Source organism: Boleophthalmus pectinirostris, unplaced genomic scaffold (assembly GCF_026225935.1).
Source record: "Boleophthalmus pectinirostris isolate CB_2022bp ecotype Guang Dong unplaced genomic scaffold, ASM2622593v1 HiC_scaffold_1, whole genome shotgun sequence".
In the NCBI taxonomy this organism is placed as follows: Eukaryota; Metazoa; Chordata; class Actinopteri; order Gobiiformes; family Gobiidae; genus Boleophthalmus; species Boleophthalmus pectinirostris.
Genome location: NW_026570970.1, coordinates 4,137,176 through 4,281,019, shown reverse-complemented (window position 1 = coordinate 4,281,019; position 143,844 = coordinate 4,137,176). Strand labels below are relative to the sequence as shown.

The 143,844-nt window shown below is 43.0% G+C and overlaps 1 protein-coding gene across 1 annotated transcript; it reads left to right on the top strand.

Annotated features, from left to right (window-relative positions):
- Nucleotides 1-69,136: 69,136 nt before the first annotated feature.
- Nucleotides 69,137-123,814, top strand: LOC129408075 (myc box-dependent-interacting protein 1-like). Its single transcript, XM_055150796.1, has 20 exons — nucleotides 69,137-69,223; nucleotides 75,312-75,392; nucleotides 84,125-84,179; nucleotides 85,407-85,501; nucleotides 86,875-86,970; nucleotides 88,112-88,222; nucleotides 89,651-89,743; nucleotides 92,609-92,694; nucleotides 93,861-93,936; nucleotides 95,649-95,704; nucleotides 96,775-96,819; nucleotides 100,599-100,668; nucleotides 103,167-103,309; nucleotides 105,373-105,439; nucleotides 108,846-108,866; nucleotides 114,947-115,414; nucleotides 120,595-120,609; nucleotides 120,719-120,805; nucleotides 120,887-120,988; nucleotides 123,713-123,814. The coding sequence occupies exons 1-20, from the start codon at nucleotides 69,137-69,139 to the stop codon at nucleotides 123,812-123,814; spliced, it is 1,956 nt and encodes a 651-aa protein (XP_055006771.1).
- Nucleotides 123,815-143,844: the final 20,030 nt, after the last annotated feature.

The window sequence follows — 143,844 nt, the reverse complement described above, 5'->3', positions numbered from 1 at the left end:
TGCAGTTAAGTTTATTTGGCTTCAGATTCTCGTTTGCCAGTTTTTTTGTTTTTTTTTTAGTCCTTGTTTAGTCCTGGTTCAGTCCTGGTTTAGTCCTGGTTCAGTCCTTGTTTAGTCCTGCTTCAGTCCTTGTTTAGTCCTGGTTCAGTCCTGGTTCAGTCCTGGTTTAGTCCTGGTTTAGTCCTGGTTTAGTGCTCGTTCACTCTTAGTTTACTCCTGGTTTAGATTCGGTTCAGTCCTGGTTCAGTTCTACTTCAGTCCTAATTTAGTCCTGGTTAAGTTCTTGTTTAGTCTTGGTTCAGTCTTGGTTCAGTCTTGGTTCAGTCCTTGTTTTGTCTTGGTTTAGTCTTGGTTCAGTCCTGGTTCAGTCCTGGTTCAGTCCTGGTTTTGTCTTGGTTTAGTCCTTGTTTAGTCCTGGTTCAGTCCTTGTTTAGTCCTGGTTTCTTGTTTAGTCTGGTTTAGTCTGGTTTAGTCCTGGTTTAGTGCTCGTTCACTCTTAGTTTACTCCTGGTTTAGATTCGGTTCAGTCCTGGTTCAGTTCTACTTCAGTCCTAATTTAGTCCTGGTTAAGTTCTTGTTTAGTCTTGGTTCAGTCTTGGTTCAGTCTTGGTTCAGTCCTTGTTTTGTCTTGGTTTAGTCTTGGTTAGTCCTGGTTTAGTCCTGGTTCAGTCCTGGTTCAGTCCTTGTTTTGTCTTGGTTTAGTCTTGGTTCAGTCCTGGTTTAGTCCTGGTTCAGTCCTTGTTTTGTCTTGATTTAGTCTTGGTTCAGTCCTGTCCAGTCAGTTTTTGTTTGTTTTTTTTTGCAGATGACACACTTTGGCCTTGCATCCTGATTAGGGACCAGCGCAATTTGTAAAGCCATAATTCAAAAAATAGTCTTTGTACGGACTTGCTCTTAATTTTTTACTTTTTTTTTTATTTAACCAATCGCTGCTGTTTGGTCGTGACGTATGTAATGCTCCAAATCCCGTAGGAAGAAGGACAATAATGTTTTTCCCCTTGATAAAATTCACCAAACATTCTCAATCCGTGTGTCAGTCGTTCATTTGTTTTTCAATATGAAACCAAAAATAATAAAATGAAAAAAAAAAAAAAAAATTTTCAACAACTATAAACCAAAATGAAAAAAAAAAAAAAAAAAAAAAAAACTAAACAAAAACAGATAACGATTTGTTTTTTTCTATTTTCAGTTTTGTGTTTAAATAAATAATGGAAAAATGGATAATGACCGTTTCCCGTTTCATCCAATTTTGACCCTTACGGACTGAACCAGGACTAAAACAGGACTAAATCAGGACTGAACCAAGACTGAACCAAGACTGAACCAAGACAGATCCCAGAACTAAACCAGGACTAAACAAGGACTAAATCAGGCTGAACCAGAACTGAACCAGGACCAATCCCAGGTCAAAACTAGGACTAAACCAGGATTGAACTGGGACTAAAACAGGGCTAAACCAAGACTAAATTGGTCTCAGTCCTAATCACCCGACAGTCTATGCGGGCGCACCTCCGGGCCCATCCTGGTTTAGTCCTCTTTTAGTCCTGGTTTAGTCCAGCATCGCAGTTTAAGTCACGGAAAATGGAAAACGGTTGTTATCCGTTTTTTGACAAAATCGAAAACTGAAAAAAACTAACCTTATTTGTTTTTTAATTTTAGTTTTGGAGACAAATAATGAAGAAAATAGTTGTTTTTTCATTTTCTTATTTTTGGTTTTATATTGAAAAACGAATGAACGATTGACACATGGATTATTCTCTTTGTTCCGGCTTTAAATCCTCGATCTTAGGAATCGTTGCCAACACAGAATTTACGTCAAACAGTCTAGTTTATTCTGATTCCTGACCTAGACGCTGGAGAGAAATGAAATTGAAGAGTCCGATGCCCCTGCACGTCAACTTCAGCCGTTAACGTCCTTTTCCCTCAATTCTGAAAAAAGTAACGCTACAGAATTCTGCTTTAAACGAAACTCAGCTCTAATTTTTACCGTTAGTTTGTCATTTCGGCGAACGACTTCTATCCACACGTGATGCAGTTTTAACAAGAAACAAACACAATATTTACATGACACATTTTTTGCCGTAATCTCCTCGCCGAAGCCTCCGAAACGAACTTGCACTGTAAACAATCTTTTACTAAAGGGTTTCCTCCACGACGCGGGAATCCTGTAGAAGAAATTCCCGTAGGATTTTTTTCCCACCGCCGCGTTGTAGAAAGTCAAAATCTTGCGTTATCAAAAAGTCTGTGTTTCGTTTTGAATCCGTCCTCTCGTTTACTTTTGTTTTTGTTTTTTTTTGTTTTTTTTAACCGCCGTAGCTTTGAGTCGCTTCAAAATTCCGTAAAGTTCCGGAGCGAAGGTTGGCGCGGTACGGTCGGGTTCGGCGTTCCCGGTCGGGGCCCCCCCTTCAGATGCGGGCGGGGGGGCCGGTGGGGGCCGTGAGGGGGACCTGGGAGCCGCAGTCGTAGTCGAGCTGAGCCATTCGCGAGCGGCTGATCCGGGTGTGGGAGTAGGAGCGCCGGTCCGACTGTCTGTCCCGGAAACTGCGGATGTAGCTCTGCGGAGAGAGGGAAAAAAAAGAGAGAGACGCCGGCGCTCAGACACGCAGGTAATGCAAGAAAAAACAGGAAGATTGGGTTAGTGCTAAAGCTGCACTCTGGAACTTTCTGATTTTCTAGGTGTTTCTGAGCTTTAAAAACAAATGTAACTGAATAAATGTAAAACAGAGCTGTTTAATGTCACACTGTGGAATATTCCGGGTAGAGCTCTGGTGTATCTATGGAAACAAGCAGGTCAGGACTAAATCGGGACTAAACCAGGACTGAACCAGGTCTAAATAAGGACTTAATCAGGACTAAACCAGGACTGAACCAGGACTGAACCAGGACTAAACCAGGACTGAACCAGGACTGAACCAAGACTAAACCAGGACTAAACAAGGACTAAAAAAGGACTAAACTAGGACTGAAACAGGACTGAACCAGGTCTAAATAAGGACTTAATCAGGACTGAACCAGGTCTAAATAAGGACTTAATCAGGACTGAACCAGGACTAAACCAGGACTGAACCAAGACTAAACCAGGACTGAACCAGGACTGAACCAAGACTAAACCAGGACTGAACCAGGACTGAACCAAGACTAAACCAGGACTAAACAAGGACTAAAAAAGGACTAAACTAGGACTGAAACAGGACTGAACCAGGTCTAAATAAGGACTTAATCAGGACTGAACCAGGTCTAAATAAGGACTTAATCAGGACTGAACCAGGACTAAACCAGGACTGAACCAAGACTAAACCAGGACTGAACCAGGACTAAAGCAGAGACCGAACCAGGACTAAACCAAGGCTAAACCAGGTCTAAACCAGGACTGAACCAGGACTAAAGCAGAGACTGAACCAGGACTAAACCAGGACTGAAACAGGACTGAACCAGGACTGAAACAGGACTAAAGCAGAGACTGAACCAGGACTAAACCAGGACTGAACCAGGACTGAACCAGGACTAAACCAGGACTAAACCAGGACTAAACCAGGACTGAAACAGGACTAAACCAGGACTAAACCAGGACTGAAACAGGACTGAACCAGGACTGAAACAGGACTGAACCAGGACTAAACAAGGACTGAACCAGGACTCCTTGTTTAGTCCTGGTTCAGTCCTGGTTTAGTCCTGGTTTAGTGCTCGTTCACTCTTAGTTTACTCCTGGTTTAGATTCGGTTCAGTCCTGGTTCAGTTCTACTTCAGTCCTAATTTAGTCCTGGTTCAGTCCTTGTTTAGTCCTGTCCTGGTTTAGTCCTGGTTCAGTCCTGGACTTATTATTAAATAAAGAAAAACATATTTTGAGTCACTTGAACTAAAAAAAATTTAGTCTCACGAGATTTTGAGTTATTTGACGTAAGATGATCTGGTAAAGTCCACTGACCGGGGAGAGCACGTCGCCGTCGAAGCGCCTCTTGGGGTGGGGCTTGCGGTGGTACCCGGGTTCGGTCTGAGGGGGCGGGGCTTTGTGCGGCGGGGGGGCGTGGCTCTGCGGTGGGTGGGAGGAGCCGGGGTGGTGGTACTGCGGCTGCTGGCCCGCGGGTTTGTGTTTGAGCTCCCCCTGGTGGCCGTGGCCGCGCTTCTTCTTCTTTTTCTTCTTCTCGTTCTCCTGCCGCAGACGCTCCTCTCGCTGACGGAGCTTCATGAGCTGGACCCTCCTCTGCTGCCGACTCAGCACCACTGCACAAAAACACAAAAAACAACAACAAAACTAAAAATTAAAATAAACTCAGAAGAAATTAAGTGTGAACATGTCAAGATGGATTTCACATAAACAGACTCGATTATTTGTGTTTTGTCTGTCCGTCCTGGTTCAGTCCTGGTTTAGTCCTGGTTCAGTCCTGGTTTAGTCCTGATTTAGTCTTAAGTCCTGATTTAGTCCTGGTTCAGTCTTAAGTCCTGGTTTAGTCTTAAGTCTGGTTTAGTCCTGGTTTAGTCCTGGTTCAGTCCTGGTTTAGTCCTGGTTCAGTCCTGGTTTAGTCCTGATTTAGTCTTAAGTCCTGATTTAGTCCTGGTTCAGTCTTAAGTCCTGGTTTAGACCTGGTTCAGTCTTCAGTCTTGGTTTAGACCTGGTTTAGTCTTAAGTCCTGGTTTCAGTCCTGGTTTAGGCCTTGTTTTAGTCCTGGTTCAGTTTTAAGTTCTGGTTTAGTCCTGGTTTAGTCCTGGTTCAGTCCTGGTTTAGTCCTGGTTTCAGTCCTGGTTTAAGTCCTGGTTCAGTCCTGGTTCAGTCCTGGTTTAGTCCTGGTTTAGTCCTGGTTCAGTCCTGGTTTAGTCCCCTGGTTTAGTCCTGGTTTAGTCCTGGTTCAGTCCTGGTTTCAGTCCTGGTTTAAGTCCTGGTTTAGTCCTGGTTTCAGTCCTGGTTTAGTCCTTAAGTCCTGGTTTAGTCCTGGTTCAGTCCTGGTCAGTCCTTGGTTTAGTCCTGGTTTAGTCCTGGTAAGTCCTGGTTCAGTCCTGGTTTAGTCCTGGTTTAGTCTTAAGTCCTGGTTTAGTCCTGGTTCAGTCCTGGTTCAGTCCTGGTTTAGTCCTGGTTCAGTCCTGGTTTAGTCCTGGTTCAGTCCTGGTTCAGTCCTGGTTCAGTCCTCGTCGGTTTGTGTGGTTTTTCAGATCTTTTCTTGCTCGTGTTCTGTACTTGTGAACATATTGTGAGTGGGCGAGTAAATTCACAACCTCCTACCGACCGCAAAAAAAAAAAAAAAATCTGTGACGACGTAAAGGCCGAGTGTCCCGGAATATCCCAAAATAAACTTCCGCCTGGACCCGGACCGGAGACGGAACAAAGAACCGGACTGAAGGAGTGTCAAGTGTCCAGTCAAATGAAGCTCATCGAGGTTGCCAGGTACAGGAACAAATCTGAAGCCCGTATTTGGAATTCCGAACGCGGGTGTCATAGCAACAAATGAGCCAATCCGAGAAGTCGCTGTTAAATTTAACGCTGTCAATCAAACCTGTTGCCAACGGTAACGGGAGCGACGTCGCGGAAAGAAACGCCGGATTTTTCTGTTTTAATTTAATGTTTATTTCTTGATTTATGGAGAAAATAGAGAAATGTAAATCACAGGATCATAACGAGCGGGTCTTGGTCCAGTCCTGGTCCAGTCCTGATTCTGTTCTGGTTTAGTCCTGGTTTAGTCTTGGTCCAGTCCTGGTTCAGTCTTGGTTCCATCCTGGACATATCTGTCCTTTTTCAGTCCTGGTTTAGTTTTGGTTTTAGTCCTGGTTCAGTTCTACTTCAGTCCTGGTTTAATCCTGGTTTCAATCCTGGTGCAGTCCTGGGTCAGTCCTTGTTTAGTCTTGGTTTCAGTCCTTATTTAGTCCTGATTTATTCCTGGTTTAGTCCTGGTTCAGTTTGTTTTAGTCCTGGTTTCAGTCCTGGTTCAGTCCTGCTTCGTTTTGTTTTAGTTCTGGTTCAGTTTGTTTTAGTCCTGGTTTAGTCCTTGTTTAGTCTTTGTTTAATCCTGGTTTAGTCCTTGTTTAGTCCTGGTTTAGACCTGGTTTAGTCCTGGTTTAATCTTGATTTAGTCCTTGTTCAGTCCTGGTTTGTTTTGTTTTGGTCCTGGTTTAGTCCTGGTTTAGTCCTTGTTTAGTCCTGGTTCGTTTTGTTTTAGTCCTGGTTTAGTTCTTGTTTCATCCTGGTTTAATCTTGATTTAGTCCAGATTCAGTCCTGGTTCAGTTCTACTTCAGTCCTAATTTAGTCCCGGTTCAAGTCTAATTCAGTCCTGGTTCTGTCCTGTTTTAGTCCTGTTTTATTCCTGGTTCAGTCTTTGTTCAGTCCTGGTTTAGTCCTGGTTTAGTCCTGGTTCAGTCCTGGTTTAGTCCTGGTTCAGTCCTGTTTTATTCCTGGTTCAGTCTTTGTTCAGTCCTGGTTTAGTTTTGGTTTAGTCCTGGTTCAGTCCTGGTTTAGTTTGGGTTTAGTCTTTGTTCAGTCCTGGACATATTATTAAATGAACAAAACCATATTTTGAGTCACTTGAACCATCTGTAACCGAGCTAGCTTAATTTGTAGTCCATTCTGCTCATTTGTAGTCCATTCTGAGAGGAGGAGGAGGAGAGTTAGTGCTTCTTTTGTTCTCGCTTTAGTAAAATCGGACGGAGAGGAGGCACCAGATGGTCGGGGACGGCTCTAATGAAAACCCCCGCCCCTGGACCCCCGCCCCCGGACCCCCCCCCGCCCCTGGACCCCCTCCCCCTGGGACTGCCCGGGCCCCAGCTCCTCGGCGGGGGCCCCTGAGCGCTTCTTTAGAGAGTAATTATCAGTGAAAAGACGAAGAGCGGCTGCAGAATTTAAACTAAGACCTTATGTAACTCTGCAAATATGTCACTTTAGTCCTGGTTTAGTCCTGATTCAGTCCTAGTTCAGTCCCTGGTTTAGTCCTGGTTTAGTTCCGATTTAGTCCCTGGTTTAGATCTGGTTCATTCCTGGTTTAGTCCTGATTTAGTCTGGTTTAGACCTGTTTCAGTCCCTGGTTTAGTCCTGGCTCAGTCCTGATTTAGTCCTGGTTTAGTCCTTGATTAGGCTTAGTTTCAGTCTTGGTTTAGTCCTTGTTTAGTTCTGATTTAGTCCTGGTTCAGTCTTGGTTTAGTCCTGGTTCAGTCCTGGTTCAGTCTTGGTTTAGTCCCGGTTCAGTCCTGGTTTAGTCCTGATTTAGTCCTGGTTCAGTCCTGGTTTACTCCTGATTTAATCCTGGTTCAGTCCTGGTTCAGTCCTGGTTTACTCCTGATTTAATCCTGGTTCAGTCCTGGTCTAGTCTTGGCTTAGTCTTGGTTTAGTCCTGGTTCAGTCCTGGTTTAGTCCTGGTTCAGTCCTCATTCAGCCCTTGTTTAGTCCTTGTTTAGTCCTTGTTTAGTCCTGGTTCAGTCCTGGTTCAGTCCTGGTTTAGTCCTGGTTTAGTCCTGGTTTAGTCCTGGTTTAGTCCTCTTTATTATTTATCTGTCTACATCTCTAAAACGTCTAAATTCTCCGTTCGACGTCATCAAAAAGTCATTTAAATACGCAGTTTTTACGAGTTAAACGAGCGTTTTAAATGAACGATGAGTCCGTTTGTGACGAGAAAAACGAAAAAACGCGAACCAGAAAATCGGGGCCCTTTAAGTCCCGCCGTGTCCACAAAGAGACGTCAGCATCTGAATCCTAATGCTTCTATATTGTGCGCTGTGATTCCGCCGGGGCCGTTTTTAATGATGTGTCTCTTGAACACTCCCTTTTCTTCTGCTCAAAAGCTTTAGAGAGACGCATTGTCCCGGCCGCGGCTTTTTGTTTGGGTTCGAATGAAAGTACAGCAGAACACTTGCTGGCCAGAACATTAATCTACAGAACAATACGGATCTATAGACGACGTCTGTGTGTGTGTGTGTGTGTGTGTGTGTGTGCGGAAAGATAAAAACTGATTACTGCGGTGGAAAAAAAAAGAATGAATTCGTATAAAACGTCTTATCTCAGCTGTAAAAGAAAAGCAAACGTCCCGATTGTCCCCGGTTTAGTCCTGGTTCAGTCCTGGTTTAGTCCTGGTTTAGTCCTGGTTTACTGTTTAGACCTGGTTTAGTCCTGGTTTAGTCCTGGATTAGTCCTGGTTCAGTGCTGGTTCAAGTCCTGGTTTAGTCCCGGTTTAGTCCTGGATTAGTCCTAGTTTGGTCCTGGATTAGTCCTGGTTCAGTCCTGGTTTAGTCCTGGTTCAGTCCTGGTTCAGTCCTGGTTTAGTCCTGGATTAGTCCTAGTTTGGTCCTGGTTCAATCCTGGTTCAAGTCCTGGTTTAGTCCTGGTTTAGTCCTAGTTTGGTCCTGGATTAGTCCTGGTTCAGTCCTGGTTTAGTCCTGGTTCAGTCCTGGTTCAGTCCTGGTTCAGTCCTGGTTTAGTCCTGGATTAGTCCTAGTTTGGTCCTGGATTAGTCCTAGTTTGGTCCTGGATTAGTCCTGGTTCAGTCCTGGTTTAGTCCTGGTTTAGACCTGGTTTAGACCTGGTTTAGTCCTGGTTTAGTCTTGGTTTAGTCCTGGTTCAATCCTGGTTTAGACCTGGTTCAGTCCTGGTTTAGTCCTGGTTTAGTCTTGGTTTAGTCCTGGTTTAGTCCAGGTTTAGACCTGGTTCAGTCCTGGTTCAATCCTGGTTCAATCCTGGTTTAGACCTGGTTCAATCCTGGTTCAAGTCCTGGTTTAGTCCTGTTTAGTCCTGGATTAGTCCTAGTTTGGTCCTGGATTAGTCCTGGTTCAGTCCTGGTTTAGTCCTGGTTCAGTCCTGGTTCAGTCCTGGTTTAGTCCTGGATTAGTCCTAGTTTGGTCCTGGATTAGTCTTAGTTTGGTCCTGGATTAGTCCTGGTTCAGTCCTGGTTTAGTCCTGGTTTAGACCTGGTTCAGTCCTGGTTCAGTCCTGGTTTAGTCCCAGTTGTGCCTCAAATACATAGGACAATATAAAAAAAAAAAAAAAAAGGTATTTCTCAGACTATAAGGAGCACTTAAAATCCTTAAATTTTCTCAAAAATCGACAGTGCGTCTTCTGGATTAATTCTGATTGTGTTTACTGACCTCTAATCGGTTTTATGTGCGACACGGCGCTCAAAAATCTGTCAAAGGCTACGTTCAGACTGCAGGACTTAACGCTCAATTCGGATTTTTTTGTGAAATCCGATGTTTTTGCGAGTTCGTTCACATTTCCAGTTAAATGTGACTTGTATGTGTCTCCAGTGTGAACATTAAACGGCCCAAAAGTGTCCCACATGTGACACTGGAGACACGACGACGTCAACCGCAGCGAGCGTCTCTGTGTTTACAGAAGTTGTCCAAACATGGACGCAGCATCGAGCACCTGGAGATTTTAAAGTTCCTCTCGTACCGGAGCCAGAACATGAACAACTTACTTGTTTTAAGGAGGAGATTGAGAAGGAGAAGGACGAGGTTTTTGGTCGTGGTGTTTTGTGGTGAGTGGAGATGTGCTTCACTTCAGTCACACGGAGTTCATTAACAATTTTCGTACGACGAGAAGAACGTTTGTGTACAATTGTCGCTTGTTGATAACGTGTAGGTGGATGAATGCACTTTGGCCGTTCAGACTGAAGTCACATGTCAAAAGATCAGATATGTATCGGTTTCAGGAGCACATATCCAAGTGTCCTGGGTCACGTTTTTGAAAAAATCGGATCTGTGTGGTTCAGACTGACATTAAAAGATCAGATACAGGAACATAGAGACAAAAAATCTGACTTGGGTCACTTCAGGTGCAGACTGAACGCAGCCTAAGTAACTCGTTCACTCAGACTGATTCTAGAATTAAAATTAAAAATCGATTTCATGATGTCGATATTAGCATAGACACACAGATTTGTTCAGTTTGAATGTGAGACATCATTAGGATTCCATAATATTAGTTATGCCAAACATTTACACACACATTTTACCAAAAGACCTACTCACGCAGGATAAGTACAACCTGGGATTGCCTGGTAATTTACAAATTACCGCCCAAACTCTGTGTGACTTGCAGCGCATTATCACGGGATCAGCAAAGTCCATAAATTACTCTATTTTACTGACATTGACACAGAGATGGAGAAGAAAGAAAAAAAAAGAACACGGAAAGAAAAGAAAGAGATAGAAAAGGCGCAATTACAACAACAAACCCTGAGATGCAGAAGGGTCCAGTCAAGTGTTAACGGAGGGAAACAGGGTCAGATTTTTGACATTCAAATGTCTCTTATTCAGAAACTAGAGGAACTATTGAAATAAGTAAAGTATCAGAATGTAGGAAAGAGTTACACTCCAACAGGGTCAAGTTAAACCTGTGAGATTCTTTCAAGTTGTTGACAAAAAAATTTAAAAACTCATGTCGGTAACGGAGGGAATGAAATATGCAGCACTTTTTGGTCAATAAATCCAAACAGTGATAACTCTTGGTTCTCACTTACATATCCTTAACAAACTGGTTTGAATATTTGCTTCATATAGTTTTCTACCATATGGTACAAGATTAGGTTGAAAAACCTCTGACTTTTTGACTAATGACATTTTTTATTAAGAAAGTTCATGGTAACGGAGGGAAAAAGTAACGGAGGGAAAATTGTACAAACAAGTAGAAGGTGCAGGATTTTACATCATTTGTCACTTTTTTCTTCTGAATACTTTAATATTACTTCAAAATGAAAGGAAACTATTTCTATAAAATATGTCAGTCCTTCCAAGAACATTTTTTATCATTTTAAATACTTTTTTTTTTTTTAATCCTGTCCCTTCATCAACAGTTCAAAGATGGAATAACACAAGATATGATGAAATACATCCATTTATTTACATGATTTTCAGGTCTTTGAAATTTGGGAAATAATTTTTGTTCCATGTTTCATACATGGTCTGTTTAAAACGTATGGAACTTTAGAACCAAAAATGGAACAGAAAAAGGTCAACAGTTTCATAAACTAGAGTACATATGTATCTGTTCAATACATTTTTATATCAGATGAATTAACTTGAATTTTTGGCCTTGATGTTTATTTCTGCTTGACCGGGACCAGATTCACATGGGACTAGTATCATCACCGGACGTCTGTATTTGGTGAAATATAGTCGCCATTTGAGGCAGAATTTTTATTTTACAAATTACAGACGTGGAGCATTGAGATTAAGATCTCAGGAATCCTCCACAATTATTACAAATCACCAAAGGTCCACAAGTCAAAATAATCCCGTGTGAATAGGACTTTAGAAAACCATTAACCGGAAGTTCCACAAACTTTCCAGCTGTTGCAAAAAAGGTTGATGACGGTGGCTGGACTGGTTTTGCATGTAAACGGTAGCCGGAGTTTAACCCACAACCTCCTTACTGAGCGAAAAAAGACGGGCGAACCACTCTGCCACAGTAACCAGTGTTGGGAAGGTGACTTTTAAAATGTAATCCCCTACAGATTACAGATTACATACACCAAAATGTAGTTTGTAATAAAGTGAGTAATGTAATCTGAATACTTTGGATTACTTGATTTGCTGTAGAGAAACAAAGACGAGGAAATATTCACATAAGAAGTTTTGTCTGATAAAAGAAAATAAAAAAGTCCAGATTTTACTGAACCAAATTAAAAATATTATTGATAAAAGAAGAAGAAACACGTCCACACAGCAGGATTTAGTCCTGGTTTTAGACCTGGTTTTAGTCCTGGTTTAGACCTGGTTTAGACGTGGTTTATTCTTGGTTTAGTCTTGGTTTAGACCTGGTTTTAGACCTGGTTTAGTCCTGGTTTAGATCTGTTTTAGACCTGGTTTTAAACCAGGTTTAGTGTCCGGCAATGAGTGGAATTACCAAAAAAAAAAAGGGGATTTAGCCCAAAATGTGAAAACAGGAAAATCCCTCTGTTTAATCCATTTATTTCATCAAAGTAACTGTAATCCAATTACCACTCACTGAAACAGTAACTGTAACTGAATACAGTTACTCATCATTTGTATCTGATTACTTAACTCTGGTACTTGTAATCTATTACTCCCCAACACTAACAGTAACACAGGGAGAAGATGCAAACTCCACTCACAGATCAGGATCCTTACTGAGTTCGTGAAGATTGCTCTTAATTCTCTGAAGCTGGAGGAGGCGTCTGGGGAGTGGGAAGTCCACTTGGACAGAGATGTTTGAAATGCGCGTTATAAATCCGTGGGGGCGTTATACAAAATTGACTTTTAGTTCTAATGTTGTTTCCTCATCAAAAACACGTCTTGAGGTTTTCGAGTCGTCCATGCGTGTCTGGGTCATCTAGCGATCTCTCCCGGGGCCTATTCACACACTCTGAGACAGACTAACCGCTCGGCCACAGTGACACAGTGACACAGGGAGGACATGCGCACGCTCATGTTTTTAATTAAGTTTTGCCACGTCTTCAGAAAGCGTTTCCTTAAATCTGAATCCAAGAATATGAAATTAATTATGAGCGGGATGAGGACACATCTGCTCCATATGATTCTCTTTTATTCACTGTTGAGATCCTCACATCAGAGTCTCCAGACCCAAAGAAAGAGCAGATTCTACTGAAAAGGTTTAGTCCCATTTAGGGTATTTTTAATCTCATATCAACATCATCACAACTTAAAGTTTTTATGTTACATAAACTGGCTCTTGTGAGCTTCAAACCATATTAGTTAGGATCTTGTTACTTCATCAAAAACAGACCTGGAGTTGTGTTTTGTTTCACTCACACATGTCTGGGTAACTCTTTATTAATAGTTAGTAGGCTCAAATGCTTTGTTTCACCTTGTGATGTCATGTAGTGGTAGTTTTCATGCTCCTTTTATCTTTAGTTGAGTAGAGATTTGCAATTCCAGGACTGAAATTACCCAAATGATTCTTTAACTTCTAAGGTTCTTTTTAAAGACAATACAGTCTGTCCCTGGTGTTGGTGGTGACGTGTCGTATATCAGCTGTTGTTACTTCCTGTGGGCGTGGTCAGACCTGATGGACCTGCAGGTCGCTCAGACTGACCACGCCTCCCGTCGCCCGGTGTCTCTGGAGGAGGGTGTCCCAGGTGTGTGAAAGGAGGAACGCTCCGTCATCACGGTTAATCCTGTCTGTTTGTTCCATTCCATTTTCTTCCGCTGATCCGGGGCGGGGGGAATCCCGAGACGTTCCCAGGCCAGTCCAGAGACATAGTCCCTCCAGTGTGTCCTGGGTCTTCCCCGGGGCCTCCTCCCGGTGGGACATGCCTGGAACACCTCCCGAGGGAGGCGTCCAGGAGCCATCCGGAACAGATGCCCGAGCCACTTCAACTGGCTCCTCTCAACGTGGAGGAGCAGCAGCTCTACTCCAAGCTCCTCCCGTGTGACTGAGCTCCTCACTCTATCTCTAAGGGAGCGCCCAGCTCTGTCTGTTTGTCCGTGCCTCATTTCCTGATTTCAATGGCCTCCTTGATCCAGCGTTTGCAACGCCATCTACGAAATCCAATAGAAATCATGCAATAAATCACACACAGGGGAAACAGGCCGGACATTTCACATTCGAAAAAAGGAACACCAAAAGGAACGCGAAAAGGAAACATCAGGGAGACTCACCAGAACACAGAAAGATAAAGCAGAACAGGAAAACCTCAAATCTGCCACATCAGACACTGTAAAAGGAACAACCACATTCTGGATCAGGACGGGGCTCAGGTCATTGGATCAGAAAACAACAAGTTCAAACACTGGATCAAGGAGGACGGTGAAATCAGGAAACGAGGCCACGGACACACGGAAAGCATGAACCGTGATGACGGAGCGTTCCTCCTTNTCCTGGTTTAGTCCTGGTTTATTAGTCCTGGTGGTTAGTCCTGGTTAGTCCTGGTTTCAGTCCTGGTTCAGTCCTGGTTCTGGTTTAGTCCTGGTTTAGTCCTGGATTAGTCCTAGTCCTGGTTTTTGGTCCTGGATTAGTTTTAGTTTGGTCCTGGATTAGTCCTGGTTCAGTTCCTGGTTTAGTCCTGGTTTAGTCCTGGTTTACCTGGTTCAGTCCTGGTGTCAGTCCTGGTTTAGTTTAGTCCCAGTTGTGCCTCAAATACATAGGACAATATAAAAAAAAAAAAAAAAAAGGTATTTCTCAGACTATAAGGAGCACTTAAAATCCTTAAATTTTCTCAAAAATCGACAGTGCGTCTTCTGGATTAATTCTGATTGTGTTTACTGACCTCTAATCGGTTTTATGTGCGACACGGCGCTCAAAAATCTGTCAAAGGCTACGTTCAGACTGCAGGACTTAACGCTCAATTCGGATTTTTTTGTGAAATCCTGATGTTTTTGCGAGTTCGTTCACATTTCCAATTAAATATGACTTGTATGTGTCTCCAGTGTGAACATTAAACGGCCCAAAAGTGTCCCACATGTGACACTGGAGACACGACGACGTCAACCGCAGCGAGCGTCTCTGTGTTTACAGAAGTTGTCCAAACATGGACGCAGCATCGAGCACCTGGAGATTTTAAAGTTCCTCTCGTACCGGAGCCAGAACATGAACAACTTACTTGTTTTAAGGAGGAGATTGAGAAGGAGAAGGACGAGGTTTTTGGTCGTGGTGTTTTGTGGTGAGTGGTGATGTGCTTCACTTCAGTCACATGGAGTTCATTAACAGTTTTCACCTACTTCAGTGCAGAATAGTGACGTTTGTGTCTTGTTGATAACGTGTAGGTGGATGAATGCACTTTGACCGTTCAGACTGAAGTCACATGTCAAAAGATCAGATATGTATCAGTTTCAGGAGCACATATCCAAGTGGCCTGGGTCACATTTGAAAAAAATCAGATCTGTGCCGTTCAGACTGTCATTAAAAGATCAGATACAAGAACATAGGAGCAAAAAAATTGGATTTGGGTCACTTCAGGCTGCAGTCTGAACGCAGCCAAAATGTTTTAGAAAACGACTTTGGTAAACTACAAAGTCGCATCGTAGTCAGGAGCCTCGCGGACTAAAGGTCGAAGTCTAGTTCTGCGTTGACTCAACGCACACAGCTCCTCGCCTTGTCGCAGAAAGAACACTCATTCCACTGAGTCGTGTCCTTTAGTCCGACAGAAGCTGAACCACATCAGCGACACAAGGAAACAGCTGTTTAGTCCTGGTTCGGTCCCTGGTTCAGTCCTGGTTCAGTCCTGGTTTAGTCCTGGTTTAGTCCTGGTTCGGTCCCTGGTTCAGTCCTGGTTTAGTCCTGGTTCAGTCCTGGTTTTAGTCCTGGTTCAGTCCTGGTTCAGTCCTTGGTTCAGTCCTGGTTAGCCTGGTTTAGTCCTTTTAGTCCTTGTTTATCCTGGTTTAGTCCTGGTTTAGTCCTGGTTCAGTCCTTGGTTCAGTCCTGGTTTAATCCTGGTTTAGTCCTGGTTTCAGTCCTGGTTAGTCCTTGGTTTAGTCCTTGTTTAGTCCTGGTTTAGTCTTTCCTGGTTTAGTCTGTTTGGTCTGGTTTAGTCCTGGTTTAGTCCTGGTTTAGTCCTGGTTTAGACTGGTTCAGTCCTTGTTTAGTCCTTGTTTAGTCCTGGTTTAGTCCTGGTTTAGTCCTTGTTTAGTCCTGGTTTAGTCCTGGTTTATTCCTGGTTTAGTCCTGCTTCAGTCCTGGTTCAGTCCTGGTTTAGTCCTGGTTTAGTCCTGGTTTAGTCCTCTTTATTATTTATCTGTCTACATCTCTAAAACGTCTAAATTCTCCGTTCGACGCTGCGACGTCATCAAAAAGTCATTTAAATACGCAGTTTTTACGAGTTAAACGAGCGTTTTAAATGAACGATGAACTCCGGAGTTCGTTTGTGACGAGAAAAACAAAAAAAACGCGAACCAGAAAATCGGGGCCCTTTAAGTCCCGCCGTGTCCACAAAGAGACGTCAGCATCTGTGACGTTTGTGCTGTTGATAAACGTGTAGGTGGATGAATGCACTTTGGCCGTTCACACTGAAGTCACATGTCAAAAGATCAGATATGAATCGGTTTCAGGAGCACATATCCAAGTGGCCTGGGTCACATTTGAAAAAAATCAGATCTGTGTCGTTCAGACTGTCATTAAAAGATCAGATACAAGAACATAGGAGCAAAAAAATTGGATTTGGGTCACTTCAGGCTGCAGTCTGAACGCAGCCAAAATGTTTTTAGAAAACGACTTTGTAAACTACAAAGTCGCATCGTAGTCAGGAGCCTCGCGGACTAAGGTCGAAGTCTAGTTCTGCGTTGACTCAATGCACACAGCTCCTCGCCTTGTCGCAGAAAGAACACTCATTCCACTGAGTCGTGTCCTTTAGTCCGACAGAAGCTGAACCACATCAGCGACACAAGGAAACAGCTGTTTTTTTTTTCAGAGCTTGTAGTTTATGCAAATGAGTCATGTGGTTTCAAGTTTTGTTTCTGTAAAACGTAAACAAATGTGCGCAAAGCTGCATTAAACACATTATCACGGTCCTCACCTTCTGTGTGGGAGAAGCCTTCGCCCGTCACCTTCCACTGGATGAGCACCCCGAGGAGCGCCAGCACAGGCCACACCCCCAGGATCACCCACGTGAACCAGCACTGAGGCTTCTTCGGAGACACCTGCAGGACGCACACAAACGCACACAAACACACACACAAATGCACACAAACACACAAACGCACACAAACACACACACAAATGCACACAAACACACACAAACATGGTAAGAACATACAAAAAAAACAAACTCCCTCGATCTAAACCCTGCGTGTGTGTGTGTTTGTGTTATGTGTATGTGTGGTGTTGTTGTGTTGTTGTGGTGTGTGTGTTCTGTGTTTTTGTGTGTGTGTGTGTTTTGTGTATGTGTGTGTGTGTGTGTTTTATATGTGTGTGTGTTGTGTTTGTGTGTTGTCGTTGTGTATATGTTGTGTGTTGTGTGTTTGTATGTGTGTGTGTGTGTGCCGTGTGTTGTGTGTGTATGTGTGTGTATTGTGTTGTGTTGTGTTGTCATTTGTGTTTGTGTTGTGTTGTGTGTGTTGTTTGTGTTGTGTGTGTGTGTGTTGTTGTGAGTGTTTGTGTTGGGTGTGTGTGTTGGTGTTGTGTGTGTGTTGTGTGTGTGATGTGTGTGTGTGTGTGTGTTCTGTGTGTGTGTGTGTTGTGTTGTTGTTGTCTTGTCTTGCGTTGCGTTGTTGTCGCGTTCGTACCCGGAGGCGTTCGTAGATGTAGTGTGTCTTGTGTTGTTGTGTTGTTTGTGTTGTGTGTGTGTTGTTGTGTGTGTGTGTTGTTGTGTTGTCTTGTGTTGTGTTGCGTTGTGTGTGTGTGTCTTGTGTTGTTGTGTTGTGTGTGTGTTGTTGTGTCGCGTTCGTACCCGGAGGCGTTCGTAGATGTGTGTAGTGTGTCTTGTGTTGTGTGTGTTGTGTTGTGTGTGTGTGTTGTGTGTGTGTTGTTGTTTGTCTTGTGTTGTTGCGTTGCGTTGTTTGTGTTGTGTGTGTGTGTTGTGTTTGTGTGTGTGTCTTGTGTTGTTGTGTTTTGTGTGTGTGTTGTTGTGTCGCGTTCGTACCCGGAGGCGTTCGTAGATGTAGTGTGTCTTGTGTTGCTGTGTGTGTGTGTGTTGTTGTGTTGTCTTGTGTGTGTTGTGTGTGTGTGTCTTGTGTTGTTGTGTGTGTGTTGTGTTGTGTGTGTGTTGTTGTGTCGCGTTCGTACCCGGAGGCGTTCGTAGATGTAGTGTGTCTTGTGTTGTGTGTGTGTTGTTGTTGTGTGTGTGTTGTGTGTTGTTGTGTGTTTGTGTTGTGTTTTGTTGTGTTGTGTGTGTGTGTGTGTTGTTGTGTTGTGTGTGTGTTGTTGTGTCGCGTTCGTACCCGGAGGCGTTCATAGATGTAGTGTGTCTTGTGTGTGTGTGTGTGTTGTTGTGTGTGTGTGTTGTTGTGTTGTCTTGTGTGTGTTGCGTTGTTTGTGTTGTGTGTTGTTGTTGTGTGTGTGTGTGTGTGTGTGTGTCGTTGTACCCGGAGGCGTTCATAGATGTGTGTGTTGTGTTGTTGTGTGTCTGTTGTGTTGTTGTGTTTGTTGTGTTGTTGTGTTGTGTGTCTTGTGTTGTTGTGTTGTGTGTTGTGTGTGTGTTTTTGTTGTTGTGTTGTGTTTGTGTGTGTGTGTGTGTGTCTTGTGTTGTTGTGTTGTGTTGTGTTTTGTGTTGTGTGTGTGTGTGTGTGTTGTGTGTGTTGTGTGTGTTGTGTTGTGTTGTGTGTGTGTGTCTGTGTGTGTTGTTGTGTGTTGTGTGTTGTTGTTGTGTTGCGTTGTGTGTGTGTGTCTTGTGTTGTGTGTGTTGTGTGTGTGTGTTGTGTTGCGTTGTGTGTGTGTGTCTTTGTGTTGTTGTGTTTTGTGTGTGTGTTGTTGTGTTGTCTTGTGTTGCGTTGTGTGTGTGTGTCTTGTGTTGTTTGTGTTTTGTGTGTTGTGTTGTTGTGTCGCGTTCGTACCGGAGGCGTTCGTAGATGTAGTGTGTCTTGTGTTGTTGTGTTGTTTGTGTGTTGCGTGTGTGTTGTTGTGTGTGTGTGTTGTTGTGTTGTCTTGTGTTGTTTGTTGTTGTGTGTGTGTGTGTTTTGTGTGTGTGTGTGTTGTTGTGTTCGCGTTCGTACCCGGAGGCGTTCGTAGATGTAGTTTGTCTGTTTGTTGTGTTGTTTGTGTTTGTGTGTGCGTTGTTGTGTTGTGTGTCTTGTGTTGTTGTGTTGTGTTGCGTTGTGTGTGTGTTGTTGTGTTGTGTGTGTGTTGTTGTGTCGCGTTCGTACCCGGAGGCGTTCGTAGATGTAGTGCACCAGGGCGAACAGCTCGATGAAATAGTCCACGGTGACGGTGATGATGGCCGACCCGAACGTGGCCGTGGACAGAGTGACGAAGCAGCGCTGCCACTGCAGGGTCAGGACCGCGAACAGGGTGCCCGCGCCCAGGAGCACCCCGATGGGCACCCACACGGTCCGCGGGTGGTAGAACTCCTCCATCACCTGAGACGGACGCACAAAACTCAAATAAAAACACAGCACAGACTCCAGGAACAGTAAACAAGAGGGGGCCTAAAATGGATCCTTGTGGTACACCAACTACAGACTATGTAAAACAATGAACATAAAGAGCACCCAAATACTGGAGCACCCAAAAGTGTATCATTTGGTCATTCGTTTTTCAAAATAACAACTATTTTCTACATTATTTGTCTCCAAAATCAAAATGAAAAAGAAACAAAAAAAAAAAAAAAAACAGATAATGATTTGTTTTTTCAGTTTTTGATTTTGTGTTTAAATGAAAATTGGGGAAAAAAAAACAACAACAAACAGATAATGACCGTTTCCCGTTTACATGACTTTGTGATACTGGACTGAACCAGGACTAAACCAGGACTAAACAGTTTTCAGTCCCGGTCTGGTCCCGGTCTCAGTCCTGGTCTGGTCCTGATCTCAGTCCCGGTCTCAGTCCCTGTCCCAGTCTGGTTCCAGTCTGATCCCGGTCTCAGTCCTGGTCTGGTCCTGGTCTCAGTCCCGGTCTCAGTCCCGATGTCAGTCCTGGTCTCACTCCTGGTCCCGGTCTGGTCCGGTTTCAGTCCTGATCACCCAACAGTCTCTGCAGATGTGACTCCAGGCCTGGTTCAGTCCCTGGTTCAGTCCAGTCCTGGGTCCTGTTCAGCCTGGTTCCTGGTCCTTAGTCCAGTCCTGGTTTAGTCCTGGTTCAGTCCTGGTTTAGTTAGTCTGATTCAGTCCTGGTTAGTCCTGGTTCAGTCCTGGTTTGGTTCAGTCCTGGTTCAGTCCTGGTTAGTCAGTCCTGGTCCTGGTTCCAGTCCTGGTTCAGTCCTGGTTCAGTCCTGGTTTAGTCCTGGTTTAGTCCTGGTTTAGTCCTGGTTTCAGTCCTGGTTAGTCCTGGTTCAGTTAGTCCTGGTTCAGTCCTGGTTTAGTCCTGGTTCAGTCCTGGTTTAGTCCTGGTTCAGTCCTGGTTTAGTCCTGGTTCAGTCCTGGTTCAGTCCTGGTTCAGTCCTGGTCTGGTTTAGTCCGGTCAGTCCTGGTTTCAGTCCTGGTTAGTCCTGGTTAGTCCTGGTTCAGTCCTGATTAGTCCTCCTGGTTCAGTCCTGGTTCAGTCCTGGTTTAGTCCTGGTTAGTCCTGTTCAGTCCTGTTCAGTCCTGGTTTAGTCTGTTCAGTTTCAGTCCTGGTTCCGTCCTGGTCCTGGTCAGTCCTGGTCCTGGTTCAGTCCTGGTTCAGTCCTGGTTCCTGTTTAGTCCTGGTTCCGTCCTGGTTCCGTCCTGTCCTGGTTAGTCCTGTTTAGTCCTGGTTCCGTCCTGGTTTATTCCTGGTTTAGTCCTGGTTTAGTCCTGGATTAGTCCTGGTTCAGTCCTGGTTCCAGTCCTGGTTCGCTCTCGCGGTCACTCACCACGAGCGAGGCGACCCCGAGCAGCAGCCCCAGCAGCAGCCCGACCATGAAGAGTCCGACGGAGCGAACGAGCATGGTGACGAGTCCGCAGAGCGTCCCGATGCCCAGACCGATGCCCACGGACGCCTCCACGCTCAGCTGAGTGTCCATCACCCGCTCCTTATAACACAACATGAAGATGACGACCGAGCCGAACATCAGGCCCGTCAGGAACAGCACCGCCTTGAAACAACGGTACCCTGCACGCGGAGGGAAAGAAGAAGAGAGGGAAGAGGAGGAGAGGAGAGGAGGAGAGGAGGGAGGGAAGAGGAGGGAAGGAGAGGAGAGAGGAAGAGGAGGAGAGAGGGAGGAGAGAGGGAGAGAGAGAGGAGAGAGAGAGGAAGAGGAGAGAGGGAAGAGGAGGAGAGAGAGGGAGGAGGGAGGAGGGAGGGAAGAGGAGAGAGAGAGAGGAGAGGGAGGAGGAGGAGAGGAAGAGAGAGGAGAGAGAGAGAGGAGGAGGGAGAGAGGAGAGAGGGAGAGAGGAGAGAGGAGAGGAGAGGAGAGGGAGGAGAGGAGGAGAGAGAGGAGAGAGGAGGAGAGAGAGAGGAGAGGAGAGAGAGGAGAGGAGGGAGGAGAGAGGAGGAGAGGAGGGAAGATGAGAGAGAGAGAGGGAAGAGGAGAGGAGGAGGGAGGAGAGAGGAGGGAGAGGAGAGAGATGAGAGAGGGAGGAGAGAGAGAGAGGAGGAGGAGAGGAGAGGAGGAAGAGAGGAGAGAGAGGAAGAGGGAGGGAGGGAGAGAGGGAGAGGAGAGAGAGAAGAGAGAGAGGAAGAGAGAGGAAGAGGAGAGGAGAGAGAGAGGAGAGAGGGAGAGAGAGGAGAGAGGAAGGAGGAGAGGAGGGAGGAGGAAGGGAGAGAGAGGAGAGAGAGAGAGAGAGGAGAGAGAGGAGAGAGAGAGGGAGAGAGGAGGAGGAAGAGGAGAGAGAGGAGAGAGAGGAGAGGAGAGAGAGAGGAGGAGAGGGAGAGAGAGAGAGAGAGGAGGAGAGGAGGAGAGAGAGGAGAGGAGGGAGGGAAGAGGAGAGAAGAGAGGAGAGGAGAGAGAGGAGGAGAGAGAGAGGGAGAGAGAGAGGAGAGAGAAGAGAGAGGAGAAGAGGAGAGGAGGAGAGAGAGGAGAGAGAGGGAGAGGAAGAGAGAGAGGAGAGAGGAGGGGAGAGGAGGAGAGAGGAGAGAGGAGAGAGAAAAAGAGAGAGGAGAGGAGAGGAGAGGAGAGAGAGAGAGAGAGGAGGGAGAGAGAGGAGAGGAGAGAGGGAAGAGGAGAGGAGAGAGAGAGGAGAGGAGGAGGAGGAGGAGAGGAGGAGAGAGAGAGAGAGGAGAGGAGAGGAGAGAGAGGAGAGAGAGAGAGAGAGAGAGACGGAGAGGAGGGAGAGAGAGGAGAGGAGGAAGGAGAGGAGAGAGGAGAGAGGAGAGAGAGGAAGAGGAGAGGAGAGAGGAGGAGAGAGGAGAGGAGAGAGGGAAGAGAGAGAGGAGGAGGAGAGAGGAGGAGAGGAAGAGAGGAGGGAGGAGAGGAGAGAGAGAGAGAGGAAGAGGAGAGAAGAGAGGAGAGAGGAAAGAGGAGAGAAGGAGAGAGGAGAGGAGAAAAAAGAGACGGAGAGAGGAGAGGAGAGGAGAGAGAGGAGAGAGGGAAGAGTAGGAGAGAGGAGAGGAGGGAGAGAGAGGAGAGAGAAAAAAGAGAGGAGAGAGAGAGGAGAGAGAGAGGGAAGAGGAGAGGAGAGAGAGAAAGAGAGGGAAAGAGAAGAGAGAGGGAGGGAAGAGGAGAGAGAGAAGAGAGGAGAGGAGAGAGAGAGAGGAGAGAAAGAGGAGAGAGGGAGAGGAGAGGAGGGAGAGAGGAGAGAGAGAGAGGAGAGAGAGAGAGAGAGAGAGGAGGAGAGAGAGGAGAGAGAGAGAGAGAGAGGAGAGAGAGAGAGAGAGAGGAAGAGAGAGAGAAGAGAGAAGGAAGAGAGAGAGAGAAGAGAAGAGGAGAGAAGGAGAGAGGAAGGGAGAGAGAGAGAGAGAGAGAGAGAGGAGAGGGAGAGAGGAGAGAGAGAAGAGAGGGGAGAAAGAGGAGAGAGAGAGAGAAGAGAGAGAGGGGAGAGAGAGGGGGAAAGAGAGAGAGAGGGAGAGAGAGAGAGATAGGGGAGAAAAAAGATTAGAGGAGAGAGAGATGAGAGGAAAGGGAGAGAGAGAGGAGAGGGAATGTTATTTTTTTTTTTTGAAGTTTAGTTTTACTGCTGTGACCAGTGTCTTTCTTCTCTCTATTTCTTCTCTCTTATCCATCCCTCCCTCTCCTCCCTCTTTCCTCTCTCATCCCTCTCTCTCTACACTCTCGTCTCATCTGTTTTTTTTCATTTTCTTATTTTGAGGGCTTTTGTTCTCTGCGCTTCGTATCTCCTCCTCTGTGCTCGACGCTCTGTGACACTTTTACTCCAGTTGCGGCAAAAAAAAATAAAAAAGTCGCGTCTCCGCTCACCGAAGAAGCAGTAGATGATCCCGAAGAGGCAGCACATGGAGCAGACGACGGACGGCACGATCTCGTACCTCCGCTCCGGCTCCTGCTCGCACTTCAGCCCCAGCCCCGAGAGCCCCAGGTCGGACATCCCGAGGCCCGACAGCCCCAGGAGGTGAGCCGTGGAGGGCATGGCGAGGAGGAGGAGGAGGAGAGGGTGAGGGGGCCGATCAGAGCGCTGCTGCGGGACGAGCCATGGAGCCGCCTGCAGAGAAGAGAGGTCTGTTAGATTACATCCTCATCCATCCATCCATCCATTTTCTTCCGCTTATCCGGGGTCATCAGTCTAAGCAGGGACTCCCAGACTTCCCTCACCCCAGACACGTCCTCCAGCTCCTCCAGGGGGACCCCGAGGTGTTCCCAGGCCAGCCCAGAGACATAGTCCCTTCAGCGTGTCCTGGGTCTTCCTCGGGGTCTCCTCCCGGTGGGACATGCCCGGAACACCTCCCGAGGGAGACGTCCAGGAGGCATCCGGAACAGATGCCCGAGCCTCAACTGGCTCCTCTCGACGTGGAGCAGCGGCTCTACTCCGAGCTCCTCCCGTGTGACTGAGCTCCTCACTCTGTCTCTAAGGGAGACGCCCAGACGCCCTGCGGAGGAAACTCATTTCGAGCGCTTGTATCTCGTCCTTTCGGTCACTATCCAGAGCTCATGACCAGAGGTGAGAGTGGGAACGAAGACTGACCGGTAAATCGAGAGCTTCACCTTTCGGCTCAGCTCCTCTTCACCACAACGATACAGCGACCGCATCACTGCCGACGCTGCACCGATCCACCTGTCAATCTCACGTGAGATTACATCATCAAATAAATAAAACAAAACAAACATTGCCATCAGTTTTGGTAAATAGTCACATTTTTCTATAGCACTTTTCCACCTTCAAAGCACTTTACAACAAGGAACCACTCACCTACTCACACACACACACACACACACACATTCACTGTGAGCAAGGTGGGTTAAGTGTCTTGCCCAAGGACACAACGACAGCATTCATCTGTGGGAGCTGGAATCACACCAGCTCAACCTGTGGGTCAGTGGATCTGAGCTCAACCTGTGATGTTTATGCCAAGAGCTGGATTCAAACCGCTGACCTTCAGATCAGTGTTCGAATGCTCCACCAACTGAGCTACTTTTGCCACGGAGATGTGATGTCTGGAATGTTCCACAGTGCGGCATTAAGTTTTAAGACACGTGAGAAGGTTTTTAGCTCATTAAAAACACATCTGGAGTTTACACACGTTTTATTTGAGTTTTTAAGTGAACAGATCCTCGTTCAGTAAAGATCTGCAAATCCAGACCAGAGACCCACACCCGGACAAAACCAGGACTAAACCAGGACTAAACCAGGTTTAAACCAGGACTAAACCAGGACTTAACAAGGACTGGACCAGGACTAAACCAGTACTAAACCAGGATTAAACCAGGATTAAACCAGGTCTAAATCAGGACTAAACCAGAACTAAACCAGGACTGAACCAGGTCTAAATCAGGACTAAACCAGGTCTAAACAAGGACTAAACCAGGTCTAAACCAGGACTAAATCAGGACTAAACCAGGTCTAAACCAGTATTTAAAGGACTAAACCAGGATTTAACCAAGACTAAACCAGGACTTAACAAGGACTGGTCCAGGACTAAATCAGGACTGAACCAGGACTTAACCAGGTTTAAACCAGGACTAAACCAGGACTTAACCAAGACTAAACCAGGACTTAACAAGGACTGGTCCAGGACTAAACCAGGACTAAACCAGGTCTAAACCAGGACTAAACCAGGACTAAACCAGGACTAAACCAGGACTAAAACCAGGACTAAACCAGGTCTAAACAGGACTAAACCAGGTCTAAACCAGGACTAAACCAGGTCTAAACCAGGTCTAAACCAGGACTAAACCAGGTCTAAACCAGGACTAAACCAGTCTAAACAAGGACTAAACCAGATCTAAACCAGAACTAAACCAGAATTAAACCAGGTCTAAACCAGGACTAAATCAAGACTAAATCAGGTCTAAACCAGAACTAAACTGGGACTAAACCAGGTCTAAATCAGGACTAAACCAGGTCTAAACCAGAACTAAACCAGGACTAAACGGGGACTAAACTGGGACTAAACAGGACTAAACCAGGTCTAAACCAGAACTAAACCAGGTCTAAACGGGGACTAAACTGGGACTAAAACAGGACTAAACCAGGTCTAAAACCAGGACTGATCCAGGTCAGTAGATCAGAAAACGACCTGGACCTTTTTTTACGCTGCACTTCTGAATCACGGGAAACGCGACGCACAAACCCGGACTAATGTGAAAGTTTTAAACGTAACGCGAAGTCCACAGGAAGCGCGGAGGAGCAGCGTAATGTTACAGCCGGCAGAGTGTGAATGAATTATGGAATATGGCTAAGTGATTATTGATCGGTCTGTGCGAGGGAGGAGAGCTGACGGAGCAGGAAGCGGCTCTCTGCAGCTCCCGAACGCCTCACAAACACTCACCGTTATGAGTATCCATGTTCTACAGGTAAAGACTGAAGACAGCAGTGTCGGGGAGTAACAGATTACATGTACGGGAGTTAAGTAATCAGAGTACACATTATGAGTAACTGTATTCGGTTACAGTGACTGATATAAATGAGATTTTACACGGCGGGATTTTCCTGTTTTCACATTTTGGGCTTTATCCCTTTCTCTTTTCTTTTTTTTTCTTTTTTTTTTTTTTTAACTAAGTCTAAACCAGGAGTAATTCAGGATTGAACCAGGACTAAAACCAGGTCTAAACTAGATCGAAACCAGGTCTAAACTAGATCTAAACCAGGTCTAAACAAGGACTAAACCAGATCTAAACAAGGACTAAACCAGTATTTAAAGGACTAAACCAGGACTAAACCAGGACTAAACCAGGACTAAACCAGGACTAAACCAGGACTAAACCAGGTCTAAACCAGGACTAAACCAGGTCTAAACAAGGACTAAACCAGGTCTAAACCAGATCTAAACCAGGACTAAACCAGGACTAAACCAGGACTTCTAAACCAGGACTAAACCAGGATCTAAACCAGGACTAAACCAGGTCTAAACCAGGACTAAACCAGGTCTAAACCAGGACTAAACCAGATCTAAACAAGGACTAAACCAGGACTAAACCAGGACTAAAACCAGGACTAAACCAGGTCTAAACCAGGACTAAACCAGGACTAAACCAGGACTAAACCAGGTCTAAACCAGGACTAAACCAGGATCTAAAAAGGACTAAACCAGGACTAAACCAGGTCTAAACCAAGGACTAAACCAGGACTAAACCAGGTCTAAACAAGGACTAAACCAGATCTAAAACAAGGACTAAACCAGGATCTAAACAAGGACTAAACCAGGACTAAACCAGATCTAAACAAGGACTAAACCAGGACTAAACCAGGTCTAAACAAGGACTAAATCAGGACTAAACCAGGTCTAAACAAGGACTAAACCAGATCTAAACAAGGACTAAACCAGGTCTAAACAACGACTAAATCAGGACTAAACCAGGTCTAAACCAGGACTAAACCAGATCTAAACCAGGTCTAAACCAGGTCTAAACCAGGTCTGTGCGAGGGAGGAGAGCTGACGGAGCAGGAAGCGGCTCTCTGCAGCTCCCGAACGCCTCACAAACACACCGTTATGAGTATCCATGTTCTACAGGTAAAGACTGAAGACAGCAGTGTCGGGGAGTAACAGATTACATGTACGGGAGTTAAGTAATCAGAGTACACATTATGAGTAACTGTATTCGGTTACAGTGACTGATATAAATGAGATTTTACACGGCGGGATTTTCCTGTTTTCACATTTTGGGCTTTATCCCTTTCTCTTTTCTTTTTTTTTTTTTTTTTTAAACTAAGTCTAAACCAGGAATAATTCAGGATTGAACCAGGACTAAAACCAGGTCTAAACTAGATCTAAACCAGAACTAAAACCAGGTCTAAACTAGATCTAAACCAGGAACTAAAACCAGGTCTAAACTAGATCTAAACCAGACTAAAACCAGGTCTAAACTAGATCTAAAACCAGTCTAAACTAGATAAACCAGGACTAAAACCAGGTCTAAACAGATCTAAACCAGGTCTAAACTAGATCTAAACCAGAACTAAAACCAGGTCTAAACTAGATCTAAACCAAAACTAAACCAGGTCTAAACTAGATCTAAAACCAGGTCTAAACTAGATCTAAACCAGAACTAAAACCAGGTCTAAACTAGATCTAAACCAGGACTAAAACCAGGTCTAAACTAGATCTAAACCAGGACTAAAACCAGGTCTAAACTAGATCTAAAACCAGGTCTAAACTAGATCTAAACCAGGACTAAAACCAGGTCTAAACTAGATCTAAACCAGGACTAAACCAGGTCTAAACTAGATCTAAACCAGAACTAAAACCAGGTCTAAACTAGATCTAAACCAGGGCTAAAACCAGGTCTAAACTAGATCTAAACTAGATCTAAAACTAACAGGTCTAAACTAGAATCTAAACCAGACTAAAACCAGGTCTAAACTAGATCTAAACAGGACTAAAACCAGGTCTAAACCAGATCTAAACCAGACTAAACCAGGACTAAAACCACTAACAGATTCTAAACTAAAACCAGATCTAAACTAGGTAACTTAATCTGTAGGATTACATTAAAAGTAAACTTCCGACACTAAAGAGAGGAACAGGTCTGGGACTAAACTGCACTTTAAGATGAATGAAAAATACTGAACACACAGAAAACATGAGGGAGGCAAAGTGTGTGTGTGTCTGTGCTTTGTAATGAAAGACTTTTGTTTTATTTTATGATTATTGTTCTTTATTTCAGACACAAATATTATTCGGTCCTTATTTTAAAGGGCCCATCTCCTGCAAAATCATTCTTTTGAAGCGTTTCCTGCTACGTCAAACGCGTCATACATGTATCTGCCGTCGTAGCAGCTTTAGTTCGTCGTCACGTGGGAGGGTGGCAGAAATACGCAACAGTTTGTTAAAAAAACGCCAAATCAATAAAAAAAACACTTGAGCGACAAATCCAAGGCCCACAAATCACTCTTAGTCTATGTCCAGACTGCAGGACTTAACGCTCAATTCAGATTTTTTTGTGAAATCCGATGTTTTTGCGAGGTCGTTCACATTTCCAGTTAAATGTGACTTGTATGTGTCTCCAGTGTGAACATTAAACGGCCCAAAAGTGTCCCACATGTGACACTGGAGACACGACGACGTCAACCGCAGCGAGCGTGAAGTTGTCCGAACATGGACGCAGCATCGAGCACCTGGAGATTTTAAAGTTCCTCTCGTACCGGCGCCAGAACATGAACAACTTACTTGTTTTAAGGAGGAGATTGAGAAGGAGAAGGACGAGGTTTTTGGTCGTGGTGTTTTGTGGTGAGTGGTGATGTGCTTCACTTCAGTGACACAGAGTTCATTAACAATTTTCACCTACTTCAGCGCAGAATAGTGACGTTTGTGTCTTGTTGATAACGTGTAGGTGGATGAATGCACTTTGTCCGTTCACACTGAAGTCACATGTCAAAAGATCAGATATGTATCAGTTTCAGGAGCACATATCCAAGTGTCCTGGGTCACATTTGAAAAAATCGGATCTGTGTCGTTCAGACTGACATTAAAAGATCAGATACAAGAACATAGAAGCCAAAAAATCAGATTTGGGTCACTTCAGGCTGCAGAATGAACGCAGCCTTAGAAGGTAGAAAGCTCTGAAAAGTTGATTTTGCATGAGATGGGCCCTTTAACTCAGGGGTCACAAAACTTTTTTTCTCTGGGAGCCACATTATGTCTCCTGACTGGGATGGGGGTCAGGTCGGGGTCAGGCCGGGGTCGTATAACAGAATTGTTTGACCCTGAGGACAGAGATTTATATTCTTTGAAAACGTCCACACTTTCTTTACATATCAGACAAACTGCGCGGTCCTCACATTGAACAAAAAAAATAATCGATCGTCCACTGTTCTTTGAAAACTTGACATTCTCTGTCAACTTTTCAGACTTTAACACAAGACATTTTGCCACACTACAGAACTCTGCTCGTGCTCGACTGTCACTGTTTGATCTAGAGTTTGTCAGGTGACGAAAATTCAGCGGCAAATATAAATACAAATAATAATTTAAATATAAATATAAATACTTCATATAAATATAACTTTATAATTGGAAAAAAATAACAAAATACAAATGTAGAAGTGTTATTATTTGCTAAAAAGTAATTTTAAAAAAGGTCATGACACTTTTGAGGATCGCCTCATAGGGTCAGTTCAAGTGGTGGGGGTCGACCAAAGGGGCTGGAGGGCCGGAGTTGGCCCACAGGCCTTAGTTTGACGACTCCTAGTTTAAAAGAAAAATTGGATACAAAAAATAAGAAAAAACAAAACAAACATACTAGGGACGGGCATTCGATGAAATTTTCTTAATCGATCGTCGGAAGAATTAACGATCGATTATCGATTAATCATTAACGTTTTTATATTAAAATGATCATCATTATTATTACTATCTGCACTAATCTGCATAAATACATTCAACTTTACGACAAATAAACTGTAACCACTCTAGAGACACATTAGTCCGTTTATTATAATGTGTTTAAATCAGTTTTGTTCAAATCTCACAGAAACAAAACTTAAAACCACATCACTAATTTACATAAACTAAGCGAAGATAAAACTCCAGCTCTTGTGTCGCTGATGTGGTTCAACTTCTGTTGGATTAAAAGACATGACTCAGGTGAATACAGGTCAGTGTGACCAGATTTGTGTTTGTCAAAACCAGGACAGCGTACGGGGGGAGGGGGGCGGGGCCTCGTCATCCACATTGAGCGACTCTCACCTGGAAAAACTTTTTCCCACTGGACACAGAAACATATGTGCTGCTTTATACACTGTGCACATGGACTCACACTTGTCCCCAACGCAACGGAAAGTGTGGAATTTCTTGTACAAATCCTGGTTAAATCCACATTTGTGCTTCGGTTCGTTACAGACTGACCCACTGTTTGTGTCTCGCTCCTTCTGATGCAGAGACACATGTACACACCTGTTTGGTCACGATACACACAGCAACCTGCATCCGGTTTGTCGATTAAAATGAACGTAATAGATGAAATTCTTAATGATCAATTATCGATTAATCGACTAATCATGCCCGTCCCTAAAACATACAAAGAACCCAAATGAGTCCATAAAGTTCATAAAAAGTGTGGAGTTTCTGTGCCCGGTGCCTCAGAGCAGAGCAACGGCCTGAGCTCATTTGAGGACTGGTTTTCAGACACGTCCAGGCGCTGCATAAATATGAACATTAAATGTGTAAGCAGAGCCTCACACGTACAGAGGATGTGAACGTCCACAAGTCACTTTTTTTGTTCTATATCAGTCTTTTGATCTGCCACAATAATGTAATAATGAATTCAAATGAAAATACCTCAAGTTGAAGCTTTTCTCAGCAATTTTAAGGTGAGATTAAAAAGAGATTAATTAGATTAATTCATTACAGATCATAACTAATTAATCTCTCAATTTTTTTTATCTCTTCACAGCACTAAGTACTACATTTCCTCAGCAGCATATTTGCCTGGACATACAGTTTACAAGACTTTCCCTTTGATCTTTAGTGGGTCAAGAGGCTGATCACATCATTTGAAGACAGGAAAGTTCATATTTTTATCCTCTTTACTCCGACAATCATGGTGTTCCTCTTTGTTGGATTATAATGTCATAATTTCCGCCATAGAAAGCGCTGTAAGTATTGACATCAGTATTCTGTCTAGTGCCGTGGAAATAATATTAAACGCAGAGGTTTTTCTCCGAGGACGTGTTTCCGTGTTCTGTCTGGGTCGTGGGTCTGTGCACCTGTCATGTCAGATCAGGTCTGACACGTTTCACACTCGAGCTCCTGTCTCCTCTGCACCTGCACCTGCACCTGCGCCAGGAAAACACACCATCCACGTTTCATCACGCAAACATTTGTAATACTGATTCTGTTCTATAACCTGGCGATTTCTGACCTTTTTGAGCTTTTAATGATGCTATAATGTAGTTTCCTCATCAATAGAGGCTTTGCACCGTCACGTGTCCCCATGGCAACGCTATGTCATTGACTTCAGCATCATCGGAGAAACATGGGCAGGTTTTGTTGTGCATTTGGTTGTTCTAGTCCAGGGGTGTCCAAATTTTTTTTCATCAAGGGCCACATATCTAAACACAGATGAAGCAGAGGTCTGATTGAGGCCCGTAGACTGATGCACATATTTCAATTATTGACTGTACTGAGCATGTTTAACACGTTAGAATCATGCTAAGATCCTTAAAACCCACACACTAAACATTAAATATGAGCTTTATCAAGGTAGATTTTTAAAAAATGCAGTAAAAAGTGAATTTCTAATTGATGCATGGTAATTTGGGCTAATTCACCTTGAAGCCTGAGGGCCAAGAAAAATTTGTCTGAGGGCCGCATTTGGCCCACGGGCCATAGTGGACATGCCTGTTCTAGACGCTCTGAAAGGGATAAAACTATACATTTCTTCACTGTTCCTCTGGAAATGACTCATCAGGAGGGAAAAAAAGAGGGGAATTATGGTTAGAGAACATAAACCGCGAAGAGATTTCCAATGGTTCCATCAAGACACACTCACGTCACTTTCATCAAGGTATTTGCTATTTAAATTGTTTCATAGTTTATTTAATGAGAGAAGCACATTTACTGAACTAAAATTTATAAAGAAGTAGTAGAAACTGTATCTTCCAGCGCACATATAAACATGTCACTCGTCGTAGGACCCATGTTTTCTTTATTGTCTTGTTTATCCACAACTTTGTCTTCTAGAATTAATCGTTTTTTTGTGAGTGGATCTTTCTAACGTTCGCGAGGATCTTTTCATGGCCGATTCTTTCGAGGTTCGGCTCACAGACTCTTCGACTCGTGCATCATGTTGATCACAGGAGCCCAGTGTGGGTTCGTTGAATCGTAAACTAGTGCGGGTTTTCCTGGATAAATTAATGACATTTTAGTTCAGTAAATGTGCTTCTTTCATTAAATAAACTATGAAACAATTTAAATCGCATATACCTTGATGAAAGTGACATGAGTGTGTCTTGATGGGACCATTGGAAATCTCTTCGTGGTTTATGTTCTCTGGCCATAATCCGCGTCTTTTTTTCAATAATTCCCTTGTTTTAGCTCCTCATGAGTCATTTCCAGTGGAACAGTGAAGAAACGAATCTTTATTTATCTTTAATTTTATCCCTTTCAGAGCGTCTAGAACAACCAAATACACAACAAAACCTGCCCGTGTTTCTCCGATGCTGCTGAAGTCAATGACATATTGTGCCCGGTGTCATGGCGGCGTAGGTACTGTTGCTGTAGGGGTCACGTGACGGTGCAAAGCCTCTATAACACGTCTAGAATTATGTTTTAGTCGCTTTTTTGTTACTTTAAAAGCACTGAACCTGATTTTTACCGTCCTAAAAACATAAAAAACAGTTTACAGTTCTCTCTCACTTACCTAAATATTTACCGCGATGAGTTTATATTAGTGTTTTTCACAACCTTCAACAATAAAACGCTTTATAAATGTACCTATTCACACTCTCGGTACTGCAGTGACACTTTGAACACTTATTTTATTTCACAGTTTAATGTTTTGTACGTTTTTTTATTGTGTTGAGTTTAACGTGAAGCACTTTGGAGTCCTTGAGGGTTATAAACAAAAAGGCTCCGTGAATAAAGTTTGATGGATTGAATTCGATGCAGACAAAACACAGCAGACTTATTTTGACCTCAAGAGCCGCTTAAACAATAAATCTGTACTGGGGATGGACACGTTTTGATCAAACAAATGGAAGAAAATGCGGTAAACTTTTAAGAAAAACTCAAAACAGAAAACAAGGGAAGCACTGATCTGTGTTTTAATGTTGTTTCATCGTCACAAACAGACCTGGAGTTGTGTTTTGTTTCATTCACATGTTTATTTAACACAAAAACTCTTCATATTTATTTAGGCTGAGCTCTTGTCTCAAACTGAAAACACTCTACTAACTAAATATAATAAAATCTGGAAGGTGAACCCAAGATGTCGTCGTGTTTTCAGTGGTCTGAGCTCACCTAGTGCCTCCGCTCAATTTCATTTCTCTCCAGAGACTAGGTCAGGAATCAGAATACACTAGACGGTTTTGCAAGAACCCTGGAAGTTGTCGACGGCGCACCGGCCAATCAGCTGTGAGCTGTGAGTCATGACGTCAAACTGGTGGCGTCTGTCTGTGTCCCTTTTGTGGAACAGCACAACAGTAAACAAAGCGTCGAGACGGACGTAGACGAAGACAGACATTCTGTGTTGTCAGCGATTCCCCAGATCCCCGAGGATTTAAATGCCCCATCTGATGCAAAATAACTCTTTTCACATTGTATCTTCTGCACATAAACAAGCACAGTTTGGGTTTTGGAACATCCATTACACAATAGTGTGGGAAATATTATGTGTTGGTCATGCTAATTCACCTAATATTATGGACTTTGGAATGACAACAGGGTGGAAAACACGTATGACTATCTATAGGTCTATATAACATGTTTTTTCTGTACTTTGAGTGCCATAAAGAACATGTTTTTCTGGACTTTGAGTGCCACGAAGCAGAAAAACTGACATATGTGGACCCCGTGGCATGTTCCCACCCATGATAAGGTGCACTGGGTCAGCAGTATTGTTCATTTTCTTGCTGTATATGCTAAATCAACAAGTTAATGTTTTGTCAAGATGTAGTATAAAGCTACCCCTGATTTTGAGTTGGTCAGAGGCGTCGTTCCGGGGTGGCAGTTGTACTTGGTAATCAACTTGAATCTCTCTCAATGGAAATGCTGAAATAAAGTGGCCTGTTCTCTCGGATTCTCCATCTCCTGTGCTTCTTTTTAGGACACGCATGGAACCTTCCGAAAAAAACCCCACAATAGACACAGACCAGGAGCTATGAAAGTCCGACTATTGCTCATCCCCCCGCCCGTCCTGAGAAAGCACAGGCTCCGCCCTCCACGCCTGTCTCGGTTACATTTGACATAGACAATTGGTACAAAGACTTTTTGGATTTAATTTCTATGGAGCAGCAGCTGTTGGACACAAAAAACAAACACACTGTTGACCCATGGACTGTGACAAAACCCCATTTGGACAAAGCACAGTAAAATAAGAAGAACACACTGTTGGACAATGTCAAAATATATGTGTATGTAAATGTTTGTATAATGTAATGTACCTGTAGGTGCATTTTGGGGTTGCCAAAAACAAACGAACGCAAGATGTGGGAAGAGAATAGAAAATATGTAAATGTAAATTTGATCTGACAGCCCTAAAATGTAAATACACACATGCAAACTCTTCATTGACTCTGTACACGCTTTTTTTTTTCTTTTTTCTCTTTTTCTTTTGTTTATTTTTTCTTTCTTTGTATGTGTATTAGTTTTATATTTTGTTATGTCTGTCTTGATGTTGACATGCTGGGTATCCAACCCCTTAAAACTTGACAAATTATACATATAAAAAAAAAAAAAAAAAAAGTCAATTTTGCTTGGTTTTGTTGATGTCCGTCTTTGTGCACACGTGTGAGAGCGAGAGCAGAGCCGGGCCCCGTGTGGAGGAGCCCGGTGTCGGCACAGAACATTAGACACATTAGGCACAGATTACACAAACTCAGGCCTCCATTACGGTTTAATGACACGAGATGGACGCCACCAGAGACGAGCAGAGCAGACAGCAGCTCCTCGACACTAATGCTCCACATGTGCCTCTTTACAGACGCCGTCGCTTCCACCGTGTCGTTTATTGTTGTCGAAATTGATGCAGATCAATACTAAAACTTTAATTCTGTGTTGAAAATAATATCTGAAAAAATTAGGATTATACTCTGGAGATAAAATTAGAGTTCTCTTTCTATTTTTATTAGTGTTTTATTCAATGAGTAAAACGTGGAAATAATACTTAAAAAAAAAAAAAAATTCACAACGGCCGGAAGTGTCGCGATGTCGAGTAAACGTAACTCCCGGTTTATGTTTTTCTGTGGGAAAATATTCGTATTTTCCATCAGCTTCATAAATCTGCCCCAACAAGATCCACAAAAAATAAACATTCTGTCCACGAAAAACTTATCCACAACTATCAAGAGAAGAAAGACGGAAACTTAAAGGAAACAACGACGACGCATTAGTCACACACTGAGCAAAACTTTAAAACATTATGGTCATGAATAAAACAGAAGTAATAGGTAATTCATTAATAAGTAACTTGTTCACTCAGACTGATTCTAGAATTAAAATTAAAAATCGATTTCCATATGTACATATTAGCATAAATAAGAGAGATTTGTGCAGTTTAAATGCTACAGATCTTCACAGATTAACGTTACATACCCGGGCACTACAGCACACGTCACACACTGTTGCAGAGGCCTGTGGGATAAACCTCTTTTCTATTAGCACAGCGAAAGCGCGGTGAGAGAACAGTGACAGAACAGCGAGAACACGGTGAGAGAACGATGAGAGTATGGCAAGAGTATGACGAGAGTACGACGAGAGTATGGCGAGAATACGGTAAGAATATGGCAAGAATACAGCGAGAATACAGTGAGAGTACGGCGAGAGTACGGCGAGAATACGACGAGAGTACGGCGAGAATATGACGAGAGTACGGCGAGAATATGACGAGAGTACGGCGAGAATACGACGAGAGTACGAGTGACATATACGGCGAGAATACAGCGAGAGTACGTGAGAGTATGGCGAGAATACGGTGAGAGTACGGTGAGAATATGACGAGAACACGGCGAGAGTACGGTGAGAATATGACGAGAACACAGCGAGAGTACGGTGAGAATATGACGAGAATACGGCGAGAACATGGTGAGAGTACGGTGAGAATATGACGAGAACATGGCGAGAGTACGGTGAGAATACGGCGAGAACATGGCGAGAGTACGGTGAGAACATGACGAGAATACGGCGAGAACATGGCGAGAGTACGGTGAGAATATGACGAGAAGACAGCGAGAGAACCGTGAGAATATGACGAGAACACGGCGAGAGTACGGTGAGAATATGACGAGAAGACGACGAGAGTACGGTGAGAATATGACGAGAATACGGCGAGAATACGGCGAGAATATGACGAGACGGCGAGAAATGGCGAGAGTACGGTGAGAATATGACGAGAGACGACGAGATGGCGAGAATATGACGAGATACGGCGAGAGACGGCGGACGAGAATAGTGAGAACACGAGAACATGGCGAGAATATGACGAGAGAGAGAGATATGCGAGAGACGGTGAGAATATGACGAGAACACGGCGAGAAAACGGCGAGAGTACCGTGAGAATATGACGAGAACACGGCGAGAACATGGCGAGAGTACGGTGAGAATATGACAAGAACACGACGAGAGTATGGCGAGAATATGACGAGAACACGACGAGAGTACGGTGAGAATATGACGAGAATACGGCGAGAACATGGCGAAAGTACGGTGAGAATATGACGAGAACATGGCGAGAGTATGGCGAGAGTACGGTGAGAATACGGCGAGAACATGGCGAGAGTACGGTGAGAACATGACGAGAATACGGCGAGAACATGGCGAGAGTACGTGACGAGAATACGGCGAGAAACATGGCGAGAGTACGGTGAGTACGGAATGAGAACATGGCGAGAGTTGGCGAGAGTACGGTGAGAGAGTACGGTTACGGCGAGAGTTTGGTGAGAGTACAGTGAGAGTGAGAGCACGTTCAGCTCGGGGCCTTGGACGGGTCAGTTTGGTGGAGCTCATGGATCTATTAAAGTATCTGGAGGTTTAGCTGCTTGTGTCACTCACTGAAACATCACTCCAACCAAGAGAGAATGTTTCCTACACAGTGCAATGTAAACACAAACTTCTTCTGTTTGACTGACAGAGGTTGACCATGCACCTACAGTTTTCAAAAAGGGTTGGTTTTTGTGGCGATATTGACCTATTTTTAGATCATAAACTTTTTCTCAGCTCAAAATCCTTCAGTTGTCTTAAAAAAAACAGCTTTTTAATCGTTAGTGCCGCTCTGCTCCTCTCGTTCTGATTGGTCAAAGTGATCATGTGATACGTGAGGCCGCGCTCCTTGCCGTCGCTCTTGTGCGTTGGCGAGTGCCCGCGGGAGAAAAGACACTGGATGGACTTTGCTGCTAAAGCCTAAACTGGAGACATGAAGCACTGAGCTCGGCCCAGAGGCTTGAACAGGCGCCATGTTTAAACCCCGAGGCTTGAACAGCTCCAGCCAAGTTCTGTTTCTATATTTCTCTGTATTTCATCATCCAAACATAACTCATGTTTTCTCAATAAATTAAATCTTAATCATATTGACTATACTTTTAGTCAGAAGATCTCAGTGATTTATAAAAAGATATTTTGTCTTTAGATGTTTAGTCAAACTTCGTGGTGCTGTGAGACGTGGCTAAATCTAAAGCTTTAAAGAATAAACACTAAAGCATTTTCTGTGCTTCACTTCTCTGAGCTTCCACACTCGAGGTGTTAGCCTTATGTAATGCTCTAGCTGACTGGTGTTAATGCATTATGCTCTGGAAAAACAATATTTTCATACTTGACTGGAGTGTCGAGCATCAATAAACAGGAAAAAACTGTTGAAACGTGATAACTTTTTTTGTGTGAAGCAGATCAGCTCAGCAAAATCTGCTTTTTTCCACCTCTGCATTTTCTCTCATCCAATCATCTTGTTTCCTTCACGCTTTAGAGTATTGTTTCCCAAAGACTGGGTCGTGACCCTCTGGTGGGTCGCAAGAGATTTTTTTGTGGGTCTCCTGACATGCGCCTGATCTGCTGCTGCGTCTCCTCCTGCAGTCTTGAAATGTTAAGACATGTTTTGTATCATTTGTAATGTTTTTTACATTATTTTATTGACTATTTTGTTTCAATATTGCTCGTTCAGTTGAATGTTGAAAAGAAAAAGAAATGTTCTACATTTAATGTCCAAATAAGTGACTTCTGGATCCTTTTATTGCTGCTTCAGTGACAGTTTTTCATTGTTTAAAACTTAAGTAATAGTAATTGTTCAGAGAGACACTATCACTATCTCATTAATGTTCAGTAATGATCAAATCCAACTTTATTTTGTAATTTACGAAAAATGTTTATTGTCTTGGGCCGTGAAGGTTTGTGACTTTTAAAATACGGGTCCCCAGAAAAAAGTTTGGGAGCCACACCCCTGCAGGTTCAGGCCTTCACACGGGGCCACGCGGTTCAGTTTAGACACTTCAGAGACACTTCAGAGCCGTACCGAAGTGAACCAGCGCAAACAAGGCTCTAGGGAACAGTTACAGGTCGGGTCTGTGGAGAGGAGAACCCGCTCACACTGAGAAATCTGGTTTTTAAGGTTTGTCTTTAGCTCTAAAAACAATGACGGTTAAATTTTATGAAAATCCCAGAACATCTCCATGGAGACAAGCAGCTGGCAGCCCAAAAGTAAATAAAAAAAAACAGTCTAATAATAATGATCACATTCTTTTTTATTTTTATATTTATTTAAGTGTTGAAGCGTGTTTTCTTTTCACACAGAAGTCTCGGGTCAGAGGAAAAGGGTCAGGGGAAAGTTGGAGGCAAAACGTGACCGCGGCGCCGCGTTACGCACCGATGTCACGTCTCGTCAGTTGCCATAGAGACTTTAAAAAGAGGCCGGGGGGGGGGGGGCCGTCAGCCAATCACGGCGCGGCTCTTTACGGCTCCTTGGCACCGAACCCGGGCCGCCCTTTGACCCCTTTCAGCCTCACAACGCGGCGATATACGAGCGGCGAGGAGGACGTCACGCGGAGAGACGTGAAGAGAATCTCAATAAAAGGGACGTGCGGTTGAGTGTGGCCTTCACGGGCGCTCGGACATCTCAGCGTCGAGGTTTCGGGTTTAACAGAGACGTTCTCTTTCGCTGCTCATGAAAAAGTTGGATTCGGTGAGATTTTAAGTTTGTTTTAGCGAAAAGTAAACAATAAGTAAATAACATTGACAAAGGAAAGGATAAAGAGAGAAAAGGAGTGAGAGAGACAAACACAGAGAGAAAGAGAAGGAAGGAGAGAGAGAAACACAGAGAGAAGAGAAAGAAAAGGAAGGAGAGAGACAAACACAGAGAGAAAGAGACAGAGAGAAAGAAAAGGAAGGAGAGAGACAAAGAGAGAGAAAGACAGAGGGAAAAAAGGAATGAGAGAGAGAGAGACAGAGAGAAAGAAAAGGAGTGAGAGAGACAAAGAGAGAGAAAGAAAAGGAATGAGAGAGACAAACACAGAGAGAAAGACAGAGGGAAAAAAAGGACTGAGAGAGAGAGAGAGAGAGAAAGAAAAGGAGTGAGAGAAACAGAGAGACAGAGAGAAAGAAAAGTAGTGAGAGAGACAAAGAGAGAGAAAGACAGAGGGAAAAAAGGAATGAGAGAGAGAGACAGAGAGAAGAGAAAGAAAAGAAGTGTGAGACAGAGAGAAAGAAAAGGAGTGAGAGTGAAAGACAAGAGAGAGAAAGAAAAGGAATGAGAGAGACAAAGAGAGAGAAAGAAGAGAATGGAGAGAAGAGAGAGAAAGAAAGGAGAGAGAAAAGAGAGAGAAAGAAAGAAGAGAAGAGGACAAGAGAAGAAAGGATGAGAGAGACAAAAGAGAGAGAAGACAGAGAGGGAAAAAAAGGAATGAGAGAGAGAGAGACAGAGAGAAAGAAAAGGAGTGAGAGAGACAAAGAGAGAGAGAAAGAGAGAGAGAGAGACAGAGAGAAGAAAGGAGAGAGAGTGACAAAGAGAGAGAAAGACAGAGAGAGAAAAAGGAGATGAGAGAGAGAGAGAGAGAAAGAGAGAGAGGAAGAGAGAAGAAAGAGAAGGAGAGAGAGAGAGTGAGAGAGAGAAGAGAGAAAGAAAAGGAATGAGAGAGACAAAGAGAGAGAGAGTCAGAGAGAAAGAAGAGAGAGAGAGCAAGAGAGAGGACTGAGAGAGACAAAGAGACAGAGAAAGAGACGAGTGAGAGTGATAAAAAGAGAGGGAAAGAATGAGAGAGCGAGAGAAGGAGAAAGAGAAGAGAGAGAGAGAGAGAGAGAGGCAAGAGAGAGAGGAAGAGAGAGAAAGTGAGAGAGAAAGAAAGAGAGAGAGAGGAGAGAAGAGAGAAAGAAAAGGAAGAAAGAGCAAACTAAAGAAAGCGAGAGAAAGAAAAGGAAGAGGAAAAGAAAGAGCGAGAGGAGGAAGAGTGAAAGAAAGAAAGAGAGAGGAGAGAGAGAGAGAGAGAAAGAAAAGAGGAAGAAAGAGCAAACTAAAGAAAGCGAGAGAAAGAAGGAAGAGGAAAAGAAAGAGCGAGAGGAGGAAGAGTGAAAGAAAGAAAGAGAAGGAGAGAGAGAGAGAGAAGAGGAAGAGAGAGAGTGAAAGAGAAAGAGAGGAGGAGGAGGAGAGGGAGGGAGGGTGAGCGGGGTCAGTCCCAGGTCAGTGTTTTATATTCTCGCGGCGCGTCACTCTCAAACTCTTCCTCCTCTTCTTCTTCCTCCTCGGAGAACGACGTCTCCGGAGCTTTGAGAAACGAGCGAACGAAAACTACTCGAGTAAAAATACCTTTACTTCTACAGAAAATGACTCAAGTGCAAATACAGAGCGGTGGGGAAAGAGTTAAAGATGCACTACGGAACTTTCTGGTTGGTTGGTTCGTCATCTGTTTGTTTCTATGGAGACGTCACTGCTCCGTCCGGAATGTTCCACGGTGTGACTTTAAACACACACTCTCCACAGACCTGATCCGTACCTTCGTCTGGTTCGGTCTCCATGACGACAGAAAAGTTTAGGCTGAGGTGCATTTTACAAACGAGAACTGAAAACAGAGAGAGAGAGAGAGAGAGAGAGACAGAGAGAGAGAGAGAGAGAGAGAGAGAGAGAGAGAGAGAGAGAGAGAGAGAGAGACAGAGAGAGAGACAGAGAGAGAGAGAGAGACGAGAGAGAGAGAGAGAGAGAGACAGAGAGAGAGAGAGAGACAGAGAGAGAGAGAGAGAGAGAGAGAGAGAGAGAAGAGAGAGAGAGAGAGAGAGACAGAGAGAGAGAGAGAGAGAGAGAGAGAGGAAGAGAGAGAGACAGAGAGAGAGAGAGAGAGAGAGAGAGAGAGAGAGAGAGAGAGAGAGAGAGAGAGAGAGAGAGAGAGAGAGAGAGAGAGAGAGAGAGAGAGAGAGAGACAAGAAGAGAGAGAGAGAGAGAGAGAGAGAGAGAGACAGAGAGAGAGAGAGAGAGAGAGACAGAGAGAGAGAGAGAGAGAGAGAGAGAGACAGAGAGAGAGAGACAGAGAGGAGAGAGAGAGAGAGAGGAGAGAGAGAGAGAGAGAGAGAGAGAGAGACAGGAGAGAGAGAGAGAGAGAGAGGAGGAGAGAGAGAGAGAGAGAGAGAGAGAGAGAGAGAGAGAGAGACAGGAGGAGAGGAAGGAGGAGAGAGAGAGGAGAGAGAGAGAGAGAGAGAGGAGAGAGAGAGAGGAGAGGAGAGAGAGAGGAGAGAGAGAGACAGGAGAGAGGAGAGAGAGAGGAGAGAGGAGGAGGAGAGGAGAGGAGAGAGAGGAGAGAGGAGAGAGGAGAGAGAGGAGGAAGAGAGGAGGAAGAGGAGAGAAGTGAGGAGTAGGAGGAGTGAGGAGGAGAGGAGGAGGAGTAGAAGAGGAGTGAGGAGGAGTAGGAGGAGGAGGAGGAGTGGAGGAGGAGGAGGAGGAGTAGGAGGAGAGGAGAGAGGAGAGAGGAGGAGGAGTAGAAGTGGAGGAGAGAGGAGAGGAGGAGGAGGAGGAGGAGGAGTAGAGAGAGTGAGGAGGAGAGGAGAGGAGGAGGAGGAGGAGGAGGAGTAGAGGAGTGAGGAGGAGAGGAGGATGAGGAGGAGGAGGAGTAGAAGTGGAGCAGTGGGTCAGTGATCTCGCTCTAATTCCCGGTGAAAAGGTTAATCCCGTTTGTGGAATCGGAGTTTGAGGAGGAGTTAAGACTCTGTCACGCACGACCTCTGACCTCTGACCTCACCTCACTCCGACTCTGATCACAGCCTTCACTCTTCTCCTCCTTCACTCTTCTCCTCCTTCACTCTTCTCCTCCTTCACTCTTCCTCCTCTACCTCCTTTCGCTTTTCCATTTCAGTTTTATTTCTTTTCGTTCTTTGAGTTTCAGAGTTTTTGTTCGGCAGAGTTTCCTCCTGCGTGAGTCCTGTTACCGTGGAAACGACTGAACAAGAGAGGAACAGAGGAGAGGGGAGAGAGAGAGAAGAGGAGGAGGAGAGAGGAGGAAGACGAACAGAAAGAGAGAGAGTGAGAGGAGGAGGAGAGAGAGAGAGAGAGGAGAACAAGAGAGAGAGAGAGAGGAGAGACAGAGAGCAGGAAGAGAGAGAGAGAGAGAGAGAGGAGGAGGAGGGAAAGGAGGAGAGAGAGAGTTAGAGAGGGAAGAGGAGAGAGAGAGAGAGGAGAGAGAGAGGAGAGCAGGAAAGAGAGAGAGAGAGAGAGAGAGAGGAGGAGGAGGAGAGAGAGAGTTAGAGAGGAAGAGGAGAACAAGAAAGAGAGAGAGAGGGGAGAAGAGAGAGACAGGAGGAAGGGGAGGAGAGAGGAGGAGGAGTAGAGGAGGAAAAAGAAAGAAGAGAAAGCAGGGCAGAGAGAGAGGAGGAAGGGGAGGAGGAGATAGAAGGAGAGTAGGAAAGAGAGAGAGGAGGAGGAGGTGACAGAGAGAGGAGAAGAGAGACAAAGAGAGAGAGACAGCGACAAGAGGAGAGAGAGAAGAGAGGAGGAAGGGGAGGAGGAGAAAGGAGGAGGAAAGCAAGAAAGAGAGCGAGGAGGAGGTCAGAGAGAGAGGAGAGAGAGAGTGAGAGGAGGAGGAAGACAGGAGGAGAAGAAGGAGGGAGAGGAGGAGGAGAGAGAGAGTGAGAAAGGAGGAGAAGTAGAGGAGGAAAGAGAGACAGGAGGAGGAGGAGAGAAAGAGAGAGGAGGAGGAGAGCTGGAAAAACAGAGAGAGAGAGGAGATGAGGAGAGAGAGAGAGAGAGAGGAGAGAGAGAGAGAGAGAGAGAGAGAGAGAGAGAGAGAGAGAGAGAGAGAGAGAGAGAGAGAGAAGGAGAGAGAGAGGAGAGGAGAGAGGAGAGAGAGAGAGAGAGAGAGAGAGAGAGAGAGAGAGAGAGAGAGAGAGAAAGAGAGAGAGAGGAGAGAGACACAGAGAAAGAGAAAGTGAGAGTGAGAACGAGAGGAGGAGAGAGTGAGAGAGAGGAGAGAGAGAGAGGAGAGAGTGAGAGAGAGAGAAGAGAGACAAAGAGAGAGAAGAGAGAGGAGGAGAGAGAGAGAGAGAACAAGACAGAGAGAAGAGGAGGAGGAGAGAGAGGAGAAGAGAGACACAGAGCGAGGGAGAAAAGGAGGAGAGATACACTGAAAGAGAAGATGGGGAGGAGAGAGTGAGAGACAAAGAGAGGAAAAGAAGGAGCAGAGAGAGAGAGAGGGAGAGAGGAGGACGGGGAGAAGGAAGGGGAGGAGAGAGAGAGGAGGAGTAGAGGATGACAGAGAAGAGGAGAAAGGAGGAGAGAGAGAGTGAGAAAGCAGGAGAAGTAGAGGAGGAAAGAGAGAGACAGGAGGAGACAAAGAGAGGAGAAGAGAGCGAGAGGAGGAGGGAGAGGAGGAAGGAGGAGTAGAGGAGGAAAGAGAGAGAAAGAGAGAGGAGGAAAGAGAGAGAACGAGAGAGGGAGAAGAAAGAAACAGAGAGAGGAGGAGAGAGAGAACAATACAGAGAGAAGAGGACGAGGAGAGGAGGAAAGAGGGAAGGAGGAGGGAGAGAGAGGAGGAGGAGGTGAGAGAGAGAGAGAGAGACAAAGAGAGACACAGAGAAAGAGAAAGTGAGAGTGAGAACGAGAGGAGGAGGAGGTGAGAGGGAGAGAGAGACAAAGAGAGAGAAAGAGAGAGGAGGAGAGAGAGAGAACAAGACAGAGAGAAGAGGGAGAAAAGGAGGAGAGATACACTGAAAGAGAAGATGGGGATGAGAGAGCGAGAGACAAAGAGAGGAAAAGAAGGAGCAGAGAGAGAGAGAGAGAGGAGAACATTCCGCCACAGACACACACGTAGAACCCCCCCCCCCTCGCCCCGCCCTGACGTCATCCCAAAAACTATCAACTCTTCCACGTTCTCTCCCCTCTTCTTTTCTCTTCTCTCTTTTCTTTCTTCTCTCTTCGTTCGTCTTCGTTTCTAAATGCGTCTCATTCATTATTTTTAGCCGCGCGTTCCCGTTCCCCGTCCTCCGGCGCGGCCCTGGTCTCCTGGACACCGCCGTCGCCGTGGAAACCATTCACACGCTCACACACGGCCGATGGAAATGCCTCCGCTGCATCTTTATTTAACCGCCGCCGACGACCAGAAGGAGCCGGAGGGAAAAACACTGAAACTTTTCCGAACTTTTAACCCGGTTTTAGTCGTTTCGTTTTCGTTCACGGCGAGGAAACTTGACGCGATGTGCTCGAAATACGACGCAGCGTGTAAATGTGTTCAAATAAAATGATTTAAGATCTATTCACACGGGATTAATACAAGATGAGGACGTCTGGTCATTTATAATTTACCGTCCAGCAATCCGTGTGTCGTTCGTTCAGTCGTTTTTCAAAATAAAACCAAAAATAAGAAAATGAAAAAAAAAAAACAACAACGATTTTCTTCATTATTTGTCTCCAAAACCAAAAAAAATTTCAGTTTTGTGTTGAAATGAAAAATGGAAAAAAACGGACTGACGTGATTTAAAAACGTTTACGTGACTTAAAATGAGATGCCGGACTGAACCAGGACTGAAACAGGTCTAAACCAGGTCTAAACCAGGACTGAAACAGGTCTAAACCAGGTCTAAACCGGGTCTAAACCAGGACTGAACCAGGAATCTGAATCTGGTCCCGGTCTCAGTCCTGTCTCAGTCTGGTCTGGTCCTCTGTCTCAAAGTCCTGGTCTGGTCCCCGGTCTCTGGTCAGTCCTTGTCTCAGTCCTGGTCTGGTCCCTGTCAAAGTCCTGGTCTGGTCCCGGTCTTGGTCTCGGTCTCAGTCTCAGTCTGGTCTCAGTCTCTGGTCTGGTCCCGGTCTGGTCAGTCCTGGTCTCAGTCCTTGTCTCAGTCCTGGTCTCAGTCCGTCTGGTCTCTTGTCAGTCCTGGTCTGGTCCCGTCTTAGGTCTGTCTCAGTCTGGTCTGGTCTGTCCGTCTCAGTCTGGTCCTGTCTCAGTCTCCTGGTCTGTCTCTCAGTCCTGTCTCAGTCTGGTCCCGGTCTTAGGCCTTGTCTCAGTCCTGGTCTGGTCCCGGTCTCAGTCCTTGTCTCAGTCTGGTCTCCCTTGTCTCAGTCCTGGTCTGGTCCCGGTCTTAGGCCTTGTCTCAGTCCTGGTCTGGTCCCGGTCTCAGTCCTTGTCTCAGTTCTGGTCTTTTCCCGGTCTTAGGCCTTGTCTCAGTCCTGGTCTGGTCCCGGTCTTAGGCCTTGTCTCAGTCCTGGTCTGGTCCCGGTCTCAGTCCTGATCACCCGACAGTCTACGCAGGCAGGTGCACCTACAGCCTGTCCCGACACTTAGTCCTGGTTTCAGTGCTGGTTTAGTCCTGGTTTAGTCCTGTCTTAGACCTGATTTAGACCTGGTTTAGTCCTGGTTTAGTCCTGTCTTAGACCTGGTTTAGTCCTGGTTTAGTCCTTTTACAGATAATTGTAAAAAATAAAGTTGACGACTTCGTGGATTTCACCTACTGCGTGTTATTGTTCGAACTTAACCCCCGCGATAAACCAGGGAAAACTACACACAAACAGGAAAATAAAATAAATGTAAAGTGCTGCTTGGTAAAACTAATAAGTTAAATCAAATATTCTCAAATAAGCAACAAATGTATGAAAGATTATATAAAATAAATTCCTTGTATAAATAGTAAATTAAACTTTTCAAAAAGTAAAGTGCAGCACGAACAGTTTCAGCATGAACTTTTACTCAAGCTTCAGGTTTTTGATCAGTAAGAGCAGATCTGCTGCAGGTACAACGTCCCCAGAGGTTGAAAAGACACTTTTGCTCGGGACAGAAGTCGCGGGTGTGAATGGGTATTGTGGGGGGGTATCGGAGATTCTGTGCCGGTGAAAGGCGAGGGTGAGGACCAGGGTGTGACGATCGTAGTTTTGGGAGGATTCATGTGGTTTGGAAGGACATAGTCAAGGCCAGGTGCAATTGTTGTCAAGGCGGCCGCTCTGCCCCAACCACGGACAAGTTCCTCGTGAATATTAAAGAGCCGAGTCTCCGTGTATCTGCGCATGTAGTGGTGGAATGAAAACACACACTAATTACACAAAATCACTTGTGCACAGACCTGCACCGAATCAAACGTCCTGTACTGAAACAATATCTGGGTTTCACGCGACGTCACAGGGCGACGTTTGTCAGCGCAAAATCAGACGGAGGGCAGGAAGTGAACTGACTGGAGGAAAATGCTGATGTGTTGTGTAGTTTACAGCTGCGCCAGTCGTTCTAACCGTTTTTTTAGAGAACCGAATATAGTCGTCCACAAAGGTCAGAAATGGGAAAAGCCGACAGAACAACGCCGTAAAAAGAGGATCACAAACCTACGTCTGCTGTCGGGAGGTGACGTCAAAGGTTTGTTACAAAGATCAATTGTTTTTTGTGGTTTACCTAAACATAAACGAATCATTAACGACTAACGACGTTTGTTGGCATTAAATAGTTCAGATCGAGGTCACTGCCGACACACTGCAGTTTTTCCCATAACGTCTATACACATAAAATAAGAGAAACACTCACCCCGGCCAAGACCAAACCATAATCATCATTTAGGCGTTTTGCACCGAGGTTGAGGATCCATCCACTGACAAAAAAAGTTCTATGCCTCCAAACTTTTGTACTTTGCCTTCATCTGTTGTCTGGTGTAGAACGACGTCTGAAGAGCTAAATAGTTCGTGATCTCCTCTGCCTCGATTGTCGGCAAATCTTTTACTTCGGTTGAAAATTCTCTCATTTTCAATAAGATCAGGGTCACGTCCAATATATTTGTCGACTAACTGCTCGTACTTTTGCCTCGTTACTGGCTCTAAATCCTGACAATAAGAACTCTTCTCCACATCTGTGTTCTCCAGAGCCGCGTTTGTTTGTCGTGTTTGTTTGTCGTGTTTGTTTGTCGTGTTTGTTTGTCGCGTTTGTTTGTCGCGTTTGTTTGTCGCGTTTGTTTGTCGTGTTTGTCTTCACTTCCTGCCCTCCACCTGAAATTCGCGCATCGTCGTGATCACGTGACTGAAACCCTCCTGTTCAGCACGAATACATGAACCTTTACACCACCATGTGACTCAGTGCAGGGAAAACATGTCACTATGTTATTTTCTGCAAATACGGCATTTTCAAAACAATAAAAGGTCAAACGGTGATTCAAATATGTGAAATATTTCAACTTAAACCGTGTAAACAAAAACCGACATTTGTATTAGAATTTTAAAGTCAATTTTCATGGTAAAGGTTCTCAAAACTAAACATAATATTCCCATACGAGCTGTGGTTCTTTTGTGTGTTTCATCTACACACACACACACACACACACACACACACACACACACACACACACACACACACTTCTTACATGCAGTAGTATTGATTTATCCATAGATCACACTCACATTTATGGTCAGTCTCTCACTCTTTACTGGAAATATGTAAAAAAAATAAATAAAAAAAAACTGCAGGGAAAAACAAAACGTACAAACACTAATCTGTGTATCGTTTGTTGATTTGTTTTTCAAAATCAAACCAAAAATAAGAACATTTAAAAAATATTTTTTTTTTTCTTCTTAATTTGTCTGAAAAAATATATATATAATATAATGATTTGGTTTTTTTTTTTAGTTTTCAATTTTGTGTTTAAATGAAAAAAATGGATAATGACTAAAAAAAAATGAAAAATAAACCAAGACTAAACCAGGATAAACCAGGACTAAACCAGGACTAAACCAGGACTGAACCAGGACTAAACCAGGACTAAACCAGGACTGAACCAGGACTGAACCAGGACTAAACCAGGACTAAACCAAGACTGAACCAGGACTGAACCAGGACTAAACCAGGACTAAACCAGGACTGAACCAGGACTAAACCAGGACTGAACCAGGACTGAAACCAGGACTAAACCAGGACTGAACCAAGACTGAACCAGGACCGAACCAGGACCGAACCAGGACTGAACCAGGACTAAACCAGGACTAAACCAAGACTGAACCAGGACTAAACCAGGACTAAACCAAGACTGAACCAGGACTAAACCAAGACTGAACCAGGACCGAACCAGGACTAAAACAGGACTAAAACAGAACTGAACCAGGACTAAAACAGGACTAAACCGGGACTGAACCGGGACTGAACCAGGAGTGAACCAGGACTGAACCAGGACTAAACCGGGACTGAACCGGGACTAAAACAGGACTGAACCAAGTAATATTACACAAAATTGCCAAGAGTCCATGTTGTGTGATATTAGTCATTTGTTTATGTAAATCTGCTGTTGAAGTGTTAGTTTTTTTTCTTCGTTTGGCGTCTCCTTTCACTCGTGTCCTGAGCTCTGGTCCTGACACGGACCTGAAGCTGTGGAGCTGTGGAAGTGAAGCGACAGCAGCAAAGAGGATTGTCCAGATTACACCTGAGAGCGTGTGTGTGTGTGTGTGTGTGTGTGTGTGTGTGTGTGTGTGTGTGTGTGTGTGTGTGTGTGTGTGCGTGCGTGCATGTGTGCGTGTGTGTGTGTGTAAGTGTCACTTTTCTCAGGCGTCACTTGTCTTTGTTAAACGTGTGAGATTAGAGACACGACGCTAAATTATTTCTAGACAGGTCACTTCAACAGTAATTCTGAACAAGCGTGATTTCTAGAGTAAAGAGGCGGGAGGAGATGTTTCTACTTGTGGAGCTATGGAGGAGGAAGGTGGTGTCACACATGCACAACATTTGAAAAAAGGACCGTCGCTGTCTTTTTCTTCAAAAAAATCCTCTATACAACCTTTAAGTGCTATGCCAGAGGATCAAACTGGCTACAACATTCACAACTACATCTTAATATCTCAAAGTCTGTTGGTATGTTTTTCTCAAAAAAAAAAAATAAATAAAAAAATTTTAAAAATTGGCATGGATACAGACCCAGATGTATTTGTGCTCGGAACAAAACTGAAACTTGGTCCATGAAGTGAAGGATCTGGACCCACAACCATCGTTCAAACAGCACGTCAAAAGAACAGTGAATAAAATCAAATATAATTTATCAAATTTTCATCATGCAAGAAATAATTTAAAGATAAACTCGGCAATTGTGTATTTAAAATATTAAATAAAATAAATAATGAATAAAAAAATAAACAAATAAAAAATAAATACAAAAAATAAACAAATAAAAAGAAATGTACATAAATTGTAAACAGTGAAAAAAGTCCACTAAACTCTGATAAAACTCGATTTCTGTCATCAATAAATCAATGAAACCCTTTAGTAAAAGATTGTTTACAGCAGGAGAGTCAAACTCATTTTGGTCCGGGGGTCGTATCCAACCTACTTTGATCCCAAAGGGGCCGGATCAGAAAACTCATGTCATATAAACCCCAAAAATAACAATAAGTTCAAATATTTGTGCAGAGAAACACAAATCTATTACAGAAATCTTTTTTAATTGATGAACTCTTTCTTATTATAATATTATAATATTATGAACAACCTGAAACTTTAAGAAAAATTCTATTTCAACACTTAAAATATTTTAGTAGAAAATCACCCAAGGGCCACATTAAAGGTCTTGGAGGGCCGGATCTGGCCCCGGGGCCTTATGTTTGACACCTGTGGTTTACAGGGTAGAGCTGCAGATGATGCATAATTCTCTGGCCCCAGTGTCAGTCTGTGCTTCTTCCACTGAACCTGACGTTCTTCTCTCAGGTGCCTCCCCTCACTGTCCACTCCTCCTCTCATTCATGTCACGATGACCTGTGCCTCTGGAGCTCTGTCTGTGTGAAACCCAGTGTGGGAAAACTCACGCTCTCTCTCTTCTGTCTCTGTCTCTTCTATTTGATCTGCTCTCTTCTCTCCTCGCTCCTTCTTTTGAAAGAGAATAAACGGCACAAAGACAACAGTTTGACTCCATTTCATTCTCACCCAAATATTTCCACAACAGACAAAAGAAACTCTAAACTGAGAAAACTGAGAAAATGGCAGTGAGCAGTGTTGGGAAGGTTATTTTTAAAATGTAATCCCCTACAGATTACAGATTACATTCCCCAAAATGTAGTTTGTAACATAATCCATTAAATTACTTAAAGTGAGTAATGTAATCTGAATACTTTGGATTACTTGATTTGCTGTAGAGAAACAAAGACGAGGAAATCTTCACATAAGAAGTTTTGTCTGATAAAAGAAAATAAAAAGCCCAGACTTTACTGTTAACAGTTTCATAAACTAAAGTACATATGTATCTGTTCAATACATTTTTATATCAGATGATTTAACTTGAATTTTTGGCCTTGTTGTTTACTTCTGCTTGACTGGACACATATGAAATACAGCTGATAATGTCCCCACCAAAGCTGAGCCCAAACCTCCGCTCTTGCTTCTTTCTTTTTTACTTTGCATGGAGTAACTGTTGTACTTTTTTACACTTTTTTTTAAAGTTTCCATATAATTTTGCCATTTTTAGATGCTTTTCCTTTGTCCAAACCTCCACAGGTGTGAACGATCCCACAGAAACCCGATCGGACAGAGCTGTTCTCGTGACATTTCCATAATCGGGAAGCTCCATTAATCAGATCGTGGTCTTGGCTCGGAGTTTCAGAGTTTCAGTTTGGACGTCTCTTCTTCTGTTGTTGTTGTTGACGCAGATGGGACCAGGGCCAGATGGACACAGCGGCGTTTGACCGAGCTCCAAACTTCTCACAAACTCACAAGCGCCGAGTTTGGAACGACGCCTGAACACGGACGAGGCGAGGTTATGTAACTTCAGACTCTTCAAGGACTCACCAGCTCCTCTGCGAGGTCTTTGTGCCACTTCAAAGCCCGGAGAAATTGATTTTTCTCTTTCTCTTACAGAACTGAAGGACCAGGACTAAACCAGGACTAAACCAAGACTATATCAAGACTAAACCAGGACCAAAACAAGCCTAGATTAGAATTTAACCAGGACCAAACCAAACTTACATCTGAACAAAACCAGGACTAAACCAAGCCTACATCTGGACTAAACCAGGTTTAGAACAGGACCAAACAAAACCTACAGTAGAACCAAACCAGGACTAGAACAGGATCAAACCGAGCCAACATTAGAACTAAACCAGGACCAAACAAAACCTACAGTAGAACTAAACCAGGACTAGATCAGGACCAAATCAAACCTCAATTAGAACTAAACCAGGACTGGCGCAGGACCAAACCAGGACTAAAACAGGATCAAACTGAGCCGACATTAGAACTAAACCAGGACTAAACCAGGACCAAACAAAATTAGAACTAAACCAGGACTAAAATCCGCACCTACCTGATGAAACATACAGAGGGATTTGTGAATATTTAACCCCAATGATTTACTTAAAGGTTGTATGGAGGATTTTTTTTGTTTCAAATTGTCAGTGATAGATTATAGATGCAGTAGCCTTGTAATTATGATGACCAAAAAAAAAGAGAATAAAAATTCATCAACTCTGGACGTGGTGGGGCTAAACATTTGCCAATAGATAACGACACTGCCTCGTTATCTGTGAGCATGATGAAAGGTCATCCAAGTCCAGACCAGAGCCCGGCCTCTGAACTTCTGAGATCTGACGGGATCATTCTTTGACAAACTGGTATGGCCACAAATTTAAACTAGATCGGCCCAGTAATTACAGAGATCATAAAAGGTCCTGTATTACACAAAACTGACTCCTGTGAGCTTCAAGACGCCCTGGAACACCGCTGCCCCACCCAAAACACAGCGCCAGCACGGAGTCGGGTTCTTTTCCACTCACACGCCCGAATAATCCCACAGAGAGTAAAGTTTAAAAACAAAAAGACATGAAGGCGTGTCCACAGTTTATGTTGTTTTTGGTTTTCAGTCATTATTTAAAAAAAAAGTGCAGCAGTTTCACACCTCCACCAGTGAACCCGTGGATCTCTAAAGTCACGGCTGTATTTCGAAGACAAACTTTTACTTTTTTTTTTTTTTTTTTTTTACTCTTTCAGTCTTCAACGCTTTTTGCTTTTTCCACAGTGAGACCCGTCACCAAAACTCACTCTGAAGAAACAAACATCAGGTCCGCGAGATCGAGACAAGACCAGATTCTGATCATGACTTTTGCTTCACAATTTTTGCTTTATTTAATTTAAATTTTATTTAATTTATTTAATTTTTGGGTTTTTTTTTTTTTGGTATCACAGCTTCCCGAGAGGAATTACTCAGCAAAGTTAATCCAAGGCAAATGTAAAAATGTAAGAACAAAAATCTCACGAGATCATTTTCATTTTCTCGTGGCGGTTTTGTCTCGTGAGATCTTGTCGTACGAGATTAAATTTGTTAAGACTAGACGCAGGAAAAGCAAAGAAACGTACGCAGAACCGACGTGATCCAATAAACTTTGACGTTTCTTTACTTTAAGTTGAGTTTGTCGGTGCAGCGGTGGAGCTCCAGGAGGGTCACTGTTCACTCACTGTTATAATTACGAAGAGATGATTACTGTACTGAACAAAGAGAGGAGAGGAGGCGAGGAGCTAGGAGATAGGAGCTAGGAAAGGAGAGATAGATCAATAGGAGAGTGCGGGTGGTGCACCGCGATAGCCGACTCCAGCGCCCAGAAGATACAAGGGTCTTATCTGTACTTTATGTGAATTAAAAGGCTCGTGTTACGCAATTTTCTGCTCTAATGTCGTTTCCTCGTCGCAAACAGACGTGGAGTTGTGTTTTTTTCTTGTTTTATTCACACACGTTTAACACACAAACGCTGCATTTATACTGAAAATAATGTCATGGGGTGATAGAGGAAGTGCTCCAGTGTGTTTTTAAACTCTACACACCTTCACTAGAATCATTTCTTGGTCATATATAGTTTATTTTATTTTTTAACCATATTGTGCACAGAATAATGCCACAAAGTCTACAAGAATAACATACTTAACACTTAACAGATGCTGGGAAAAAATAAAATAATTAATTAAAAAATTAATTAATTAATTAATTAAAAAAAAAGAAAAATAAATATAAATATAATAAATAATAAAAATAAAATAAAGAAAAATTAATAGTAATAAATATATAAATACATTTTATAAATAATAAAAAACACATAAAAAAAATAATAAAAAAAAAAAATAAATAAAATAATAATAATAATAATAATAATAAGGCAAAAATGAAATATATACACTCACTCACACTAGAATCATTTAATAATAATCTCAGTTAAAATTGGAATCATTGGCCATTTCTACTGAACACAAAGTTAAAAGGAGAGCCCTGTGACATCACAAGGTGGAGCAGAGCGTTTTGAGCTTTGGAGATGTGGTCGTTTTCAAATGCTTTTTTTAAATGCTTTGCTGAAATGAAAAATTAACCCCACACTTTGGAACATTCTCCACAGAGAGAGTTTAGCACCACACTGTGAAAGATTACAGGGTCATTCAAATTTTATCAAAATGTCATGCATCATGTTTTTTTTTTTTTATTTAAAAACATGAAAATAACCAGCTGTACCAACAGATGTACCAACAGATGTACCAACCCTGTGACGTTTTAGTCATTTTCGATCAATACTTTTTAAGTAACAGCTCATTTAGTGAAGAGAGGATGTGTCCATTTTCACAGGTCGATATCTCACAGGGTTGGTACATGACATTAACAAACTATTTGGTATTTTTTTCAAATTGTGCGTGGGCCATTTGTTGAAATGGCGTGGAATGACCCTATAGCCAAAGAAACAACATTTCCACAGAAACAAGCAGAAGACTAGAGTCAGGTTTGTGGAGACGCCAGCCCACTCAACATGAGGATGTGTGTTTCTCTATTTAATGTGTTTTTATAATATGTGTAAAATCCCTCAATCGTCCAGGTAGAATTTATCCAGGCTGGTGTCACCTCGTACCTCCGCTCAATTTCATTTCTCTCCAGCGACTAGATCAGGAATCAGAAAACACTAGACGCTTTTACAAGAACCTCGGAAGTTGACACACCGTCCAATCAGCTGTGAAGTCAAACTGGTGGCGTCTGTCTGTGTCCCTTTTGTGGAACAGCACAACAGTAAACAAAGCGTCGAGATGGACGTAGACGAAGACAGACATTCTGTGTTGGCGACGATTCGATTGAGGATTTAAAGCCGGAACAAAGAGAATGTTTGGTGAATTTGATCAAGACGTTATTGTTACAAACGTCACGACCAAACAGCAGCGATTGGTTAAATTTTAAAAAGTCCCCGCCTACTGTCGAGCGAACGAATCCTAATGCTGCGAGGTCACACGGTTTCTACAAAGTGAAACCAGATAGAATCTATGGAAAAGAAGAAATTAAATTAGTCAACGAACACGTTTCAGACCTGGAGAAGCAGCCTGGATGAGCTGCGAAACGAATTCAACTGAAATAAACTTTTGTCCCATTGACAAATTGATTTTCTTTTTTGCTACTTTTATTTATTTATTTATTTATTTTATTTTACTTGTCAGGATTCCTGTTTTTTCTCCCAGTTATGTCCTCCCCTCCCCTCTGTGTCTTATGTGTCTGGAGTTGGGCAGAGAATCTTAGCCTGATTCATCGGCCGGTTTCACTTCGTGGAAACCGTGTGACCTCGCAGCATTAGGATTCGTTCGCTCGACAGTAGACGGGGACTTTTTTTATTTAACCAATCGCTGCTGTTTGGTCGTGACGTATGTAATGCGCCAAATCCTGTAGGAAGAAGAACAATAACGTCTTTCCCCTTGATAAAATTCACCAAACATTCTCTTTGTTCCGGCTTTAAATCCTCGATCTCGGGAATCGTTGCCAACACAGAATATATGGCTTTTCGCTTGATTGGCTGGTGCCTGAAATCGCACTTCCGGGGTTTTTGTGAACCATCTAGATCACAGGTGTCAAACATACGGCCCGGGGGCCAGATCCGGCCCTCCAAGACCTTTAATGTGGCCCTCGGCTGATTTTCTACTAAAATATTTTAATTATATTTCTTATTAAAATAATTTGTAATTGGTAATTTTCTGTGGTGTTTATCACAGCAGCGTCTCCAGCGTCTCTGTACGTGGCCCCTCCCACCAGAGCAGCACAAATGAAGACTTGTCTCTTTCCAAACGCTCTTAAAGGACGATCGTTTTGACTGTTGACCGTGACACCCTCATCAGAAAAATGTCCAACATGAGAAAAGTGGAGCCGAGTGCAGGATTTTACAACAAAAATTTACTTATTCCTATTTACATACAAGTTCATGTTAAAACATTGTGTTGAAATTGTATTTTTCTTAAAGTTTCAGGTTGTTCATAATATTATAATATTTTGTAAAAAAAAAAAAAAAAAAAAAAAAAGAGTTCATCAATTAAAAAAGATTTCTGTAATAGATTTGTGTTTCTCTGCACAAATATTTGAACTTATTGTTATTTTTGGGGTTTATATGACATGAGTTTTCTGATCCGGACACTTTGGATCAAAGTCGGTTGGATTCGGCCCCCGGACCAAAATGAGTTTGACACCCCTGATCTAGATCCACACTTTGCCAGATCAACAGTTTCTTCTACGTGGTCCAACTTTTGGCTCCTGTTTTGTCTTTCGAGTTTTGGCCTGTTTCCCTTTTTTCATCTTTTCCCTCAGACCCGGTGTTTGCACTCTTTACACCGACCCAGCTCCCAGCAACCTGCACATTTTTATAATTCATAAATCCTGTTAATTTTTGGACTTTTTGTCTGCTTCATTTGATCCACGAGCCTTTACAGCATTATTTATTTAATTTTTTTTTCGATACAATAAAGCAACCAAACTGAAAAAATAAACCCAAACATGCTTTCATTTTATATTCTGGCTAAAAAAAAGTGACATAATGTGGCTTTAACTGAACAACCAGCGTATAACAAAGAAAGCATTTGGCTCCTTCCGGTTTGCTTCGGTGTTTGTTTTGATTACGACATGTTTACCGCTGAGCAAAACACTCACAGCATCCAAACCAACAACCAACATCCAAGAGTCACCCCCCAGGACCCGAAAACCCACCGCGACGCACAGCACGTGACTCGGAGCGCGCGCGTTACCCTTCGTTCCGTCTGTTTACACGCCAATTACGCAAACGAGGCCCGAAAATCCAGCGCGTAATCCGCCTAATAATTCATAATCACCGAATCACAACACGGTGGTCACGCTCCGGTACGCGGCGCGGACACGTGTGCGCACGCGACCAGCCGTGGCGCGCGCCGATCCACTTTCCCAAAACAAAAGCAGAACAATGAAACAAAAGCCAAGTGCGCTGCCAGTGACGGACATGTGCGCGAACACGGACGCCAAAACGACGCCAAACCGCAGCGTCTCGGGGAGATTTTGGCCGCAAATGGACAGAAAAATGCGCGTCTGGTGCGTGACGTTCTCAAGACCTGGTTTAGTTCTCAGATGGACCTGGTTTAGTCCAGGTTTGAGTCAAGGTTCAGACATGGTTCCTTCTACACAACTGAATTTTTTTTTTGTCATTCTACGTGGTCCAGTCTTGGGTTAGACATGTTCTAGACCTGGTTTAGTCCTGGTTTAGTCCTGGTTTAGACCCAGTTTAGACCTGGTTTAGTCCTGGTTTAGACCTGCTTTAGTCCTGCTTTTTGACCCATGTTTGGTGATTTTATAGACCTGGTTTAGTCTTTGTTTAGTCCTGGTTTAGTCCTGGTTTCTGGGCCAATGTTTGGTCATTTTATAGACCTGGTTAAGTTCTAGTTTAGTCCTGGTTTAATTCTGGTTTAGTCTTCGTTTAATCCTGGTTTATTCCTGATTTTTAGACCCATGTTTGGTCATTTTATAGACCTGGTTTAGTCCTCGGTTAGTCCTGGTTTAGTCCTGCTTTTTGACCTATGTTTGGTCATTTTATAGACTTGGTTTAGTCTTTGTTTAGTCCTGGTTTAGTCCTGGTTCAGTCTGAATTAGTCCTTGTTTAGACCTGGTTTAGTCTTTGTTTAGTCTGGTTCAGTCCTGCTTTTTAGACCTGTGTTTTTGGTCATTTTAGACTGGTTTAGTCTTTGTTTAGTCCTGGTTTAGTCCTGCTTCAGTCCTGAATTAGTCCTTGTTTAGACCTGGTTTAGTCTTTGTTTAGTCCTGGTTCAGTCCTGCTTTTTAGACCTGTGTTTGGTCATTTTATAGACCTGGTTTAGTCCTGGTTTAATTCAGGTTTATTTCAGGTTTAGTTCAGGTTTAGTCCAGGTTTTTAGACCTGGTTTAGTCTTTGTTTAGTCCTGGTTTAGTCCTGGTTCAGTCCTGAATTAGTCCTTGTTTAGACCTGGTTTAGTCTTTGTTTAGTCCTGGTTTAGTCCTGCTTTTTTGACCTATGTTTGGTCATTTTATAGTTTTGGTTTATTCCTCGTTTTAATCCTGGTTTCGCGCCTAATTTAACCAAAAATAAATAAATAAAAAATCCCCAAACACGAACCCTCCTGAACGTCCACGCCGCGCACGGCCGCGAACGTGCGCACGGAACATGGCTCAACTTGACAATAAACACGGAACCAAACGCGTTCACTTACCTTAGAATCGCGATATCCTTTCCATTCCCGACGCCGTCACGCGCTCAGACACACGTATCCCGTCCGTGCACAGTTACGTACGCGTTTTATCTCCACGAAGAACGCGACCATTTCAGTCCAAAAAAAAAAAAAAATGTACTCCCCAAGAAGAACCCGCGCGAGGCTTTTGTCCGTTAAAATCCTTCGTCGCTTCGTCCGTCGGTCCGTCGCGTGATGTAAAACCGTGCGTAACTAAAACAGGGGGAGACGCGGGTTCGATTCTCGTGTTTACATGGTTGGTGTCGTCGGTTGCACACGGTCCTGTCGCTGTGCGCTCGCTCTCCGCTCTCCCTTTGTGTTCAGTCGGATGCTGTGGCGCTGGATGGACGCACGACGGGACAAACCATCGCGCCGACGAAGAAGGGGGGGGACCGTCGGACCGAACGATTCATTCCGAGCGACTCCGAGCGACTCCGAGCCAAGTGTTTGTGTTTGGGGGATGAAAAAAAGAGCGCGAGGAGGCGTGGGGAGCGATTTTACGAAGGGGAAAAAATAGAAAAATAGACAAATAAGACGGAAAGGGTAAACAAAAGCTGTCGTCGGGATTGGCTGGTTGGATTTTGCGTCGCGTCGCGTCGTTGCCGCTTCTCTGTTTATCATTTAAAGGTCCAATGTCGCGCAAAAACGGACTCTTGTGAGGTTTAAGTCGTGTTATAATGTTGTTACCGCCTCAGAAACAGGTTCAGTCCTGGTTTAGTCCTGGTTCAGTTCTGAGTTCTGATTTCCACCTGCTTTTTAGACCGATGTTTAGTCGTTCTGGAGACCTGATTTAGTCCTGGTTTAGTCCTGATTTAATCCTGGTTTAGACCTGGTTTAATCCTGGTTTAGCCCTGGTTTAACCCTGGTTTAGTCCTGGTTTAGACCTGATTTAGACTTGGTTTAGTCCTGGTTTAGTTCTTGTTTAGACCTGGTTTAGTCCTGGTCTAGTCCTGGTTTAGTCCTTGTTTAGTCCTGGTTTAGTCCTTGTTTAGTCCTGGTTTAGATCTGATTTTGTCCTGGTTTCGACCTGGTTTAATCCTGGTTTAGCCCTGGTTTAACCCTGGTTTAGTTCTGATTTAGACCTGGTTTAGACTTGGTTTAATCCTTGTTTAGACCTGGTTTAGTTCTGGTTTAGTCCTTGTTTAGACCTGGTTTAGACCTGGTTTAGTCCTGGTTTAGACCTGGTTTAGACCTGGTTTTAGACCTGGTTTAGACTTGGTTTAGACCTGGTTTAGTCCTTGTTTAGACCTGGTTTAGTCCTGGTTTAGATCTGGTTTAGACCTGGTTTTAGACCTGGTTTGGTCCTAATTTAGTCCTGGTTTAGTCCTTGTTTAGACCTGGTTTAGACCTGGTTTAGTCCTGGTTTAGTCCTGGTTTAGTCCTGGTTTAGTCCTGGTTTAGTCCTGGTTTAGTCCTGGTTTAGTCTTAGTTTAGTCCTTGTTTAGACCTGGTTTAGTCCTGGTTTAGTCCTGGTTTAGTCCTGGTTTAGTCCTGGTTTAGTCCTGGTTTAGACCTGGTTTAGTCCTGGTTTAGTCTTAGTTTAGTCCTTGTTTAGTCCTTGTTTAGTCCTTGTTTAGACCTGGTTTAGTCCTGGTTTAGTCCTGGTTTAGTCCTGGTTTAGTCCTGGTTTAGTCTTAGTTTAGTCCTTGTTTAGTCCTTGTTTAGACCTGGTTTAGTCCTGGTTTAGTCCTGGTTTAGTCTTAGTTTAGTCCTTGTTTAGTCCTTGTTTAGTCCTGGTTTAGTCCTGGTTTAGTCCTGGTTTAGTCCTGGTTTAGTCTTAGTTTAGTCTTTGTTTAGTCCTTGTTTAGTCCTGGTTTGTCCTGGTTTAGTCCTGGTTTAGTCCTGGTTTAGACCTGGTTTAGACCTGGTTTAGTCCTGGTTTAGTCCTGGTTTAGTCCTGGTTTAGACCTTGTTTAGTCCTTGTTTAGTCCTGGTTTAGTCCTGGTTTAGTCCTGGTTTAGACCTTGGTTTAGTCCTGGTTTAGTCCTGGTTTAGTCCTCTGTGTCTGTGGTCCAGTCCAGGTGAGTTTCTTGTGGTTCTGGTTCTGGAGTCAGTTGATGATCCGCTCATCAACACCGTGTCTCCTCCTCCTCCTCTGCACGTGCGCCAAGGATTTTTACCCATGAGCCCGCGCGCGCTCTCTCTCTCTCTCTCTCTCTCTCTCTCTCTCTCTCTCTCTCTCTCTCTCTCTCTCTCTCTCTCTCTTACGCATTACGCAACGAAGGAGAAGAAGAAACAGAGGAGAAGAAGAGAAGAAGAAAGAGGAGGAGGAGGAGAAAGTGTTTCGTTTGGCGCAGATTAGAAAAAGCGACACTTCAGGACCGCGGACAGCGACTAAAAAAACACCACAACAACACGCGGGGTTTTTGTGTTTCAAATGTTTTTATTGATGTGGAAACGGGTTTAGATACAAATATGTCATTCAAACTGCACATGTACACACACTTTTTACACTTTGATGCAGGTAAAACACAACTTATAAACCAAAAAACTAATCACAAGAAATATAACTAGCGTCATACAAAGTAATAATAATAATAATAATAATAATAATAATAATAATAATAATACAAATAATAATAATAGTGATAATAATAATAATAATAATAATAATAATAATAATAATAATAATAATAGTAATAATAATAATAATAATAGTGATAATAATAATAATAATAGTGATAATAATAATAATAATAATAATAGAAATAATAAAAAAATAATAATAATAGTGATAATAATATAATAATAGTGATAATAATAATAGTGATAGTAATAATAATAATAATAATAGTGATAATAATAATAATAATAGTGATAATAATAATAGTGATAATAATAATATAATAACAATAATAATAATAATAATAATAATAAATATACTACTACTATTATTAATAACAAATAAAAAAATAAAAAATAAATAAAATAAAAATAATAGTAATTATAATATAAAACTTTTTGACTCACCATACGGCATTAAGCCTTTCTGTCTTCATAGAGACCAAACTAGACCGAGTTACAGGTCAGATCTGTGGAGAGGCGACCCCGCTCACAGTCAGAATGCTGTTTTAGTCCTTCTATCCAGTGTTGGTTTAGACGTGTTCTAGACCTGGTTTAGAACTGGTTTAGTCCTAGTTTATTCCTGGTTTACACCTGGTTTAGACTTATTTTAGTCCTTATTTAGTCCTGACTTAGACCTGGTTTAATCCTGGTTTAGTCCTAGTTTAGTCCTTGTTCAGTCCTAGTTTAGTCCTAGTTTAGTCCTAGTTTAGTCCTTGTTTAGTCCTAGTTTAGACCTGGTTTAGTCCTGGTTTAATCCTGGTTTAGTCCTGGTTTAATCCTGGTTTAGTCCTAGTTTAGACCTGGTTTAGTCCTAGTTTAGTCCTTGTTTAGTCCTAGTTTAGTCCTTGTTTAGACCTGGTTTAGTCCTAGTTTAGTCCTTGTTTAGTCCTAGTTTAGACCTGGTTTATTCCTGGTTTATTCCTGGTTTAATCCTGGTTTAGTGCTAGTTTATACCTAGTTTAGTCCTGGTTTAGTCCTGGTTTGGACCTGGTTTGGTCGTAGTTTAGACCTGGTTCAGTTCTGGGTTCCATCTGCTTTTTAGATGTATGTCTAGTCATTCTGTAAACCTGATTTAGTCCTGGTTTAGTCCCGTTTTAATCCTGGTTTAGTTCCTAATTTATCCAGAATATAGTTCCAAAAATACCAAGACTATTATTCTGAAGTTTGTGGAAGTCGCCCGAAATATAACTGATGTGTTTTGTTTGTTTGTTAATTGTTTATATTCTGATTCTCAAACCCGATCAGAACCAGACTTAATCCTCCTCTGTGGTTCGGTCCAGGGGAGTGTGGATGAACAGCGCCCTCTGCTGGACACACGGGTTGTTTACCATTACGGCACGTTTAATTCTTTAATTCTTTTGTTACTGTTCGTGTTTGTTTATCTGACTCAAGTTGAGACGTGAGTTTATGTGTAATTATTTTTTTTTTAAAAGGTGCATTGTGTAACTTTTCTGGTGGAGAGTCCGTCAAATGCTAAACACGAAATCCATGGAGCTGTTATTGCTTTGTCTGGAATGTTTCACAGTACGGCATTAGACCTTTCTATCTTCGTGTAGAACCAGGTCAGATCTGTGGAGAGGCGACCCCGCTCACAGTCAGAATGTTGTTTTTCGAGGTTTTCAAGTTTTACCGTCTTGTGTTCTTTTTTCCTGAGGTGGTTTTGGCAGAACTTGGACTTGTGTTTTGTTCTTTTATCTTTTTTTTTTTTTTTAACCTTTGTCTGTTCAGTTTTTTTTACCTTTGGACCATTTCAAGCGACTCACTGGACTTAAACGACTTGAAGTGCAATAAATAACTGGAAAAATCAGAGCGGGACCAGACCAGGACTGAAACCAGACAGGGACCAGACCGGGACCAGACCAGGACTGAAACCAGACAGGGACCAGACCAGGACCAGACCAGGACTGAAACCAGACCGGGACCAGACCAGGACTGAAACCAGACAGGGACCAGACCAGGACTGAAACCAGACAGGGACCAGACCGGGACCAGACCGGGACCAGACCGGGACTCAGACCAGACTGGGACCAGACCAGGACTGAGACCAGACAGGGACCGAGACCGGGACCAGACCAGGACTGACACCAGACCGGGACCAGACCGAGATTAAGACCAGACCGGGACCAGACCGGGACCAGACAAGACAAGACCAGACCGGGACCAGACCGGGACCAGACCGGGACCAGAGCAGGACTGAGACCGGGACCAGACCAGGACTGAGACCAGACCGGGACCAGACTGGGACCAGACCGGGACCAGACCGAGACTAAGACCAGACCGGGACCAGACCGGGACCAGACCAAGACTAAGACCAGACTGGGACCAGACCGGGACCAGACTGGGACCAGACCGGGACCAGACCGAGACTAAGACCAGACCGGGACCAGACCGGGACCAGACCAAGACTAAGACCAGACTGGGACCAGACCGGGACCAGACTGAGACCAGACCGGGACCAGACCGGGACCAGACCGAGACTAAGACCAGACTGGGACCAGACCGGGACCAGACCAAGACTGAGATTAGAACTGAGACCAGACCGGGACCAGACCGGGACCGAAACCAGATTGAGACCAGACTGGGACCAGAGCAGGACTGAGACCGAGACCAGACCAGGACCAGACCGGGATCAGACCTGGACCAGACTGAAACTGAGATCCTGTACCATTTCAAGCGACTCATTGGACTTGCACGACTTGAATTGTAATAAAAAAACTGCAAAAAATGAGTTCTAAGACTTTTGACCTTTAGTGTTTGTCACAAAGACGCTTTACAGATCATTAAATCTGTCGCTCACACACACAAAACTTTCAAACTAGGCAATGTGGGTGAAGAAAACAACAACAGTTTATTTATTTTTTATTAATTTGTTTATCTTTTGCTCTGGCGCCCTCCTGTGGCTCCTGATTTTCCCAGCGTCTCCCATCCAAGTCCAGACCCAGACCCCGGTCCTGCTGAGCTCCTGAGATCAGGTCAGGTCTTCAAACGCACAAGAAAAGAATGAAGAAGAATCTGATCTGCTTCCTTTTCCAGACAAAACATCAACACCGATAAGACGAGGAGAAAATTCAGTTTAGTCCAATGAGATTCATTTGGTCTTCAGATTTTCTATGTTATTAGGTTCTTTTTCTCAGACCTGGAGTTTTATTTCATACCTGACAGTTTCGACTGCTCGCTCGCGTCTTCCTCAGAGTCACGTGACGTTTCTGTGTCGTGTCGCTCAGCTGATTTAAACAGGTTTTGGCGCTGTCTTCCTACCGGTGGAGGCAGGACGACAGCGCCACCTGCAGTCCCACTTCCTCAGGACAGTTTCCCAGGTGTGTGAGAGTAAAAAAGCCCCTCGTCCCGGTTTACAGTCCTGCAGGCACGTTTCCATATTTTGATTGTTTCTTTAATCCAGCGGATGTTTGTTTTCCTCCGTCCCCGTCCATAACGTGGTTCTCTCTTTTACAATGGTCAGAAACGGCTGATTTGAGTTGTTCCTGTTCTGCTTTGTGTTTTGTTACTCGTGTTTCGCCTTCGCTGTTTCCTTCTGTTCTATGTTCCTTTTTTCGTGGACTGAACGCCCTCCCTGTTTCCCCGGTGTGTGTTTTATTGCAGGACATGCAGGGTGTTTCGTATATGACGTTACATTTATGCTCCGGTTCTATTTTGTCTTTCGGGTGGACGAGTAATTGTCTGAGTTTTCTGTACGGTTTTACTGGTGTGCTGATATTGTGTTTTTTCCTCGCCCTCTGTACTGAGGAAGTGGGACTGCAGGTGGCGCTGTCGTCCTGCCTCCACCGAGAGGAAGACAGCGCCAAAACCTGTTTAAATCAGCTGACCAGACACGTCACAGCAACGTCACGTGACTCTGAGGAAGACGCGAGCGAGCAGTCGAAACTGTCAGGTATGAAATAAAACTCCAGGTCTGAAAAAAAGAACCTAATAACATAGAAAATTCAGTTTGTCGATGAAGTTTGAAGACGTTTTTCTGAGCTCGTCCAAGCTGCTTCTTCAGTTCTGGTCAGACGCTGTTGGACACTTCCTTATATCTGTCTGCAGGGAGGAGCTAACTACACTGAAACTACTCTGAAACTAACACACACACACTTGTTTACAGTTTGTTAGTTCAGTTTTTTGACCTGTACAGGGGGTGGGGGTCTAATTAGCAGAACAATTCATGGCCAAAACGGAGCTTCAACCAAACTAACTTTTGTCCCGTCGACAAACTGAATTTTCTCCTCGCTGTGGATTCTACCCGGACGACAACTAAACAGCTAAATGAGACTATCCCGGGTTTGTTTTATTTAGTCTTTGTTTAGTTTAATTGATCACATTCACACAGTTATTTTAAATTCATTTTATTTGGTTATATCCTTTTGTTTAAACTTACCACCTTTACCTGTGACTCCACCTGGTCTGGGAACAAAGAGGGGGCGTGTCTTTCGGCGGCCATATTTATAGGCTCAGGGGGAGGAGTTGGTCCAGACCATGTGGAGGGAAGCCTCAGAATTGGTTCTTTTTGTTTTATCAAATTGGTTTGGAGAATTTTGGTTTTAGTGTTTCTAGTTGAGTTGGAGCTGTTTAAACTGTTTAGTTTAAAGGGGGATTTAGGCCTCGGATGATAAACTAATGCAGCACAGCAGGAAAACAAGGAAGGTGCAAGAATTGTACCTGTGAGTTGGTGTAAACCCAGGGGGAGGGACTTCCTCTCTGGGCTGTATAAAAGCAGAGGCAGTGTAATCAGTTAGAGGTTCACCGTCAGTGCAGCCGGGTGCACGTGGGGTATTTTCTTTTGTTCCGTTACTTTCTGTTAGTGATGGGCAGATGAAGCTTCATGAAGCATTGAAGCCTTTCATCCAGTTGCTTCACTCTGGTGCAAAGCTTCCGGAAGCTTCATTTGCTCTAGTAGGACGTCTACTGGATGCAAAAAATATCAGTTGACATGAATTTGAAGTGTGTTGCATTTTGCAGAAAGCCTGTGAATAAAACTGTCAGCAAAGTAAAGAAGTATGCAAAACATGTATATTGTAGTGATGTATACTGTGTGTGTGTATATATATAAATATATATAATATATAATATATATATATATATATATATATACTGGCAGTATGGAAAATTATTATTTGGAAATTATGAAAAAAGCAAATGATCATTTCCAGTGAGGTGAGGGGGGTTGGGGTTGGAGTTTGGACAGTGATTGTGCTTTTGTAACGTTGGGTGATTATGGTTCAGGGACACATCATTGGTTTTTATTTAAAAACAACAGTTTCTCCACTGTGGCAGGTCTCAGGCCATTTCTTTTTTTTGACAATATTTCTCCTGCTTTCGAAAACACGAGCTCACAGGGCACAGATGAGGCAGGCGGACACAAGAATGCCACTGCTAATTTATATAAATGGGGATAGACATATTTCTGTCTCTCCAGCCTTCCAGTATTTGGCTCCATCAGGCACCGTTGGACCTCAGTATGTGCGTCTGCTATTACATTTTGTGTTTGTGTCTGTCTGACTCTGTCATCCAGGCGACACCACAGGTTGTTACCTAAGAAATAAGAATTGTTTTTTTGAATGAAGACTGAGCAGTTTATTTCGCTGTCAAAACTCGCGGCAAAACCCGAACCACTTCCTGAATCAGTCACGTGGTACAGCCGGGCAGCGAGGCTTCGGACGTCATCATTTTCAGCTCCTCCCCTAAATGAATCAAGCCTCGATAAGCGCTTCGCGGAAACGCCCCCTCCTCTACTCGGACACACGCCTCGAAGACTCGACACGGAACGTCACATCACTACTTTCTGTTGCTTTTGCTTTAATTAAGCACAGTTATTTTTGTAAATATGTAATTGAATTTTGCCCACAACTCAGTGAAGGTTGCAATAAATAATTTTTTGGTAACGGGACATTGTTTCATCTGACTCCTACTTCGTCCATTTGGGCCAGCTTCCCCACAATAATCTTTACATATTTATATTTTAAATGTTCATTAATGTGCTGCTGGCCCTTCACTAATAGATAAAAAAGAATAAGAAATCTACACTATTATGCAAACAATTTAGTTTCCTTTTTCATACAAACTGCTTTGCACTGGACTTTATGTGTATTTTTTTTTTTTTTTAATGCCATTATTCAATCAATCAATCAAACTTTATTTGTGTAGCACTTTTCACACAGTGTTTCATCCATATATACAACAAATTAAACAGAAACATAAAACAGAAACATAAAGCTCCTAAAGGTTCGAGTAAGAATAAAAATGCAGAGCAAAGATCAGATGGAGATTAAGTAAAATAGTAATGATAATTTAATGTAAAACAAATAATAACAATAAGTTAAAACAAGTAAAAGTGTCAATAAAAAGCTAAATTAAAAAGATTTTTGAGTTTTGAGTTTATTTTTTAAAATATGAAGAGACGTGGGCTGTAAAAGCTAAAAGACGCCTCACCGTGAGTTTTATTTTGGACTTTTGGGAGAGTTAAAAGACCTGAGGAGCTGAGAGTCCGAGAGGCTCATGTGATAAAAGCAGATCAGATAAATAAAAAGGACTAAGACCATCAAGAGTTTTATAAACCAATAAAAGAACTTTAAAATCTATCCTGAACCTCACAGCTCATTATTGTACTTGATTCGTTTATCTCTTTGTCAAGACCAGACATGTCAGACCCAGGGGCCAAATTTGGTCCATGATATAATTATATTTGGCCCGTGAGATCATTTCAAGTCTGTATTATGTTTCTCATTTCAGTTTCTGCAGCAGTGACCGAAAAAACCTTCAACAGACTTTAAAACTTAGTTCATTTTTACCTCGGTCGACTTTTCAAAACTCCATCCAGAGTTTTATGTGTCACCAGATTAGACGTCCTGGTTACAGACAGTGGTTATATACGAGTTATAACGAACAAGCAAATCCACCCACGACACGACACGGTGACGTTATACTTACGGTAAATACTGTAAACCACAGGTGTCAAACATGCGGCCCGGGGGCCAGATCCGGCCCTCCAAGACCTTTAATCTGCCCCTCTGCTGATTCTCTACTAAAATATTTTAATTCTATTTTTTATTAAAATATTGTACATTTTCTGCGATGCTGAGCACTGCAGTATCTCCAGCGTCTCTGTACGTGGCCCCTCCCACCAGAGCAGCACAAATGAAGACTTGTCTCTTTCCAAACGCTCTTAAAGGACGATCGTTTTGACTGTTGACCGTGACACCCTCATCAGAAAAATGTCCAACATGAGAAAAGTGGAGCCGACTGCAGGATTTACCTAGAAAAATGTACTTATTCCTATTTATACAAGTTCATGTTAAACAAGTTCATATTAAAACATTGTGTTGAAATTGTATTTTTCTTAAAGTTTCAGGTTGTTCATAATATTATAATATTTTGTAAAAGAAACAGTTCATCAGTTTAAAAAAAATTCTGTAATAGATTTGTGTTTCTCTGCACAAATATTTGAAGTTATTCTTATTATTTTTGGGGTTTATATGACATGAGTTTTCTGATCCGGACACTTTGGGATCAAAGTCGGTTGGATTCGGCCCCCGGAACAAAATGAGTTTGACTCTCCTGCTGTAAACAAACCAAGGTGTTGCCTGTAAACATGAACATGAATTGATGCTGAAGCTGCATTAAACTATAATGTGTAACATTTCATTGGCTGTGACGTCTGTAACAGGACAGTTTGGTCGTGTTTGGTGTAAACTGGGACATTTCAGCGTCCTGAGGAACTTTTGGTCACATTTCACCTGAGAAATGCAGCTGAGATGAAGGTTAAGACTGATGCTCACTGTGGCTGTAGCCGTGAATGTTTTAATCTAAACATACAGAAAACGCTGATATTTGTTAATTATCCCTGGGATAACGTTACGTCTGATGTTCACCAACTGGCTCCACTCTGTTTCTACTAAGATACAGGTGCAGTTTCCCGTTCAGACGAGGAGTTTCTACACAATATCACACAGCAGCGTTCGGTTCCTGAATTCAATGTGACAAGACAAGAAATTTTTACAATAGATTTTAATTAACCCACTTGTTGTTCTGTTGTAGCTCCTTGTTGTGTCATTACTCTGTTTTTACTCTCTGCTACAAACTTGAGCTCAATCGATGTTTCTGAATAATGTCTGTGAAGTGACGTATTTTTGACAGTAAAGTTCCGTCTGTGAATTCGTATTCGTACTGATGAAAGCGTAATCGTAAAGTTTCATTTGGTGATTGTAATTCTTGACGTCGTAACTTTCCAATTCGTCATAATTCTGATGGATAAAATACACACAATATATTTTATGTACGACTGGACTCAATTGAGAGTTTACAAATATTTATTTTATGCGCAACTACAGACAAATATGCACGGATTTCTATTCTATGCGCACAAATATTTTTGAAAACTTTCTTACTCCATATTTCAGGCTCTTTTCTCTAAAATAAATAATGGCTGTAGGTGAGTTTTTCATGTTGACCCCCAAATGTTCCACACAGTCCATCAGATGTTCACTCATGTCCTGCGCACTGCCCACATGAAATAAATAAATAAATATACAGACTAAATAAAATATTACATTTTTAAAACTCCTCTGGTGACACTTTTTACTCTTTCGTGGAATCCCTCGCTCAAAATCCCTGCATTCCCCACCCACGTGACCACCCCGTACCTCCTCCTCCCCTCCTCTCCGTGCGTAACCGTGCGTAACCGTGCCATACCTCCTCTCCTCTCCTCCCCGCGCTCCATCCATCCATCCGCGCTGCGCTCTCGCGTTCCGGGGGCATCTGTCCCTTTAAGAGCTTCATCCTGACAGCATCAGCATCAGCAGCAGCAGCAGCAGCAGCAGCAGCAGCCTCCTCTTCCTCTTCATCCTCCTCTTCCTCTGTCACGGACTCGGGCAGCTCCGTCCGTCCTCTCCGCGTAAACCTCCATCTTGACATCGACATTAATGCCTTTTCCCGCCGCGTCACCGTAGCTCTTTCTACCGCACCTCCTCCTCTTCCTCCTCTTCCTCCTTCCTCCTCCTCTTCCTCCCTCCTCTTTAGACCTGACCTCCTCCCCCCCCCTCCTCAAACATGGCCGAGTTGAATCTGGGCAAAGGTCTGACCGCGGGGAAAGTGGCCAGCAACGTGCAAAAGAAGCTCACCCGCGCGCAGGAAAAGGTAAGGTCACGACGTTTTTGCGCGCGTATCGTAAAAAAAAAATATATATATCGTAAGTGTGGCTTCGTACGTACGTAGTGACATGGTGGTGGTGGTGGTGGGGGGGGAGGAGGTAGGTTAGGGCCAGCGGTGGCGCATCCTCTACCCCGCTGTCCGCACGTCACGACGCCGTAATTCCACGAATTTTTTTGTTTGTTTGACAGCGACTCGTAAATGTGTTCGCCGTGGCACGTTGTCTTGTCATGTCGCTCTGGCCTGTTCGGTGTAGCGGTGACAGATGGCTTCTTTCCCCCCCCCCCCCCCCCACACACACACACACACACACACACATACACATACACACACACGTTCGGTGACGCAGAGCGGGGGGCGGATGTGGAGGGAGGTCATCGCTTCTAACCGTACCGTGACCAAAGGTTTCACGAGTGCGGGTGGGATTTTTTTTCGTGATTTTTTAGGACATGTTTAACGAGTACGGGTGCAGTGCGGCGATGCGGCGGACAGGGGGCGCTGTTCGTCTGTCATAATGCATCATGTGAAAAGTGAGAGTCCCGACGGAGCAGCGGCGGCGCGGGGCACGATGGGGATTCTGGGTCCATCGTGTGTTTTTTTTTTTTTTTGCTTGGTTAGTCGTATTTGGACGTAACGGTACTCGAGTAATTCCATGGAGCTTCTTTTCACAATTTGTGAAAAGTGGTTTGGTCTTTTTTGGTTTGGTCCTGGTTTTCTCCTTTTTGGTTCTGTTTGGTCCTGGTTTAGCTCTGGTTTGGTCCTGGTTTGTTTTTTGGTCCTGGTTTAGCTCTGGTTTGGGCTTTTTTGGTCTTAGTTTGGTCTTTTTTTTTTTTGTTTTTTTTGATTCTAATTTGGTCCTGGTTCAGTTCTGGTATAGTCTTGGTTTGATGTTTTTTGGTTTGGTCCTGGTTTAGTCCTGATTTGGTCTTTTTTGGTCCTGGTTTGGTCTCTTTTTATTCTACTTTGGTCCTGGTTTAGTTCTGGTTTGGTCCTGGTTTAGCTGTGGTTTGGTCTTTTTTGGTCCTGGCTTTAGTCTTTTTTTTGGGTTTTGTTTAGTTTTTTTGATTCTAATTTGGTCCTGGTTTAGTTCTGGTTTGGTCCTGGTTTGTTTTTTGGTTCTGGTTTAGTTCTGGTTTGGCCTTTTTTGGTTCTGGTTTAGTCCTGGTTTGGGCTTTTTTGGTCTTAGTTTGGTCTTTTTTTGTTTTGTTTTTTTTATTCTAATTTGGTCCTGGTTCAGTTCTGGTATAGTCTTGGTTTGATGTTTTTTGGCTTGGTCCTGGTTTGGTCCTGATTTGGTCTTTTTTGGTCCTGGTTTAGCTCTGGTTTGGGCTTTTTTGGTTCTGGTTTGGCCTTTTTTGGTCTTAGTTTGGTCTTTTTTTGTTTTGTTTTTTTTATTCTAATTTGGTCCTGGTTCAGTTCTGGTTTAGTCTTGGTTTGATGTTTTTTGGTTTGGTTCTGGTTTGGCCCGGATGTGGAGGGAGGTCATCGCTTCTAACCGTACCGTGACCAAAGGTTTCACGAGTGCGGGTGTTTTTTTTCGTGATTTTTTAGGACATGTTTAACGAGTACGGGTGCAGTGCGGCGATGCGGCGGACAGGGGGCGCTGTTCGTCTGTCATAATGCATCATGTGAAAAGTGAGAGTCCCGACGGAGCAGCGGCGGCGCGGGGCACGATGGGGATTCTGGGTCCATCGTGTGTGTTTTTTTGCTTGGTTGGTCGTATTTGGACGTAACGGTACTCGAGTAATTCCATGGAGCTTCTTTTCACAATTTGTGAAAAGTGGTTTATTCTTTTTTGGTCCTAGTTTAGTCCTGGTTTGGTCTTTTTTGGTCCTGGTTTAGTCCTGATTTGGTCTTTTTTGGTCCTGGTTTAGTCCTGGTTTGGTCTTTTTTGGTCCTGGTTTAGTCCTGGTTTGGTCTTTTTTGGTTCTGTTTGGTCCTGGTTTAGTCCTGGTTTGGTCTTTTTTGGTCCTGGTTTAGTCCTGGTTTGCTCTTTTTTGGTCCTGGTTTGGTCTTTTTTGGTTCTGGTTTAGTCCTGGTTTGGTCTTTTTTGGTCCTGGTTTAGTCCTGGTTTGGTCTTTTTTGGTCCTGGTTTGGTCCTGGTTTTAGTCCTGGTTTGGTCTTTTTTGGTCCTGGTTTAGCTCTGGTTTGGTCTTTTTTGGTCCTGGTTTAGTCCTGGTTTGGTCTTTTTTGGTTCTGTTTGGTCCTGGTTTAGTCCTGGTTTGGTCTTTTTTGGTCCTGGTTTAGTCCTGGTTTGGTCTTTTTTGGTCCTGGTTTAGTCCATGTTTACACGTTTCCGGCAATGAGTGGAATTACCGAAATAAAAAAAATATATAAATGTGTTTTTTTGTGTGTTATTGTCCCAACAACACACAAAAACAGATTTTATAATAAAGCAACTCACATACAGAAACAGTAAAGTTAGAGATTAAAAATGAGATTAACGCGATTAAAAAACATAAAGCGCTAAATATTACTGTAATTAATTAATCTCAATTAACGCGATAATTTGACACCCCTAAAAATAACGTTCACAAGAGTCCAGTTTGTATCATATTAAACCTTAGAAAGTCGTTTGTCGTTTTGCCTCAGATCCTTCAGAGCCGATTACACAGACGACATCCAGCTGTCCTCTGCGTTAGAGCCAGACGCACGCAGGCTCGCAGGTGCGTACGGTTACCACGGTTACCACACACACACACACCGACCAATGGGAGCGGCCGAGCCCGGACACGCCCCTCGCCGCACAAACACGTCTCATGTTCCGCCGCCGACCGACAAAAGCCTCTGACGTGTTTGTGTTTGGTGAGTAAACAGAGGCTTCGACAGTGATCGAACTCAAGGCCGCGGGGTTAAAACGACGTAACAAAAACGGAAATATCGTACGGCCCAAAGTCTGACGAAAACACCGAGGGATGTCACAGGTAAATCCAGTTAAAAGATCATTTGTTTTACAGTAAAGAGAAAGTCACTTTTAAAATGTATTCCCCTACAGATTACAGATTACAGATTACAGATTACAGATTACATACCCCCGGTTTAGTCCTGATGTGGTCTTTTTTGATCCTGGTTTAGCTCTGGTTTGGATTCTTTTGGTCCTGGTTTGGTCTTTTTTGGTTTGGTCCTGGTTTAGTCCTGGTTTGCTCTTTTTTTGGTCCTGATTTAGTCCTGGTTTGGTCTTTTTTGGTCCTGGTTTACTCCTGGTTTGGTCTTTTTTGGTTTGGTCCTGGTTTAGTCCTGGTTTAGTCTTTTTTGGTCCTGTTTGGTCCTGGTTTAGCTCTGGTTTGGTCTTTTTTGGTCCTGGTTTGGTCCTGGTTTGGTCTTTTTTGGTTTAGTCCTGGTTTGGTCTTTTTTGATTTAGTTCTGGTTTGGTCTTTTTTGGTTTGGTCCTGTTTGGTCCTGGTTCAGCTCCGGTTGGATCTTTTTTGGTCCTGGTTTAGTTCTATTTTAGTCCTGGTTTGGTCTTTTTTTGGTCCTGGTTTAGTCCTGGTTTAGTCTTTTTTGGTCCTGGTTTAGCTCTGGTTTGGTCTTTTTTTTGGTCCTGGTTTAGTCCTGGTTTGGTCTTTTTTTGGTCCTGGTTTAGTTCTGATTTAGTCCTGGTTTGGTCTTTTTTTGGTCCTGGTTTTAGTCCTGGTTTGGTCTTTTGGTCCTGGTTTAGTCTGGTTTGTCTTTTTTGGTCCTGGTTTAGTCCTGGTTTGGTCTTTTTTTGGTCCTGGTTTAGTCCTGGTTTGGTCTTTTTTTTTGGTCCTGGTTTAGTCCTGGTTTGGTCTTTTTTTGGTCCTGGTTTAGTTCTGATTTAGTCCTGGTTTGGTCTTTTTTTTGGTCCTGGTTTAGTCCTGGTTTGGTCTTTTTTGGTCCTGGTTTACTCCTGGTTTGGTCTTTTTTGGTTTGGTCCTGGTTTAGTCCTGGTTTAGTCTTTTTTGGTCCTGTTTGGTCCTGGTTTAGCTCTGGTTTGGTCTTTTTTGGTCCTGGTTTGGTCCTGGTTTGGTCTTTTTTGTTAGTCCTGGTTTGGTCTTTTTTGATTTAGTTCTGGTTTGGTCTTTTTTGGTTTGGTCCTGTTTGGTCCTGGTTCAGCTCCGGTTGGATCTTTTTTGGTCCTGGTTTAGTTCTAGTTTAGTCCTGGTTTGGTCTTTTTTTGGTCCTGGTTTAGTCTTTTTTGGTCCTGGTTTAGCTCTGGTTTGGTCTTTTTTGGTCCTGGTTTAGTCCTGGTTTGGTCTTTTTTTGGTCCTGGTTTGGTCTTTTTTGGTTTGGTCCTGGTTTAGTCCTGGTTTGGTCTTTTTTGGTCCTGGTTTGGTCTCTTTTTTGGTTCTGCTTTAGTCCTGGTTTGGTCCTGTTTGGTCCTGGTTTAGTCCTGGTTTGGTCTTTTTTGGTTCTGGTTTGGTCCTGGTTTAGTTCTGATTTGGTCTTTTAAGGTTTGGTCCTGATTTAGTCCTGGTTTGATCTTTTTTTTTTGGTCCTGGTTTAGTCCTGGTTTGGTCTTTTTTGGTTTTGGTCCTGGTTTAGTCCTGGTTTGGTCTTTTTTGGTTTAGTCCTGGTTTGGTCTTTTTTGGTCCTGGTTTAGTCCTGGTTTGGTCTTTTTTTGGTCCTGGTTTAGTCCTGGTTTGGTCTTTTTTTTGGTCCTGGTTTAGTCCTGGTTTGGTCTTTTTTTGGTCCTGGTTTAGTCCTGGTTTGGTCTTTTTTTTGGTCCTGGTTTAGTCCTGGTTTGGTCTTTTTTGGTTTAGTCCTGGTTTGGTCTTTTTTGGTTTAGTTCTGATTTGGTCTTTTAAGGTTTGGTCCTGATTTAGTCCTGGTTTGATCTTTTTTGGTTTGGTCCTGGTTTAGTCCTGGTTTGGTCTTTTTTGGTTTGGTCCTGGTTTAGTCCTGGTTTGGTCTTTTTTGGTTTAGTCCTGGTTTGGTCTTTTTTGGTCCTGGTTTAGTCCTGGTTTGGTCTTTTTTTTTTGGTCCTGGTTTAGTCCTGGTTTGGTCTTTTTTTTGGTCCTGGTTTAGTCCTGGTTTGGTCTTTTTTTGGTCCTGGTTTGGCCCTGGTTTAGTCCTGATCTGGTCTTTTTTTTTTCTTCTTTTTTTTTTGAGTCAATAATTGCGTATAATAAATCCTCCCCCTCAGAATAATCTCAACTCTATAATTCTATATTTTACTTTCAAACACACCTCAGATTTTCTCAAACATTTTCTGTTTCCTGTTGTATTTTTCCAGCTCGTTCTGACTCTGGTACAAAGACGAGCTGCAGTCACACCACAAGTGTTAAAATTATCATCGAGATTTCACTTCTGTCACAAGCGACGGCGCAAAATAAAAGTCTGGAGAAAAGACTGACAAAAGTAGAGAGAGAAAACGTGAAAAAAGAAAAATGATGTAGTGAGATTTTCATTTACATTTGAATTGGACAAAAAAGGTTTAAGTATCACTGAGCGACATCTCTAAAAAGTGTAAAATGGAAACAAAAATATGAAATCAAAGAAATAAGAAATTGTGAGGCCAAAAAAGTCTCAAGTCTCAAAAAACGTCAGTGTCTTTTATTTGTTTTTCAGTTCAAAATCATCAAGTCTCAATGAAAAATAGTCTCAGTCTCAAACGTCTCAAAAAAAAAAAAAAAAAAACAACTATTTTCTTTATTTGTCTCCAAAACCAAAATGAAAAAAACAGACTAAACCAGGACTAAACCAGCCTCAGTCCTGGTTCAGTTCTGGTTCAGTCCTGTTTTAGACCTGGTTCAGTCCTGATTTAGTCCGTCATCGCAGTTTAAGTCACGTAAACGGGATTATCTGTTTTTTAACGTTTTTCATTTAACCACAAAATCGAAAACTGAAAAAACAAATCATTTTCTGTTTTTTTTTCTTTTTTTTCATTTTGGTTTTGGAGACAAATAATGAAGATAGTTATTTTTTTCATTTTCTTATTTTTTGTTTTATCTTGAAAAACGAATTAACAAATGAACGACTTCCAAAACTGGAAACTAAATCATAAAATAAATATATATTATGAATTATCTTAAAGTCTTGTTTTGTTTTCGTGGACTCAGTCTCGTTTCTCGTCTCGTTTTGTATCATGTTATAATTCTATTTTTTTATTTTCCAGGTTCTCCAAAAACTTGGCAAGGCCGATGAGACCAAAGACGAAGCGTTCGAGGAGTGGGTGATCAACTTCAACAAACAATATGTGAGTAACTCTGCCCCTCCCCCTTTAGTCTGGACCAATCAGAGCACAGTGTCACCTGCGGGCTTCAGACCAGGACTGTCCAGAGTCCAGAGTCCAGTCCAGAGTCCAGAGTCCAGTCCAGAGGCCAGTCCAGAGTCCAGAGTCCAGAGTCCAGAGTCCAGAGAGTCCAGTCCAGAGTCCAGAGTCCAGAGTCCAGAGTCCAGTCCAGTCCAGAGTCCAGAGTCCAGTCCAGAGTCCAGAGTCCAGTCCAGTCCAGTCCAGTCCAGAGTCCAGAGTCCAGTCCAGAGTCCAGAGTCCAGAGTCCAGAGTCCAGAGTCCAGTCCAGAGTCCAATCCAGAGTCCAGTCCAGAGTCCAGAGTCCAGTCCAGAGTCCAATCCAGAGTCCAGAGTCCAGTCCAGAGTCCAGTCCAGAGTCCAATCCAAAGTCCAGACTCCAGGGTCCAGTCCAGAGTCCAGTCCAGAGTCCAGTCCAGATTCCAGAGTCCAGTCCAGAGTCCAGTCCAAAGTCCAGAGTCCAGAGTCCAGATCCAGAGTCCAGAGTCCAATCCAGAGTCCAGAGTCCAGTCCAGAGTCCAGTCCAGAGTCCAGAGTCCAGTCCAGAGTCCAGTCAGAGTCCAGAGTCCAGAGTCCAGTCCAGAGTCCAGTCAGAGTCCAGTCCAGAGTCCAGTCCAGAGTCCAGTCCAGAGTCCAGTCCAGAGTCAGTCCAGAGTCCAGAGTCCAAGTCCAGAGTCCAGAGTCCAGTCCAGAGTCCAGAGTCAGTCCAGAGTCCAGTCCAGAGTCCAGCCCAGAGTCCAGTCCAGAGTCCAGAGTCCAGAGTCCAGAGTCCAGAGTCCAGAGTCCAGAGTCCAGTCCAGAGTCCAGAGTCCAGTCCAGAGTCCAGAGTCCAGCCCAGAGTCCAATCCAGAGTCCAGTTCAGAGTCCAGAGTCCATAGTCCAGTCCAGAGTCCAGTCCACAGTCCAGAGTCCAGAGTCCAGAGTCAGTTCAGAGTCCAGTCCAGAGTCCAGAGTCCAGTCCAGAGTCCAGTCCAGTCCAGAGAGTCCAGAGTCCAGAGTCCAGTCCAGAGTCCAGAGTCCAGTCCAGAGTCCAATCCAGACTCCAGTCCAGGGTCAGTCCAGCCTCCAGTCCAGAGTCCAGTCCAGAGTCCAGTCCAGAGTCCAGTCCAGAGCCAGTCCAGAGTCCAGAGTCCAGTCCAGAGTCCAGTCCAGAGTCCAGAGTCAGTCCAGTCCAGTCCAGTCCAGTCCAGTCCAGTCCAGTCCAGTCCAGAGTCCAGTCCAGAGTCCAGTCCAGAGTCCAGTCCAGTCCAGTCCAGTCCAGAGTCCAGTCCAGAGTCCAGTCCAGAGTCCAGTCCAGGTCACTGCTCACGTTACAGCCCCAGAGACAAATGTGTCACAAAACTATAAACTGGATAAACAAGTGGCCCACAGCCTTCAGCTCCAGTCAAATGAGGCTCATCGAGGACGGCAGTTACAGGAGGGAATTTGGAGCCAGTTCCACTTCAGGAAAAGAAAAGTAAAGTAAAGATAAGATAAGATGGCATGTCCAAACTATGGCCCGTGAGCCCAAATGCGGCCGTCAGACAAATTTTTCTCGGCCCTCGGGTTTTCAGGAGAATTGGCCCCAAATTACCTTGCTTCAATGAAAAATTTACTTTTTATTGCAAGTTTTTTTGAAAATGTAAATTGATAAAGCCAATATTTAATACATAGTGTGTGTTTTTGAGGATCTTAGCGTGAATAAAGGACTTGATGTTTCATTCTAACGGGTTAAACCTGAACATATTTCGATTATTCACTGTATTTAGCACCGGACTAAGACCCTCGATCTGCTTCATCTGTGTTTCGATATGTGGCCGTTTGCAGTGTTGGGAAGTTTAATTTTAAAATGTAATCCCCTACAGATTACAGATTACACACCTCAAAATGTAGTTTGTAACGTAATCCATAAAGTTATTTAAATTGAGTAACGTAAACTGAATACTTTGGATTACTTGATTTGCTGTAGAGAAGCAAAGACGAGGATGGTTTAGACCTGGTTTTAGACCTGGTTTAGTCCTGGTTTAGACCTGGTTTTAGACCTGTTTTAGATCTAGTTTAGATCTGGTTTAGAACTGGTTTAGACCTGGTCTTAGTCCTGGTTTAGACACCTGGTTTTTAGACCTGTTTTAGACCTGTTTTAGACCTGGTTTAGATCTGGTTTAAAACTAGTTTAGACCTGGTCTTAGTCCTGGTTTAGACCTGGTTTAGACCTGTTTTAGACCTGGTTTTTGTCCTGGTTTAGACCTGGTTTTTGTCCTGGTTTAGATCTGGTTTAGACCTAGTTTTTGTCCTGTTTTAGACCTGTTTTTAGACCTGGTTTTAGATCTGGTTTAGAACTAGTTTAGACCTGGTTTAGTCCTGGTTTAGACCTGGTTTAGACCTGGTTTAGCCTAGTTTAGACCTGGTTTTAGTCCTGGTTTAGACCTGGTTTTAGACCTGGTTTAGTTTTAGACCTAGTTTTTGTCCTGGTTTAGACCTGGTTTAGATCTAGTTTAGACCTGGTTTAGTTTCCGGCCGTGAGTGGAATTATCGAAAAAAAAAAAAGAAAAAAGAAAAAAAAAGGAGGGGGATACAACCCAAAATGTAAAAACAGGAAAATCCCTCTGTGTAATCCATTTAATTCAACAAAGTAACTGTAATCCAATTACCGCTCACTGAAACAGTAACTGTAACTGAATACAGTTACTCATAATTTGTACTCTGATTACGTAACTCCAGTACATGTAATCTGTTACTTCCCGACACTGGCCGTTGATGAAAAGAGTTTGGACACCTCTGCCTTAAGCCTTTTACAATAATTTTTTACCTGCAGTGAGTTGAGCAGATTAACGACTCGCGGCGCAGAAGAATGTTTGAATCTGTTCAGTTTCATCAGCTCAAACTGACGGTGAAGAACACGGGTCGGGGTCACTGGGCTCCTTCCTGCCGCGCTTCATCACCGCCTCCTCAAAAATTTATGTTATTAGGTTCTTTTTCTCAGACCTGGAGTCTTATTTCATACCTGACAGTTTGGACTGCTCACCAGCGTCTTCCTCAGAGTCACGTGATGTTGCTGTGACGTGTCTGGTCAGCTGATTTAAAGGTTGTATAGAGGATTTTCCAAGGAACGAGAAATCCAGCGACTGTTTGTCCTTTTTCAAATGTTGCGCATGCGTGAAACCACCCCCCCCCCCTACAGCTCCTACGTAGAAACACCTCCTCCCTCCTCCTCCTTACGCCACAAACAGGTTTGTTTACAGCCGCTGCACATGACTTGTAAACAACTAACTACAGTGTTGGTTAGGACAAGAACGGAGAAGTGAGGAGCGGAGGAGAGGGGAGAGTGGATCGGGCAGCGGGGACAGGAGCAGGAAAGGGGTGCAGAGAAGGTTGCGCGGAGATTCAGTGCGAATGAACTAGCTACAACACGCAGCAGCAAGCGGACTCTTTCTTTGCCTTGAAAATTACGTTTTCAGACATAGGATATCGCTTTCGTGTCCTGAAAAACGTTTGTGGAGCTCTTGGAAATAAAGTACGTTTTCATAATAAGCAGAAGTTTCCTGTCCAGGAGTAATTTGTGGACCAGTGCGTCAGTCTTTAGACCCTTCGTCTGCTTCAGTCGCGCCATCGCTGGAATGAATCTCCAAGAATCACCTTAGTTTGGCTTCGCTGCTTTTCCCCTTGTCTTCTTCTTTCAGCGACCTCAAAAACGGACTTTCTTTTGCGGCGAACTGCTCCTGGATTCTTGTCGCCATTGCAACAAACTTTGTGCGAACTGCGAGGAAGATATAGGTCAAAAAAGCCGCTAAGAACTGTTGCGTTGGTGGAGTAAACAGCGTCTGTGCGTCTTGCGTCTGTGGACTGTGTGACAGTCGTACGTAAACCACGTACCGGCGGCGCAGGCAAGTCAGTTACGCTAGAAACGTAGGGAGTTTGATTGACAGCCTGTCAGCTCACAGATAACGAGGCAGTGTCGTTATCTATTGGCAAATGTTTAGCCCCACCACGTCCAGAGTTGATGAATTTTTATTCTCTTTTTTTTGGTCATCATAATTACAAGGCGACTGCATCTATAATCTATCACTGACAATTTGAAACAAAAAAAATCCTCCATACAACCTTTAAACAGGTTTTGGCGCTGTCTTCCTACCGGTGGAGGCAGGACGACAGCGCCACCTGCAGTCCCACTTCCTCAGGACAGTTTCCCAGGTGTGTGAGAGTAAAAAAGCCCCTCGTCCCGGTTTACAGTCCTGTGGGCACGTTTCCGTATTTCGATTGCTTAGGAGACAGAGGAAAACAAACATCGCCGCTGGATTAAAGAAGCAATCGAAATAGGAAAACGTGCCCACAGGACTGTAAACCAGGACGAGGGGCTTTTTTACTCTCACACACCCGGGAAACTGTCCTGAGGAAGTGGGACTGCAGGTGGCGCTGTCGTCCTGCCTCCACCGGTAGGAAGACAGCGCCAAAACCTGTTTAAATCAGCTGACCAGACACGACACAGCAACATCACGAGACTCTGAGGAAGACGCGAGCGAGCAGTCGAAACTGTCAGGTATGAAATAAAACTCTAGGTCTGAGAAAAAGAACCTAATAACATAGAAAATCTGAAGACCAAATGAATCTCATTGGACTATTATCCTCAAAAATGTACCGACGTGAGCTCGGGGCCACGCTTATTATTTTACCCGCTCTTTTAGTCTGTGATTTAAGTTTGACTGACAGGTTACCGAACCACGTTGTTAACAATAACGTAAAATAGAGTCCATGCATTCTCGGTAAAACGTCAACATTACATTTTTATCCACTTCATGTAATTTAAACCGTCTTAAAAAATAGAGACGTTGGCTGATTCTTGAGCAGACAGATTGTACATGCGGACAGTGTCGGGGAGTAACAGATTACATGTACTGGAGTTAAGTAATCAGAGTACAAATTTTGAGTAACTGTATTCAGTTACAGTTACTGTTTTAGTGAGTGGTAATTGGATTACAGTTACTTTGTTGAAATAAATGGATTACACAGAGGGATGTTCCTATTCTCACATTCTGGGCTAATATCCTTTTTTTTTTTCATTTTTTTTAGTAAATCCACTCATTGCTGGACACTAAACCAGGACTAAACCAGGACTAAACCAGGACTAAACCAGGTCTAAACCAGGACTAAACCAGGTCTAAACCAGGTCTAAACCAGGACTAAACCAGGACTAAACCAGGACTAAACCAGGTCTAAACCAGGTCTAAACCAGGACTAAAACCAGGTCTAAACCAGGACTAAACCAGGTCTAAACCAGGACTAAACCAGGTCTAAACCAGGACTAAACCAGGACTAAACCAGGTCTAAACCAGGACTAAACCAGGACTAAACCAGGTCTAAACCAGGTCTAAACCAGGACTTAAACCAGGTCTAAACCAGGACTAAACCAGGTCTAAACCAGGTCTAAACCAGGACTAAACCAGGTCTAAACCAGGACTAAACCAGGACTAAACCAGGTCTAAACCAGGTCTAAAACCAGGACTAAAACCAGGTCTAAACCAGGTCTAAAACCAGGACTAAACCAGGTCTAAACCAGGACTAAACCAGGACTAAACCAGGTCTAAACCAGGTCTAAACCAGGTCTAAAACCAGGTCTAAACCAGGTCTAAACCAGGACTAAAACCAGGTCTAAACCAGGTCTAAACCAGGACTAAACCAGGACTAAACCAGGACTAAACCAGGTCTAAACCAGGTCTAAACCAGGACTAAACCAGGTCTAAACCAGGACTAAACCAGGACTAAAACCAAGTCTAACCTAGATCTAAAACCAGGTCTAAACCAGGACTAAACCAGGACTAAAACCAGGTCTAAACCAGGACTAAACCAGGATTAAAACCAAAGTCTAAACCAGGACTAAACCAGGACTAAATCAGGATCTAAACCAGGAAACCAGGTCTAAACCAGGACTAAACCAGGTCTAAACCAGGACAAAACCAGGTCTAAAACCAGGTCTAAACCAGGACTAAACCAGGACTAAAACCAGGTCTAAACCAGGACTAAACCAGGTCTAAACCAGGACTAAACCAGGTCTAAAACCAGGACTAAACCAGTCTAAACCAGGACTAAAACCAGGACTAAAACCAGGTCTAAACCAGGATCTAAACCAGGACTAAACCAGGACTAAAACCAGGTCTAAAACCAGGACTAAACCAGGACTAAAACCAGGATTAAACCAGGACTAAACCAGGTCTAAAACCAGGTCTAAACTAGATCTAAACCAGGGCCAAACAGGATTTAACAGGACAAAACTATTCTCTCAGTAATATTTTTAATACGGTTCAGGAAAGTCTGGGCTTTTTATTTTATTTTTAAGTAATCCAAAGTATTCAGATTACATTACTCACTTTAAGTAATTTAATGGATTACGTTACAAACTACATTTTGGGATATGTAATCTGTAATCTGTAGGGGATTACATTTTAAAAGTAAACTTCCCAACACTGCATGCGGATCCATAGACGCATTAAGAATCTCGGACTTCTGGTCATCGCGTAATCCACACAGGGAAGGATTTTCCGAAAAAGTGAGCATCAAATTCCCGACAGATTTTTGGTCAAAATTCATCTCTTTTGTCTTAGAAATTTACGAATGGACAAAACGGCAAAAATAAAAACACCAGGATCAGGTAGAGCGGGTTAAAGGGAAAATCTTGTGTGAAATACTTTTACTTTTTACTCTTTACTTAAGTCGACGTTTTCTCGTGATACTTTTATTTTTACTCGTGTAATTCTTTGCTCCAGGATCTGTAACAAAAACTGATCACTTCTTTCACCACTGGTTGAAAAGCGACGACATGATCCACGGCTACGTTCAGACCGCAGGACTTAAAGGTTGTATGGAGGATTTTTTTTTGTTTCAAATTGTCAGTGATAGATTATAGATGCAGTCGCCTTGTAATTATGATGACCAAAAAAAAGAGAATAAAAATTCATCAACTCTGGACGTGGTGGGGCTAAACATTTGCCAATAGATAACGACACTGCCTCGTTATCTGTGAGCTGACAGGCTGTCAATCAAACTCCCTACGTTTCTAGTGTAACTGACTTGCCTGCGCCGCCGGTACGTGGTTTACGTACGACTGTCACACAGTCCACAGACGCAAGACGCACAGACGCTGTTTACTCCACCAACGCAACAGTTCTTAGTGGCTTTTTTTGACCTATATCTTCCTCGCAGTTCGCACAAAGTTTGTTGCAATGGCGACAAGAATCCAGGAGCAGTTCGCCGCAAAAGAAAGTCAGTTTTTGAGGTCGCTGAAAGAAGAAGACAAGGGGAAAAGCAGCGAAGCCAAACTAAGGTGATTCTTGGAGATTCATTCCAGCGATGGCGCGACTGAAGCAGACGAAGGGTCTAAAGACTGACGCACTGGTCCACAAATTACTCCTGGACAGGAAACTTCTGCTTATTATGAAAACTTACTTTATTTCCAAGAGCTAGACAAACGTTTTTCAGGACATGAAAGCGATGTCCTATGTCTGAAAACGTCATTTTCAATGCAAAGAAAGAGTCCACTTGCTGCTGCGTGTTGTAGCTAGTTCATTCGCACTGAATCTCCGCACAACCTTCTCTGCACCCCTTTCCTGCTCCTGTCCCCGCTGCCCGATCCGCTCTTCCCCCTGCTCCTCACTTCTCCGGGCACGGAATCTCCGTGCACCACCGCTCCCCTCTCCTCTCTCCTCTCTCCTCTTCTCCCTGCTCCTCACTTCTCGTCCGCGAACGAAATGTCCGCACACCCCCTCCCCCCGCTCCTCACTTCTCCGTCTTGCCTAACCAACACTGTAGTTAGTTGTTTACAAGTCATGTGCAGCGGCTGTAAACAAACCTGTTTGTGGCGTAAGGAGGAGGAGGGAGGAGGCGTTTCTACGTAGGAGCTGTAGGGGAGGGGAGGTGGTTTCACGCATGCGCAACATTTGAAAAAGGACAAACAGTCGCTGGATTTCGTTCCTTCCTCTATACAACCTTTAACGCTCAATTCAGATTTTTTTTGCGAGGTCGTTCACGTTTCCAGTTAAATGTGACCTGTATGTGATCTCCAGTGTGAACTTTAAACACGCCAAAAGTGTCCCGCATGAGCATCGGAGGAAACAACGACGTCACACTCAGCGAGCGTGTTCAGAGTTTACAGAAGTCGCCTAAACTCTGGGCTCGTTTCCCAAAATCTGGTCCAGTTGTTGGTAAAATGTTCAGGTTACACGTCCACGGCCGCTTCGTTTCTTTGAGTCTTTATCCTCCTTGTTTTTGTCTCGCAGGTTCTTTATTTTGACGTTGACGTTGGAGCCAGAACCGTCTGTAGTCGCGCTCGGACATTTCTTTGGCGATCGTTTCAAAAACCGCCCAGTTCCGATAAGACTCCTCCAATTTGTCCTGAACACATCGATCCCCCCAAATATGAATAAACCCTCTAACTTCATGACGAGACTCTGAGCCTGACGTGTAGGTGGGATGAATGTGACCTGACCGTTCAGACTGAAGTCGCATGTCAAAAGATCAAGATATGTATCGGTTTTAGGAGGAAATATCCAAGTGTCCTGGGTCACATTTGCGAAAAAATTGATCTGTGTCGTTCAGACTGTCATTAAAAGATCAGATACAGGAGCATAGGGGCGAAAAAAATCAGATTTGGGTCACTTCAGGCTGCAGTCTGAACGTTTGTCTAAGATACTTTTCTGTTTCCTCCGCAGGCAGAAGGCAGTAAACTCCAGCGGGACCTGCGGGCGTATCTGGAGGCAGTCAAAGGTAACTGACTGATAAGATTAGGGATGCACCGATAACAAAACTGGTATCTGTATTAGGGATGGGCATGATTAGTGGATTAATCGATAATTGATCATTAAGAATTTCATCGATTACGTTCATTTTTTAATCGACAAACCGAATGTAAGTTGCTGTACGTAGCGTAGGGAGACCAAACGTCCGTGTCCGGGGACAAACGGGTCTGTACATGTGTCTCTGCATCAGAAGGAGCGAGACACAAACAGTGGGTCAGTCTGTAACGAACCGAAGCACAAATGTGGATTTAATGATGATTTGTACAAGAAATTCCACACTTTTCGTTCCGGTCGGGACAAGTGTGAGTCCATGTGCACAGTGGATAAAGCAGCACATATGTTTCTGTGTCCAGTGGGAGAAAGTTTTTCCAGGTGAGAGTCGCTCAATGTGGATGACGAGGCCCCGCCCCCCTCCCCCCGTACGCTGTCCTGGTTTTGACAAACACAAATCTGGTCACACTGACCTGTATTCACCTGAGTCATGTCTTTTAATCCAACACAAGTTGAACCACATCAGCGACACAAGAGCTGGAGTTTTATCTTCACTTAGTTTATGTAAATTAGTGATGTGGTTTTAAGTTTTGTTTCTGTGAGATTTGAACAAAACTGAATTAAACACATTATAATGTCAAACAGCTGATGTGGCTCTAGAGTCGTTATGTTTATATGTCGTAAAGTTGAATTTATTTATGCAGATTAGTGCAGATAGTAATAATAATGATGATCATTTTAATATAAAAACTTTAATGATTAATCGATACTTCGATCGTTAATTCTTCCGACGATCGATTAAGAAAATTTAATCGAATGCCCGTCCCTAATCTGTATATGTGTAGATACTGACACCGATCCATGAAGTTTTGATAGATCGGGTATCGGCTCCAGAATATCGGTTCTGGTAATATCCTGGTTTTAATATATGTAATAACACGATTTACTGGCTGTAGAATGATGAAGTTGTTCTGTAGATATTTGAGACATAAACAACAGTTACATAACACATTTTTGTTTTTAGGAAAATAAAGTATATTTTTAGTCTAAGCACTGATATTGATTGATCTCGGGTATTGAAAAATACTTAAAGCCGCTGTATCAGAATCGATATCGGAGCTGAACAAGCTGGAACAGTGTGCTCCAAAAGTTACACAATGCTCCTGTAATGATGTTCTGATGTTCTCCTGATCTTGTTCCACAGCCATGCACGAGTCCTCCAAGAACATCCAGTCGTGTCTGGCAGACATGTACGAGCCCGAGTGGAAGGGACACAGGAAGGTGGACTCCATCGTGGAGGTGAGACACTGGGAAAACTGTCTTTTTATACTTGTATTTTAGATTTCTACAAATGTGTTCTGAAACGCACGGGATTTTGGTGTTACCGTATTTTCCGGGCTATAAGTCGCTCCGGAGTATAAGTCACACCAGCCAAAAAATGCATAATGAAGAAAAAAAACATATATAAGGCTACGTTCAGACTGCAGGGCTTAACGCTCAATTCCGATTTTTATTGTGAAATCCGATGTTTTTTCGAGGTCGTTCACATTTCCAGTTAAATGTGACTTGTATGTGACTCCAGTGTGAACATTAAACGGCCCGAAAGTGTCCCACATGTGACACTGGAGACACGACGACGTCAACCGCAGCGAGCGTCTCTGTGTTTACGGAAGTTGTCCAAACATGGACGCAGCATCGAGCACCTGGAGATTTTAAAGTTCCTCTCGTACCGGAGCCAGAACATGAACAACTTACTTGTTTTAAGGAGGAGATTGAGAAGGAGAAGGACGAGGTTTTTGGTCGTGGTGTTTTGTGGGTTCAGACGTTGAAAGGAACGTGTGGATGTGGAGTTCATTAACAATTTTCACCTACTTCAGCGCAGAATAGTGACGTTTGTTGCTTATTGAACGTGTAGGTGGATGAATGCACTTTGACCAGACTGAAGTCACATGTCAAAAGATCAGATATGTATCGGTTTCAGGAGCACATATCCAAGTGTCCTGGGTCACATTTGAAAAAATCTGATCTGTGTCGTTCAGACTGTCAATAAAAGATCAGATACAGGAACATAGAGGCCAAAAAATCGGATTTGGGTCACTTCAGGCTGCAGTCTGAACGCAGCCTTATATTCCAAAAAATACGGTAGTTTGTCAGTTCAGATGTTCAGTCTTCTCGATGCAAACGCTCCTGGAGTTGTTTATAACGTCCACAGTGAACAGCAACTTTTACAAAGGCAGTTTCAAATAGACAGACTGGAGCCAAACTTTAACAGACGAGTGATGATGCAGTAAATCCTTTATTGAGTAGATGAATACACTCTGTTTATGTTTTTCAACTCTATTAAAGGACTGATTCATGGTATGATGTTGTTTCCTCGTCACAAACAGACCTGGAGTTGTGTTTTGTTTCATTCACACATGTTTAACGCACAAACCCTGCAGATTTAGGCTGAGTTCTTCACGGTGGAGCAGAGAATTTGAGCTTTGGAGATGTAGACAGACTAATAACAAAATAATAAAAGGTTAGTTACTCAGACATGTGAATGAAACAAAACACAGGTCCAGGTCTGTTTTTGAGGAGGAAACATATTATAACACAACTTAAAGCTCAAAAGAGTCAGTTTTGTGTAATATCCTGTTGTGAACCTGTGATCGTGTCTGTGTTTTCTGCAGGACTGTGACGTGCTCTGGGAGGACTACCACCAGAAGCTGGTGGACCACGCCCTCATCTCCATGGACACTTACCTGGGACAGTTCCCTGACATCAAGGTAAACACGCGCCCCCTGCTGGTTAAAAGCTGCAAGCTTTGCAACATTCAATAATTTCCAAATTTTCCAACCAGGACTAAACCAAATCTAAACTAGGACTACATCAGGTCTAAACCAGGACCACACCAGGACTAAACCAGGACTTAACCAGGTCTAAACCAGGTTTAAACCACATCTAAACCAGCTCTAAACCAGATCTAAACCAGGTCTAAACCAGGTCTAAACCAGGTCTAAACCAGGTCTAAACCAAGTCTAAACCAGGCCTGAACCAGGACTATATCAGGACTATTCTTGGACTTAAGAGAGAGAGGGAGAACCACGAACCCGCGGAGCAGGGTGTCCGCAAAGAGCGATGACCCTTTCTCCTGCGGTCTCCCGACAGTCCCGTCTCGACACTCAGTCCTAGTTCATTTCTGGTTTAGTCCTGTTTTAGTCCTAGTTCAGTCCTGGTTTAGTCCTCTTGGTTCAATCCTGGGATCAGTCCTGGTTTTGTCCGTGTGTGTCACGGCTCCTCAGTGGCTCTTTGGCCCCCCCCCCCCCCCAGGGGACTCAGGCCTCACTTATTGAAAACCTCTGTCCTACATGATTCTTTTCTGTCACTGTGTCCCTCAAGGATCAGTGTTAGGTCCTCTTCTGTTTATTCTGTTATCAGGAGATGTGGCAGCAGCCGGAAAAACACAGTCATTGGTGTAACAAATGTTCATAAGCAATTTTCTGTAAAATATAAGCATTGTAGTCTATTATTATGCGTTAATACTTGTTATAATAAAACGTACCAGGGGGTTGGATTAAAACAACGAAATTTAAATCACAACTGTCCCCGAGGAAATGTCACAGGACCAACCTTTTGCCTTATTGTCCTTAATATCAGAGCTGATGAGATGGAACCAGGCAGCTCGGAATGTTCTGTTTGTTCCTCAGGTTAAAACACAAAGTAAAAATGACAGCAACAGCAAAACATAAACCTTGATTAAAAAAAAAAAAAAAAAAAAAAAAAAAAAGACATCTATGAATGTGTGAGTGAATCTGTGAGTGGTTCCTTAAAGGTGGAAAAGCACTACATAAAAAAATACCGTTTACCGTATTCAAGTATCAAGTGTCTTCATTCTCTTGAGTTTTTTTATTTTATTTTTTTGTGCAGGCTCGTATTGCCAAAAGAGACAGAAAGCTGGTGGACTATGACAGTGCCAGACATAACTACGCTGCCACACACAAGACCAAGAAAAAGGACGGGGGCATCAAACTCACCAAGGTAAGAGTCTGGAATTTAACGGAAAACTCCATGCACACTACCGGTCAAAAGTTTTAGAACACCACACCTTTTCCAGTTTTTTACCGTTTACTGTCGACCAAAATGTATTCTAAACTTTTGATTGATGAAAATGTCGACCTTTGTCAGATAGAACAGCTGAACACACTCGTGGCTCGTTCTTTTTACGACAGAAATCAAATATTGTTCAGAAAGTTCTTCCCAAGTCTGTCGCAGAAGTTTCCAAAAATGTGTGGCACTTGTCGGTTGCTTCACTCTTCAGTCCATCCCAAATCAGCTCGATGGGGTTTGAAGGTTGCATGGAGCATTTTTTTTAAGGGAAGAGAAATACAGCGAGAGTCCTTTTTTCAAATGTTGTGCATGTGTGACACCACCTTCCTCCTCCACCGCTCCTCAGTAGAAACACTTGTTTACATCCAGCGCGTGTTCAGAATCACTGTTGAAGTTTCCTGTCTGGAAATAATTTATCGACCGACGCGTCTTCAGTTTTTAGACCCTTCGTCTGCTTCAGTCGCGCCATCGCTGGAACAAATCTCCAAGAATCACCTCAGTTTGTCTTCGCTCCTTTTCCCCTTCTCTTCTTCTTTTGGCGACCTCAAAAAACGACTTTCTTTTGCGGCGAACCGGTCGTGGATTCTCATCCAACATCACAACAAACTTTGTGCGAATTGCGAGGAAGCGACAGTTTGAAAAAGCCTCTAAGAACCGCTGCGTAAACCACGTAATCCCCGAGCGCCGACGAGTCAGTTACACTAGAAACGTAGGGAGTTTGATTGACAACCTAACAGCCAATAGAAAATGAGGGAGCCTTGTTTTCTATTGGCTGATGTTTATCTGGCCTCACTACATCCACAGTTGATGGATTTTCATTCTTTTTTTTTTGTTCATCATAATTACAAAGCTGCTGTGTCTCTGTAATGGTATTTTTAGCTTTCATTGACAATTTGAAACAAAAACAAAAAAATCCTCTATACAACCTTTAAGTCTGGACACTGTGCTGCTGGACACTCCAGGTTTTCAAGCTTCCCCATCTTGTTTTTTTTTTCCTGAGGTCGTTTTGGCAGAGCTTGGACTTGTGTTTTGTATTTTTTTAAGGTTTTTTTTTTAAACTCTGTCTCTTCAGTTTTTACCTTTGGACCATTTCAAGCTCTTCATTGAACTTGCACGACTTGAATTGCAATAAATAACCGGAAAGATTTGGGTGTTCTAAAACTTTTGACTTAAACTTTCAGGAGGTAACAGCTTTAAACATCACAAGAATAATTTTTGTGTAAATAGAACCGTTAATATCTGATCCAGTGGGACAAGATCTCTGTCACTTTCTTGGCTCAGTTCTAATGAGATTTCTGAGGCTGTTCTGTTTCCTGCATAATCACATAAAACTCCCTCCTTCCTTCCTCTCTCTCTCAGCCATCCACCCTCCTGGAGAGAGCCACCCCCGGCTGGGCTCAGGGCATCCTGTCTGCCCACAACGTGGCCCAGAGCAGCCTGTCCAGGAGCCAGGTACCACTGCCTCACGTCACAATAAACATAAATATAAATATACATGTACAAGGACTGTCTGGGAGCCACGTCTTCAGAGATCATCTGTGGATCATTTCACTTTGTGAGGTGGAGAAGAGTAATTAGATTCTACTGGTAGAAAATAAAGTGTGACTGTAGGTGTATTTCATGACAGTACGAGTGCAGTTTAAGATGAGAAGGGTTGGATTACATGTTATTACTTTGTACCAGGGGCGTGTCCAGACATTTTCAGTGGGGTGCCCAAAGTAATTGTTGCCCCTCCCGTGCTCGAGAGGAGTGTGAAGGTAAACCCTGGAAAAGGAATACAAGGGACAGATGATTTGCCTTTTGCATCTCAGGACTGCAGGGTTTATTCTGCCAGAACACATAATTTCTAATAAATGTTGCTACACAAACTCAATTTTACAACATTTCCATTGCATCTTACAGTACTCGCAAAACTTATTGATACATGTTTAAAGCTTTACATTTATACATTCATTAATAACCCAAAAAATTGAACCATTTAAATCTAATTAATTACTAATTATGTAACTAACTTAGCTGCAACAACTTCACATGGCGACCAGCTCGTGACGTCAACAGTTACACTGGCGCTGCACTTGCACATGAACTGCAACTTTAACATGTACATCCTGTGCTGAAGCTTTACAGAAATGTACAAAGTAAAAGCTTAGACAAGTTTATGAACAGCTCATAATAATGAAGTCAAAATACACCCACGCTGTCTCCACACGGCTGCATCTTTACAACCAGTGTTCACATTTACACAGGTACATATTAGCGGTTTTATCTCAACACTGTACTGTTTGGGTGTGACACAAATTACTTTTTACCAACCTGGAAAAGGAATAAAAGGGACAGATGATTTGTCTTTCGCATCTCAGGACTGCAGGGTTTATTCGGCAGCGCTGTCCCTTGGATTCCTAACTCCTTCTACCGGTGCGCCCCCTAGCGGCACTCCACAGACGATATCATATTTCAAAAAAAAGAAAAAAATAGAGGGTGTCTGTTTTTTAATTACTGACATTAATAGAGAAAATGCATTACTTCATTTTAGTTGTTTTAGCCCTTTTAACACATTACTATGAGCCTTATATAATAATGTTAAGTAAGTTAAAATGTAACTATTCACATGCAATTTTTAATATTAATAATTATAAATATGTTTCCTCTTTTTTATTAAAATGTGGGGCAATATTGTTTTTTTTTTAATTGTTTTTTTTTAAAGTAACATTAAACAAAAAAAAAGAAAAGAAAGAAAATGTAAACAAGTGTGTGTGTTAGTTTCAGAGTAGTTTCAGTGGAGTTAGCTCCTCCCCTTTCAGGCAGATATAAGGATGCGCCCACCAGCTTCCAGAACTGAAGAAACAGCTTCGACCAAGTAAACTTTTGTCCAGTTGATAAATTGAATTTCTCCTTTGGCCATTAAACAAAAATGACCCACAATATCCTGCCTCAGCCGCACAGACTGGAGCAGCTGCAGTGTCCAGTCAGGTTTAAGGTTTGGTCTGTGCCCCAACAGGCCAGTCCCTCCAACAGCCCTGTGCTGAGGAAGGTACCTCGAAATCATGGGGAGTATAAAAAGTGTTAACAAAGTGTGTGTGTGTTGTGTCTCTGTGTGTGTGTGTTGTGTCTGTGTGTGTGTTGTGTCTGTGTGTGTGTGTGTGCTGTGTGTGTGTGTTGTGTCTGTGTGTGTGTGTGTGTGTGTGTGTGTGTGTGTGTGTGTGTGTGTGTGTCTGTGTGTGTGTGTGTGTGTGTGTGTGTGTGTGTGTGTGTGTGTGTGTGTGTGTGTGTGTGTGTGTCTGTATGTGTGTGTGTCTGTGTGTGTGTGTGTGTGTGTGTGTGTGTGTGTGTGTGTGTGTGTGTGTGTGTGTGTGTGTGTGTGTGTGTGTGTGTGTGTGTGTGTGTGTGTGTGTGTCTGTGTGTGTGTGTGTGTGTCTGTATGTGTGTGTGTGTGTGTGTGTGTGTGTGTGTGTGTGTGTGTGTGTGTGTGTGTGTGTGTGTGTGTGTGTGTGTGTGTCTGTGTGTGTGTGTGTGTGTGTGTGTGTGTGTGTGTGTGTGTGTGTGTGTGTGTGTGTGTGTGTGTGTGTGTGTGTGTGTGTGTGTGTGTGTCTGTGTGTGTGTGTGTGTGTGTGTGTGTGTGTGTGTGTGTGTGTGTGTGTGTGTGTGTGTGTGTGTGTGTGTGTGTGTGTGTGTGTGTGTGTGTGTGTGTGTGTGTGTGTGTGTGTGTGTGTGTGTGTGTGTGTGTGTGTGTGTGTGTGTGTGTGTGTGTGTGTGTGTGTGTGTGTGTTGTGTCTGTGTGTGTGTGTGTGTGTGTGTGTGTGTGTGTGTGTGTGTGTGTGTGTGTGTGTGTGTGTGTGTGTGTGTGTGTGTGTGTGTGTGTGTGTGTGTGTGTGTGTGTGTGTGTGTGTGTGTGTGTGTGTGTGTGTGTGTGTGTGTGTGTGTGTGTGTGTGTGTGTGTGTGTGTGTGTGTCTGTGTGTGTGTGTGTGTGTGTGTGTGTGTGTGTGTGTGTGTGTGTGTGTGTGTGTGTGTGTGTGTGTGTGTGTGTGTGTGTGTGTGTGTGTGTGTGTGTGTGTGTGTGTGTGTGTGTGTGTGTGTGTGTGTGTGTGTGTGTGTGTGTGTGTGTGTGTGTGTGTGTGTGTGTGTGTGTGTGTGTGTGTCGTGTGTGTGTGTGTGTGTGTGTGTGTGTGTGTGTGTGTGTGTGTGTGTGTGTGTGTGTGTGTGTGTGTGTGTGTGTGTGTGTGTGTGTGTGTGTGTGTGTGTGTCTGTGTGTGTGTGTGTGTGTGTGTGTGTGTGTGTGTGTGTGTGTGTGTGTGTGTGTGTGTGTGTTTGTGCTTCAGGCTGAGGAGGAGCTGGAAAGAGCCCAGAAGGTGTTTGAGGAGATCAACCTGGACCTGCAGGAGGAGCTTCCTTCCCTCTGGAACAGGTTTGTGACTCTTCTTCTACAAGACGTGTGTTTGTTTCCATGTTTCAGAATTCATGTTGGAGTTTGTCATCTGCAGTTTTGGTCAGAAACAAAAGAAAAGGAATGTGTTAAAACAGAGTTCAGTTTGACTTAAAACATCTTTTGACCAGAAAAAATAAATGAGATGTTTTAATCTGTGGATCAGTCATTCAGTTGTTTTTCAAAGTAAAACCAAAAATAAAAAAACAACAACGAAAAAACAACTATTTTTTTCATTATTTGTCTCCAAAAAAAAAAAAAAAAAAAAAAAAACAGATAATGATTTTCTAAACCAGACCTGAACCAGGACTGAACCAGGACTAAACCAGGTCTAAACCAGGGCTAAAACAGGTCTAAACCAGGACTAAAACAGGTCTAAACCAGAACTCTAAACCAGGACTAAAACAGGTCTAAACCAGAACTGAACCAGGTCTAAACCAGGACTAAAACAGGTCTAAACCAGAACTGAACCAGGTCTAAACCAGGACTAACCCAGGTCTAAACCAGAACTGAACCAGGACTAAGCCAGGACTAAACCAGTCTCAGTCCTGGTTTCAGTCCCGGTCAGACCCGACAGTCTATGCGGGCGCACTTTCGGGCCTGTCCCGACACTCAATCCTGGTTCGGTTCTGGTTTAGTCCAGGTTTCATTATCCGTTTTTCATTTTGGTTTTGGAGACAAATAATTAAGAAAATTATTGCTTTTTAAAATTTTCTTATTTTTGGTTTTATTTTGAAAAACAAATGAACAAATGATACACGGATTTGTTTTTACTTACATTTTTATCAAAACATTAAAACTTTATTCTTAATTTCTCTGATGCGTCCCTTGCATCCTGATGATATAAATGCATTTCACAGCTTTCAGAGACAAGAGCAGAGCTTTGCCATCACGGTAATACTTGCAACAACTAGCATGCTAACAGCACACTTCTGAAAAAGGAGAATAAAATGCTTATAATTAGATGCATCCACTTTAAGCTTTAGAAAACAATATGACAATAATGAGGGAATGTACAATGGAAAAAACAACTTCAGATTGTTATTCCACCACTTTATGAATGGTTTTTTTTTTTGCTTTTTTAACTTTTTAGACTTGAGTTTTAGTTGAGCTGTTTTCCCTCTCACTCTGTCCTCGTGTTTCTGCAGCCGCGTGGGCTTCTACGTGAGCACCTTCCAGAGCCTCGCCGCCTTCGAAGAGAAGTTCCACCACGAGATGAGCCGGGTGAGTCTGTGTATCATGGATCTATAATAAGATCCGGCCCAGAAACAGTTCACCCACAGAGCGCAGCGCAGCTTTTGTGAAATCAAACTGCCCGTGTTCGGCTGACGGGGCATTCACAACTTTTATAAAGGTCGGATTTTGTCGGGATTTGTCTATTTTTACAATATGAACTTTTTAGAATTTTTAAATCTTCAAAGCTCCTAAAAGTTAGTCCAATGAGGTTCATTTGGTCTTCCGATAATTTATGTTATCGTATCTTCCGCACTATAGGACAGACTTAAAAACCTTTAATTTCATCAGAAAACGAGTGTGCACCTTATAATCCAGAGCGCCTTATATATGAATTTATTGGTTTGTCTTAGTACGACTTTAGTAAACTACAAAGCCGCTCCACTCGCAGCATTACGGCTCCCGTCGTCAGGAGCATCAGGAGTAATACAGACTGTGATTCCTTTTAATATCAAAATGCACCTGTCAAGAGACACACTCACAACGCCCACTTTAAACTGAAGGCTACAACGCAGTAAAACATGGGAATAGAGCAGCTGCGAGAGAATTCAACATCTGCCAACGGATCGTGGACGCCCGGGCTAAGGATCAGTATCAACTGTGGTCCGAGCTTTCACCAAGACCAGAATCATCACTGAACTGAACTCCAGGGAACAGTAACCACACTGACTCGGATCATGACGAGAGGGATGTGGGCGAGCTGGACGCTGTAATCACCCAACTGTTTGAACTATTATGAATTTTTGTGAATATTCTAACAACTTAGCGTCTCACTCAGTATTTTTTTTTTACGCGTTACAATTGAACAAAGTTGAGTGTTATTGTGAACGTGTTAAATAAAGTTTTTACTGACTTATCTAACTGTTGTGTTTCGTTTAATGCGCCTTAAAGTCAGGTGCGGTTTATATGTGAAAAAAGTTTGAAAACAAACCATTCAGTGACAGTGCGCCTGATAATCCAGAGTGAACTATAGTGCGGGAAATATGGGTTTAGGTTCTTTTTTCAGATCAAGAGTTTATTTTCATCCCTGACAGTTTCGTCTGCTCCCTGCGCTCTTCCTCAGAGTCTCGTGATGTTTCTGTGTCATGTCGTTCAGTTGATTTAAACAGGTTTTGGCGCTGTTTTCCTACCGGTGGAGGCAGGACGACAGCGCCACCTGCAGTCCCACTTCCTCAGGACAGAATCCCAGGTGTGTGAGAACAGGAACAATTTCTGAGCACTGTAAAAGAGACAACCGCTTTCTGGAGCGGGACAGAGGAAAACAAACACCGCCGATGGATTAAAGAGACAATCGAAATATGGAAACGTGCCCACGGGACGATAAACCGGGACGAGGGGCTTTTTTACTCTCACACACCTGGGATTCTGTCCTGAAGAAGTGGGACTGCAGGTGGCGCTGTCGTCCTGCCTCCACCGGTTGGAAGACAGCGCCAAAACCTGTTTAAATCAGTTGATCGACACAACACAGAAACATCACGAGACTCTGAGGAAGAGCGCAGGGAACAGACGAAACTGTCAGGGATGAAAACAAACTCTTGGTCTGAAAAAAGAACCTAACAACATAACATTTACATATAACGTATCTACGTTCTATTGGTAAATAATATTGACTTGTCAAGTTGAATCGACTCAAATAAAGTTAAAAGTTGTTAAATTTCAAGTCTTTTTTCGATCAATGAAATCTGTTCTGTTTTCTTCTGCAGTTGGACCAGGACCTGTACGACGTTTTGGTGAAACTGGAGAACACAGACACAAGCAGGTTCGTCTATTTTCTCTTTGACATTTTTTATGTATCAAGAGTCTTTTTTTTATATTAAAGGTCTGATATTAAATAAAATTGACTCTTCTGAGCTTTTAGTCATGTTATAAAGTTGTTACCTCCTTAGAAACAGACAGAACACAACTCCAGGTCTGTTTTTGACGAGGAAACAACATTATAACCATTGTAATTGAACAGGCCTGCGTGCACCGAAAATACTTATTAAGAATACACGTTTTTGATCAATGCAGGTGCTGTTTTCTCTCTGTAAAATAATCAGTTATAAATAATACTTTACATACAGTGCAGCTCTGTCTACTGTACTATATACACAGTCTATGAGCTGCACGTGTAGTGGTGGAATGTAAACAAACACAATTTGCGCAGCCCTGGACTGAACCCAACGTCCCGTACTGAGAAGGTTCGGCGTGAATACATGAACCGTTACACACCTAATTATTTGCCTTTCATATTATTCATTTCCTTCTAAGTGAACGCTCGCTCGGGGTAAGCTCTACCTCTTTAGCCACAGCTGCCCCGGGCTGATTGACAAAGATGTGGCAGTCATTTTGTACTTCTGTGGTCCTGATTGTCCTTTTTTTTTGGACTATATTTTCGATCTATAGTCGGTGTCTTGGGGTTTCTGTTCAACTGTTCAGTCAAAAGTGTTGTTATTATTTATTATTTTGAAGGTGCACTGTGTAACTTCTCCATTAGGGGTCTGTCACCTGCTTGTTTCTATGGATACGCCATTGCTCTGCTCTGAATGTTCCACGGTGTGACATTAAACAGCTCGACTTTACATTTATCCACAGTCACAGGTGGCTCAAAAATATCTCGAAAAACAAAGTTCTGACGGTGAGCGGGGTCGCCTCTCCACAGATCTGACCTGTGACTTTAACTGGTTTGGTTTCCACGAATATAGAAAGGTTTAATGCCATACTGTGGAACATTCGAGACAAAGCAACAACATCTCCTCGGAGAAAAGCAGTTAATAAAAATGCTATGACGTGAATAAATAAATGAATAAAGATGCGAACATTAACCTGGCGTCACCCTGGACCTTGCAGCAGGACAGGTAACCGTGGCGCGGCGGCGTCGGGAGCTAACAGGAGGTAACCGTGGTAACCTGTGACATCACTTCCTGTCTGTTCACGTCTCTCACTTTGGCGAAATGTTTCTCTTCTCTGTACTGTCGTGTGTGCTGATGGACTAATGAGGAGAGCGGAGTGTTCGGAGCTCCAGAGCTGCACATGTTCAGTCTCAAGGTTCCCACGGGGTCATGGAAACTGAAAATGTCACTATCCAGACCTGGGAAAGTCATGGAATTTTGTAAATTCAATGAAAGATTTGGAAAAGTCATAGAATTTTAATATCACTTTCTCACAACTCGCTCGTCCACATCGAGAGGAGCAGCTGAGGCAGGGTGACCAAACGTCCTTTTTTCTCCGGACATGTTTGTTTTTTGCGTCCTGTCCTGGGCGTCCGGGGTTTTTTTTTCTTTTTAAGTGATGGAAATGTCCGGGTTTTCATTGGAGCCATTAAACTGAGCGTCTTTCGTAGCGTCTGTGACTCAGAAGGAGCGAGACACAAACAGTCGGGCAGTCTGCAACATCCCGAAGCGTAAATGCGCATTTAACGATGACTTGTACGAGAAATTCCCCGGTTTTCAGCCCGGTCGGGACAAGTGGGAGTCCATGTGCACAGGTTGTGAGGTGAGGTCCCACCTTCCACTCCCGGTAAAGTGTCCGGGTTTTCACAAACGGAAACATGGTCACCCTAAGCCTCCTGAGCGCCTTCCTCGGGAGGTGTTCCGGGCATGTCCCACCGGAGGGAGGCCCCGGGGAAGACCCAGGACACACTGGAGGGACTGTGTCTCTGGACTGGCCTGGGAACACCTCAGGGTCCCTCTGGAGGAGCTGGAGGACGTGTCTGGGGTGAGGGAAGTCTGGGAGTCCCTGCTTAGACTGATGCCCTCACGACCCGGATCAGATCAAAGAGAGGCATTTTAGTGTTAAAGAGTGAAAGAGTTTTAGAGTTAAAGAATTTTTAGAGTTAAAGAGTTTTTAGAGTTAGAGGTAAAGAGTTTTTAGAGTTAAAGAGTTTTTTTTAGAGCTAAAGAGTTTTTTTTTTAGAGTTAAAGAGTTAGAGTTTTTAGAGTTAAAAAGTTAAAGAGGCATTTTAGTGTTAAAGAGTGAAATAATTTTTAGAGTTAAAGAGTTTTTAGAGTTAGAGTTAAAGAGTTTTTAGAGTTAGAGTTAAAGAGTTTTTAGAGTTAAAGAGGCATTTTAGGTTTTTAAAGTTAGAGAGTTTTTAGAGTTAAAGAGTTAAAGAGGCATTTTAGGTTTGTTAGAGTTAAAGAGTTTTTAGAGTTAAAGAGTTTTTAGAGTTAAAGAGTTTTTAGAGTTAAAGAGTTAAAGAGGCATTTTAGGTTTTTAGAGTTAAAGAGTTTTTAGAGTTAAAGAGTTTTTAGAGTTAAAGAGGCATTTTAGGTTTTTAGAGTTAAAGAGGGTTTTTTTAGACTTAAAGAGGCATTTTAGGTTTTTAGAGTTAAAGAGTTTTTAGAGTTAAAGAGTTTTTAGAGTTAAAGAGTTAAAGAGCATTTTAGGTTTTTAGAGTTAAAGAGTTTTTAGAGTTAAAGAGTTTTTAGAGTTAAAGAGGCATTTTAGGTTTTTAGAGTTAAAGAGTTTTTTTTTAGACTTAAAGAGGCATTTTAGGTTTTAAGAGTTAAAGAGTTATTAGAGTTAAAGAGTTAGAGTTTTTAGAGTTAAAGAGTTTTTAGAGTTAAAGAGTTTTTAGAGTTAAAGAGTTAAAGAGGCATTTTAGGTTTTTAGAGTTAAAGAGGTTTTAGAGTTAAAGAGTTTTTAGAGTTAAAGAGTTAAAGAGGCATTTTAGGTTTTTAGAGTTAAAGAGTTTTTAGAGTTAAAGAGTTTTTAGAGTTAAAGAGGCATTTTAGGTTTTTAGAGTTAAAGAGTTGTTTTTTAGACTTAAAGAGGCATTTTAGGTTTTTATAGTTAAAGAGTTATTAGAGTTAAAGAGTTAGAGTTTTTAGAGTTAAAGAGTTTTTAGAGTTAAAGAGTTTTTAGAGTTAAAGAGGCATTTTAGGTTTTTAGAGATAAATAATTTTTAGAGTTAAAGAGTTTTTAGAGTTAAAGAGTTTTTTTTTTGAGTTAAAGAGTTGGAGTTTTTAGAGTTAAAAAGTTTTCAGAGTTAAAGAGGTTTTTTTAGAGTTAAAGAGTTAAAGAGTTTTTAGAGTTAAAGAGTTTTTAGAGTTAAAGTGTTTTTAGAGGTAAAGAGTTTTTAGAGTTAAATAGTTTTTAGAGGTAAAGAGTTTTTAGACTTAAAGAGTTTTTAGAGTTAAAGAGTTTTTAGACTTAAAGAGTTTTTAGAGTTAAAGAGGCATTTTAGGTTTTTAGAGTTAGAGTTTTTTTTTTTTTTAGAGTTAAGGAGTTTTTATCAAAGGAGAATCATCTTGAGAACCAAAACACAAACTGAAAACATACCGTATTTTCCGCACTATTAGACGCGCTCTTAAGCCTCCAACCCCATCAAAAAACGACCGCGCGCCACAATCCGGAGCGCCCCATACACGAATCCACTCGGGTGTCCCAGCACGACTTCAGTAAACTACAAAACCGCAAACACACACGGAGCAGACAGCGACCGCACGGCGAAACACACCCACAGACGCACACTCATCACTCCACGCCGACGAGGAACGGAACGGAGGAACGAACGTGAAAAAGCGAGCGCGACGTGCCGCTTCTAGACACGACTGAACAACTGAGTCACTGCGAACACGCCGACGATCCGTTGGTCCCAGACAGCACCCTCCCTACACGAAAGTTTTAAAATGTAAAAAATGACCGATAACGATGGACAAAACTGAAACGCCATTTACCAAGATTTGAATTTCTGTCGAGATGAATGGAAAACTGTGCTTGAAGGGGGGATATTTTTGGAGCTTTCTCCCATGTTTTAATGTTCCATCGTCTAAAAAAACAGGTCTGAAGAGGTTTTAGAGACATCCACGTGTGTTTGAGTAATCTAGCGATCTCTCTGTACGAGATTTCTCCATAAATACGACAAATATTCTCCATGAATAATACAAAAACGTGACAGAAAACCGCACTAGATTCGTTAGAGGGACGCACGGTGATTGTGTTGTGATGGCGCTCTGAAGGGGGAGCGACTTAGCAGCAAAACCGAAACTTATAAAACACGTTAAGCTGTTGTTGCGGGTGATTATAGCGTTTACAAAACAATAAAAAGAGCTAAAAATTTGAGGAACGGAACGGAGGAACGAACCGAAAAAGCGAATCCAACGTGCTGCTTCTAGACACGACTGAACAACTGAGTCACTGCGAACACGCCGACAATCCAGCGACAGACACTACTCCCTACACGCCACAACTGAACAAAGCCCAGAGTCACCGTGAACGAACAAACAAACAAAACCACTCACCCATCACACTGTTGGGTTTCCTTTAAAGTCCCATGCGGTTTATTTGTGAAAAAAGTAAGGTAATGGTTGTGAAATTTGAATCAATATTCTCGAACTTTAAATCTACACTGACCCAGGTTTGCGTGAGCCGTACATGTGCCGCTCTGGAGCCGAAGTTGAGCCTGTCTTTTTCTCTTTTCTCTAACTCTGGATGCTCTTTCTTCACTCTGAGCCTGAGGAGCACTGGGCCTGTTTGCATGGGACCCTCCAGTGGACCAATGATCTGCATGACGACCACTGTAACATCTGCTGCCTGAGTCCTAACAGCATGTGAACCCTCTCTGTAGCTACATCCAACTCAACCTGAACCCTTTTCCTCCTCTCTGCTCTTCTGCTTCAGTGTTGGGTTTGATTTCTGTAATATCACTTGTGTTTCTGATTTATTTCTAGTGGCAAAGAGGCGTCGAACCACACGCTCAGGCCAGGCGGACCTCCACCCATCCCCAAGTCCCCGTCCAAGGTAAAGTCCAGAGAGTTATGACTTAGACTTAAACTAAAGGCCGCCGCACGTCGACTCTGAGCTGCTCTGTCAGATCGTAACCACCAAACTTCAGCAACGCTACAGTAACACCCAAAGAAACAGAACGTCAGGGGCAGAGGAGTGACGGACACACAGTCACAAGATACATATAGCGAAAAATAATTATTACTCAACTCTTGTAAAGTTGTAAATTTAAACACATGATCCGTAGAATTCGAACTACGCAAATAATGATCCTAGTCCACAAGACAGCGCTGTGAATCCAGTTTGAGGCGGGGGGTTTTTTAAGTAAAAAGGTGGGAGTAGTTCCTCATGTGTGTCTGTTTACATCCACACAGCGCACGGATCGAGGTGAAGCTGCAGATTAGCGACAGTGACTCTTCTTCCTGTGGACTTTATCTCCAATCTTTTATGCTTTAAAAATCCTGTATCTGAAATTTTGCGCCACATTTCACAAATAATAGCAACACAGTTTTGACTTGAAGTGTAGAGCTCTGATCTTTTCCACACTTAAAGAGTCTCAAAGTGACTAGTTTTAGACACGAAACGGCAGACGCGATCATGCACACAGCTTTATATCATTTATATCCTTTATATTTTGGTCCGCAGACAGATCCCACTGCAGTGTTTTAGACTTTTAGAGATGACATAGTTGTTGACAGGGCATAGCGTTACCTGTTACATCAGGCTGAGCTGCTGTACAGACTGTATGAAAAACAGTCCAAAATATAGAGAAGCAGATTGTCTATTGTTATCATGTTACTACTCGGCAGATTAGCCTTATTAGCAGAATTATTTCCACCAGTTTAATGTCTCTATTTTGTCCCTTTGTCTCTTATTAAACAATAAATGGATGTGCAAAGGTTTTAAAGAAATACAAACTCATAGAAAACAATTCCTGTAGTGAATGAAACTCATATAAGTGTACTTTAGCATTTTTTGCATTTAGTACAGTAATTTGTACTAAACTAATTGTTACTAAAAACATTTTCAAGAGACTCATGGTGTTGTCATGAACTTTATAAAGCATAGAACTATAATAAAATCTGGAAGATGAACCCAAGATGGCATTGTATTGTTTTCAGTGGTCTGTGCTCATTGGAGCATTGCGCCAAAAAATATTTTTACTAGTGATGTCGAGATGAAGCCCCATGAAGCACTGAAGCGTTCCGTCCATTTGCTTGACTCTTGAGCCGATGCTTCAAAGTGCTTCATTTGCTCCACTGCGACATCAAGAGGCCAAAAAATGTATAACAGACAGAGTGAAAATAGAACAATCAACATGATCATCGAGGTTCTGATGGAAAGATTTATACTGAATAAATGAACGATTAAATAGTTGAATGTTTGTGATTTCAGCATAAACTGTGAATGTATTAACCTGGAGTCTGTGTTCATGATAAAACGGTCGGGTTAAAAGAAAAAGTAAGAACAAATTGGAGATCAGGATGTAATGTGAATGTGCTCATGTTACTACTTTATGTCTGTCTCAAACTCTTACAGAGCCAACTTTTAGACGTTTTGACGATTTAAAATATTTTTGAGGTTCATATTGTAAAAATACAAAAGAATTCCTACAAAATCCGACCTTTGTGAAAGTTGTCGATGCTCTCTCAGCCGAACATGGGCAGTCTGATTTCAGAAAAAATGCATTGCGCTCTAACTGCTGCTGTGAGCCTCGTCAATTTGGTCTTAAAATATATTAACTCACTCTACATCAGGGGTGTCAAACTCATTTTGGTCCGGGGGCCGTATCCAACCTACTTTGATCCCAAAGGGGCCGGATCAGAAAACTCATGTCATATAAACCCCAAAAATAACAATAAGTTCAAGTATTCGTGCAGAGAAACGCAAATCTATTACAGAAATCTTTTTTAATTGATTAACTCTTTCTTATTATAATATTATGAACAACCTGAAACTTGTTTGCAAATAGGAACAAGTCAGTTTTTTGGGGAAAATCCTGCACTCGGCTCCACTTTTCTCATTTTGGACATTTTTCTGATGAGGGTGTCACGGTCAACAGTCAAAACGATCGTCCTTTAAGAGCGTTTGGAAAGAGACAAGTCTTCATTTGTGCTGCTCTGGTGGGAGGGGCCACGTACAGAGACGCTGGAGACACTGCTGTGATAAACACCACAGAAAATTACCAATATTTTTATAGAAATATAATTAAAATATTTTAGTAGAAAATCAGCCGAGGGTCAGATTAAAGGTCTTGGAGGGCCGGATCTGGCCCCCGGGCCTTATGTTTGACACCTGTGCTCTACATGCTCCTGATGTTTTTAGTTTGCTGTTTTGTCCATAAATGAATTCCTATTCCTAATATTTAACTCTGCTCTAAATTCACCCCTATAACTCCTGGCCTCGTGAGCTTCATTTGAACTCACTTCGTCCACTTCTTCGTACAGTCCGTGGTTGTTAGAGGTGATTGTGCGTTAACCCCGCTGCCCTTGTTGTTGGTTGTGTGTTTGTAGTTAAAGCCAGCAGTGCCTCCTCCTCCAAAGGTGACCCCGTCTAAAGAGATGAAGACCGAAAACATCATCAACCTGTTCGACGCCGCCAACAATCCAGACATCAGCGTCACGTCTCCAACGGAGGTCAGTGCCGAGCCTCTCCTGTGGTCGCCCCTGTCTCGTCCCTGTCATGTCCCTGTCATGTCCCTGTCACGCGTCCTCATGGTTAAGTCTTAATCAAAAGTACTTAAAAAGCCAAACCGTTTTAAACTAAGACAGAATTCCAAGAAATAAAAGCAGCGTATGAACAGCAAGTTTGCATTTACAACTTCACTTCCGACTTACTGTGTAGGTAAGAGACAAAATATAAATTAAAACAAACACATAGGACATACGGACATAAAATCTGAACACCACAGCAACGAAACAAGAAGAAAAATCAAACTTTAGTTGAATCCAGTTGAGAGAATCGCACAGACATCTTAACCAAAATAGTCCTTCTATATTAAAAATGCACCCTCTGTGTCCTGACTCCTCCCTCTTAGGTGAGACTCCGCCCCCTTTTTCTATGACTCCGCCCTCTCTCTGCCCCCTCCCTCTTATGCGAGGCCCCACCCCCTTCTCTACGACCGGTAAAGTCTGACCCTTCCACATGTGAGTCCCTGGTCCAATTCCCAGGAGTTCGCCTTTTCTGAAAAAAACCTTCTCCCTCTGTGTGAGACTCCGCCCCCTGTGTGTGACTCCGCCCCCTCTCTGCCCTCTCCGTGTATGACCCCGCCCCCTCTCTATCTGCCCCCTCCCTCTTAAGGGCCGTTCACACCAGAGCATCAAAGCGTCCAGTTTATGTGTAAAGTCTATGTGGACGTGCGACTAGAGCGTCCTGCGTTTTTGCGGCGCGTCTTCGGGCGTTACCGCGGCACGAGTCTGCCGTCGACGCGGTCTGTGCCAGAAAGTTGAAAACGCAGAGCTTCAATCCACGTCAATCAATCAGGGACGAGTATCCAGTGGTGACGTAGCGACGTTATTATCTGGAAGAAAGAGAAAGACCCGAGAACTGGAGCGGGAGCCACAAACATCAGCAGAGCATAAATATATACACCAGAATCACTGAGCAGATCACAAGGACTACGCCAGAACCAGACCAGGACTAGACCAGGACTAGACCGGGACTAAACCAGGACCGGACCAGTGTCATTAGTGGAGTATACATAGATATCCGCCGCAATCCTCAAGTTGATCTCCTCCGCTGATGGTTTTATGTAATGAATACACTAAAGTCTCTGTCAGTCTGGTCCGTCGTTCCAGGAAACGACCAGGATCAGGCACTGGTTTCCAACCAACAGGCAACAGACGCGCGTCAAGTATTTTTCTCCCGTTCGTCCACGCCCTCAAAGAATCGCATCAGGGTCATCAACACTCGCTCAAATAGAGGCGTTTTTGACGCTCTGGTGTGAACGGACCTTTAGACTAAGTTTACCCTGAAACAAATCACGGTATCACTGTATCGGAAACGATTTGGGTCCAGACACGTCATTTCTGTGTCCGCAAGCCTTCCCTATCCACACAGCTTTGAGCACATTTATTTACGTTTTACAGAAGCAAAACTTAAAACCACATGGCTCATTTGCATAAACTAAGTGCTCAAAAAAACAGCTCTTTCCTTGTGCGCTGATGTGGTTCAGCTTTTGTCGGACTAAAGGACTCAGTGGAATATGAGTGTTCTTTCTGTGACAGAGGGATGTTCTGCTGATGGTGAGTCTGTTGGAGATGGTTCATGTGAAACTTTTCAGAGATTAAACGTCTGCAGGTCGTACACACAGACACACGTTTATATGAATGGACATATATTCTCACCTCTTAGTGTTTTGGCGGTGAATTACTTCGTGGTGCACAGACCTACGTGAGAGTATCAGTGTTTTCAGGAGTCCACACAGTGCTGGATCAGATGAATTTGTAGGAGGTGGAGGCACCAGATCGTTCCGTCTCTGGAGCCATTTTCAATCGGATTAGTGTGAACGAACACTGCACCCACAACGAAAACAACTCCAATACGTACAAGTGTGGACGGGGCCTTAGCTGTGACCCTGCCCCCTCAGTGTGTGACCCCTCCCCCTGTGTGACCACGCCCCCTCTGTGTGACCCCACTCCTCTGTGTGACCCCGCCCCCCCTGTGTGTGACTCCGCCCTCAGTGCTGTGTTCCTGTCGTTGTGCTCAGCCTGTAGGCAGCAGCCTGTTGGACCTCGACCTGGACTCTTTCAGTGCGGCGGCGCAGTCTGCCTCCGGTGTGGCACAGGTGGTTCATCTCAGGCATGAGCGCCCCCCAGAGGGACCCCAGAACACGCCAGGCTCCTCAAGACATTTACACACTGTTCAGAATCATCAGGTGAAGACATCAGGGGTGTCTGAACTACACAGACCTGCATTTATCAGAGCTGTTACAAAGATAATGTACTTTTAGTTTTAGTCTGTATCACAATCCAGTGTGGTGTTATTAAATTTATAATGGTTGAATTACTTAAATTTGCAGTAAAAAGTCATTTGGGCCAATTCAGCACGAGGCTTAAAGGTCCCATCTCCTGTAAAATAACTCTTTTCACATTGTATCTTCTGCACATAAACAAGCACAATTTGGGTTTTGGAACATCCGTGACACAATAGTTCTGAAATGTTACTGATTTCTTGGATCAGTCACAGGAACTATGAAAGTCCGACTATTGCTCCTCCCCCCGCCCGTCCTGAGAAAGCACAGGCTCCGCCCTCCAAACGTGACGTAGGCGACGAGTGAGCCGCCCTTCCTCCGCCATCTCAGGGAGGGAGGGGGAGACAGACGTGACCCTGACAGCGGCAGGAATAAACTTTTATTCATCATGGAGATACAGCGCGTTCAGCCGCATGTGTTGGACCCGGAATCGGACGAGGACTTTGAGGAGCATGAAGCTCAAGCACCACATCCACATCAGCTGAACATTACTGATTGGTAAAATATTAATAAACATTAGTAGATCAACTTATTATATCGTGTAGACTGCAGTGTAGAAAAATGAGCTTTTGCTCATGTCATAAGACATAAGACTGCAAAAAACAAAATCTAGTCAAGTTAAGACGACTGGAATTAAGAAAGTTTTGTTATGATTTGAATAAATTTCACTTGACGAGTAAAATGATCTGCCAGTGGAACAAGACTTTTTGTACTTAAAATATGAAAATTCAACTTACTACGCTTAGAATAAGAAAAAAACAACAGCTCTTTGTGAGATAATTTGACTTGTCAAGTTGAATCGACTCAAATAAAGTAAAATGTTTTTAATTTAAATCACCGATCTCTACTGAACTAAAAGCAAAAGGAGCTGCTAAAGTGAACACTTCTGCTTGATGACCTCACAAGGTGGAACAGAGCATTTTGAGCTTGTGAATGAAACAAAACTTAACTATAGAACAATGAGCTTATGCTGTCGCTTTTGTTTAGATGATGGAGGCAGTGGAGTGTCATACACATCTGCCACGTCATCGTTGTAGCAGTTTTAGTTCATTGTCACGTGGATGTGCTGCAATTTGTTAAAAAAAGAAAGGAAAAAAAAAGCCAAATCAATCTACAAACCACTTGGGCGACAAATACAAGACCCACACATCACTCTGAGAAGGTAGAAAGCTCTGAAAAGTAGATTTTTTTCATGAAATGGGCCCACAAATATTGCTCTGAGGGCCGTAATTTGGTCCCCAGGTCATAGTTTGTTCACCCCTGATGTTTATCTATTAGTCTGTAGTCTGTCCAATACTGAAACTGAACTTCCTGATAAACTCGACCTGGAGGATTCAGCGTGAGCACGAGGGAGAGAAAACAGGATTTATTCTTGTCTCGACAACACACTGGCCCAAAAAAATCTTCTTGTTATATTTAAACGATGTGTGTAAATGTCTGGTGAAAGCGTGTCGTGCTTTGCGTTCTTCTCCTGGGTTTTGGAAAATGGCATGATGATGGACGGAGCTCAAACTGCTTTAGAGACAGAGCACTTCTTCTTCTTCTTCTTCTTCTTCTTCTTCTTGTTCTTCTGATCACCTCCAGCATGACTCTTCTTCTGCGCTGCTTTGGTCTGACTCTGGACGTGGTTTTTATCCGGTCTGAACTGCTTCTTCTGACCTTTTTCTCTCTCTCGGCTCGTGGCTTTAAGAGATTTTTAGACAGCATGGACTAGAGAATCTGTTTCGTTCGTTTTTCAAAATAAAACCGTAAATAAGAAGAAACGAAAAAAGAAACAACTATTTTCCTTCATTATTTGTCTCCAAAACCAAAAAACAGATAATGATTTGTTTTTTCAGTTTTGGGTTTTGTGTTTAAATGATTAATGGAAAAAACGGAAGACGGATTGAACCAGGACTAAACCAAGACTAAATCAGGACTAAACTGGTCTCAGTCCTGGTTTGGTCCCAGTCTGGTCTTTGTTTCAGTTCCAGTCTCAGTTCTGGTCTCAATTCTGGTCTCAGTCTCTGCCTCAGCCATAGTCCGGTTCCCGGTCTCAGTCCTGGTCTTAGTTCTGGTCTCAGTCCCGGTCTCAGTCCTGGTCTTAGTTCTGGTCTCAATTCTGGTCTCAGTCCCTGCCTCAGTCATAGTCCAGTTCCCGGTCTCAGTCCTGGTCTCGGTCCTGGTTTTAGTCCCAGTCTGGTCCCGGCCTCAGTCCCAGTCTCAGTCCCAGTCTCAGTCCTGGTCTTAGTCCCAGTCCCGGTCTCAGTCCCAGTCTCCGTCATGGTTGTGTTCTCGGTCTCAGTCCCGGTCTCAGTTCTGGTCTCAGTTCTGGTCCCAGTTCTGGTCTCAGTCCCGGTCTCAGTCTGGTCCTGGTCTCAGTCCTGGTCTCAGTCCTGGTCTGGTCCTGGTCTCAGTCCCGGTCTCAGTCCTGGTCCGGTCCTGGTCTCAGTCCCGGTTCTCAGTCCTTGTCTTAGTCCCGGCCTTAGTCCCAGTCTCAGTTCTGATCTGGTTCTGGTCTCAGTCCCAGTCTCAGTCCTGGTCTGGTCCCGGTCTGGTCTCGGTCTCAGTCCCGGTCTGGTCCCGGGCCCAGTCCCGGTCTGGTCCCGGGCCCAGTCCCGGTCTGGTCCCGGGCCCAGTCCCAGGCTCAGTCATGGTCTCAGTTCTGGTCTGGTCCAGTTTTCAGTCCCAGTCTGGTTTTGGTCTCAGTCCTGGTCTGGTTCCGGTTTCAGTCCTGGTCTGGTTCTGGTCTCAGTCCCGGTCTAGTTCCGGTCTCAGTCCTGGTCTCAGTCCTTGTCTCATTCATGGTTGTGTTCCCGGTCTCAGTCCTGGTCCTGGTCTCATCCCAGTCTCAGTCCCAGTCTCAGTTCTGATCCAGTTCCCGGTCTCAGTCCTGGTCTCAGTCTGGTCTCAGTCCTGGTCTCAGTCCTGGTCTGGTCCCGGTCTCAGTCCCAGTCTCAGTCATGGTTGTGTTCTCGGTCTCAGTCCTGGTTCAGTCCGTTAATCATTTTTTCCGTTCTTCATTTAAACACAAAACTGAAAAAAATGAATCATTCTCCGTTTTTCATTTCAATTTTGGAGACAAATAATAAAGAAAATCATCACTTTTTCATCTTATTTTTGGTTTTATCTTGAAAACCGAGCGACCGAACGACACTCGGGTTCTAGAAGTTCCCCACACGTCACCGTAGAAACTTCATGACCCTTTTAATCTCACCGTTTCTTCTTCTTCTTTCCACAGCCGACGAACTGGGATTCCTGGGTAAGTGGTCGAGATATTTCCTGTACTTTAGTCTCATCACAGTTCTGGAATAATCTAGTCTTTTATTTGTATTTTTAACTGTATAATTTTATAATAAATGAAGGCAGAAATAGTCTCTTCACTCAGATCTGAAACCTTCCGGCGGATTTCCTTGAACCTTCCTTGTTCCACGTTGCATGTTTTTGACATTTTGGCTGTTCTGCCTGTTAAATGTTTGTTTTATTCTGTTTTTGTTGCTTGATCTGCCTGCGTCTGTGTTGGTTTTGTCTTGTGTTGGGTTATTAACTCTACTCAGACCTTTCCTCAATTCAGTCCTGACAAAAATAACTGTTTATTGAAGGTGCACTGTGTCACTTTTCCAATGGAAGGTCCGTCAAACACTTTTCTTCGTGGGGATGTTATTGCTATGGAGACCAAACCAGAACAAGTTAGAAGTCAGATCTGTGGAGAGGCAACCCAGCTCAGTGAGAATGCCTGTTTATATATATATATATATATATATATATATATATATATATATATATATATATATTATATATATATATATATATAGATAGATAGTTGGTTTTAGTTGGTTAGTTGGTTAGTTTTTTTTTTTTCCTTACACGTGAGCAGCTCCATTTTTCTTCATTTCTTCTTCTACTAGGAATTGTCGACATCTGGTCAAATAAATATGTCAAAGTAAGAGTTGTACGTTTACGTTTGCATTGAACCTAAGGACATGTATCGATGTATATATGTAGTAAAATCAGGAACTTCAACTTTAAACGCTAAGTCAACGTCACGTACTAAAATGTTGCGTTGTGCATTGTTTTACTTCTCAAAACAGCCCGTGTCTACCCAGGCTGGCGCCACCTAGTGCCACTCAATTTCATTGTCAGGAATCAGAATACACTAGAGTAAAACTCAAATTCACAGAGGCCAAAATTAAAAACTGGGATTAAGTCGTGGGCCAGACTAAATATTTATGGAAAAATTTCAGCAACATCTGCATGTTTTCTCTTCTTTCGAGATCTGTAATGTTAAACCTTTTTTAATTAAAATAAATGTTTAATAATAGTTTTGCTTAAACATTGAATCTAGAACAAGCAAAATATTAAATAAAAACAACATTTTAAATAAATCATGTTTCTATAGTCGATCTGTAGCAGCTCTAAAACATATTAGATATGATCGCACGGGCCAAATATAATTATATAACGGGCCAAATTTGGCTCCTGGGCCAGAGTTTGACATGTTTGCACTAGATTGGTTTGCAAAAACCCCGGAAGTCCAAGTTTGGGCACCAACCAATCAGCAAAGACCCATACATTCCGTGTTGGCAACGATTCCCGAGATCGAGGATTTAAAACCAGTTTAAACCTAGTTTTAATCCTGATTTTAGTCCTGGTTTAGACCTAGATTAGACCTAGATTTAATCCTTATTTAGACCTGGTTTAGACCTGGTTTTAGTCCTGATTTTAGTCAGACATTCTGTGTTGGCAACGATTCCCGAGATCGAGGCTTTAAAGTCGGAACAAAGAGAATGTTTGATGAATTTTATCAAGGGGAAAGACTTTATTGTCCTTCTTCCTACAGGATTTGGAGCTTTACAAACATCACGACCAAACAGCAGCGACTGGTTAAATAAAAAAGTACCGGCCGACTGTCGAGGGATCGAATCCTAATGCCCCGAGGTCACAGGGTTTCTACGAAGTGAAACCAGCTGATGAATCAGATTAGAACATTCCAGGCAAAGCAATGACACGAGCAGTTACACAGTGCACCTTTAAATAGAAATGAAAAAAATCTAATTCAGATCATTTTTGCATGACTGAATTGACTTCTTCTTTGAGTTGTTGTGTGTCCCTCAGCCTCCCTGTTTGTTTTCATGTCTAATGTTCACACTCGTCCACATGAGACACACAGGGACCAGCTCCTGGAGAAACAGAGTCCTCCTCCGGGTTTAGACCTGGTTTAGACCTAGACTTAATCCCGTTTAGACCTAGTTTTAGTCCTGATTGTAGTCCTTAATTAAGTCCTGGTTTAGTCCTGGTTTAGACGTGGTTTAAAGGTGGTTAAGTCCTGGTTTTAGTCCTGGTTTAGACCCAGTTTAGACCTAGATGTAATCCTCATTTTGACCTGGTTTAGACCTGGTTTTAGTCCTGATTGTAGTCCTGATTTAAGGCCTGGTTTAGTCATGGTTTAGACCTGGTTTTAGACCTAATTTTAGTCCTGATTTAAATCCTGGTTTAGACGTAGTTTAGCCCTAGATTTAATCCCGGTTTAGACCTGGTTTAGACCTGTTTTAATCCTGATTTAAATCCTGGTTTAGTCCTGGTTTAGTGCTGGTTTACACCTAGTATAGACCTAGATTTAATCCTGGTTTAGACCTAGATGTAATCCTCATTTAGACCTATTTTAGACCCAGTTTTAGTCCAGATTTAAGTCCTGATTTAAGGCCTGGTTTAGTCTTGGTTTAGTGCTGGTTTAGTCCTAGTTTAGACCTAGAGTTAATTCTCATTTAGACCTGGTTTAGACCTGGTTTTAATCCTGATTTTAGTCCTGGTTTAAACCTAGTTTAGATCTAGATTTAATCCTCGTTTTAGACCTGGCTAAGACATGGTTTTAGACCTAATTTTAGTCCTGGTTTATTGCTGGTTTAGATCTTGTTTAGACCTGGTTTTAGTCCTGATTGTAGTCCTGATTTAAGCCCTGGTTTACTCCTGGTTTAGACATGGTTTAGACCTGATTTTAGTGCTTATTTTAATTCTGGTTTAGACCTAATTTTAGTCCAGATTTTAGACCTGGTTTAGTCCTGATTTTAGTCCTGGTTTAGACCTAGTTTAGACCCAGATTTAATCCTCATTAAACCTGGTTTAGACCTGATTGTAGTCCTGATTTAAGTCCTGGTTTAGTCCTGGTTTAGACGTTTAAATGTGGTTTAGACCTGGTTTTAGTCCTGATTTTAGTTCTGGTTTAGTCCTGGTTAAGTCCTGGTTTAGGCCTGGTTTAGGTCTGGTTTTAGTCCTGGTTTAGACCTGGTTTAGTCCTGGTTTAGTCCTGATTTAGACCTAGTTTAGACCTGGTTTAGACCTGGTTTAGACTTGAGTTGACTTCCCGGGGTCCGTGTACGTCCCTGTTTGTTTTCATGTCTCGTACGTCCACACTCGTCACAAACATGAGACTCACAGGGACCAGCTCGTTTTCTTTCTCTCTCCTTTTTGCGCTGGTGAAGCCGTAGCCCCTCCCCCTCCCCCCGGGGTTTCCCACTTCACCAGCCCCTGCCTGCACCTGCCCGCCCCTGCCGCACCCTGCCGCACCCTGCCGCACCCCGCCATGAACTAACCCGAGAACTGTAAGAGAGCCGTGTCCGCCGACGAGCAAAACCCGGGAGACGCGCCTCCTCTTACAAACCTCCTCTTTCTCCATCCGAACATAGCCCCGTGTGTTGAACCTCTGTTTGAGAAGCAGAAGAACCGGACTCTATCTTCTGATGGAAAAAAAAAAAAAACTGCTCCGACTTTAGTTTCCTGCTTCCTTCTCCTCCTCCTCCTCTTCATCTGTCAACCATGGAGGTCTTCAGACGACGTCCATGCTCCTTCGTAAAACATCCTCTCTTAAATCTTCTGATCCTTTCATCCGTGACGTCTTTCATGATTCCATAACTGGGATTTTTGCATGTTTTATTTTAAAACCAAAGCACCGAACGGTCGAATTCTACGAGATCGAGCTCTAAAACATGCAAAATCACAGAGGGAGTCTCACAAAATATCTTGAACCTTAAATCGTTTTGGATATTTTCAAGATAATCCCTAATTCTATGATTAAAAATGAAAGTTTAGACCTGGTTTTACTCCTGGTTTAAACCTAGTTTTGATCTAGATTTAATCCTCGTTTAGACCTGGTTTTAGTCCAGATTTTATTCCTGATTTAGTGCTGGTTTAGACTTGGTTTAGAGCTGGTTTATTCCTAATTTTAGTCCTGGTTTAGACCTAGTTTAAACCTAGACTTAATCCTCATTTAGACCTGGTTTTAGCCCTGATTTCAGTCTTGGTTTAGTAATGGTTTAGTCCTGGTTTAGACCTTGATTCAATCCTCGTTTAGATCTTGTTTAGACCTGGTTTTAGTTCTGATTGTAGTCCTGGTTTTAGTCCTGTTTAGACCCAGTTTAGACCTGGATTTAATCCTCGTTTAGACTGGGTTTAGACCTGGTTTTAGTCCTGTTTTAGACCTAGTTTAGACCTAATTTTTGTCCTGATTTTAGTCCTGGTTTAGACCCAGTTTTGACCTAGACTTAATCCTCGTTTAGACCTGGTTTAGACGTGCTTTTAGTCCTGGTGTAGTCCTTGTTTAGACCTAAATTTAATCCTTGTTTAGACCTGGTTTAGTCCTGGTTTTAGTCATGGTTTTTGTTCTGGTTTAGTCCTGATTTTAGTCCCGGTTTAAACCTGGTGTAGACCTGGTTTAGTCCTGGTTTAAACCTGGTTTAGACATGGTTTTAGTCCTGGTTTAGTGCTGGTTTAGACTTAGATTTAATCCTGGTTTAGATCTTGTTTAGACCTAGTTTTAGTTCTGATTTTAGTCATGGTTTTAGTCCTGGTTTAGACCCAGGTAAGACCTATATTTAATTGTTGTTTAGACCTGGTTTAGTCCTGGTGTAGTGTTGGTTTAGTCCTGATTTTAGTCCTGGTTTAGACCCAGTTTAGACCTAGACTTAATCCTCGTTTAGACCTGGTTTTAGCCCTGATTTTAGTCATGGTTTAAATCTGGTTTAGACCTGGTTTAGTTCTGGTTTAGTCCTGATTTTAGTCCTGGTTTAGTCCTGGTTTAGATCTGGTTTTACAAAACATGCAAAATCACAGAGAGATTTTCATAAATTAACTTGATCCTTTTTGATTCTTGATGATCCCAAATTCTATTCTGAAAAAATCCAGTTTTTATTTTAAGCTGCTGTAACTTTTCTGGTGGAGGGTCCGTCTCGTGCTTATCGCCATGGAGATGTTGCCTGGAACGTTCCCTTGTATGGCATTACACTTATTTATCTCTACGGAGACAGGAGATGACATCACTGGGCCAAGTTACATGTCAGGTCTGTGGAGAGGCGAGCCCAGTCACAGTGAGTTTGCAAGTCCTGGTTTAGACCTGGTTTAGTCCTGGTTTTAGTTCTTATTTTAGTCCTGGTTTAGACCTGGTTAATTCCTGGTTGAGTCCTGGTCTAGTCCTGGTTTAAACCTGGTTTAGACATGGTTTTAGTCCTGGTTTTAATCCTGGTTTAGTCCTGGTTTAGTCCTATTTTAGAACAGTTTTATACTTGGTTTAGTCCAGGTTTAGTCCTGATTTTAGACCTGGTTTAGTCCTAATTTTAGTCCTGGTTTAGACCTAGTTTAGACCTGGTTTAGTCCTGGTTTTAGTTCTTATTTTAGTCCTGGTTTATATCTGGTTTTAGTCCTGATTTTAGTCCTGGTTTAGTCCTGGTTTTAGTTCTTATTTTAGTCCTGATTTTAGACCTGGTTTAGTCCTGGTTTTTTCCCGGTTTAGTCCTAATTTTAGTCCTGGTTTAGTCCTAATTTTAGTCCTGGTTTAGTCCTGATTTTAGTCCTGGTTTAGTCCTGGTTCGTCCTGGTTTAGTCCTGGTTTAGTCCTAATTTAGACCTGGTTTAGTCCTGGTTTTAGTTCTTATTTTAGTCCTGGTTTAGATATGGTTTTAGTCCTGATTTTAGACCTGGTTTAGACCTGGTTTATTCCCGGTTTAGTCCTAATTTTAGTCCTGGTTTAGTCCTGATTTTAGTCCTGGTTTAGTCCTGATTTTAGTCCTGGTTTAGTCCTGGTTTAGTCCTGGTTTAGTCCTGGTTTCGTCCTCATTTAGACCTGGTTTAGTCTTGGTTTAGTCCTGGTTTTAGTCCTGCGGGTCTAGACAAAGCAACATCTCCATGGAGACAACCCGGCGACGTCCCTCCACCAGAAAAGTCCCACATTGCGTCTTTATTAATGCATCTGTGACACCCTGAAAAGAGTCTCTGTAACTCAGCTGAAATGTTCTTCCACACCCACATCTGCGCCGCCCGCCCCAGACCGACGAGGGCGCCGCCGCCGAGGAGGAGGAGGAGGACGAGGAGCCGCCGCCCGCCGCCCGCCGCCACTACGACCCCATAGCGGCGGCTCAGGAGGGCTGGGGCGACGACGGCACTCAGCCCGTCCGCTACGACCCCATCGCCGCCGCCCAGGAGGGGTGGGGCGACGACGGCACCCAGCCCGTCCGCTACGACCCGCTGGCGGCTGCTCAGGGCGGCTGGGACCCGGAGGGAGACGGCGCCGCTCAGTACGACGAAGAGGGCGACTACGAGCAGGAAGCCCCCCGCGAGCAGGAGCAGGAGGAGTGGGCGGAACCGGCGACGGACGAGGCCGCTCCCGTCGCTCAGGAGGAAGAGCCTGAGGAACCGACAGAGGAACCGACAGAGGAACCGACAGAGGAACCTCCCGCAGAAGTCGCCGTCGTGCAGGAGGAGGAGGAGGCTGCCCCAGAGCCCGAGGAGGCAGCTCCCACGGTGGAGGTGGAGGAGGGTCAGGTAACGGACACGGAAAGAGAGATGCATTCGGAGTAACGGTGGCGGATGCATCGGTTCTGGAGGAGAAGGTGTGAGATAAATAAAAAAAAGTTAGATAGAAATCGAAGTTTTATCGAGGCCGTCCTCCTTCTTGGATGTCGATGGTTTTACTGAGGAAAAACAAAAAAAGAGATGTTGAGTTTAGATGATTGTTTTATGTCATCTTTCGACAGTTTGAAACCTTTTTTACCTTGGACGACTCCGGAATGATGTATAACTTTTGGCACAATTTCAAAGGTCATATTCAACATTCTTTAAAAAAAAACAAAAAAACAAAAACAAATCTAAACATTTTGACTTATCTCAGGCCAGAACCAAACCAGATTTAAAAAAACAAACAAAAGAAAAACGTCTCAATTTCAAAAACAGTGATCAATTGACCTTTGAACCCTTTTCTACCTTGGATGACTCCGGAATGACGTATAACTTTTGGCACAATTTCAAGCACATCCTTAAAAAAAATAAATAAATACAAAATTTTGATTTGTCTCAGTCCAGATTAAAAACCAGATTAAAAAACAAAAACCAATTCTGGAAAAATAAAATACTGAAATCGAAATTTAGACTTATTTCAACTTAATTTATAGACCTAATTTAGTCCTGATTTTAGTCCTGGTTTAGTGCTCATTTAGACCTAGTTTAGACCTAATTTTAGTCCTGGTTTAGACCTAGTTTAGACCTAATTTTAGTCCTGGTTTAGACCTAGTTTAGTCCTAATTATAGCCCTGATTTTAATCCTGGCTTAGACCTAATTTTATTCCTGAATTTAGAGCTGGTTTAGTCCTCATTTTAGTCCTGGTTTAGTCATGGTTTTAGTCCTGGTTTAGTCATGGTTTTAGTCCTGGTTTAGACCTGGCATGTTTTATAAACCAAAGCACAGTTTGGTCAAATTCTAGTAGCTTGAGCTCTAAAACCTGCAAAATCAGAGAGAGAAATGTCTCGATTTTGAAAAAGATGATCAATCGACCTTTGAACCCTTTTCTACCTTGGACGACTCCGGAATGAGGTATAACTTTGGTGACATCCTTAAAAAAATCTAAATGTTTATTCGAATTGTCTCAATCCAGTATCAAACCAGGTTTAAAAAAAAAAAAAAAAAAAAACTTCTGGAAATATAAAATACTGAAGTCGAAATGTCTCGATTTCAAAAACGTTGATCAATCGACCTTTGAAACCTTTTATTCCTTGGACGACTCCTGAATGAGTTATAAATTTTGGAACAACTTCAAACGTCACATCCTTAAAAAAAAAAAAATCTAAATGTTTCGACTTGTCTCAGTACCAAATCAGATTAAAAAAAATAAATACATAAATAAAAACATGTGGAAAAATAAAATAAAATAGTCGAAATACCTCGAAACAGTGATCAGTCGACCTTTGAAACCTTTTATACCTTGGACGACTCCTGAATGAGGTATAACTTTGGTCACATCCTTAAAAAATAAATTTAAATCTTTCTTCTTCTTGTCTCAGTCCAGTACCAAACCAGATTTTTTTTTAAATTAATAAACAAATAAAAACTTCTGGAAAAACAAAATACTGAAAACGTTAATCAATCGACCTTTGAAACCTTTTCTACCCTTTCTAAATTGTTCCAAAGTGTTTCATTTTATACTAATATACTGAAAATGCATTCTTAAATTTTTGAAAAATGACGTAAAACAATTATTTAAAGTCAACATGAGTGTGGGTATGAAAAGAAAATGGATTAAGCTCCGTTGGGGTGTTTCTCTCGTGTTTCTCTCTAGGAGCATGTCACTGTTACACACTTCACAGACGCTAAACACACTCACGATTTAGACGCACAAAGTCTCGCACACGTCACACGACTGTCACTGCTGTGAGCGAACGCTGTAGTCCGTGTGCTTGTCTGGGCCGCACGCCTCAGTCGTGGTGCTCTCTGTGTCCTCTGTGAGTCTGAAGCTCTGTCTGCAGGTTTGTGTCTGTCGAGTCTAACACTAACACTGACCTCCTCCTCTTCTTCTTCCTCCTCCTCGTCCTTCTTCTTCTTCTTCTGTCAGAGCGACTCAGGAGCAGCTGCCACTTCACCAGAAGCTGCACCGGCGCCGCCAGAACAGGTGAGGGCAGCACACTCCAGGGATCTGCAGCGTGGTTATAGCACAGACTAAACCAAAGGGCTTCAACAGGAGGGTTGCAAAATCTTTGCTTGATTAGACTTTTTTTTTTTTTGGTTGGCTGGTTTTCAGTGGGTTCTGTCTGTTCGCTCCTTCATCACGTCTGTCTCTTTCTCTCTTCATTCCCTCGTCTCGCACTTTCTGACAAACTACAAACACGTCGACGTAGATTTTATAGTTTCTTCTTGGCTACATGTGAAGAATTCCGTTACCGCTTCACTTTTACGCACAGCGGAACTTTTATAGCAGTTATATTTACACTGATGCTACAACCTGATGGACATTGCATCTCTCCTGTTAAGGTTAATGCAAAAATTGTGCACTGTCCCTGTCTCAAATAAATAAATAAACTCAAACTAATCACTGTGTCAGAAACGATTTGCGTCCAGACATGATCCACACAGTAACGCGAAACCTGCTGAAACACTAGTCACATGACTAGGCTGGTATCACATCGTCACGACGTCACGTGGGCGTTAAAAACAAGGAAGTGGAGCACCATGTCTGAAGTTGCAGCAGCCGATTTCGAGCCGAGGAAGATGGAAAGTGTGAAAACTGTCTACTACTACTACCAAGTAGATGTAGCTCCACAGTTTCCCATTTGTCTCTGGTTTGTTTAAACTGTTTTCCGCAACAGTGTCACATGACCGATGTCACGAACCCAGAGAATCAGGAATCAGGTTTAGTCCTGGTTTTAGTCCTGGTTTAGACCTGGCATGTTTTATAAACCAAAGCACAGTTTGGTCAAATTCTAGTAGCTTGAGCTCTAAAACCAGCAAAATCACAAAGAGAAATGTCTCGATTTCGAAAACAGTGATGAGTCGACCTTTGAAACCTTTTCTACCTTGGACGACTCCGGAATGATGTATAACTTTAGAACAACTTCAAAAGTCATGGCCTTAAAAAAAAAAATTTTTTTTGACTTGTCTCAGTCCAGTACCAGACCAGATTAAAAAAATAAAAAAAACTTCTGGAAAAATGAAATAAAATACTGAAGTTGAAATGTCACGAACCCAGAGAATCAGGAAGGCGCAAGTCACAGTGACGTGGTCCAATAAGGACGCGACTAGAGCTCCTACGTCAGAGTATCAACCGGATCAGATCTGTACTGAGCTGGAGGCATCAGATCGTTCCGTCTCTGGAGCCTTTTTCCATCGGATCAGTGTGAACGAACACTGCATCCACAACGAAAACAACTCGAATATGAACTAGTGTGGACGGGGCCCTGAAGCTCCACATCAGGCAACTTCACTCCCCGGGAGAATTAACCAGACTCCGGACTGTGCAGCTGCTTTCCGTCTATCCACGGAGCGACCGGGAGAGGAGGAGGAGAACAGGAGAGGCCTCTTGCTCCTCAGATCAGAATGAGCGGAAAAATTCTGTGTCCCGTATCAAACTCTTGTCCGTGCGCTGTGGCTCCTCTCTCGTTTAATCAGACCATTAAAAAAGTCACACTTTGAGCCCATTTTCCGAGATGTCATTGGCCCATTGCTCTGTCCTTCCCAGAGTCACCGGGAGTGCACAAAGAGCAGTCCAATGAGTTCCAAAAATTTATGTTATTAGGTTCTTTTTTCGGACCAAGAGTTTGTTTTCATACCTGACAGTTTTGACACGTGACCACTCTGAGGAACAGCGCTAGTGAGCAGTCGAAACTGTCAGGTATGAAAACAAACTCTTGGTCCGAAAAAAGCACCTAATAACAAGCACAAAGAGCAGCATAAACTTCAGGTCTGAACGTTTTAGGATTATTTGTGTCCTGGTGTAAAGACGACTTAGGTCCTCACCTGTCTCTGTTCTCTCATCTGGGTGAAGTGCTTATTTGTTAATATTATCTATTGAGTTTGGTCCTTTACATTATTATTTAGGCCATATCAGACTGTTGGTTGTGTTCTCTCCAGACACACGTGGATTTAAGGGGAGAGGGACGTGCAAAGGGTGTGACATCACACGCCGATTTGGACACATGCCAGGAGCTGTCAGGGCCGTGGAGCTAACATTATTGGAATATATCACTTGTGGATTATGGCATTTCCATATGTGTCGGATTGTACTAATCTATGGGAGCTGCTGGACTGTGGGACAAAACCAGAGCGCGGGTGGCGTGAGTAGCTCAACGGACTCTTGAAACTCACGTAACGCTGCCGCGCAGAAAAAGTTTTGAACTTTTTGGGGACAAGGAAAGTTGCTCGGGACGGTTGCGGTGAAGGTGGTGGACTCATTACGAACTGCTCTTTATTGTTTTGTTGCACTGTGGTTTGGGATTTGTGTTTGGGTTTTGGGAACAGGTGAGCTCGGGCGCAGGGTGGGGTTTAGTGTTAATGGTTAATGTGGCCAATCTTGCATATATCTGGCAAAGCCAATAAAAGCCAGAAAGGCCAAACGCCCTTTATTTTTTGCGTGTCTTTGTTTCACCCTGCTGATGTGAATAGATCCTCCCGCATCCTTAAATTTGTGTTGTAGCTTTTCGTTTGTCAAGAACAGGTGAATTTTTACAATAGAACGAGTTGAGGCTTAAACTGGAGATGGAGATAGATTCAGCTCAGGATTTCAGGATGAGGCTGAACTTGTTAAGCCACTTTGACTCCATCAGTTTGGGAGTCCCTGGCCTGAAAAACGCTGAAGACTCCTGTGTTTAACTATAAACTAAACTACAGAATGTAAAGAAGTGGACAAAGGCAGTGTGACGTCAGCTTCCGTCAGATGAATCTCAAGAGGACAGCGGTTACAGCAGCAAATTTGGAGCCGTTGCTGTAAATCCTCCTGATAACATGAGCTACCTGCATTTTCATCATTTAAAATTTAACATTTTCAGCATCTAAAACGACCGATATTTTTGTTGAATTAAAAACGAAACATAAATGAACCAAAGGAACGAGTGACGACACAATCAAACTTCCACTTCAAGTTTTGTCTTCTGAAACCTTAAGTAATTATTTAGACTAAATCTACTGATCTTAGTGCGTCTTGGCTTCACTGTGTTGTCTTGTTTGTGTTTGTGTACCTCAGAAGGAGGTGCTACTGGTAAACTCATTGTTTGTTTCCTTCATTCAGTAACAGTTAATCAGTCTAAAACTAAATCAAAACTTGTCAAAATAACCACTGCTCCTCTGTGTTCACTGTCTTTGTTCAGGAGGCTGCGGCGTCAGCACCAGCTGCAGAAGAACCCACGGAGGCTCCAGCAGCAGAGCCAGAGCTGCCCCCGGGTTTCATGTTTAAGGTGAGGAGACGAGGAGGAGCAGAGTCAGAGCTCGCACACTTTCACTCTGTCACACGGAGGTCTGACGGGACGCTGTTTCAGGTGGAGGTGATGCACGACTACGCCGCCAACGACACGGACGAACTGGACATGAAGGCAGGAGACGTGGTGCTCGTCATCCCCTTCGACAACCCGGACGAACAGGTCGGTGCTGCAGGGCCGAGCCACGGTCCTGAATCTGAGAGCTCACATGAGGGTTTGTGGATTTTGACTTGAATTTTAGCCTCACGACAGTTTGAAAGTCGAGACATCCATGTACAAGTTTCTCCTCTGCCCCATTGTGCCCAGTGTGAGGTCAGTTTATACGACTGTCGCTCCGTACAGTCACACTCCTGTTGTGAGCTTCGTATTCAGTCACACTGTGTGAGTTTGGGAATAATATGAAACATCGAAAAATCGTACAATCTTCACACAGTGTAAACGAGGTGTGCAATGGTACAAAAATCACGGTTCGGTACGTCCCTCGGGTTTGAGGTCACGGTTCGGTTCATTTTCGGTACAGTACAACAGAACAAAATGCAAAACCATTTACTTGTTGTTTATTTGTGTTTTTGTTAAACCAACAGTTTATTATAACATTATACAAACAGGAAAATAAAATAAATGCAAAGTGCTGCTTGGTGATACTAATAAGTTCAATAAAATATTCTCAAATAAGAAACAAATGTATGAAATATTATTAAAAAAAATAATAAAAAAAAAAGCTAACTTTAAATTCTTGGTTTCTTTTTTAAGACAATACAGTGTATTTATTTTGTTGAGATGTTTCTGCTGCTGCATCTTTAGAACTGTCCCTGGTGTTGGTGGTGACGTGTCGTATATCAGCTGTTGTTACTTCCTGTAGGCGTGGTCAATCTGAGCGACCTGCCAGGACCATCAGTCTGACCACGCCTACAGGAAGCTGATATACGACACGTCAACATGAACACTGGTGACAGTTCTGAAGATGCAGCAGCAGAAACATGTCAACAAGGTAAATACACTTTACTGTATCGTCTTAAAAAATAACCCAAGTTAAATTATAAAAAATAAATTCCTTGTAAACAGTAAACAAATCTTTTCAAACAATAAAGTGCTGCACTAACGGTTCCAGAATGAAGTTCTAATCTTCATATTTTTGGGGTTGGGGATTCCGTGGTAGTGAAAGGCGAAAGTGAGGACCAGGTTGCGAGGATTCACGTGGTTTGAAGGGACATAGTCAAGATGGGGGGTAATTGTTGTCAAGGCGGCCGCTCTAACTATAAAGCGCTGCAGGAAACCCCAATCCCCAATCACGAATGAGTTCGTTGAGGTCAGGGAAGTAACAAAAAAGTACCAAGATGGAAAAATGTAATAAATGAAGTAATGTTTAATTAACAGGAATGTAAAAGTGAATTAACAAAACAGACTAAAATATACAGAAAATAACTTAAACTAAGAAACAGAACAACAGACAACGGGTTTTGTGCCATAAAAGGGGTCATGTGGGCTCACACAAAATGAGTGGTAAAACTAAGGGACACACACAAAACTAATACACAAGTTCCCCAAATTAAACCACATAAGCCCACAAACAGAATCGAGTGACCAAATTTTAAAAAAGGCACAAAACAGAACTAAACTAAACTACACACACACGAACATGAACACAAACACAAAATGGCAGACTGACCACCAAGGCCAGCAGCCCCAAACAGGTGCAGGTAATCTTCTTAAACAGGGGGTGGTGGCTGCAGGTCAGGTGGGTGTAGACATGCTCCACCAATCACGAGCCAGGGCTCCCACAGCAAGAAACCATTGGAACAAGGAAAATTACAACACACACAAAAAAGTCAACAAATTGGAATACACGTGAATATTAAAGAGTCTCCATGGAGCTGCACCGAACCCAACGTCCCGTACCAAATGGTTCAGCATTAAAGGTTGTATAGAGGATGTTTTAAGGGAAGTGAAATACAGCGACAGTCCTTTTTAAAATGTTTGTGCATGTGTGACACCACCTTCCTCCTCCACAGCTCCACAAGTAGAAACATCTCCTCCCGCCTCTTTACTCTAGAAATCACGTTTGTTTACATCCTGTGCGTGTTCAGAATTACCGTTGAAGTGACCTGTCTAGAAATATTTCAGCGACCGACGCGTCAGTTTTTAGACCCTTCGTCTGCTTCAGTCGCGCCATCGCTGGAAGGAATCTCCAAGAATCACCTCAGTTTGGCTATACTCCTTTTCCCCTTCTCTTCTTCTTTCAGCGACCTCAAAAACAGACTTTCTTTTGCGGCGAACCGGTCGTGGATTCTCGTCCGCCATCGCATCAAACTTGGTGCGAAATGCGAGGAAGCGACAGTTTGAAAAAGCCTCTAAGAACCACTGCATAAACCACGTGATCCCCGCACGCCGACGAGTCAGTTACACTAGAAACGTAGGGAGTTTGAGTGACAACTGAACAGCCAATAGAAAATGAGGGAGCCTCGTTTTCTATTGGCTGATGTTTATCTGGCCTCACTACGTCCACAGTTGATAGATTTTCATTCTTTTCTTTTTTTGTTCATCATAATTACAAGGCTGCTGCGTCTCTGTCATGATATTTTAATCTTTCATTGACAATTTGAAACAAAAAAAAAAAATCCTCCATACAACCTTTAATATGTGTACACCCCTAGTGTAAACTCATCTTTAGGGGTTATCCCATAATGCTTTGCGATGCGATGTCACAATCTATTTTTAGTAACTGTGAGAAGTGCTTTTAAATGCCTCGAGTCATCAGGTGTTTGTGAATATCAGATTTATTTTGACGGTAACTGTGTGTATGATTATTCTAGCTGTCTGATTTTTCTTGCCCATGTAAACGTAAACGTAACCGAACCCACTAACCGTCGTTTTCCGTGTGAGCAGGACGACGGCTGGCTCATGGGCATCAAGCAGCAGGACTGGCAGCAGAACAGAGAGGGCGCCGCCAAGGGGGTTTTCCCAGAGAACTTCACCCAGCGCCTGTGAGGGAGCGAGGGAGAGAGAGAGAGAGAGAGAGAGGGACCTCACCTAACCCCTCCAGTCCTCCGCCCGTCCTCCTCCGCTCTCCTCTCCTCCCCCGGATATTCTATCTCCTCTAGGACTTTGGCCATAGACGCCGAGCCGCCCCAGCCTTGGCTCCAGGCAAAACATCCGGGAAGGTCTGCTACTACACTGTGCTCACCGGGACCGGGGCACGTCTGTGGGGCTGCAGGCGCCGGGGAAGCGAGGATCTGGGGTTTAAATAGGTTGCGTTCTTGTGAAGCTGCAGCGTTCTAAAGGCTCATTTATGTTCAAGACACAAACAGATACGCAAAGAAATCCGTGTATCATTCGTTCATTCGTTTTTCAATATAAAACCAAAAATAAGAAAATGAAAAAACTGTTTTCTTCATTATTTGTCTCCAAAACCAAAATGAAAAAATAGATAATGATTAGTTTTTTCAGTTTTCGATTTTGTGTTTAAATGAAAAATGGAAAAAAACTGATTATGACCGTTTCCCGTTTACGTGACTTCCGTGACTGCGATGCCGAAACTTTGCACTGCATATGGACTGAACCAGGACTGATCCAGGTCCGGGACCAGACCGGGACCAGAGCGGACTCCGAGCTTTTGCCTCAGCTTCGAGCTCTAGACCTGTCGTGGGCTCTGAGCCTCCGGTCTGGTCCCGGTCTGGTCTCGGTCTCAGTCCCGTTCTGGTCTCAGTCTGGTCCCGGACCTGGATCAGTCCTGGTTCAGTCCGTATGCAGTGCAAAAGTTCGACATCGCAGTCACGGGAAACGGCCGTTATCCGTTTTTTCCATTTTTCATTTAAACACAAAATCGAAAACTGAAAAAAATGAATCATTATCTGTTTTTTCATTTTGGTTTTGGAGACAAATAATGAAGAAAACAGTTTTTTTCATTTTCTTACTTTTGGTTTTATATTGAAAAACAACTGAACAAATGATACACAGATTCAAAGAGGCTTCTGTTCATCACTTGGTCCGTCTCCTCAGAATCCTAAAATCGGAGCTGTACATGAGCTGACCACTGGGGGCAGTAGTGCACACAGCTCAATAATGGAAGCTGAACTATTTAAAACGTGACTAGAACCAACTTCAGAGCAAATAAAAGCTTCTCTGTCCTCGTTTTTCCAACAGACGCGATCTAAAACCTCCACGTTTGTTTATTTGTTGCTCTATTTTGTTGTTTTGGTCAATTCTCAAACTGAAATTCAGCGCCCTCTGGTGGTTTGAAAACGTTTGGAAGCATAAATTGAAGGACGGTTACTACAGGATTTGTTTACGTTTGAGTTGAGCATAAATGAGCCTTAAAAAGCGTAAACTTGAGATGGAAGACGAGGTACAATTCTACGGTCAAATGAAAACTCTTAAAACTCACATTTATACATTTGTAATTTCTGGGTGAAACAAAAACGAGCAATGACCAGTGTCACTTCTTTCAACACACACAAGATGTAGTTAAATAAATAACGGGTGCTGGTTCTATTCCCCCATCCACGTTTGCTGGTTTAACCTTTTAAAATCTCTCCTCTTGCATTTATTCCGTGTAGTTAAGCCAAATAAGTTTTATCGCAGTACAGAGAAACTGTCCACATAAATAAGTTTTCTAATTGTCCGAGAGTCAGGAAATCTGGCACATGGCTCCAGACTGACTAGTGGTTGCTCCAGGTACTGCAGCTCCAGGAGTTTGGGAATTCATTTTGGAAATTCAATCTGCCCGTGTTCTGACAGGGCATCCGGACAAACTCGGATTTTGTAGGATTCTATATTTTCACAACATAAAGTTTTTAACATTTTTTAAAATCCTCAAGGCGCCTAAAAATGATCTTTGTCAGACTGAGCCTCGCCGCTCTGAGCCGCTCTAGCAGCTCTCGCTCTGATTGGTCCAAACGCTCCACGCCGTGCGCATTACAGACGTCACACGGGTGGTAGGAGCTCGCCCGGATTCAGGAATTAAATCCGGAAGAGAAAACTGTTTTTGGGCCCGTGTGCGAATGAGCACAGAGCACTGAAAACAACTTGATTTTGGGTTCACTTTCAGATTTTATAATAGTTCTAAAAGTTGCTGAGAGCGCTTATAAATTAATTGTGGAGAATAATTAGGACGCTCGGAATGCCTTAGGAAATAATTTTGGACTTCGGCAAACTGTAAAAAACAAATCTTTCTGTTTTTCGTGTTGGGTCCCATTTGGAGAATCCAGCTTCTCGCTCACGTATCGTTAAGAAGGATGAAACGCCTTGAACACATCGTCAGTATTCAGCACCAGCAGCGGGGATTGAACCAGCAACCTTTACATACGTGATCGAGCTACTGACTTTCTTAAACACTCTGCTTATGTTTATATATTTCCAGTTTCACCCTGCCTGGACGACTGAGAGATTTCACAAACCAGTCTCAAAGATAAACTGAAAAAATCGGTACCTTCTTCTCGAATTCACGAAAATGAACGCAACCTATTCTTAAAACGTCCCGTCCTACAGCCCCGACACTTGAATCTATCCACGCTTACGTCACAAAACCGGAAGACGTTTGGAAACATGCGCACGACGACTTTCTTTGGGTTCTGTTGACGATAGAAACTTTGACAAAATCTGAGAAAATGGCTCGGTTTTCTTCATCTAAACGTCATTGCATTCTTTCTTTTTCTTTTTATGAATTGCCTTTTCATTGTCTAAAAGAAGATGCCGCTGTAGCGTTCCGTTATACGTTCAGACTGCAGCCTGAAGTGACCCAAATCCATCTTTTTTAGCCCCTATTAATTTATATTTGATGGGGATTTCTAGCCTGATTCATGAGCCGGTTTCACTTCGTAGAAACCGTGTGACCTCGCAGCATTAGGATTCATTCACTCGACAGTAGACGGTACTTTTTTTATTTAACCAATCGCTGCTGTTTTGTCGTGACGTATGTAATGCGCCAAATCCCTTAGGAAGAAGGACAAAAACGTCTTTCCTCTTGATAAAATTCACCAAACATTCTCTTTGTTCCGGCTTTAAATCCTCGATCTCGGGAATCGTTGCCAACACAGAATGTCTGTCTTCGTCTACGTCCATCTCGACGCTTTGTTTACTGTTGTGCTGTTCCACAAAAGGGACACAGACAGACGCCACGAGTTTGACGTCATGGCTTCATGGCTCTTCTCTGATTGGCCGGTGCGCGGTCTACAACTTTCGGGGTTCTTGCAAATGGTCTAGTGTCGGAACTGGGCGTTTTTTTGAAATGATTGCCAAAGAAATGTCCAGAGCGCGGCTACAGACGGTCCTGACTCCAACGTCAACAAAAAATAAAGAGGCTGCGAGAAAATATAAGGAGGATAAAGACTCAAACAAACGAAGCGGTCGTGGACGTGTAAGCTGAACATTTTACCAACAACTGGACCAGATTTTGCGAGACGAGCCCAGAGTTTAGGCGACTTCCGTAAACACTGAACATGCTCGCTGTGTGTGACGTCGTCGTGTCCTCCAATGCTCATGCGAGACACTTTTGGGGCGTTTAAAGTTCACACTGGAGATCACATACAAGTCACATTTAACTGGAAATGTGAACAACCTCGCAAAAAAAAATCAGATTTCACAAAAAAATCCAAATTCAGCATTAAGCCCTGCAGTCTGAACGTAGCCTTAAGCCGGGTGTACACTGTGCGATTTCTGACCCTTTTTGAGCCGATTTTTTTTGGGGATCGGGCCGAGTTTTGGCTTCATCGTGTGTCGTGCTTCGTGTCGTAAACATGGGGTAAAGAAAACCGATTAATCCCTCACGACCAGCTCCCGATCGACATTCGTAGGTCGCAAGAAAATCAAACTTCTTTAAAATCCAGTCGCCTCTCGTGAGGGTTTCGCTCTGTTGAAGTCGTTCCACGAGCCAATTTGCCAGAATCTGTCAGACTGAGCATGTGCGGACACAGAAGAGGAAGCAGGACATGAGGTTGTGGAGGACGATGGCGCCGACGACTGTTTTGGACACAGGACATGGAGGCGCAGCTGATCGAGCAACACAGAACAGAAGTTTGGTGAAAAACTTGATGCTACTGACCTCCAGTTCCCTCTGAAGAACTGACAACCCGTTACAACCCATTTCTTTAACCAGTTTTATTCATTTATTCATCGCCTCTTCTTTTTGGGCTTGTCTGCATGGTTTTCTACTTCCGGAACAACATCTCCAGTCGTTATGTGAACATACAGTGTGCACAGGCAGGTTGCATCAGAGCATCGGTTCGTACAGTGTGAGAACATAATTCGTGAGCTGTGAACTTTTAAACCCTGTGATTTGGTCGTACAGTTTAAGCTGGGGCTGAGTGACACGACCGAAAATATCGCACAGTGTACGCCCCCGGCATTAGTGACATCGAAGACACGATTAGAGTCCCGTCCTCCATGAAAAGCTTTAACAGGTTGTGAAGAGTGTCGTCATCCGAGTGTTTCCAAACGTCTTCCGGTGAGCGTGAACAGATCCTGCTGTGCTCACGTCAAAGACACTTTCAGAAACACAAGTATAGCCATTGCATCGGTGCCACTTTAAGGGAAGAAACAGGTGGAGTCTCAGCTTTAGACGATACGTACAAAGACTCATCGAAGTATATTATAGTCCACCTCATTCTGAACCCATCGCCGTGATCCAGAGATATATTAACCAGGAGGTGCTTTTTGCAAATACGAGATGTTGTGTAGCAATGAGTCTGCTCTCCATTCGGTATTATTTCGGAAACAGAACAGAATTTGTACATCTGTGAGCGACTGTTAACTTAAAAATGTGCAAAAAGTAGTGCGTGTAGGACAACAGCAGGAGTCATAGGTCCATAGTTAAAGGGCTCGGCCATGTTACCCCCGGTTCTGTACACTTTTAGACGGACTCTAGTGTAGTGTAGTCTCACACGGGTATGCACTGTCCCTCTGTAGACCTTCGGGCGTGTATGGGAGCACGTTTGAGTCGATATTAAAGGAGACGCATGACGCGAATTTGAAAAACATCAGTAAGTTTTAAGCTTTCAGACTTAAAATGTTCGTATTAACCTCGTTCTACATGATCCTGGTCTTTTTATTTTGCCGTTTTCGTCCTTGAATCAATTCCTTTTCCTAACGTGGAGCTGGCACCAAACTCGCTCAAGCCTCGATGAGCTTCATTTGACTGGAGCTGAAAATCGGCCACTTCTTTCTACAGTTTTTAAGTCGTTTTTAAATTAATAAATCTTTACCGAGATAATATGCTCACGTCGCTGTAGTTAAAACCCCACCGTGAAACTTAAAAAAAGAAGTTTTAATAATTTTTTTTTTTGTTTTTATTGCACTGAAAAACATGTGATCTTACTATGAGTGGGCTTGCATCTCCACAAACCTGACTCTTACGTCCTCCTGCTTGTTTCCATGGAGATCCGTTGGCTGTAGTATTTCACAGTGTGGCATAAAAGGCCTCTATCTCCATGGAGAATGTTCCGCACTATGGTTTTAACTTTCTTTTGTATTTTCGTGAATCATACAGATCAGGGGTCACCAACTACCGGGCCGTCGACCAGTACCGGGCGTCACGTGCACCGCGCCTCTAAACCAGAACTAAAACCAAGACTTAAACCAGGTCTAAACCAGGTCTACAACCAGGATTCAAACCAGGTCTAAACTAGAACTACAAATCGGACTACAACCAGAACCAAAACCAGGTCTAAACCAGGTCTAAAACTAGGACTAAACCAGAAGTAAACCTGAACTACAATCGGGACTACAACCAGAACTAACACCAGGTCTAAGTCAGGTCCTAAACCAGGTCTAAACCAGAACTAAAACCAGGTCTTAGTCAGGTCCTAAACCAGACTAAAACCAGAACTAAAACAAGGTCTAAGTCAGGTCCTAAACCAGGACTAAAACCAGAACTAAAACCAGGACTAACCTGCTAAGCCTCCTGCAGGTCCTAAAACCAGGACTAAAACCAGGTCTAAACTAAAAAAACCAGAACTAAACCAGAACTAAAACCAGGACTAAAATCAGGTCTAAACTAGCTCTAAACCAGGATTTAACCAGGACTAAACCATATCACATGGACTGCGCCTCCTGCCGTATTTCCTGCGGCTCTAATTTAGGACTAAAATCAGGTCTAAACCAGGTCTATACCCAGTCTAAAACCAGGACTAAACCAGGACAAAAACAGAATTTAACCAAGACGAAACCATGCCACTCGGACCGCGTCTCCTCCTCTATGCTGCGTCTTCTTGTGTACATCACATAGACCGTGCCTGCTCTTATTCTCCGCCAGTCTGTGAAAATATTGTCCCGATAAGAAATATTATCGGACATAAAACTGGTTCCATAGCGCAAAAAAAGCTTGGGAACCACTGATACAAATAACATGCCACGTCCTGAAAGTTACACGGTCTTGCTTTAAACTCTGCAAACTCCACCTACCCAGTTAACAACGTCTACTGCCGCTTTTTGCTTTTTGTACATGGGTTTTAGGGCGGTTGCCGTGGCGATTAACAATTTAAAGCAAGTCTCTCGTGAACAGAGAAAACGCCCATGAATACAAAGTTGTTACAGCGGCCGAAACCTTCAGGAACGTTTCTTTTTTCATTTAAACTTGAGACGACGTAGTGAAAAAAAGCGTCTTTGTTTTCAGCTTTTACAAAACGTATTCATCATTATTCATCAAGTCATACGTCTCCTTTAATTTCTTTATTTAATCTTGGTCGGCGAAAGTTGTAATTCAGTATTTTCCGCGTCCCAAACAGGCTCCCATACGCCCACGTACGTAAAAAAAACACCCGTAAGTCCAATAGTTGTCCACGAAATCCACTTATAGTCCCTTCTTCTTGTACTTCTGCGGTCACACTTAGTCCCTCTAGCTCGCCCCGATATTGCCCTTTTATACGTGTCTGTGACGGAATCTGAGTTTAAGTTTCTTTTTTAAACGAACAGATTCCAAATATGCATAAGCCAGGCTCGCTCTCGAAGCCGGCCAATTCCGCGGAGCTGCTATGGTAGATCACAATCGATTATCAGAGGGGGGGTTTAAAGGGGAAAGTATCGAAGTATCGGCGAGGTATCGGTGGTGTCCCGGTAAACTATTCCTTCCGTTTGCATCGAGACGAAATGCAGATGATTCAAAATATGCACCAGAGCAACTCCTTTTATTTTTGTATGCTGCCAGTCGACGATTACGTAAACATAGAATATTTAGCTCCAGATATGTCCCATCGTTATTGCCAATCGAGGGCGTTTCCGAGCGGTTTTTCCACGTCTGCCTGCTTCTTCCGGGCTCGGGCGGTGTCCACGTCGACGCGTTTACGGATCTTTTTAGCGAGAATTCCGACGGGGAACTGATTTTAGATTCAAAAGTTTAAAATTTCGCTTTTGATTCCATCGTATTTTCAGAAGGAAATATCCAAAGAATGAATTTACAAATGCTGGACGTGATCGTTTTTACAAAGAACTCACCGTGTTACGACAGAAACCTGAATCTGTGTGTCAGTTGTTTATTTGTTTTTCAAAATAAAACCAAAAATAAGAAAAATTTAAAAAGAAAAGAAAACAATAATTTTCTTCATTATTTGTCTCCAAAACCAAAATGAAACAACAGATAATGATTAGTTTCTTTTCATTTTTGTGTTTAAATGAATAATGGGAAAAAAATTGATAATGGATTGAACCAGGACTAAAAAAGGACTAAAACAGGACTGATCCCAGGACTAAACCAGGTCTAAACTAGGTCTAAATTAGGACTGAACTAAGACTGAACCAGGACTAAAACAGGACTAAATCAGGTCTAAACCAGGACTGAACCAGGATTGATCCCTGGACTGAACTAGGACTAAACCAGGACTAAACCTGGACTGAACGAGAACTGAACCAGGACTGAACCAGGTCTAAACCAGGACTAAAACAGAACTAAACCAGGTCTAAACCAGGACTGAACCAGGACTGATCCCAGGACTAAACCAGCACTGAACCAGGACTAAAACAGGTCTAAACCAGGACTACACCAGGTCTAAACCAGGACTAAAACAGGACGGAAGCAGGACTGACCCAGGACTAAACCAGGTCTAAACCAGGACTGAACCAAAACTGAACAAGAACTGAACCATGACTAAACCAGGACTGAAACCAGGACTAAAACAGGTCTAAATCAGGACTGACGCAGGACTAAACCAGGACTAAGATGAGACTGTCGAGTGATCAGGACTAAGATCAGAACCAGACCGGGACTGAGACCAGAACTGAGACCGGTTTAGTCCTGGTTCAGTCCTTTTTCCATTATTTATTTAAACAAAAAATAAAAAAACTGAAAAAAACGAATCATTATCTCTTCTTTCATTTTGCTTTTGGAGAAAAATAACAAAGAAAATAGTTGTTTTGTTTTTATTTTTCATTTTCTTATTTCTGCCTTTATTCCCAAAACGCTTCCGAGTTAAATCCCAAATTGCGTTTCCATGGACACCGCCTCCGCTCGGGCGAATCCGCAGCCCGACCCGTCTCCCCGCCCGCCCTCTCATAGCGTTTTATGTAATATTATATCGTGACGCGTACGAGTGTGTACGTTTGTGTGCGTGCGTTTGAGAAAAATTATCGTTTCCGGGTATTATCGTGCAAAATCTGTTGTGTAAAAAATAAATAAATAAAAAAGAGAACTGTACTTTTTTGCCGAATTGGAAAGAAAACGTTCATATCTGTGTGAGTTTTGTGAGCATGCTGACCCCGCCCACTTTTCCCCCACGTGTTTGTGAGGCCACGCCCCCTTCCCCTTATTGGATGTACAAATGCTAACCATGCCTAACGACGCTACGGTGACTTTTTGGGGCCATTTTTATTTTATTTTTCATATTTTTTATTCGGTTTTATTTATTGAGCTGCAGAAAGAGGTGGTTACGCACTTGTATTTGGTTCCGCCATGCCTCAAAATGTGACTATACACTGTAAAAATAAATGTCTACCTAAGTGAAAATGATTTGAATTCAGAGTTTTTATTTTTGCCGTGGAGTATTTTATGGTTTTACGAAAGGGAAAACCTTGATTTACGGTTTTATTTGTTCAAGTTTGTGGAGTTTTACCCAAATATAAAGGCCTTTGTCGTCCTCTGAATGAAAGAAAATAAACATCTGAGAACTTTCCTGTACCGAACTGACCAGAAACAATAAAGATCTGATCTGAAAAATGCTTTTTTTTGGGCCTTGATTTCAAACACTTTCAGGTATTTTAGTGGGACTTTACGAGCTGAGGAGGTAGACTAGCGGTGTCGGCGGCAAGGTGGGGCATTTGAGGGTCGTGCCCCCCCCAGCTGCCACTGGTGCCCCACCCTCCAGCACAGGCCGTTATTATGACTATTTTAAAATGATTTTGATTGGCGCATTTCACTTTGGGCTGAGGGCACAAACTTTAGCGTCCGGACCAATGACATCACAGTCTCTGTTTATTTACTGTAGTCTGATTGGACAACTGTCCTGTCACTCACGTCAACCTGCTGCGTCAACTCGTAGCGGCTTCACGATTAGCGGCAGCTGCTACTTCAGCCTAAAGCTCCACACAGGAAATGGCGAGAACAGAGTCAAAGACCCGACCTGACAGACCCGCCGCAGGGACCCGGGACTGTCGCTACCGCTGATGGGGCCGGGACATTCTTTGCCGGTAGTGATGTTGAGATGAAGCATCATGAAGCACTGAAGCGTTCTGTCCATTTGCTCGACTCTTGAGCCGATGCTTCAAAGTGCTTCATTTGCTACACTGCGACATCAAGTGTCCAAAAAATGTATAACAGGCAGAGTGAAAATAGAGCAATCGACATGATCATCGAGGTTTATACTGAATAAATGAATGATTAAATATTTGAATATTTGTGATATCAACATACAAAGTGTGAATGTATTAACATAGAGTCTGTGTGTTCATGATAAAACGGTCGGGTTAAAAGAATAAGTAGGAACAACTTTATGTCTGTGCTTATGCCACAATAAGGACGGCAAAATAGGGTAATTTTATTCATTTTAATTTAAAAATATCAATTTCTCCACAGCATTTGGACTCAGACGGTTTCTTTTTTACAGAGAATTTCCCCTGCTTTAAAAAAAAAAAAAAAAAACTCAAGTAGAATGTACCAAACTCGTAATAACCCAAAACTACAAAATATTTTGGGGGTATCCGATGCGTTTCTTTGGCCCTTATGTTTCGAACTGCGCCAAATCCGCGAACCACTTCCCGAACCAGTCACGTGGTCGAGCCGTGCAGCGAGGCTTAGGATGTCATCATTTTTGGCTCCTCCCCCAAATGAAGCGAGCCTCGATACGCGCTTTGCGGAAACACCCGCTCCGTTACTCGACACACACTTCGAAGCCTCGGCACGTCTGGTAAAAAAAAACAAAAAAAAACCTACTTGCCGGGACCCGGGACAGTGGCCACCGGGCCGGGGCTCTCGCTGCCGCCGCCGGGGTCAGGCAGAGGTTAAAGTCTCTCCGCCTTTGCCCGCTCGTTTCTGGGTGTAAAAGTTTGTCCTGGGCGTAGCGCAGAGGCAGAAGTCCACCTGGTGTCCCGGTGCTGATATGGACTGGTGGAACTTTCAGATTTAAAGGTTGTATAGAGGATTTTTTTAAGGGAAGAGAAATACAGCGACAGTCCTTGTGCGCATTTAGAATTAGTGTTGAAGTGACCTGTCTAGAAGTAATTCAGCGACCGACGCGTCAGTTTTTAGACCCTTCGCCTGCTTCGGTCGCGCCATCGCTGGACGAGATCTCCAAGAATCACCTCAGTTTGGCTTTGCTCCTTTTCCACTTCTCTTCTTCTTTCAGCGACCTCAAAAACGGACTTTCTTTTGCGGCGAACCGATCGTGGATTCTCGTCCGCCGTCGTGACAAACTTTGTGTAAAATGCGAGGAAGCGACAGTTCGAAAAAGCCTCTAAGAACCGCTGCGTAAACCACGTAATCCCCGCGCTCCGACGAGTCAGTTATACTAGGGAGTTTGATTGACAACCTAACAGCCAATAGAAAATGAGGGAGCCTCGTTTTCTATTGGCTGATGTTTATCTGGCCTCAACACGTCCACAGTTGATAGATTTTCATTCTTTTTTTTTTTTGGTCATCATAATTACAAAGCTGCTGCGTCTCTGTAATGGTATTTTAATCTTTGACTGACAGTTTGAAACAAAAAAAAAAAATCCTCCATACAACCTTTAAGTAACAAGTGGGATTAAGTTTTAGTTTCGGCTCCTGGACCTTGCGTCACGGACCAGACTGGACCGGGACTTGGACCAGTTTCATCTCTTCATATTGGACAACAGACTTTTGGAGACAGAACCAACGGGACAGTGGACAGAGGAAACATTCTGCTTCAGTCTCTGGAGAAGGTAAGAGGCTGGTTTTCTTTAGTTTGCGGCAAATCTGAACACGGAGCCTCACGGGTAAATAGTGTCATAGTTAAATAGTGCGTAAATGCGCTGGTGTTTGCGGTGGAGCTGCTCTGGTTGTTCTGTCTCGTGCTGTAGGAGCCGTGCTGATGTCGTGTGTTCATGTTGTGTTTGTGTTGTGACCAGAACCTCTTGTCTTATTGTAGTTTTGCTGATGTTGTTGGTCTGGGTGTGAGCGGCGTGTCACGTTGTGTTGTTGCGTAAAGTTTTCACGCGGCTGTTCACTGTGCTCAGCCACTAGTAACCAAAATATTGATCATATATATTTATAATTTTGGCCTTGGTGCCCCTCCCAAAAATTATACCACAATTTTAATTTTCTTTCTTTTTTTTTTTTTTTATATCTCACATCAGGAGAAGTGTGTGGACGGCGTACCCCCGCGTACCACGCTCACTACAGACCTGGTGCTGTCTGATCCGTGGCTGTTTCTTGCCCGGTTGCTTCTTTCAGTGATGTTGTTCAGGTGTTTTTGACGAGAGGCTGTTGTTTAATGTTTACAACCAGTGGCCTTATTGTTTTTAATAAATCTCAACCTTTTATTATTGTCTTGTGCGAGTATCGTCTACCACACAGCCTCAACAACTATTGCAGCTAATAATATTAATATTCATAATAATGATAATAATAACAACACATAATCAGTGTTGGGGAGTAATGGATTACATGTACTGCTGTTATGTAATCAGAGTACAAATTATGAGTAACTGTATTCAGTTACAGTTACTGTTTCAATGAGTGGTAATTGGATTACAGTTACTTTGCTGAAATAAGTGGATTACAAGGCGGTATTTTCCTGTTTTCACATTTTGTGCTACATCCCATTTATTTATTTTTTTATTTCGGTAATTCCACTCATTGCCGGAAACCCAAACAGAACGCGACAGTAAGAGCGATGTAAACGTCATGTTAACGTTGGCGGTGTCAGTGACACAGTGGAAGCAGCAGTGCATTGGTAAAACGCATTTGTTAAAATATTTCTGAAATGGCAGTGCGCCCCCTGCTGGTGACCCATGCCCCTCCAGTAGATGAGCTCTGACGCCGACTCTGTAGAGTATCCAAAAAAATTAAAATACACAAATGATGAGTAACTGTATTCAGTTACAGTTACTGTTTCAGTGAGCGGTAATTGGATTACAGTTACTTGGTTGAAATAAATGGATTACACAGAGGGATTTTACTGTTTTCACATTTTGGGCTGAACCAGGACTAAAACCAGGACTAAAACCAGGACTAAAACCAGGACTAAACCAGGACTAAACCAGGACTAAAACCAGGACTAAACCAGGACTAAACCAGGACTAAAACCAGGACTAAACCAGGACTAAAACCAGGACTAAACCAGGACTAAAACCAGGACTAAACCAGGGCTAAAAACAGGACTAAAGCAGGACAAAACTAAGACTAAACTAGGACTAAAACTAGGACTAAAACCAGGTCTAAAACCAGGACTAAACCAGGACTAAAGAGGTCTAAAACCAGGACTAAAACCAGGACTAAACCAGGACTAAAAACAGGACTAAAGCAGGACAAAAATAAGACTACACTAGGACTAAAACCAGGACTAAATCAGGACTAAACCAGGACTAAAACCAGGACTAAACAGGTCTAAAACCAGGACTAAACCAGGACTAAACAGGTCTAAAACCAGGACTAAAACCAGGACTAAACCAGGACTAAACAGGTCTATAACCAGGACTAAACAGGACTAAACCAGGACTAAACCAGAACTAAAACCAGGTCTAAAACTAGGACTAAACCAGGACTAAACCAGAACTAAAACCAGGTCTAAAACCAGGACTAAACCAGGACTAAACCAGAACTAAAACCAGGACTAAAACCAGGACTAAAAACAGGACTAAAGCAGGACAAAAATAAGACTAAACTAGGACTAAAACCAGGACTAAATCAGGACTAAACCAGGACTAAACAGGTCTAAAACCAGGACTAAACAGGTCTAAAACCAGGACTAAATCAGGACTAAACCAGAACTAAAACCAGGACTAAAACCAGGACTAAAAACAGGACTAAAGCAGGACAAAAATAAGACTAAACTAGGACTAAAACCAGGACTAAATCAGGACTAAACCAGGACTAAACAGGTCTAAAACCAGGACTAAACAGGTCTAAAACCAGGTCTAAAACCAGGACTAAACCAGGACTAAACAGGTCTAAAACCAGGACTAAATCAGGGCTAAACCAGGTCTAAACAATATGACACTAACAGCAGAGTGAACATAATTGAAGGCAGCAGTGATCTCATATAAAAATAATTTCTCTATCAATAATATTTTTTATATGTTTAAGTAAAGTCTGGGCTTTTTTATTTTCTTTTAGCAAACAAAACAAAACATCTTAAGTTAAGATTTCCTGGTCTTTGTTTCTCTACAGTAAACAGTCACTTATTCATGGAGACTTGGGCTCAACAGACAATTTGAAGACAACAAACATGAATTTTCAGGATGTGGTTTCTACATTCATGTAGTTTTAAAAAGCACGACAATATCAAGTAATCCAAAGTATTCAGATTACATTACTCAGTTTAAGTAACTTCATGGATTACATTACAAACTACATTTTGGTGTATGTAATCTGTAATCTGTAGGGGAATACATTTTAAAAGTCACCTTCCCAACACTGCATGCGCTAATTAAAGGTTGTATAGAGGATTTTCCAAGGAAGGAGAAATCCAGCGACTGTTTGTCCTTTTTCAAATGTTGCGCATGTGTGAAACCACCTCCCCTCCCCTACAGCTCCTACGTAGAAACACCTCCTCCCTCCTCCTCCTTACGCCACAAACAGGTTTGTTTACAGCTGCTGCACATGACTTGTAAACAACTAACTACAGTGTTGGTTAGGCAAGACGGAGAAGTGAGGAGCAGGGGGAGGGGGTGTGCGGACATTTCGTTCGCGGACGAGAAGTGAGGAGCAGGAAGAAGAGCGGAGCAGGGAGCAGGGAGAGAGGAGAGGAGAGAGGAGAGAGGAGCGGTGTGCGGAGATTCTGTGCCCGGAGAAGTGAGGAGCAGGGAGAAGAGTGGATCGGGCAGCGGGGACAGGAGCAGGAAAGGGGAGCAGAGAAGGTTGCGCGGAGATTCAGTACGAATGAACTAACTACAACACGCAGCAGCAAGCGGACTCTTTCTTTGCCTTGAAAATTACGTTTTCAGACATAGGATATCGCTTTCGTGTCCTGAAAAACGTTTGTCTCGCTCTTGGAAATAAAGTAAGTTTTCATAATAAGCAGAAGTTTCCTGTCCAGGAGTAATTTGTGGACCAGTGCGTCAGTCTTTAGACCCTTCGTCTGCTTCAGTCGCGCCATCGCTGGAATGAATCTATAAGAATCACCTTAGTTTGGCTTCGCTGCTTTTCCCCTTGTCTTCTTCTTTCACCTCAAAAACGGACTTTCTTTTGCGGCTAACTGCTCCTGGATTCTTGTCGCCATTGCAACAAACTTTGTGCGAACTGCGAGGAAGATATAGGTCAAAAAAAGCCACTAAGAACTGTTGCGTTGGTGGAGTAAACAGCGTCTGTGCGTCTTGCGTCTGTGGACTGCGTGACAGTCGTACGTAAACCACGTACCGGCGGCGCAGGCAAGTCAGTTACACTAGAAACGTAGGGAGTTTGATTGACAGCCTGTCAGCTCACAGATAACGAGGCAGTGTCGTTATCTATTGGCAAATGTTTAGCCCCACCACGTCCAGAGTTGATGAATTTTTATTCTCTTTTTTTTGGTCATCATAATTACAAGGCGACTGCATCTATAATCTATCACTGACAATTTGAAACAAAAAAAATCCTCCATACAACCTTTAAAAAAAGAAGTGATTATTTTAGATGTGGAATTGCCAATCTCTACTGAACTAAAAGTAAAGTAAGCAGGTGTTCACTTGAAAACTACCACTGCATGACATCACAAAGTGGGTTAGCAGAGCATTTTGACGTTCGGAGACTAACAAAACACGTCTCCAGGTCTGTTTTTGAAGAGGAAACAACATTATAACACGACTTAAAGCTCACAAGAGTCAGTTTTGGACCTTTAATTCATCTGTTTTAACAATATACTGTAGATGTGTGTGCCTCGTTTGACCAGCAGAGGGCGCCGCGTCCACACAAACTCGCGTCCGTCCGTCCGTCGGCTCCGTGTTGAGGATTTGGGCTCAGAGACGAGAGGAGCAGAGGAGTGGGAGGGACGGGGGCTGAGAGGGAGCTGTCCCAGGTCCTGAAGCCAGACCACCCTCCCGGAAAACAAACTGAAAAGCGCACCGTGTAACTTTCCGCCTGCTTGTTTCCATGGATACGTCACTGCTGCTCTGCCTGGAATGTCCCAAAGTGTAACATTAAACAGCTCGACTTACTGACGTTTATTCAATTAAAGTTGGTTTTAAAGCGCAAAAATACCCAGAAAAACACCGTTCTGACTGTGAGCGGGGTCGGCAGAGCAATGACGTATCCATAGAAACAAGCACAGAAAAGTTACGCAATGCACCTTTAAATCAAAATATACAAGCACAATGAGTGTGTGTATAAATGTACTGCAGTTTTGGTTCCTCTTTCTGTTCATAATATCCTTTGAAAATACCAGATTCTGTGCATTATTATTATTATTTTATTTTATTTTATCTTAACTTTATTTTATTTTATTTTATTTTATTTTATCTTAACTTATTTTATTTTATTTTATTTGTCCAGGTCTCATCCAACTGGTCCAAGTCATGTCCACTTCTGGTCCAAGTCTGGTCCACGTCTGGTCTGGTCCTGGTCCAAGTCTGGTCCAGGTCTGTCCAGGTCTTGTCCATGTCTGGTCCAGGTCTGGTCCAAGTCTGGTCCAGTCTGGTCCAGGTCTGTCCAGTCTGTCCAGTCTGGTCCAAGTCTGGTCCAAGTTTAGTCCAAGTCCAGGTTTGGTCCGCGTTCAGTCCAGGTCTGGTCCAGCTGGTCCAAGTCTGGTCCAAGTCTGGTCCAGGTCTGGTCCAAGTTTGGTCCAAGTCTAGTCCAAGTCTGGTCCAAGTCTGGTCCAAGTCTGATCCAAGTTTAGTCCACGTCTGGTCCATGACTTTTCCAGGTTTGGTCCAAGTTCAGTCCAGGTCTGGTCCAGCTGGTCCAAGACTGGTCCAGGTCTGAACCAGGTCTGGTCCAAGTCTGAACCAGGTCTGGTCCAGGTCTGAACCAGGTCTGGTCCAAGTCTGAACCAGGTCTTGTCCATGTCTGGTCCATTTCTTGTTCCAAGTCTGGTCCATGTCTGGTGCAAGTCTGGTCCAAGTCTGTCCAAGTCTGGTCCAAGTCTGGTCCAAGTCTGGTCCAAGTCTAGTCCACGTCTGGTCCATGTCTGGTCCAAGTCTGATCCAGTTCTTGTTCCAAGTCTGGTCCAGTTCTTGTTCCAAGTCTGGTCCATGTCTGGTCCAAGTCTGGTCCAGGTCTGGTCCAAAGTCTGGTCCATGTCTGGTTCAGTTCTTGTTTCAGTTCTGGTCCACGTTTAGTCCAGGTCTGGTCCAGATCTGGTCCAGGTCTGATCTCGAACCTTTCAAAATAAAATTACAATTCTAATAAAAATACTGTTAAATTCAAATTGTCAAAATGAACAACAAACAGTGAAATGTGAACAAAATATAGAATAAATTTATTCAACGCGACATTTCAAATAAATGATTACACATTTAAAGTCAACACAAAGAAAAAACAAACACTTCTCTTCCAAATAATCAACTTATATTCAAAATAATAATAATACATTTACAGTATAAATTCTAAAAATAATCTTTAAATATTTTCTCAGACAATAGCTTCATATACAAACAGACGAATCGAACGTGTTTGGAGAATCTCCGCTCCTCAGATTTCATTAAATACAAGATAAAAATGTTAAAGTAAATTCATTTTTGATATGTTTTTTTTTTACGTTTCGCACAGTAGTTCCACCACCTGAATGTGAGTCCTGAACACGACAAAATTATAACACCGATGTCAAAATATTAGACACGCTGGAATCCGTTTTACGACTGCACAAAAACAAAAACAAAACAAAAAAAACGGCGTAAAGGTGCACTTCGGAACTTTTCTTGTCTCCGTGGAGATTTTACTGCTTCATTACAGTTACAGATGTTTGTTTTTTTTAGCTTGAAAAACATCAACCATGGACTGTAAACGGGAAGTGTTCACGGGGGGCGCTTCGGGCTCCATCGACTCTGGCTCCAGTTCAGTTTCTATTGAAAAAACCGTCGCTCCTCTCTCCGCGACCGCTGCTCTCAGGCTCCTCGTTTTGGTCTAAAAATGTTCATATTAACCCACTCAACTTGATTTTTTTGGTGTTTTTATTTCACTATTTGGTCCGTAAATGAAGATATGAGCATTAATAACCGAACTGCTGCTCCCCTGCTTCTAAATTTGGGCTTAAAATGTTCGGATTAACCCGCTTTTTGTGATTTTGTTGGTGTTTTCATTTCAGTATTTTGTCTGTAAATCAAGCTATGAGCGTTAATAACAGAACTGCTGCTCTCAGGCTTCTAAATTTGGTCTCAAAATGTTCGTATTAACCCGCTCTACGTGATTTTGACGATGTTTTTATTTCGCAATTTTGTCCGTAATTCAAGATATGAGCATTAATATCAGAACTGCTGCTCTCAGACTTCTCGTTTTGGTCTTAAAATGTTCGTATTAACCCAACAACCCAACTCTTTTGTGCGTAAATCAAGATTTAAACATTAATCTCAGAACTGCTGCTCCCAGGCTTCGAAATTTGGTCTTAAAATGTTCGTATTAACCTGCTCTTCGTTTTTTGATGGTGTTTTAATTTCGCTGTTTGGTCCGTAAATCAAAATATGAGCATTAATGTCAGAGCTGCTGCTTTCAGGCTTCATATTTTTGTCTTAAAATGTTCGTATTAACCCGCTCTACATGTTTTTGTGGGTGTTTTTATTTTGCAGTTTTGTCCATTATTCAAGGGTCTGTGCAGGACAGAATTTTTAGTCCCACTTCTGCCTCGTCTGATTCATCAGCCACAGTATTAGAATTCGTTCGCTCAGTGATAGGCAGTTTATTTATTTTTTTATTTAACCCATCGCTGCTATTTGGTCGGGATGTATGCAATGCACCGGAACATTCAGTGGTGTCCAAGTAATTACCGGCTTCACAGCTCTTCACTGATTGGCCGGTGCGCAGTCTACAACTTCTGGGGTTTTTGCAAAAATCGTCTAGTGTTTTCTGATTCCTGAACAAGTCGCTGGAGAGAAATTAAACTGAGCGGAGGCACTAGGTGGCTTCATTGTAATTTCCATTCCCGTTCCCGACCTTCATCCTCGATGTTTTGTGCGTTTTGTCCACTTTCTTAAGCTCTGTCAAACACGGACAGTATTTTTACGTTTGGAGCAGACGCGGAAACTGAGTTACACGTCTCAGAAAGAAGTCAAAATAAAAACCCAGGACCTTCTCGCTCTGTCTCTGTGGAAATGTCTAGAATGTTCCGCAGTAGAGATTAAAACCGTCTATCGCGAGGGAGACGAGCAGGTCACAGCACTACGCTACATTACAGGTCAGATCTGTGGAGAGTCGCACCTGTTCTCACAAGGAACTCATGTATTTCTGAGGAGTAGAAACACCTGTGATCATTAAACGCTGCTAATGGAAATGTTTTAATGCCACACCACGGAATATCCCAGGTAAAGCGATAACATCTCCAGCCGACCCTCCACCAGAAAAGTTCCGCAGTGCGCCTTTAACAAAAACAATAATACAAACATAGAAAAACAGAAGATAAAGATACTGAAAGGTAGTTCTGAAGAAGTGGGTTTCTGGGTTTTGTTTCAGAGGCGACGAGATCAGCCGAGTGACGCTTTCTAACTACAGACTGAATATGAAAGATCATTTGTTACATCAGATTTAGAATTTTAAATATTGCCAAATTTCTTATTTTGAATTTTTTTACTCTGAAAAAACATGTTTGAATTATTTTTGTTCAAAATTTTTGTTGCTGTAATTTTAAATGTACATTTTCAGTATGTTTCAATATAAAAATAAAAATGCCGCCTTTTAAATATTCAGCACAAATGTTTTCAAGCTCTCAAATTCAACAGTCCAAAATCCAGAGTAAAATTTAGAGTGTAAAACTCAAGAGTATAAAATTTTAAGTAAAATTCAGAGTGTAAAATTTAGAGTTTAAAATTTAGAGGGTAAAATTCAGAGTAAAATTCAGAGTGTAAATTTCACAGCAAAGATCCAAGACGCCAAGACAGAAGCAATCGATCGTGTGTGTGTGAGGAGGACAGAGGCTGTTTCCTTTTGGTTCTCATTTGTGGGCGGGGTTTGAGGTTTTGATGAGGCAAATTCTGACCAATCAGATTGATTCACTGCTTCACTGCACCATTTCCTGTTGTTACTAAGTTAGATCAGATCACAGTGGATCGATTGCTTCTGCCTTGGCATCTTGGATCCTTCCTGCGAATTTTTTGTTGAATTTAAGGCTTGAAAATATTTGTGCTGAAAATTTAAAAGGTGATATTATTTATGTAAAATTTTAAACACTTTGAAAATCTTCACTTTGTAAATTTAATTAACCGCCTTTCAGAATAAAAAAAAAAATTCAAACATGTTTTGTCACAGTTAAAAAAATTGAAAGTGAGAAATTCGGCGGCGTTTAAAATTCCAAAATCTG

Coding starts and splice junctions, on each gene's coding strand:
- LOC129408075 (XM_055150796.1), top strand. CDS start 69,137: ATGGCCGAGTTGAATCTGGGCAAAGGTCTGACCGCGGGGAAAGTGGCC. Junction 93,937..95,648: donor TCCACCACGAGATGAGCCGG/GTGAGTCTGTGT, acceptor TTTCTTCTGCAG/TTGGACCAGGACCTGTACGA. Junction 120,806..120,886: donor CCCCGGGTTTCATGTTTAAG/GTGAGGAGACGA, acceptor ACGCTGTTTCAG/GTGGAGGTGATGCACGACTA.